This window comes from Lepisma saccharinum, chromosome 13 (assembly GCF_977018435.1).
Source record: "Lepisma saccharinum chromosome 13, izLepSacc3.1, whole genome shotgun sequence".
NCBI lineage: Eukaryota > Metazoa > Arthropoda > Insecta > Zygentoma > Lepismatidae > Lepisma > Lepisma saccharinum.
In genome coordinates, this window is record NC_139241.1 from 44,165,558 (window position 1) to 44,309,736 (window position 144,179).

At 37.4% G+C, this 144,179-nt stretch overlaps 2 protein-coding genes and 1 non-coding gene across 6 annotated transcripts; all 3 read right to left on the reverse strand.

Annotated features, from left to right (window-relative positions):
- Nucleotides 1-9,390: 9,390 nt before the first annotated feature.
- LOC145996934 (soma ferritin-like) lies at nt 9,391-33,199 on the reverse strand. The gene is made up of 4 exons (XM_083133513.1): nt 33,080-33,199; nt 29,506-29,729; nt 27,848-28,075; nt 9,391-9,743 (listed from the first exon to the last, which is right to left on the reverse strand). Exons 1-4 carry the CDS (start codon nt 33,177-33,179, stop codon nt 9,552-9,554), a joined length of 744 nt encoding a protein of 247 aa, XP_082989639.1. The 5' UTR covers nt 33,180-33,199; the 3' UTR covers nt 9,391-9,551.
- Nucleotides 20,407-20,481, reverse strand: TRNAR-UCU (transfer RNA arginine (anticodon UCU)). Its single transcript has one exon. It is a non-coding gene; the product is annotated as a tRNA-Arg (tRNA).
- A 7,326-nt stretch (nt 33,200-40,525) lies between the features above and the next one.
- LOC145996935 (uncharacterized) lies at nt 40,526-89,394 on the reverse strand. Of its 4 annotated transcripts, none has more exons than XM_083133516.1 (10): nt 89,372-89,394; nt 80,064-80,124; nt 76,578-76,826; nt 70,143-70,283; nt 66,440-66,657; nt 61,995-62,196; nt 54,702-54,910; nt 49,459-49,722; nt 47,025-47,258; nt 40,526-40,758 (listed from the first exon to the last, which is right to left on the reverse strand). In XM_083133516.1, exons 1-10 carry the CDS (start codon nt 89,372-89,374, stop codon nt 40,669-40,671), a joined length of 1,671 nt encoding a protein of 556 aa, XP_082989642.1. In that variant the 5' UTR covers nt 89,375-89,394; the 3' UTR covers nt 40,526-40,668. The 4 variants fall into 4 exon arrangements, with proteins under 4 accessions (XP_082989642.1, XP_082989640.1, XP_082989641.1 ...); XM_083133514.1 differs by having other exon boundaries at nt 89,348-89,394; XM_083133515.1 differs by lacking the exon at nt 89,372-89,394 and adding an exon at nt 88,959-89,336.
- Between the last annotated feature and the right edge of the window lie 54,785 nt (nt 89,395-144,179).

Below are 144,179 nucleotides of genomic sequence, written 5' to 3' on the forward strand. Positions count from 1 at the left end.
GATGTACTTGAATCTTGGTTAAAGTTGTTTGCTATTAGTTTTTGTATTGTTTCCAAATCAGCAGAGATTATAAATGGATGTTTTAGCAGTGCCTTAAACATAGAAAATTTTATACTTTTCTTTGGAAATTTGTAAGTTACATGAGGATGAGTATTACAATTTCTAATATGTTGCTCTAATTGTTGTTCGCTTGATATTTTAGCCCTTCCATAAAATGTTTTCAGACATCTATCGCATATAGTAATTTTACCATGATGTGGTGTTACTTGACTTTTTGTCAATTTTTGGAGATCCTGTATGAGACAGTAGTGTTTTGTGTTATTTTTTTTAACATTAAATAAATTTATAGTGTGTATATCATGTGGTGATGAATGATTCTGTTTGAGTACATAAATATCATCATTTTTTCATTATAACCATAAACATGAACAGCTATCGATCGATTATTGTATTTTTTGTATTGTTTTTCAAATTGCTCAATAGCTAAGATGTCTACTGGATATTTTATTCCTTTCATAGCTTTTTTAAATTCTATTTCATATTTTTTTATATTGAGAAACACGATATTTATGATCTTCAGCTGGATGAAAATGTGCTATGATACACCAAAGAAAACATTTATTGTCATCATTTTGAATATTCAATACACCTTTTTTGTTTCTGATCTGTTCTGGTAATCTAAAATAACTAGATCCACTTCCCCCTCCAAGAGGGTGATATTTTGCTATTTTCAATTAAAGTTCATGGTTTGTATCACAAAGTGACCATCCTGAATTTCTTTTTTCAAAATTTTCATGTTTTAACTTAAGTTCTTCACAAAAGCTATCATAAATATCATCTAATTGATGTTTCTTACTATAGTGTAGAATTTTTGTAAGAGTATAATGATAAAAAATATCTTCTTGATTTTTAGAAGAATTTCTATAGTTTGATGATAAAATGAAATTTATTTTGAGAGAACATATTGTAAGTTGACTATTTATTTTATTTATAATTTGGGGTTTAAGTTTAGTTAGAAAATGGGGAATGTCTTATGCTTCATTATTTATATCAGTTGTATCATATAATATGATCTAAAAAAAATTTGATTATTCATTTTTTTTATAATTAAGTTTTGGAATTAGTTTTAAATATACAAAAATTATTATTTCTGATTTCTTAAATTAATTTTAAAAAATTATAAAATTTGAGATTGGTTTTATATATACAAAAAACTTTTTTTAAGATGACATATTTTTAATTAAAATAATTAAAAAATTTATGTTATTTAAAAAACAAAAAATATAAAAATACACTATACACTGTAATAAATATTTGTCTTTTTATATGTTAGTATACAAAACTATATATTTTTTGGTAATTAACAAACCTCTTCTCTGTTTACTTTGATCAAAAATCTGTTTTAAAATTTTAACACTGGAGGATATGAGAATATGCAAGTACGGTATCTTCGGTTCAGATATAAATGGACCGAATGTATACTGGGGTATTTTGCAAAAATTTTTAAAATTGACTCATGAGAGTCAATAATTTTTTACAGTTAAAAAAGTAATGGATTTCGCTTTAGTTATTTGAAAAAAGTGAAATTTTAAAAATTGCGTGTCATAGGGGGGGATTATCTAAATCTTAGAATTTTTATACAATAAAATTGGAATTTGAGCTCGTGCGTAAAACAAATTTTCAGTTTTTTACACTTGGAAAATCAGCTAAAATCATGATTTTCAGTTAAATTACACTAAGAGAGCTCACTATGAAATTGTTAGATTTTGGGAGAGTGGCCACTCGTGCCCCCTGTCTCACTACTATATATATATATATATATATATATATATATATATATATATATATATATATATTTTCCTGTTTTGTACCTTATTTCATTTGTATTTGGTACAGAGTCTGAAGAAGACCTTGCTAGAAGGTTGAGACGTAACGTTTAGTTTGTTTTAAAATAAAATAAATTTCTGCCTTGGTCAGCATATTGAGTTTTTAGTTAAGTTGGTGTTTTTTTAAGTCAACTTTATGCACAATAAGGCTAATCGGGACTGGACCTACAGTTTAAAGTGGGATCCGTACCATTATGTGCCTCCACCGGGAATCGAACCCGGAACACCTTGATTACAAGGCGACGAGAAGAACCTTTGAGATGGACGTGCAGTCACACATGAGTCACTACGAAGGTCTTTCCACCGATCTGCCTTGGGAACTGAGGCCATTGTCGAATTTCTTCCCACCATCCCTAAACTTGATGTGGTAAGCATGCATAGAGAATTATGAAAAACTAAATATGCTGACCAAGGCAGTAATTTATTTTATTAAAAACATAAACTAACGTAACGTTTCAACCTTCTAGCAAGGTCTTCTTCAGACTCTGTATCAAGTACAAAAGTAACCAGATACAACAAAAGGGCATTATATATACACACAAACATTACTCCCTCCAGACTATTTAGAAAGTTGTTTGGAACTTTCTAGCATATGACTTTCACTTTCCAACTTTACTTTCACCTAAAAGGGCTATACACAAATACTTCCATATAGAATGTGGTTGGATTTCTAATCTCACGCTCTTTTCCCTTCATTTTTATTCCTTCTCTTCTCCTCTTTCTCTCTTGTCCTTTCCACGTTTTCCAACATCTTCTTCCATTCTTTGTTTAACTTCAGTCCCCCATTCCAGTTCATTGTGTCTTCTTCACCTTTCTTCTCTATTTCCTTGAAGAAGACACAATGAACTGGAATGGGGGACTGAAGTTAAACAAAGAATGGAAGAAGATGTTGGAAAACGTGGAAAGGACAAGAGAGAAAGAGGAGAAGAGAAGGAATAAAAATGAAGGGAAAAGAGCGTGAGATTAAAAGTCCAACCACATTCTATATGGAAGTATTTGTGTATAGCCCTTTTAGGTGAAAGTAAAGTTGGAAAGTGAAAGTCATATGCTAGAAAGTTCCAAACAACTTTCTAAATAGTCTGGAGGGAGTAATGTTTGTGTATATATAATGCCCTTTTGTTGTATCTGGTTACTTTTGTACTTGATACAGAGTCTGAAGAAGACCTTGCTAGAAGGTTGAAACGTTACGTTAGTTTATGTTTTTAATAAAATAAATTACTGCCTTGGTCAGCATATTTAGTTTTTCATAATCATGGAAACAAGGCTTAATGATGTTATAAATAGAGAGATTGAATTTTCATTTTCCGTAGAATTCCTATCCGTTCCAGGCTTGCAGAGGGCAAAACGAAACCACTGCTCTTCACTGGTGCAACTGTGTGAATGAGGTGCCATCTTTAAAATGATAAAAATGCCGTTTTGAAGTTCGCTTGATCAGTGTTGCAACCTTGAGCTTGTTCTACAATTTATAGTTGATACCTTGTATACATTTGAACAATATATAGTCTATGATGCAATTTTTGGCCGACTCTTAAGGTTTTCATTTGATTCTCCCTTGTACATCGGTGTCCTTTGATGTGTACATACTAACAGGGTGGGAAAACCTGGGGGGACAGGGAGGATTTCCCCCCACCTACAATCTTGACCTCAAAAATCCTCTCCACCAAAGATTTCCCGGGAGGAGAGTTTTTCTTGTAACAACAAAATATAATAAATTAGTATTTACTTATGTACATTACTAAGGATAATATCTAAAAAAACACAAACTAGTGAGTTCAGAATGCTTTCTCTCTTTTTCAAGAGGTTATTACTCTGTCTACACCAATAACAATATGCGTGCAATAAAACAAGAATGCAAGTCAAACATAATTATAAATTATAATAGTTCTGTATTAATACAAAAACTAAACAAAAGCTTGTACATAACAAAACTATTTCGCAATTTATTGACATCTTTAACCAGTTAGTAAGGAATTAATTTGCTACTTTACACATCTGATATATATAAAAGTAACTAATTAATTACTTTATGTGTATTTAATAATAATGTTTTTTAAAATATTTAGTAATTAATTGACTTTTATATTTGATAACATTATAAATATCCATATCATAATAATTTATGTATGTATATATATATATATATATATATATATATATATATGTGTGTGTGTGTGTGTGTGTGTGTGTGTGTGTGTGTAACATCATTAAGCCTTGTTTCCATGATTATGAAAAACTAAATATGCTGACCAAGGCAGTAATTTATTTTATTAAAAACATAAACTAACGTAACGTTTCAACGTTTGTACTTGATACAGAGTCTGAAGAAGACCTTGCTAGAAGGTTGAAACGTTACGTTAGTTTATGTTTTTAATAAAATAAATTACTGCCTTGGTCAGCATATTTAGTTTTTCATATGTGTGTGTGTGTGTATATATATACGTATATGGAGGTGTAGATTCCCCCCACCAGTCTTCAATGATTTCGCACCCTGCAATAGGTCAACGAATTTAGTGATACGGGGTGTTTAGTACAGTACATATTGATACTCATTTTTCACTCTTCGTACACACTATTAGAACCTTTCTCATCTTCATTAATAAGAATGAAAAATAGATTGCAGGAAGGTACAGAAATTATGCCTTTACCACAATCCTATCACGTACGTTGAACTCTAAGGTACCTGAATCCAATATGGCCTACCTAAGGTTTGCGATTGCTTCTAGTGGTGTGTAAAGTAAGAAAGATAAAACTAGTGGCATGATTCAAAAGAGGGAACATTTCTGGACGTTTAGTACAGTACTGTTTACTAAACAGTTTAGTACTGGAAAATTGGAGCCAATTCCAAATAATAACATGCACGCAGGAAAGATTTTATTAAAAAGTTACGTTTAAGCCATATTGGGTACACATGGCCTAGTCATATATTTTGTACTTTCACATCAAAATATGCAACATAAATTGTAAAGGAAGTACAACTATGTTGTTTTTATAGGTAGATGCGTATATTGACAGACTTAGATTTTATTTACGTAATGACGATTTTCACAATGAAATAACATTGATTACAAACCAATAAACAAGGGAGGGACATGTCACACTTTATCAGAAGACTATGGATTGCACATCACTGTCTGGCCAAATGAAATGTCCTTTATCATCCTTAGAAGAGTAACAAATGTCACATTTGCACATGTCTTTCACGATAGCTATATTACCATGTAGGCCATATTGAGTACACCTTACATAGTGTTCTTTTTTTCCTTCGTTATAGACGGTGTTAAAGGCGGAGTTACTGCGGAGCATGCGCACTCGTCTGGTCCCCATCGAACATCCTGTTACGCTTACGTGCCATGGACGTTAATATGAAAGGGCAAAGTGGAGATTATTTTACAAGGAAATAGGGTGTCATCTGTGTAGCATATGGTTGTACAGTTCGATCAGGAACAAATTTATTGAGTCAAGTATCACTTCGTAGGTGATACAGTCACACACGAAACCTGTTGATACAAGCAAAACGAAGAAAGGATTGATACCCGGAAAAGATTTGTACGACTTGCATTTTGTTACAAACATGTTGATCGTTTATCTGCGTATTGTGTTGTGGTGAAAAGCACGCCTCTTAGTGAGGTTTCAAACCGAAGCGACAAGCGACAGCAGTGGTTCTTACCGAAGTGACAAGCGACACAGGCACATTTAGTCTATAACTAAGCATTTACCGCTCATGAGAAATCAAGTTTCAAGCGGCACAATACACGCCATTGGAAATCTGAGCGACACGTGCAGCTTGTCGTGTAGCTTCGGTTCGAAAAATTTCATTGATCACTGAGGATTCACTTTTAAGTGGCACGGAGATTACACACCGAAGCAACAAGCAACAGCCCCTTTACTCTAAAGGAAACAATTCACCTTGCATACAAGTACAACAGACCGAGGCGACACGATGCATGGTACTGATAAAACAACAGTCCAGTCCAAGCGACACGTGCATTTTCCCGTAGTGAATCGGTTCGAAAGGAAGCTTTCAGACTGCAGCGATACGTGTCTCTTGGAAACCAACATTCAAAAATAAACAACACCTTCCGAATTAAAGAGACACGACAAATTGCAGGTGTCGCTTGTCGCTCGGAATGAGCCGTTTTATCAATACCGTGCATTGTGTTGACCCGGCCTGTTATTTGCGCAAGCGTGACTGGTGAATGGTTTGCTATAGATCGAATGATTCTATGCGAAATCCCGATATCGCTTGTCGCTTCAGTCTGAAAACTCCCTTGTTGTTTGAAGTAGATTCGTGCAAGCGAAAGTGGCATGCCATATCATAGGTTTTCCCTAAATCCCTCAGGTGGAAAGGCGACGTTGAAAGCACATATATTTACTAGCATTTGTTATGTGTCATTTCATTACTTCTGCAGATTTGTTGGCAAAGATTCACTTAAGCATACTTTATAATATAATATATCACTAGTTTTATAGAATTCTCTTTCCTCACTGTTCCATTCACAAAATAATTGAATATATCTAAACTTTCGTACGTTTTGAGTTCGTCGTGCGTGTACATGCAATACTTGTATCATGCTTGTATGTAGTATGCTATAGGTACAACTCGCGGCCACAAAGACAAATCATATTTTAATAATTTGCTCTGCAGTTGATTATCCGACGGATTCTAGACGTCCACCCCTTCATAGTAGAACTTTCACAAATACCTTTCTTGATTATCGTCGCATAACTGATGAAAACAAGCGCCCATTTCTTACTTCGTATGCCGGTGAATCTGTACTGGAAACAACGGGAACTAGCCTAAACCGGAAGTTCCGGGGAGACCGGGCAAGACCTCACCAATGTTTATGTTTACATTTTTAACACGGTCTATAAACAGTACTTTAGATTTAAAGTCTAAACTAAGATTCAAATCACCAACCCTGAGACCTTCTGTAAACAAAACCACGTATGCAGAAAGCAAACTCATAGAAGTAAAATAATCCACACGAAAATCCAGCGTTGTTACAGGATTCATTACGTAAGGTAAAACAACGGCCAATTGTAGTATGGGATACGCTGCCGCAAATGGCGTTTCACTTTAAACCCAATGCTCTTTCTTTTGTACTTATTGCTTCACCTTTATGGTTAACTCTTTGCATCAGTAATCATTTCCCATAAATGTCCCGTGCAAAGTCTTTCACCTTTCAACATCCTTTAATTTATCAATTAGACATGCCAATGCAATATCCATTTCAGGGATCTAGGAAGACATATCATGTATAAAGAGAAATGGCCAACACACCTAATCATATATACTGATGGATACAAAGATGGATTCATTCCAGATCAAAATATAAACAAACAATTCCGTTTACCACCTGACACTTCTATTTTCACTGCAGAAAGTTACGCAATATATGAAGCTCTCACATACGCTATCCATAATAATTACACAAAAATTCTTATCATAACAGATGGTTTAAGCGTATTAATGGCGCTGAGTTCCTCATATCCTCAGATTTGTAAACATCCTTTATTTATCATCCTTATAATCCAACAAACCCAGTATGCTAATGGAAGAAATATCAAAGTTCAGTTCAGTTACGTAAAGGCTCACCAAGTAAATACGGGAAATGAACGTGTGGACGTATATACCAAAGCCGCCCGATCATCGGAATCTACCTCACTTGTGAGGCTTCCATACACGGATCTTCTCCCAAGAGTTAAATATAAACTTCAAGATAAATGGAAACAGTGGTGCATGGAACAATTTCAATCCGCGGGTAATGCAATACATATAAATGGTTTGCAGAACATTCACATAATAAACCTTGGTACTACTCATATAATCTTCCAAGATCAGTTATTATTTTTATAATACTGTTACGTACAGGTCATGTTCGCACTAATGATCATTTAGCATGATTACATATTACAACAAGACAAGCTTGCACATGTGGAGAAGTAAATCAAAATGCCACACATCTATTTTTACAATGTCCTAATTTCGACAGAGAACGAGATAAATTATATAATGGTTTGCGTCGCCATGGAGTTCCATTCCCTACATCTCTAATTGCCCTGCTCACAGATCCCATTCCTCCCACTATGTGGCTTCTTTATGGATATGCAAGAAGATGTAATTTGACGATCTAACAAACAGTATATATATATATGTTTTGTTTTGTTTTGTTTTTTTTTCTTGTGAAAAATAAGTGCATTGTGAACTAAATATATTTTACAAAAAACTCAGAAAGATGACTAAAACCGACTAACAGTTGATAGGGTCAAAAAAAAGAAGAAGAGGAAGACCATAAATTTGGCTTCTTTCTTGCATGCGAATTGAATATATTTTACTTGCATTTTTTTAGACAAAATGATATAACATGGTAATGTATATTTCTAAGATTTGATATAGATAGGAGTGTATTTGAAATTTGTTTGTAGATTTTATGTGAATAAAATATATAATGGGCATAAACAGTCATATGCAATGCTGTAAGTCCAACAAATATATTGATGATGATGATCAAAACAAGTCAAATGAAGTTCGTAAATTTATTGCAGTTGGAAACTTTGACAAGCATCCTAATAACGATTTTTGTTCCGCAAAATATAGTGCACTTCGTAAAATAACTTGGTGATGGCAAGGCAAGATAAGTGTGAACATTTTGTAGGAATATGCATTGTAACTTTCAATGAGCTTAGAGATTTGTGTACATAATGATATTTTATATCATTGGTTATTTTCTAAAAATAATCATGTGAACAGCAAGGAAGTAGTGCCACTTAGTAATATTGCCTGACTTGTCCTTAGAAAAATAACATTGCGAGTTCTATGCGTGCGGGAAGGTCTCCGAGCTTGTTTTCAAAGCACCAGCAAGGGCAGCCTTTCAAAAGGGGCGAGAAAGAGATTCTACTCAGTATCACTGGAAAAGTAACAATGTATGCGGCTGCATATTCGTCTGATGTTTTGAGAGCAGGTTCTCACATGCAGAGGCTCTTATATAAAATGATTAGGTGCGGCGAACTATGAGTGTAACAGCAGATGATTGCGGTCATGAATCAGCTGACGCGGAGTGATACATCGAATCTGTGAGACGGTTTGTTTACAGAAGGTCTCAGGGTTGGTGGTTTACACTTTAAGTAGATTATTGTAAAGTACAAATTATGAGTTATCGTAATATGTACTAGAGATATAACCAAACACCTTCGCTTAGAAGATGTACTAAGTAATAACTTGACTATGCAATCTTAGATCATGTAGAACACAATCACGAGGTTCAGCTATTTCGCTTCTTTGTCCTCAAGTTACTGTACTAAAGGTGCAGCCAACAGGTTCAATCACTTCATTCGGACAGTCTAAATGACATACTAACGTCATCTGTTGAATTTACCATGAAACTACTTGGAAACAGCAAATAGGCCATATTGGGTACTAGGCCATATTGGGTTCAGGTACCTTATATTTTGGTAGGCGAGTGTACGTACAATAAAATAGAGAAACATCACAATATATGTTCAGGTCAGTATATTTACAAGACATAAAAGGAAATTTTTACAATCAAAATATGAAGATTGGTGTAAATTTAAATGAGCAAAACCGCCAATAAAAACATTCGGATAGACTTCAAAAGATTTCTGCGCTAAAAAAACTACAGCAATTTATAGTAAATAAACAACCAGTCACTTGGAATGTTTGAGGTCCTGATCGAAGATATAAAGTCCGAGCTGATCACCGACACGTTGCAGTTTTGTGACGTAATGTGCAAATTCCTGTATGCTCCTCACTTGTTCTTCCAGGAGTGTGTCCTCCAAGAATGCAATGAAGTGAAAGTCACCTTGACTCTCGGCCAAGATGTGCAGTTCAAGAATTATCTGAAAGAAAGGATGTGATAGTTTTTAAGTGGTTGAATTCATGAACACCCGGAAGGAGGGCCAAAAGGAGGGACGCAGGCACGTAGCCAGGGGGAGGGTTAAGGAAGCGAAGCCCCCCCCCCGAAATCCTACAAATATCTAATATAAATAGTGTATAGTGGTATAGACTGCAATCGGGAGATAGGCCAAGGCCCTTCAAGGGCTGCCGAGTTATTTATAGTGGTAATTAATGTTACTTCCTTAGCAGGATTAACCATCAGATCGAAAAATGTTTAGTGTATAATAAAGGAACCAGGTTGAATTTTTATATTCTACCATTTAATACAAAGAATAAATGGATCCACTGTTTCCAAAATGTATAGTTTTCCTTGTGAGAGGTCACACAATATAAACTTCATGACCCTAACTTCTAAAGCCTTTTTTTAACGGAATGTGTAATAGTGAATAACAAAATACAATAACTATGAATTTCAGTACACTAATTGTACAAAATGTGAGAAAAATAATGCACAACACTTGTGTTGGATGTTCACTCATATGGTGGATCGAGTAACAAATTGGATTAAAATTGGTTTATTTTTAATAACTTATAATAGTTATTATTGTAAAATGACAATTATAAGCGTGGTAATAATTATTATTATCATTATTATTTCTACTAATCATTTTTTATCAGTGGCCTGCTTCCATCTACAAATGGTATTTCTGGGGACGCCTTTGCTGAACAGGGATGACCCACCCCATGGAGATTAAATCCTGGGTACGGGCCTGGGGGAACGCCCCCTAAAAGTATGTATCTCACACATAATTTCATTTCAGTCACAGTAATTATGTTAAGCATTCAAGGAACATGATCATTTCAGACTGAAGCAGTATTTTTTGAAGGGGGTTTCACTAGAACCTGGATTTGTATGTAATTACAAATTTTATTCCTTTCTTGATACATTCCTTGAACAGGAAAATGCAAACGAATTATGTAACTCACATAATTTTGCATATGTTTTATGTTACATATTTTTGCATAGTATTTGCCAGAATTTACATATTTTACATATTTGCTAATTTACTTCAGATGAAACAACATATTTTTCCTATCTTGATCTTTTTTTAATTTTATTTCCGATCTCTGAATTATGATGAAGAAAATTGGTAGCTCATGTGATGTCATATTTTCTGATCAGTGAGATGAATAGTCCTTACGGCCACCTAAAATTAACTGCCAAGTCCAGTGGCGTGGCGTGGGATTTTTAAAAGTGTTACCGGTTATCAGTAGGACATTTAAGGGAGACTTGGCCGCCTCCCCACCTTATGCCCCCCCCATGTCTTCCAAGAAGTTCATACAGTATTAATCTGGTACGTCTGCAATTCAATACTAGATTTTGGTAAAGTTATTAATCAGGGAAAAAAATGTTCACATAAGGACTGAAGTGAAATTGCAAACATTGGTTGTTTACACAATAATACGTAATTTGATACTTACAGAAACATCGAAGGCTACTTATAGAGCAGATGAATCCGACGACTCTTCTTTGAAAATAGTTGTATGATGCTGGGGACCCGGGTTCGAATCCTGGCTTGCCCATGGACGTTTGTGATGTATATTCATCAATTTCATCATATCATCACTCATCCCCATCTTCACAAATTAGCCAAAAGTGGCACAAGCGAAGCAAAATCAATCAAATCAAATCAAAAAAGTTCTATGATGCTGTCATAAAGTGAAGTTTTTCATTTGAATTTTAATTTTTGGGTGCATCATGATGATGGTACATGTTATCCACATCTGAATTCCACACGTTTTTTTTTCCACCCGAAAATAGAGTACATGGCCAACAAAAGAGTTTCGACAACTGCGCACATCCACATAACCACAGATAGTCGTTATACCACGAAACATTGAAATGTCGGTCATATCCAGCAGACGACTTGGTTTCTAAATCGTTCAAAAACATAGGCTTTGGCCTCCCTTTCGCCACAATTTCGATTTTTTCTGCAAAAGAACGAACCGAAAGTTGCTTCAAAATATCTTCTATCGCACGATTACACACACTGTTCAGATAGGATGAACCCGCCACCTCGGAACTCGGAGCAAGCTCCATTAATTAATTGGCAATGCCCGAAAACAACATAAAGACGAAAGACACCACTCACAAAACTCGCACTGCACAGTCCCTCCCGCAAAACGTTGTTTACTTTTGTAACACGTGAAGCACCCTCCTTGCCTCCTCCCCTCTCAGCATCGGCCCTTCCCCAATATTTCCTTCGGAACCTGCAAGAAGTCCAGTTCTACTACTGTTGCCATCTTAGTTCTTTTGAAACCAGATTTGCCCAAATAGCGAAACTTTTCGTTTCAAATAAGACGTATGTAGAGTAGATGTAGTCTTCATCTGTTTCCTAACTACTCCCACTCCCATGTTTCGCTAAATCCACAGAAATCTCATTTCTGACACCACTACTATTTCGTATATTTTACGATCCTTGCTACCTTTAAGGCTTTCGCTTTATAGGATAATCGTAATCGTGACTATGAGGATGCACGGTGAATTATTGAAATAAAATTATTATTTCTTTGTGTATGTAATTATTAATTTTTATAATTATGTAAGTAAAATAATAACCATATATTGCTGAGGATTCGAACCTGCGACACCTGACACTTCAGAGCGTGCTAAGATAACAATCGGGAAATTATGCTTGTAAGTAATGTTTTCACCCAAAAACAGTTCTACCACCTCAAAAACATTGCTTCAATCCGAAATTATAGCATTCCTACGACAACCTATGTCAATCTCAATCGGCCCTTTCAAGAATTATCACAAATTCCTCTAACGGAAATAATATTATATGCGTGAAATATAGAATTTTAGGTTGACATTTTTAGGACAGCAGACCCCTTGACCATACCCATCCCTCTCCTCTCCTTCTCGCCCATGATGTCGAAGAAGGACAAAGAGGACTTTCGTAATCGCTGATATTTAGTGTAAATACAAAATATCACTTGGTAGTTTGCTTTTCCCCCAGTGTGATTTGATTTTTTTAAATTTCCACTTCAGGCACAGTAATGCTAATCGGGACAGTTTAAAGTTGGATCCGAACCACTTGTGCCTCCACCGGGTATCGAACCCGGGATCCCTCGATTATAAGGCGCTGCGCCATCGTTCCCCAGTGTGACTGGACACCTTCAGAGTAAGATAGACCCGATTAGGCGACTTAGCTCTTTTCTGTCAATTGAATATGGCAACACTGGTCTGTTTCCGGTAACGATCACCGGCAACTGCGCCGGCTAAACAGGCATGCCAAAAACCCGCCTCCTTCTCCCGCGGTCAGTCTTTGCCGCAACGCGAAGTCTTCCTTGGGTGGGCTCAGGGCTCTTTCCTCATGTTGCCTGTGGAGGGTACCGGATCAGTCCTCCTCTTCGCTTTTGCCGGTGTCAGAAAAAAATGTCAGTCTGCAATGTTTACTTTACGACAATATTACCAGTTTATGTACGTAATAATATTTTAAGACGGGTTCTTCAATTCTTTATATTTTGGTGTTACCTGCGGTAACAGCGGCTACGTGCACGCCACGCCTCTGGCCAAGTCGAAAGACAGGCCAAAAAAAAAAAAAGGTTACTGTATTATCGAAAGATGCTGTAGTTTCTCTCCTCATATATGATTATGGTTTCTGATAACAACCAGTCACCTTCAAAAAGTTGAATCAGTTCAAAAACGTTTTATCAGGTTATTATGCACAAAGTTTTTTTTTTAAAAAAAATACTGTTGAATATGTTTACCTTAGAAGAAAGAAGAAAAATAAAAAGGATAAAGTTTGTACAGAAGATTTTAACTTTCCAAATATATAGTGAATACTTTTTGAATAATATATCTTATTAAATTCCCAGATATTCCCATAGGTATATCTCAATTCTTACATGTCTAAATAAGGCCAGAGGTTTAGTAGCTGATCTTGTTGAAACCTACAATTTGAATTTACGATTATGTATAAGATTGTAGGATCCACTGTATTATTTTATAATTATGTATTTAATTCTGTAATTTTGTATGACTAATTTCGACATAGCGATGTGCCTGGTTGTCAAATCGTGCTAATCACTTACATAAATAAATATTATTATTATTAAATATTTTTATTATTACATTCTTGGGGAGACTTTTCTAATCATCCTCCAAATTAGTTAATATTCAGCACAATTGTTTTTAGTTATCTTTTTACATTTTATCAGTAACGAAATGTTTAGTTATTCTATTTTGTTATTAACTTTTACGAACCGGGCGTTTAAAAATAAACTTTAAAAGTAGAAAATTTTAGTCATAGTGTTTATGCTGTGTGAACTCTCATATAAAACTATATTCTTTCTGAATTATATAAACTTTAAACATAAAACATAAACTGGGTCCTGTACTTTACACTCAATTCTTTCGATTTAATGTATTTCTTACTTCGTTTTTATATTCGAATAATAACTAACAGAACTCTATTTCTGTTGTTAACAATAAAAGTAATTAGCATGAACATAGTTTATTCTCATGCTTTTACATTAGGGGGCTGGCCAGTGTGTCTTTCTGTAGATGAGAGCTTGCATTGCGTTGTTTACTTGTAGCTAAAATACTATAGGTTTATGAAAGTTTATTTGTGTTATCTTTCCTTGCACCGTAAACACTTCATCAGGTCTGCAACTGATAAGCAGCTATCACTCCTGTTTGCAGATTAAGTTAGACGACAGAGGTCACCTTGATAGGCTTACGAGCTGCGTCGTATGGATCATGACAATTGCCTATAATCACGTTCTTGAATTTCGTTTCACGCGAGATCAAAAATATCACAAAGCATAGATCACACAGCCTCTATATTGTCACCAATCCGACCGCGACGGATGTGGAGAAGTGGTTATAGCTTCCACGCCAGGGCCGCGGCAGGAGCAGGAGGTACAGGAATACATTATGGCTCGTCAATTCTTTGTAAAATGTGTAGCACTCAGTTTAAGTCATCAACCCACATTGCAATAGCGCAAGTGGTTACAGTTGGTAGAAGTAGGTTTCGGTAACAAAAAAGGCCTTTTTTCTTGCCCACATAGTCTCTTGATGAAATATCATTCACATTTTAAAGAAACTGTCACATTTTCAATATAGTTATTTTATTTGTGTAAGGCGTTTCAAGTAATAATTCCTGAAACGCGTCAAAGGGCCTCCCCATCGTCGCCTTGTAATGAAGGGGTCTCGGGTTCGATACCCAGTGGAGGCACATAGTGGTTCGGATTCCAATTTAAACTGTAGGTCCAGTCCCGATTAGCCTTACTGTGCATAAAATGGACTTAAAACACCAAATCAATCAACCAATCTGAAACGCGTCAAGATAGGCAACAAGCACTGAACTTATTTTTGAAAATTCAAAAAAAAAAAATTCAAAAAATGGAAAAGCCAAATGAACAGGTAACATTCTCTCTGGCAATGGATGACCGCAGGGGGCCCTTCGGTTAAAAAAATGCTTCTCTTTACACCTTCCCTTTCTTTTGATTGATTGATTTGGTGTTTTAAGTACACTTTTTTTTTTTTTTTTTTTTTTAATTTTATTTTATCAGCATATATACAAAATATGTCTGTTTTCTTACATAAATTCTGTTAAAGTATTGTATAGAATTTTTAACATAGTAAGTATTATAGTAAGAGTCCCATTTTGGCTATCTGATACAATATTTTTGGCGTAAACATGCATTTGTACCTGTAATATAAATATACATTTCTTCATATATTTAATACCTGTTTACACTTTCACACCACAAGTACATAATTATTGTTTTCTAAACAACACTGAGGTAGTTTCCAAAATACTCATACATTTTTGGATATTGTAACATTTTCCATCTAGTTCTTTTTAAATACTGTGTGAACAAAATGCTATTGCTCTCATACTTTTTACAAAATACGTAATATATTGTATTAGCTATTAACCAAATTACTGCATTGTTTTTCTTTTCTGGAAAATATTTGAAATCTGGTCTTGTACACATCGACGGTTGAAAGTATTGGGGTGATGTTCGACATATTTGTCCTAGATATGTCGTTAGGCATTTCCAAATTTCCTGTACTCCATTACATGTTACTATTCTATGCTCAATGGTGTCTATCTCTCCACATATGTTGCATTTATCAGTTGTTAGTCTATTGATATTATGTAAGCGTTCATTAGTTGGTATAATATCATGTATTACATTGTACCAAACACTATACACTGATGTATCCAGAAATTTCTTATTTAAATTTTTCCAAATATTTTGCCATCTGTTATTGGGAAAATGTTTTTCAATGCGGTGAGTTGGTATCTGCAACTGTTTGTGAAACAGTGTATACAAGTATTGAGAGAGTTTTACATCTTCACCTTTTGGCGGAAGCACCACATAACTGAATTCTTGCATCAAACTTCGGAGATATAACGGTCCTTTTTTCAATCTCCGTAGATCTGGCGGATTTTGGGGTGGAAATTCCTCCGTCCATAACTGTATCCATAATGATGTAATGGAATCTTCGATGCCATAGAGCGTATAGGATCTTGCCAGGAATAGGGATTTGCATTTGATCTCAATATTTGTGAGCTCCAATCCTCCTTTTAGTTTCATTTGCCATAGATTGGATAGTGGTATTCGAAAAAAATGGCCATACCACATAAACCAACCAATTGCTGAATTCATTATTCTGAGGTATTTTTGATTGATTGGGATCACTTGGGCCGTATAGTTTAATTTACTAAACATATATGTTTGCAAAAACCACACTCGTTGTATCATGTTCAACTGTCTGCTTCGCATTTTATAACATTGTATGCGAATGTCTCTCGCTATCTTTTGCCAATTGGATTCTAACATTTGTTCCTCGTCCCTGTGAAAAATTATTCCTAATATTTTAATTTCCTGTACATATGGGATCCCTATATCTGGATATTTTTGATCCCATGTGCCAAAGGGTAGCGCCTTTGATTTTTCCATATTTATTTTGGCCCCACTAGCACGGCAGTATATATGTATCGCTGCCATCATTTTTTCCATTTGCTCGTTTGTGGTGATACAAGCGGATAAATCATCTGCAAAAGCAAACACTTGGTTTTCCTTAAAGGCGTGTATCGCGTCGGGGGTAGTTTTCCTGATATATTGCAGCAAAGGATCCAGGGTTAAAGCAAACAAGAGCATACTTAGTGGACATCCTTGCCGAATTGATCTTGTTATATTTATTGGGGACGACAGGAATCCATTGACCATTATCCGAGATGTTGCCTGTTGATAGAAACCTTTCAAAATATTAATAAATTTATCACTGAATCTATATGCCTTTAGCACCTCAAACAGGTAGTCATGCGACACTAAATCAAACGCTTTTTTGAAATCAAAAGCAAGCACACATGCATCAAGTTTCTGCACCAGATAATAGGATATCAGATCGCGAATCCCTCCAACTGGACTGAATATGTTATGCTTTTTGCCAATGCATGTTTGTTTCTCGCTGAGTATCCGTGGTAAAATTAACTTTAACCTATTTGCTAAGATCTTTGCCATTATTTTATAGTCACAATTTAGTAATGTTATTGGTCTGTAGTCGTCTACTTGTTTTGCATGTGTTTTTTTCGGTATCAATATGATGATGCCTTCATTTTGTAAAACTTTTCCATTTTTAAAGGCATCTTGTATGATTTTGATTAGTTCATATTTTATAATCTCAAAAAACTGCAAATAAAACTTGTAACCAATACCATCTTTTCCTGGTGCTCCTTTAAGATTGCATGTTTGTAACGCTTCATATACTTCTTCTATTGTTACTTCAGTATCTAAAAGTTGTCTATCCTCTTCTTGCAAACCATTAGTTAAAGAATTCAGTATTGTCTCTCTTGCTTCTGATTCCCTCTCCCCGGTTTGATAAAGCTCCCCATAATAGTCATAAAATGTTTGCATAATTCCTGGCTGACTCGCATGCGATTCTCCACCTGAATCCACAAGATTGTTTATCATGAGTGTTTTTTGTTGTTTTTGCATCTGTACATAGTGATACATCGAAGTTCTTTCATCTTGAATTAAATTCTTGGAATTGGTTCTTATTGTTATGCCTGCCATTTGTTGCCTCTGGAGTGTTAAGATTTTGGCTTTATACTGCTGTATGGCTTGGTAATTTTTGGTGACATCTCTCCCTTGACATGCCTCGTGTAAACACTGGTAATAAAAGTTGATCAATCCATTTCTGTCTTTTGCATTTTCTTTTCCATACCAGCAGAAAAATGTTTTTAATTTTGGTTTTACATATCGAACCCACCAGTCATTATGATTCCTGTAATACTTTTGTTGTTTACACCAGTCGGCCCATTTTTGTGCAAATATTTCATTGATATGTGGAAGCTCTAATAACTGTATATTTAGCTTCCAATATGAAGGACCCCTGACTAGTTTTGTTTCTTCCAGGTTAATTGCCATTTTTACTGCCATATGATCAGTAAAGGGCGCTGGCAATGCTTCTATGGATGTTATATTTTTTATTTGATCTGTATTTGTATATAACCTATCGATTCTCGATCCAGATTTATTATTAAAATATGTAAATATTATATCCTGTCTCTTCTGTAACCAAATATCTTTCAAATGCAATTCTTCAATTAATGTTGCAAGGGCTGGACTCTTTTGATAAGCTCCTAAACAATCGCTGGGATTTAATACCTGATTAAAATCACCCCCAAATATTATTTTAGATTCATTTAACGGTAGCAAATATAAAATGTCCTGATTATAAAATTGTTCACGTACCTGTCTATTTTGATTGCCTGATGGGGCATAAATATTCACAAAAGTATAGTTCTTACTTTGAAAGCTAATGCCTCTCCCATCTACTAACTTTTTTACATTAGTAATGGTTAGGCCGTTTCTAACAAGTGTTGCTGTCCCACGGCCATTGATACCAGTATTAACTATCGCTTCGTAACCATATATTGATGGAAAGTCACACATACAAACTTCCTGCAAAAACAATACGTCTATGGAGTGTACCCGTACAAATTCTTCTAACATTTTACATTTTACAGGCGAAAAGATTCCAATAATATTAATAGTACATATTCTAGTGGTATATACCATTAATAAATGAATAATATAGCACACAGTTAATAGTACTTTCCGATCGTCCCTCATAACGTTGAAAAAAAAATGCAAACAACAAATGAAATATCAAATTAAATTTCCCTTTTTAGGGTTTACTTCTTCTGTTCATTACTCTATTCATACCTCCTACCTCTCTCACTGATCTCCTCTTCGCTACTGTGTTCTCGCTACCTTTCGAAGTATTTTTCGTCCGTTTTTTTGCACCCACCTGCTGAGATTTTTTCCACTTTGACACTGAAGTGACACTTTCGTCACTTTCTTCTTCTGTATTCAATTCACTTTCCAGCTCACAGTCTTTTGATGGTCCCTTGTCCTCCTCTTTTGGGACGTTGTCCTTTGCAGCTGGGATGGGAGGAAGATCAACTGAGTTTCCTTCGTCCTGCATCTGGTCATCCTGCATTTCTTCACTTCCTTTTTCCTCTTGTTTGTCTAGGTGGGACGTTCCCGGTTGTTTTGTGTCCATCGGTAATATTTTCTGGTTGTGTTCTTCCTTTGTGGTCTCCGTATTTACCGGTGGGAACATTTCCACCGGGCAGGTGTCACTTGGCACATTCTTTATCCCCTTATCTTTCATTTGTTCTTTTATCACATTTTGTAGACCTTCCGACCTGTTTTGATTATTATCTGGTTGGAACTGATTTGTCACGTTCGAGGAACTCCCCCTTTCCACTACTATATCACTATAATTTCTCTCTCGGTTTTTATTCACACGAAGCGTTGTTATCTGACGACTATCACATTGCCAGCTATCGTGTCCTTCTTTTCCACACACCCTGCACGTTCTCGGCTGTCCGTCGTATATCACATGGCATTGATGAGATTTTACTGTAATGAACGACGGAATCGGTTTTTTCAGTTCCATTTTTACTATTCTCACCCCGTTGTAAACTTGATATTTAAAGTTTTCAGACCACGTTTCTTTATCTATACATTCCACCTTCCCAAATTCCGTCATTTTTTCTTTCACGCAGTCATCATCTAGTTCTAGTGGTAAGTTAAACACTCTTACCGCTTTTCTTTCCCTCCCCGCATCACTCAAAAGCACTTTTACAGTTTCACCATTATCATAACAAAAGTTTGTTTCCGGACCACATTTCTCTAATATTCGCGTCATTATAACTTCTCTGATACATTTTACGAAAACACATCGAAAATGCGTAGGTATTTGTATTCCCAAGATCTCATCTACGTGGAGTTGAAATTGTCCATGAATAAAGTCATGAATTTCTCGCGCCGACGGCCTCGGTGCCCCGAACGGAAAACGTATCTGGATGGTATTTTGTCTAATAATATTCATCTTTTTACTATTCTAAAGTACTTTTCCAATTCTACTTACTCGCCAGCCAACTGCACCAAACGCCACAAGCAACACGCACACGGCACTCCCGCTCGTTGTTTCCTGAAGGCAACTTTTCACTGACCTTCACGGAGCAACTAGTTTCCGCGTCCGCTCTCTCTGAAGGCTTCCACGGAACCCACACTTAGGCTAATCGGGACTGGACCTACAGTTTAAAGTGGGATCCGAACCACTTGTGCCTCCACCGGGTATCGAACCCGGGACCCCTTGATTAGAAGGCAATGACGCTACCACTGCGCCATGGGGGAGGCCCTCTTCCCTTTCTTTTATTTGTAACTCTTATCTATATTTCTTTCCGGTGTATCATCCTTCTAGCTTTCCATCTTTTCTCATTTTTAGTACCTCTTTGTTTGTTTATACTTCATTCCTTCATTATCATTTTTTTTTATGTTTTCCTCCCATTTTTGTCTGTTTCTTCCTTATTATTTCCCCCATCCATTTTCTGCTATCTTCCTCTCAAAACTCTCTCTCTCTCTCTCTCTCTCTCTCTCTCTCTCTCTCTCTCTGTGTGTGAGAGCAGAGAGAGGCTTCCAATAAAAACCTTAAGCATATTACATAATAGCATTATTTTTAAATACTTTGAGTATTACTGTTTAAGATACATTCATTGTATGTATGTCTTTATTTAAAGCATACATAATTACATCAAATCAACGGTAATAGCTTAAAGTACATATATAATTTTGCAATGTATTTTGTATGTATTTGTTATGCAGGAGTGAATTTAAAAACGTCTCCCTTGAAAGGATGGTAGCAATGAGAACGAAGGCTCCATTGAGGTGTGCTTCTGGAGTTCCTAAATTTTAATAAGGAATCCCGGATTCGATACCCGGTGGAGGCACATAGTGGTTCGGATCCCAGTTTGAACTTTAGGTCCAGTACCAGTGGACTTAAAAACACCAAATCAATCAATCAATCAAGCCTAAATTTTAATAAAGTAATTAATAAGCCATTTTAGAAGTACAAGCAAAATAACTTACTCTTAACCTGATTAATTCAAATTCGCATCTCAGAAATCCCTAAAATGTTTCTGTTTATGCGTGTCTAATAATTGACCGTACGCTTTAACTTGTTGAATATTGAAAACAACTTCTACTTTCATTTTCATCTACTATGTATTTCCAAACATTCCCTATCTTTTCTACATCTATTTACCGTATTTTTACTTTCACTAAATTGATACATATCCTCCACTCCAATAATAAATTCATATTTTTATCTTCTGCTGCCATCTGTGTTTCTTTTTCGAAACTGCTTTCCTTCTATTTATTGTTATTGAAATATTTGGTTTGTAATCAGGGGCGGCGCCGTGATTTATCATCTAGGGGTGTTGAGGGGGTGCGGAATGAAATTTAGGGGGTGCGACGAAAACATGAAACATGCATGCATGCTTTAACAATTACATCAAATACCAATCAACTTTTCGTAGGTTTCTGCAGGGATGCTCCCCCCCCCCCCAAGACCCTGGACGCAGTCCCCCCTAAATTCGTTCATCATAATCCCCCCCAAAATTATTATGATAAATATATAGTAACAGATTTTAATTTGAATGCAATAGCCTGTCAAGTGGTCGACAGTTATATCTTAAAATGTAAATTTTCGACACGCAGAAAGCTAACACATAGATTGGTTAGATAATTTGAAATATCAGAAAATAAATTATATATAAAAAGTGTTTTTGGATGGGGAATAAATTTTTCAAAGCCCACAACTTAATGATAAGATAGAAAAATCTAACTGGGCAGTAGGAACACCAATGGCGTGTGCAAGATTTTTGTAGGGGCTGGAATTGTAAATAAAAGGTAGATAAAATTATTACGATATAAACAACTTTCTAATAGTCTGGAGGGAGTAATGTTTGTGTGTATATATAATGCCCTGTTTTTGTATCTTGTTACTTTTGTACTTGATACAGAGTCTGAAGAAGACCTTGCTAGAAGGTTGAAACGTTACGTTTAGTTTATGTTTTTAATAAAATAAATTACTGCGTTGGTCAGCATATTTAGTTTTTTATAATCATGGAAACAAGGCGTAATTTTGTTATAATTAGCACAGGGAATAGACAATACAGTAGTATTTCTAAAGAACAGCATCGTTAAAATAATGGTCCTGCAGGAATAAATCAGAGAGTCCAAGTCCAGTAAATAGTCTGGATGGGGAATAAATTCGAAGCAAAATTCCTGCAATTTTACCATTGCGGCGGTCGAAAATAATATATTCACATAATGAACTGCGACATCATCTGCTGAAAATTTACTAAAATATTCAAACAATCCTCGTATAGTAGTATACAAATACTAAGAATTATATTTTTAAAACTGATTTTATTAATCAACACCAATAATAGGTCTGGTAATGCAGCAACCGACCTTGGTGGAGGAGTGGTTAGCACAGCGCGCTACGACGCCAGGAGTGACAGGTTCGAATTCCGGATGTTCTTTGTGATCCTCCCTTCACCAATTTCATCATAATATCATCACTCACTTTCATCAGCACGATGAGCGCAAAATGGAAGAAAAGTGTAAATAACAAACGTCAAATCAAATCACGTTTGCAGTTATAATATAGTATAGTATAGTATAGTAGTAGTAGTATAGTAGTATAGTATAGTAATATAGTATAGTAGTTATAGTATTAATATATTTCTCCACAATCATCTTATCAAAATGTCAAACACGAGCGGAGCGAGCAGGAAAGTTTTTTGTATCTACTTCTTTGGAAACTTACAAGAATATTAATTTCATTTGGCATTCATACTTTCATGGATGCCGTAATATTTAATGTTTCCTAATTTTATGTCCATTTGCCTTATGGCGCCAACAACGAAAAGGGTGCATCACTAAGAATTGGGATGGAAAAGTTATATAATATCAAATAAATGGTAATACAATCAAAAACTACAATAACTTTTTCGTATATAATATTATCACAAAATGTAATCCTTGACAATTACACAGGTTTCCAGGAGAGGTCACTTCGAGCGCTGTATGCCGCCTTCAATCTGCCCTTGTACGCTGTAAGGAGAATTGCGAGCGAAGCGAGCAAGAAAATTCTTAGGGCCTTTACTACGAAACTAGCAATAATGATAATTCATTAAGGAGTCAAAATTTTCACAAGGCACCGCGACGTTTACTCCTTCCAATATTTTATCTTCTTGCTCCTTCAGCACCCACTTTGCCTCTGCGTTTGTGTCGTGTCTTTGCCTACGACCGTAGCTAATGCTGTGCCTAACCATCCTATCCTCATTATCCCAAAGTGGCAGAAAAGAGACGTAAAATACGAAAAAGACTTAACCGCAGACTTCTCGGTTAGTAGTCGGTGCTATATTTTACTTCTCTTCTTTTTCACGTATCTGATGTTAGTTTTAGGAGAGAAGGAACTACGGCGGGTGTTTATGACACCCACCGCCACCCCGCTTAGCGAATAATTCAGAGTAAAAATTCACTTGATGCCATACGACTTCCAAACGATACAGAAAAATGACAGCCTAAAATGATGATCATCATATGCATTTTATACCAAAGCGCTAAATATTACCCCTCTTGAACTTCAAAGTTCGATCCCCCCTTGCTATAGAAATTTTGTGCCAATCTAAGATCCAACATTGATATCCAATATCTGGATATTTTCCCCTCAAGGTCACCCCCAATTCAAAGCTCAATCTCCCCCTAGTAGAATTCCCATGATAATAGTCAAGAGTTTTATAGTCCCCCCCCAAAGAATTAATGCTTAATTCCCACAAGAATTCACCTGACAATTTAAAACTTAATGAGAACTGGGCACTGTCTTCTCCCCCCCCCCCAAATGATACTTATTACCCATCCCTTAGCAGTATATTATCAATGTACGAAGCGATTATTACATGTTAACGAAGATCGACTTCTGTCCAATGCAGATTTTTTTCCCATCAAATTTCCATGACAAAAAAGCAAATAAAATAATTCCACTCAAAATTTGGGTGGACGCAACCCGCATGTGGGCACCCCTGCTTCTATGAAAATATGCCAATGAAACTTAACACTACTTGCGCTTGCTTTGACCTCAACAACCACATATTTTGTAATTTGAAACGATTACAGATTGTTTGAGTTTTGTTCACTCTAGGCACAGATAGGCGAATTGGGACTGGACCTACAGTTTAAAGTGAGATCCGAACCACTATGTGCCTCCACCGGGTATCGAACCCGGAACCCCTTGATTATAAGGCAACGACGTTACCACACGCCATCGGAAAGATACGAACAAAGCTTGTTAAGGAAGGCCAATGACATGCATTGTGTCTCACAAGAGAATAAACAATTCTTAACAACAATAATGACGAAAGAAAGACAACAGAAGAAGGTTTTGTCGTATCATTCTGTGGTTAAATGGTAAAATATGAACACATATATTTAAGTGTATTTTACCCTAATTTTTTTCGATTTAACGCGTTTCTTACTTTGTTACTCTGTTTATTTCTGTCGTAAACAATAAAACTAACACGCTTTCTAATTTTGTGTAACTTGAAATAAACTATGTCAACTTCTCACACGACAGCGCTCTTTCACAAATACACCTGATGTACAATGGGATGCATTAGTATTACCAAGCAAATTGTCCATCACAGCCAGTAGAATCCTTGTACAGTGGGATCCACGAGTATTATCGTGCAAATTGGGTGAAATAAAGTTCACTAACATGATGATGGACAATTTGAACGGTAATACTCATGGATCCCACTGTAGGACTTGTATTGTGTGCTGTCCATGTGTGTATGTGATTGTCATTTCACCAACTTCATATTTTCACCGTTCATTCCGTTTGTTTTAAGCAATCAGAACTTCAGAAAGTAAAACAAAGCTCGAAACAAGTTTTGACAACCTCTTCACCAGCATACGTAAAAATCTATTCCATAAAAACATGTAGGATGAATGAGGAAAATTGATGAATATAGTCATGGACAATTTGCAGAGCCTTGCTTCCGACTGAACAGTCAATGACTAAGATAAGGCAAATTGTCAATCTCTATTATCACCCTCTTTCATTCTACATCCTGTTTTGTATTAAGGAATAGAATTCTGTTGATTTGATTGGATTTTTTTTGCTATTTAGCGTTAACAGAGATGATCAGAATAAGTGATGATAGATGAATCTTGATGAAGAGACACTCACAGAGAACACCTGTGCTAACGGGTCGGCGGAATTCTGTTGATTCGAAGCAGATGATATCCTCTACTTATTCATGTTTTTATTTAAACCATTATCATTACATTAGAAAACGGACTGAGTGAAAATGGTGATAGACAATTTGCCCACTATTTATTTTGCCGGTGGGTGTATATGAAAAGTAAATTAAACTAACGATAGACAATTTGCTTAAACTTTTCACAAAGTTTGCGTTGTTTCGGTATTTTCCTGAAGCAATTTCAATGACGAATATAATTTTAGACAAGAATCAGGATATATTGTCTTGGTGAGGTACCCCATACTATAATTCCACGTCTACATGTATTATCTGCATGCAATCTAAGCATAGACTATGTTTTCTTACAGTTTGCACAGTGTACATAGATAGTATAAATGCACATTATTACTAAGATAAGGTGTCGTTTTCTAGTTTTATTGTTTCTTATTATGCTGGAAACAATTATATTTATAATAAAAAAGAACTCACATTCATTTTAAAGCACCATCTTTTGGGAAAAATATGAATGTATGCCACAAGCACGAAGCAATTGTGAGATAAGTATAGTGCATATATTACGTTACGAGAATATTTAATACATTGTGTTTGATATTTGTCCGCAAATTGTTCTTACTTGTAAAGAACAGTGCAAAGTACAAGTCTGGCAGACCTTGTATATAAGATGAGCTTACGATTCTGTTTCTTTCAGTTGGTGTTTAGTGGTGCACTGATAGACTAATTCGGACTGGATCTACAGTTTAAAATGAGATCAGAACTACTATGCACCTCCATTGGGTATCGAACCCGGGACTCTTTGATTACAAGGCGACGACGTTACCACTACGCCGTCGGCGAAGTCCGTACGGTTGTTTGTTGGTTAGTATGTGTCCCATTTCGATTTGATCTGAATGGGGAATTTGGGAACAGACCAATAACTTTGCACACTCCAATTGCTTCATGATCAAGTGCGCCCGCAAGGGAGGACCAGAGGGGGCACTCACCCCCTTCAGATATCTGAAAAAATCATGTAATTCCAATGGTGAAATTGTAGCTATATTTTATTACAAATGGTACTAATTTCTGTGAGTTCCAGGCTGTAAGCTACAGCAATTGACTGCCATGTCCAACAAAATAACAAGAAAACGTTTTCCCCAATAGAATCATGCTGACTGTCGTAACCAGGGTTGTGCAGAACGGAATTTGGAAGGGAAATTTTCATAATCCCGACGTTCGAGAATGAAGAAAATTCGCCATTTCTCGACCAGGTGGGTAAATTTTCGGAATTTCCCGACGCTGTGAGAACCTCGAATTCTACACGCTATTGTGTTTGCATTTCTCGAATGAAAACTGTAAATTTCAATACATTCCAGGCACTAATAGTGCAGACTTAAGCCTGAACTTTCCAACAACGTCAAAGTATTTTCAATATAATTTCAATTTACTGATTTGTAAAATAATTCCTAACTAGCTAACTCTCTCGCCTTCTTAAACCCGAAGATGTATGGCTGCAGCAACACAAGCCTTCCATCTGTCCCTATCTTGAGCAAGATCTATATACTCTTTCCCATCCCTACCAATTTCCTTTAGGTCCATCTCAACGTTGTCCCTCCATCTTCGTCTTGGTCTTCCTACAGATCTCCTACCATCAGGTTTCCCAACAAGAATCCTGTAAACTCTTTTTTCCTCTCCCATTCGTGCCACATGGCCTGCCACCTAAGTCTTCTTGATCCTGCAGTTCTTCACTCACCTGTCTCCTCATCCCTTTTAGGTCCACATATTTTTAAGGATTTAATTTTCAGATACTCTTAATTTATGTTCCTCTTTTAGTAACAATAAAAAGAGGTAAAATATAACTTTCCATGACTGAAAGACAAGATGTGATATGAAATCTTACTGTGCCACTTTTGGGTGGTGGTGTTTGTGAGTGGTGGCATTTCATCACATCATTACTCGTCCCCATCATCGCGATTAGCCAAAAGTGGCAGAGAAGCGAGTAAAATAAACCAAATCAGTCTAATAGCTATATTTGGACTGGATTTGTGCTATCTTACAATTTGGACATGTTCATAGCCCCAAAATGGAAAGCAGATTATTTTGTTACAATGTGCACTATAATAAATTTGCATTCATGCTTTATTTATCATGTTATTATTATTAGCATGAAAATTGTGGACGCTGAAGGGGGTGCGGAGGGGCGCAAGCACCCCGTGCTCCTCCTTGGCACCGCCAATGGATCCGGAGTGGTTTGAGGAAATTCCCCACCGATATCACTACAAAAGCGACTGTGGAGTTCATCCAGGCTCTCAAGATTGACAATCGAGGCAAACGCGACTGGTGGTGCTGATTACACCACCTCCACTATAGTCAAGAATATGTGGATCCCTATCCTCATGACTGCGACACTTTACTTCGGTAAATACCCCCCGAAATAAAATAGCAAGTACGCCACTAACCTTATTCACTTCCTTCTCCAGCCCCAGCGAGAACTCCATGGCCTTCAGGGGCGTGTCCCAGTTGGTCTCGTCCGGGGGTGGATCCATCCCTTTCAACTGAAGCCGCCCTCCGCGTTTGTTCATGTAGTCCATCAGCCACAGGGCATGGGTCCTCTCCTCCAGGGACTGCTTGCGGAAGAACTTCTGGAATCCTGGAAGAGCCACGTCGTCACGACCAAAGTAGGATGACTGGAAGTAAGTAAATCAAACCATTTTTAATACGCTTAAGCCTGGAGTGAGAATTGCTGGGCGTCTCTTATTTAACTAGTGCGCCTCATATTTGAAAATTACATTTTTGGGGGGCCCAGCTGAAGAAATCTCAGCTATGTGAGAGAATGGAGTGAAAGGCCACGAACTGCAACTGATGGAGGTAGCGCTGCATTGTGGGACAGAGGCAGATACTAATATCAGTTCCGCTTCTCCACCTGTTTGTGACCGCTACCTCCCCTGCACTATATCTTCTTTTCCCCAGCGAGCGTGGTGCGTTGGTGCTGTTGTAAATTCTGCTCAATGCGTTTCAGGTGCCGAAACGACCGTGTATGTTTGTTACGTAAGTCACGGTTTGAGGAGGAAGAATTCCACCTGTGGTTGAATGCAGTGGTGAATTCTCTATCCCGGGAAGCTGTGGAGAAAGTGAACAAGCCCTCTGCGCAAGTAAGGCTCGACCAGATGGCGTAGTGGTAGCGTCGTCGCCTTATAATCAAGGGGTCCCGGGTTCGATACCCCGTGAAAGTACATAGTGGTTCGATCCCACTTTAAACTGTAGATCTAGTCCCAATTAGCCTTACTGTGCATAAAGTGACTTAAAAAACACCAAATCAGATAACCAAATCGAGAGGGCTCGACCAATGAGCGCATGAGAGAGGAAGTGGAGAGAATTTCTCGGTTCCACCTATTTATAGCAACGTGAACTGCCTTGCTCCACCCACTCGCTTTCTGCCCTTATCTATCTAAATCACTCTATCTTCAACTCTCTCTCTCTCTCTATTTCTCTCTCTCTATTTCTCACTCTTTCTCTCTCAATCTGTATTTCTCACTTTCTCTCATCTTTCTTTCTCTATATCTCACTCCCTCACATTATATCTTCTTTCTCTCCCTCTATTCTCTATGTTTCTTTTTCTTTCTCTATCTTTATCTCTCCTTCTCTATCTTCAACTCTCTCTCTATCTCTCAATCTCTCTCTCTCCCTTTCTTTCTCCCTCACATTCTCTCTCATTTCTCTCTTTCTCCATCTCTCTCTTATTTCTCTCTCTCTCTTTTTTGTCTATCTCTCACTCTCTCTCTTTCTCTATCTCCATCTCCCTTCTCTATCTTTATTTTTCCATCTCTACTTCTCTCTCACACCCTCTCTCTCTTTCTTTCTATCTCATTTTTATTACTCCCTCATCTTCTCGTTCTCTCTCTTTCACTTTCCATCTCTCACTATCTTTCACTCTCTTTATTTATCTCCATTTCACTTTCTCTCTCTCCACTTGTTTCTCTGCTTTTCTTTTATTCTTTACAGCTTTGCCTCTCTCACACACTTAATTTATCTCTCGGTCGGATACGTGACAGAAATATATCCCATTCTCACGCTAGGGCAGATCTGGACAATAGAATCGAGACATTGAGCTACTAACCATTGCAAGATAGATGTGGCTAGCCTGCAGCTCCATATTGGCCTGAGCGTTGACCCCGTCTTCGCACTGCTTCGAGAAATTCTGCCGACTGAGCTCTTTCTTCTTGCTTTGGCTCAAGCCCTTATTGACCGCAGGTGTCTTCTGCTGACAGGGGTTGCTGGATTTGGCATCGCTCTTAGAAGGCGGCTGAGGTGGGCACGAGGGTGCGCAGGGTGCGCCACCACCTGCGAAAAGAAATGCGACGATCAACAATATTCGCGATTAAAATTACCACCTGAGCGCTAGTGTCGCTTCTAATATGGCCGCTCTAAGTAGGATAAATCTTTCTTTACATTCAGCAGTAGTTCAAAATAGGAGCGTTTTGTCATGACTGGTATGGCAGAAAACGTTTAAATTACGCATTATTTTTAAATATTGCGCATGCGATGTGAATTCCAGGTACTCTAACAAACGTGAAGCTGTACTGAGAACGAAGCATTTAATTATGATAGGCGAAAATAACACGGAAAATGCAGACGAAACTATGTATACGCACTGGTTGTCCAAAGCAGTGCAGTGTTTTTTGAAAATAAATTAATTGAAATTGACTTGTACTTGAAAAGCTGGGACAGGAGAAAATTGCGAACATATCGTTGCAGTTCTTTCTCGAAACAGAAAGGCTGGTTTAATAATAATATTCACGATTTCATGACCAGGCTATACTCACTGAAAAAGGACATCGTACTGAATGAAACAGTAACATTAGCATGTCTACTTTTTTTTCTGGTTACATTTGACATTAATTCATTCTAAAACTATTTTCATCTTCTCTCTTAATCGACTTGCACCTGTTCCAAATTTCACACATACGTAATACCGGTAATACATGGACGCATTGGGTAAGACGCTTCATGATTTTTCGAAGAAAAAAAAATGAATATGAATTTAAAATTTTGGGTGCGTCAGCACTAAGGCTATTTTGCACCCGTCACATTATACGGGGTCCAGCCCCTTATCGTTACACATAACAACTCTAACGTTGCAGAACTAAAATCATAAAATATTCTGACTTTCGTTAAAAGCTGAGGCTGTAAAGGAGCACTCAGCACAAGTAAGGACAAAACACAGGAATACACAAACAAAATTATACTGGCTATGGGGCCAGTCGCCAGAGCCTCGTTAGTCTGCAGTCCAGGGTGTACTATGTGGAAGTGAGGTTGACTATTAGGTGCACTACGTGGAAGGAGCACCCCTTACACCCCCAAAAAAGCTTTATTTATAAAGTACAATTTAAAACTTTACTTTCATGTTAATATATATTTATCTCTCGAAAACTAAAGTAAGCAGACTCGTGCATTCCCCGTAATTTCCTTGCCGGATTACAGTGTTATACCCCCCCCCCCCGTTAATCTTCTGTCAATCAATTACGTTTTCCCTGATTTATTAACAAATTTCATTTTGTTGATTCCACGGGGTGGAAACACATGAAAACTTTTAATTTGTTCTAACCCATAAAACGATTTAGAGCAAAAGAAACAAACCAAAAAAAAATCTGAACAGTAGACCTTACTCCCTCGCATATTCCCCATGCTTTAAACGACTTCAACACAACGTATCCTACTTAGAGTACTTCCTGAAAATCCCACCAGATGGCACATCGGTTAATTTTAATCGCGAATAGCAGGTCGCCAGTCGGCGATCCTACGCCACAACGCGGTGCGGAGAAGAATGCGCAAGAGCATGCGCATGAAATCGAAAAGTGTACAGTGGGCGGAGCCTGATGTGTAATGTCACGTCACAGGCTCGCCTGAAAAGCACAGCGTCCTACAAGTCTAGGAGTCCAGGGTTCAAATCCCGGTCAGGGCATGAATGTTCTTTGTCAATGTTCCTTCATCAGTTTCATCATATCATCACTCATCCTCATCTTGGCGATTAGCCAAAAGTGGCAGAAAAGCGAAGTAAAATAAATCAAATCAATAAACAATTACTTTTCTCTTTTATTTTAGTTTTCGAAATGCCTTTTCTTGCTCATAAGAATTAACCCCCGCTCTCATTTTAGCGAATCATGATACCGTCGAATGTGATTTTTTTTTTAAATAGCTATTTGTAATTTCACAGCAGCTTCCCTATATTTCATTCGTAAGTCTCTGGTAATGCTCAAATTTCATGATGAGAATTGCAACTCGCGATACTTAAATATTATTGTTTTAAAGCTTATCTGTAGGAGTTTGTAACAATTATAATTTATTTTCCAAAATATGTAACTGGTTCGTTACATGTGTACCAAGATACATATTATTTTCTGCTAACAGTGTCTTAGTCTTCTTTCGTTTTTACTTATCTACATTATCTAAAGGTTTAAGCAACACATTTGAACTATCGATGTAAGTCTAAATCTGCTCATTTTGGTGATATAGTGTTTCAGAACTTAACCTTTGGCATGCAAGGTTTTGGGTGAGCGACAACTATTTGCAATGGAGTTGTTAAGGAGGTTTGCGGCCTTAATGTTTGGTGAAATGTATTGGAAAAGAAAGATTTTAGGCTAAAACATCAAGATCTTAAGAAATACTATAACAATGCAAACAGTGCTTGCATTATATCTTAATTACTGCTTACTTTTCCTCAATACAGAAGCTAAACGAAACGAAAAATAAAATACCTCGTCCCTACGCCGCTATCGGCATTCTCCGAACAGTTGCTGCCATCTGTTGACTGTTCCTTCGGTAGAGCTATACCCTATCCCAGCTAACTGTAGAGCAGGACCGCGCATATCGGCAGAGGAGGAGGAGGAGGAAATCGAGTGGTGAAAGCGCAGCGTTGCCAACCGTACGTTCCTGACCGTGCATGTACGGATGTACGGTCCAGACCTTAGTCCGTACGCTAAATGCACGGCATGTCAAAATTTGCCCTTGCAGTTTTCTCCCTAATATTTCCCTAAGAAATTCTTAAACCAGTCGTACGGACCTGGAGACAAAAATACGGTCCGTTTGCCATGTGCGTTCGGTATTATCGATTTCAATGGTTTGCAACACTGCATAGCGAAGGAGGAAATCGGGTAACTCCCGTCGTCCATTACAAAATCCCGTTTCTCTCACTGTTCATTGCGCAAGTAGTGACGCGAGACGGCTCCACCAGAGACATGTTCTCGTTTGCCTGGTCTACAGTTAGCTCGTACGGAGTTTTACAACGCAGGAAGAATACAGCAGAGGGAGTTCACAGCGCCATATGTGCCTAATCTGCTGAACTTTTCTTGTCAACAGTCGGGGAAAATTCGGAAATTTGAAGCATTGTGAAGACTTTTTGAACGAAAAAAGCTGCTTCGTAAAATAAGTACAGTATATAGAAATGTAGTTTCATTGTGCAGAAAAGAAAACAAATTGAAAATTTTCCGTTTTCGGTTGGGGGTTCGTGTGCTCCGTGAACCTCCTTCAGGTCTCTGTTAAAAAATTATAGTTTGTAGACATACGTATATCAGAAGCACGATGCTCTGTGCGATGGCACACATCTCACATTCCATGTTTAAATAACATGAAAATAGTTCGCATATTCTCCTAGGGTACAGATATGGTGGCGCTACTGTCTGTTGGTACCTTACCTTTTTGAACAGTGCCACAGAACTGACGAAGGCACAGGGATACTTCTTCATTTCTTCTTGCAGTACTAGCAAGAAAGCAACTGACCGTTTTCCTCAACATCGGGCTGGTGTTTGGTTGGAGTAGGCTTGGAAACACAACTGGATTGTTATCCACTTTCTACATTCTTGCATTCAACAAGGGTATTGTAAAGATTGAGGATCAGTAGCGGTGGTTAGCTGGGAAGAAGTTGTCCTCGCAATATGGCTTTATTAATGCTAAGCCTTTGTTTACCAAGATAAGGTAAACTACTCTTGACCTCCCCAGTTTTGGACTCAATCGCCGCTACTGTTGAGGATGATAACATGAGACAAGATGAGGTTTGGTATTCTCGACCTCGTCTCGATTTGTAAACATCCCTCTAATCCTATATATCAGTGGTTTCCAACTTCAAAAGGTCCGAGGGCCAAAATTATATCCAGCAGTTGATAGGCGGGCCGCATTTTTTAGGGGGGGGGGATTAAAAATTACAAAAATTGCAAGTACTGAACTGAAAATGTAGTACTTTCGCATGACCTAAATTTCTAAAATGAGGCAATAAAACAATGGAATTACAAATCAAAATTGTATAATTACAATTTATTTCACAAAAACCCAATACTTATGGATGAATTGAAAGAAATGAAAAACACACCATACAAATAAGAATCCTTCATAGTAAGTGTTCAACGTGAAAATTGAGGCCGATCTGCTTCTTTTATTAAAGTTGGAATGTCCACTTGAATTTCTGTATTTGATAGTCTCAGAAGGTGAAGCAGTGAAGAATCTGCCAGTCGGCTTCTGTAGCGGTTCTTGATGAACTTCATTGAATAAAAAACACTTTCACACGTGTATGTGCTGCCGAACATCGATGTCATTCTTTGTCCAAAATTACGAAGGTTTGGAAAGCGTTCTTTTGAAAGGTATTTGAAAAACTCTGGCCCCTTTTCTTGCCTAGTTTGAAGGAACACATCGCCTTGCAAATCACGCAATTCAAGTTGGAGAGAAGCTATTTTAATTTTCAATCTTACGTCTTTTGGAGATATTGCTCATTTCGATATTTGCACCAACTTTAACAATCAGTCACAGTACAATCCGAGTTGGAACACTGGAAATCTCTTCGTACTTCGTGCGTAGTAAAACAGATCTCTAGCGCCACTCTGCAGTTTGTTTCTGAACACAAAGAGTGAAGCCTTCGCGGAAGCGGCCGAGTTCATTCCGCATAGCGAAGGGATGGAATGCATGGTATGAAGAGAAAGTTACGTCACTTTAGATTCTTCTGATTATCATTATTCACTGCAAAAATCAATTCTACCTGTGATATTGTCTTTCTTCACAGAGCATCCGTTCCTTCAGTAAAAAAAAGAACGTATTTTAATAAAAATAAATAAAATTAATGTATTTTGAAAACTGGCTTCGCGGGCCGCAGAAAAAGGCAACGGGGGCCGCATGCGGCCCGCGGGCCGCCAGTTGGAAACCCCTGCTATATATCATCTCGAGTCTTGAAATAATTATATCTCGTATAAACAAACGTTCACGTCCTATAGGCAAAACAAATTTTCTTAACGTTTTCTTCTGTTGGACACCTCGAGCCATGGGCATCGGGAGGGGGGAGGGGGTTGAACCCTTCCGCCGACATTCCCCTGGACACCTCTCATTTCGAGTTACGAAAAATGGTTTTGCTAGAACTACAACTCATTTTTATTATGAATAAAGTTCAGTCAGTCAATATTCGAACAGAAGAACCAAAGTGAAAACAGCATTAGGTCGATAAAAATACATGTCAAATATAGGAACCATCGTAAATTATTACATTATTTAATCCAAAGATTAAATGGTGCCACAGTTTTCAAAGTTCCAAAAACACAGTTTTATGTGAGACGTCAAATAACATAAATTTATGACTAAATTGTCCCAAACTCTTTCGAGCCTTTGTTGGACGAGGTGGCCTCCGTGATGGCGTAGTGGTAACGTTGTCGCCTCTTAATCAAGGGGTCCCGGTTCGAGACCCAGTGGAGCCACATGGCACAGTGGTTCGGACCCCTTTAAAGTGTACGTCCAGTCCCGATTAGTGCATAACGTGGGCTTAAAACAATTCAATCAATCAATCTTGGACACGGCAGCCTATGTAAAAATAATATTTCAATAGAACAGCTATGTATTTCAATACACTAATTGACAGTCTACCGTTAGTAACTGTATGAAATGAGAAAAGACAAGGAAACACAATTGTGCTGGAAATTAGCTGATCTGGTGTATCGAGTAGAAAATTCTCTCCAATAAAATTGTTTTTTTTAATAACTTTACAATAGTAAATATTGTACAATAATAATCATAACCATGAATAATTATTATTGTTATACTCATAATTTCCACTGACTGACTTTGTAATATCATAAAGAAAATATGTGACTTACCTATAAATTATCAAGCAGTAGGGCAGATGTACTCAGCACAATTCGCTCCAGCAAGTGCACTGAAGAGTAGAAACTGGAAATATTTTGAAGAAGTTTCGCCTTGAATTGGCCTTTTAGAAACTTGTGGAATAGTGTGTTTGCAACCAGATGTGTCATGCTTCTCTTGATACAGCTTGTGTACATTAGAGCTGTAGTCGACAGAATACTAACTTAACTTTTCTTTTAGTTAGTATAACTTAAAATTTACTAACACTTTTGCTAACATGAAGAACTTTAGGTTGTTTGGACTCCCTGTGTGGGACTTTAGTAATATAAGATCTATCTTTTCGTATCAAAACCAACATAGAAGTTTGACCTTGAGGTTTTAAAGTATTGAGAATGGGTGCGATATCCCGGAGGGGGGGGGGAGGATTTCCCCCTCCAACAATCTTGTCCGAAATTTCCCCCCCCAAACCCACCAAATTCTTCCAGGGGGGAGAGTTTTTGTTTTAACAAGGAACATAAACAATTAGTTTGGGATTCGAATATACTTGACTGGAATAATATCGAAAACATACAAAGAGAAAAACCGGACAACAAAGAGCCTGTCTTATGAACCCAGCAATCCCCAAACCCCAGAAATTAGATCGACTTGTTATTTCTTCTCCATTTCTCATCGCCTTTTGTTAGCAACCACGAAGTATATAAATATATTAATAAAACACGTAATAGTATTTACATGTGAATTTTATACAGGAAACTATTGTCCTTCCTCCCTTATGCAAATCATTGTTCATAGCATCAGTGGTACATTAAAATCTTCAATTTGCAATTACATTTTGAATGAAAGACAGTCGATATAATATATTGTATATTTTATAATATAATTTGATTATTTAATAATTGACATATATTTACATACGTGTATATATTGATGCGTTCACTGGTTTCAAGAGCATAAACTACGGGGATCGTGATTGTGAACGCTTGGGGGTCAGATGGTAGAGCTAGGTCACGTTTTAAGGTCCCCATGCAATCTCGCTGGCAGGCTTCTTGCAGGGAGTGGAATGATTTCAAGGGATGTTGACGAAGTACTCTCGGCCAAGCGACAGAGCATGGAGTCCCGAGTTCGACAGCTCACAGTCTTCTTGCCCGTGGTGTCGACGAAGCACAAGCTGGTCTTGGAGAGGTAGCCCTTGAGAAGGCCAATCGAGCGTTGGTCTGACTTACGGCTGTGATGACTTACAAGCCGTGGTACTGAAGATGGTCAACTTGAATGTGTGTTAGTGATTGCCTTGGCAAAGCTACGGTCCGGTTTCCTGAGCTTGGCTTGAGACCTGAAAAGTGCAGGACGTCTTCACCTGGTAGCTGGTATTCTCTTAAGTTACACTACTGAATTCTGAGGTGCGACTAACTCCCAAATACTAAGGCCTAGCTCTTTTAAGCTGCTGGCAAATACTTCCTAGCTGCTTGCTCAGCTCTTCTGTATTTGCCAGCCGATGACGGGCTTGAACCCGGTAGTATTGAAGAAAGCCGTGTCTCCTGACGTCATGTGTTTCCGCTATTTGTGGAATGTTACCTTGTGTTGTAAATTGTCGCTTGACCGAGCACTGATGTCTGGAGATATATTTTAGGTTTTTACAGTCTCCCTTGAATCGTTCCACATATATATTGTGTAAGTGTGTTCGTCTGTGTCTTTCTGCTCCTTCCCCCCACCAATCTGCTGCGATTTCGCACCATGGAAAAGTCTCAATAATTGTTTATTTTACCCTCAACAATTAGCAGTGGACTATCCTTAAATGTGACAATGGAGGTATGTTGCATTTCAGTTTTAAACACGGAGAGAATGAAAAAAGAGAAGTACCGCCTTTCCTGCTCATTTTTAGTTTTTTATGAAAATATTCCCCCAAAAATTTCATTTCAGCTGTAATTTCTAGGGATGAGCCAATAGCACTTTGAACGGATATCGATGCTGATACTCTCACCAATACAGATACTTCAAAATTGTAATAATTAAAATTTGTTTAAAATATTGTAGTATTTCACCCCAATATACGAACATTTTTACTTTAAAATATTCATGAATTGCATCAGAATATTAAATTACATGTTATGTTATTACAAAATTCAGTGTTACCACACAAAACTTATGCAAAATATAGAGAAAGTTTGAATTTTGCATAATTTCCAGGATAATTCGACTCCGTGAAAGTATTTCGCAGCATTTTTGCAGACCCCGTAACATATCAAAATGCTGGAAAAGTATGGGCTGGTATCATCACAAAATTCCAGCAGATACTTTCCAATACCGATAGCACCGGTATCGGCTCAGCCCTAGTAATTTCATATTTTTTCAATATTTTATTGTAAAAATTCCTTCCTTGTTTTATGCAATATGTTTTTAGTTTTATTATTATTATTATATGTAAGGGAAGCATGGTTTCCACTTATTATTTCACGAAACTTAGTCAGTGTATAGCAGCAGCGTAGTGCCCACGTAAGGCTTGTAAGTCCATCTTACAAGTTGAAATTATTGAAGAAAACTTATTTCATTTCCGTATTTATCGCTTGAACACACATAGCAATATCAGACTGCAAGTAGAACTTTTAACGAAACAATTGAGGACTTGTTTTGATTTGAGTTGTTTCTCTGTAAGGCTTCTTGAGAGGACTTACGTGTGGGTGAATGGAAGAAATGATTTGGACTCGCACATGGCGGGTGTGTTTGCTCATGTAGTATCTTCTCAACCAATAACAGGGTGCACCGATTCTTACGCACATATAAGGTGCCTTACTCACTGTTTGTAACTCATTTAGCAGATCAGACACTTGTAGCAGACGTGTGCGTGCAAGAGACAGAGAGAGGATTCAGTGTTTTTATTAGCCAGCCGTTACAGTATTTTGTGCAACATGGAAAATAATTGCACAAGTTCAAGACTGAGTGAAAATGATTGTGTGGTTGTTGTTGCCAACAAGTGTGACTGTGTAGTTGAATCGGTTTTAAAGGACCCCAACAAAATAAATGAAATAGAAATCTGTTATTTTTGATGCAGCTTTCTTTCTCCTCCTTGATAAAAATAGAAGCTAAACTGCCACAGAGCATTTATAAATATGAAAAAATTCCATGGGATTTGGATTAATAAAAGTTGCAATTTTTCACTTCTACGAAGAAAAATTCACGCAGGATTCATGCATAATTCCTGGAGCCAAAAATTCACATATAATTCCGGGAATTTCTGGTGAGTAGCCACCCTGTCAATGTACCTAGGAATGGATCATCAATAGGGCTAGGAAGTTGATGAAAAATAAATATTTTTTCTGGACCTTGAACACAATGCTAGTATTGACAATAGTGTGTTTACTTTCAATGAGAACCAGGAAATAGCACTTTTATTTTGCATTTACCAGCCTTTTTTGGCTCTTAGATCATTTTTCAGTATTTCTTGCCATTTATGTTGCGATTTTTTATTAGGTTTCATGTTGCTCCATATTTGTTGTTTCGTAAATTCTATATGCATTTAATAACATAACTTACATATTTAAATTTCGTAACATGAACTTTTTAGAAAATATGCCATCAATCGAAAATATTGCCAATGCAAAAGCACAATATTATTTTAAATGAAATACATTTTACCTCCAGTAAACTTACAATACTTTTGAGAGAATAATAAAGCCTACTTTGAGATTTCCTGGCTACTGTTATAGCTTTAATCTGTGGCTTCAAAATCAAATTACTCTAAAAAAAAAAAAAAAAAAAAAAAGTAAAAATAGAGGTAGTTTAAAACCTTAAGTGTGGATTCTGCATTGTACTGCTGTAGTGTAGAAGGCGTATATATACACTTTATGTGTTTCAACTATATTTGATTTACTATGGCATATATAGTCACACAGACCTTTGGTCAGATAGTTCTAGCTGTAGTAGAAACAAAAAATAGTAGCAAGAGAGGAAAAAGATGAAAAGGAAAAAGATGAAAAGGAAGAAGATGAAACTAATTTTTCCCTTCTTATTTCTTTTCGTCTTTTTCCTCTATTGCTACTACGAGGGCCATTTTCTTTAACCTCCGATGGACCATAAAAATAAGAGAAGTGTAAGTAACAAAATGAATTTATTACCAAAAGTTATGTACATACCTGGTTACCTTTCGACATAATTGTCGTTAAGATATAGGCATTTGTCATATCGTGGGACGAGCTTTCCAATACCCTCTGCGAAGAACGCAACCGCCAGTGATGCGAGATGGGCCTGAACGTTGTTTTGAAGTTCCTCATTGGTGTGGAAGCTTTGGCCTCCTAGCCAGTTCTTCAATGCAGGGAAGAGATGAAAATCACTCAGCGCTGTAACCCAACACCTTCTGGAGCAGTTTAAATGGGAAGTGTTTGATCACCCGGCGTATAGACCTGACCTAACGCTGAGGGATCGGAAAGCTCGTCCCACGACATGACAAATGCCTGTATCATAACGACGATTATGTTGAAAAGTAACCAGGTATGTACATAACTTTTGGTAATAAATTCATTTTGTTACTCACACTTCTCTTATTTTTATGGTCCATCGGAGGTTGAAAAAAAAAATGGCCCTCGTATTTTTTTGTTTCTACTACAGCTAGAACTATCTCACCAAATGTCTGTGTGACTATATACGGCATAGTAAATCGAATCTAGTTCAAACAAACAAAGCGTATATATACGCCTTTCGCACTACAGCAGCTCAATGCGGAGGGCGTATACTGAATTTGACGAAAAACCTACATTTTCCAGTAGCGACTTATTCCACACTTAAGGGGTTAAACCACAAAACAACAGGTCTTATCGAATTATTCAACTACTCTCTTGTAATTTATGAAAAAATCACATATTTCTAGATCAAAAATCATTTTGGGTCTTTTTTTGAGATTATTAGGTCATCAACTTCCAAGCCCTAATTATCAAACTAGTTACAGTACATTCTTGTCTGTCCTTCGTTACAGTTGTAAGTGTAATATTCCCAAACAACAAAATGAGCAAAGAAATAAACAACACAATGTACATTCACTAACCAAGTTAGAGTTGTGTATTTTTACAAATATATATAGATATATACACAATAAATACACATATACAACTCAAAAAGAAAAAGTTTCCTTTCTCTCTTAGTCAATAATTGAGCAATATCAATGGAAGAGTTTAACCGACATTCATAAATGAACAGCATCTGATGACACTTCTCCATCCACATCAACATCTGCGTCGTCTGAAATTGAAGCTTCTGTAGTCACCCCAAGTTGCTAGAAAGATGGAAAGCTTGTGTTAAATGGTGAAACCAGAATTTATGATGCAAGTTTGCATACAATACTTTATTTACTTCTCCATGGATTACTACAACTGAAATTTTAACCTTTATCAGACTGTTGGGATATTTATATCCAACACCGTGTATTGCCATTCGGATGGCTGAAATATACGTACATATCCCCACACTACATTGCAGCAGTTAACCTGCTATTTCTTCAAAACTACACATGATACTTCAGTCCTGTATGACATACTCGAATTACAAAATATATCCATTTTTACTATTATTAAGAAGCAAAGTTTGAAAAAGTCCTTTGTTTCTCTGACTATTATGGGATAAATCATATAAAATGGGCTGTAACACCTCAACCACCAATTTTGGCTGATATTTTCACATTTACATGTAATAATGATGACAAAAGAGCACTTTAAGGCTCAGTTGGACATTTGGCATTCAAATGGGTGATTTTTTCTCTCCATTCAAAAAACACCTTGGATATTTCAAAATATGAAAAATTACATATGCTTAGATTGCTTCTAGAGCACTGATGTGAATTTTCGTGTGGTTTTCTTTCACTGTTGTCTAGATATTATCAATAGTTTCGTTATTACGTAAGTGTATTAAACTATTTTGCTTTTCTATCTTCGTCCATTTTTACCACATGTCCAAACCATTTTAATTGTCTTTGTGTCAGTTTTTCTTCTATTGGCTTCTGATTTAATTCTTCTCTGATTCTTTCATTACGTACTCTATCTCTTCTCATTTTGCCAACTATTCTACGGAAGCATTTCATCTCAACTGTCCTTATTTGTCTTACTTCTTTTCCTCCTACTGGCCAGATTTCACTTCCGTATAGTAGAATGGGTTCCTCTACTGACTACTACTTGTAGTTTAGTTTTGGTGTTTATTTCCCTTTTTCCAAAAATGGTCTGGCTTAGTTGTTAGTATGCATCGTTAGATTTCCTTACTCCATTCATCACTTCCTGTCTGGTTTATGACTGTTCCCAGGTACTCATATCTTTCTGTCTGCTCCAGTTCTATTCCATCGCATATTATGTGTATTCTTTCTATTATCTCTTCTGTTCTTCCTATTTGCATCACTTTGCTCTTATTTGTGTTTACAATCATTCTTTTAGCCTTTAGCACTTCTGCCCATTCTGTAACCGCCACTTGTAGCTTGTTCTCTGTATCTGCTATTAGTATTATGTCATCTGCATATACTAATGCTTGGCAATGTATAGGTCTCATATTCCAATTACTCATTTTTGTTCTTGCTGTCCATCTTTTGCATATCTTTAGAACTCCATCCATAAATACTATAAAGAGTAGTGGGCTCAAGCTATCTCCCTGTTTTACTCCTTTCACCAATTTAAATGTGTCTGACATCTTTCCATCCAATCTTACTTACTTACTTACTTACTTACCCAATACATTTCTTCCTTCAAGCATTTTTTCACCATTTTCTTTCTTCTTTACATTGCTTATTCCAAGTATTTTTATTTTGTATCTTTCCATTTCCTTGATTATTTCCACTTCTTTACCATTTAATGTTTTGATATTCCAGGTTCCGATTCTAATTTCCTTATTCTTTCGTTGTCATCTTTGTGACATCTGTCCGGGGTTTCCGAGGCATTAATTTCTTCTCTGAATCATCATCTACCCCTATGCGGGTGATTAGCCCAGCGATAGGGGGCCTTTTGGTTGCTTAGTCCTTTCAGCCTAAAGGCCATGGCTGGTTTTCTGTCAGGGTTTTCTCCACTAGTCTTCTGAGGATCCCTCCTCGCCACCATACAGTGGTTTTCCCAATTTTAGCTACTTGGGAATTTAGTGCCCCTTCTGCCATATGTGCCGTACCAAAGGACTCCTTCTCTACCACATCTGCCGTTGGGGTCTTCGCCGTTACCCTGGCTAGGGGCCCTTACGAAGTGCTACCATCTTAGAGAGGTGTTACTCCTCTGGGTTTTCCGCCACCATTGAGATGGCCATCCATCTTCTTCCGCCTTTGGAGCCGTTAACCAGCTCAGGGCCCCATAGGGGCCACTCCACGTACTTACTAATAGTAAGACCCTGGGACGTTGAAAATTACGACTTTCGAAAATATTACATAATTTCAGTTTCCCCCCCCCAAAAAAAAATTGGGTAATGGGTATTAGATATCCTCAAAGAATGGTCTCTTGTTGTGCTTCCCTGCAAATTTGGTCCAAATACAGCATCCATAGGGCTGACACTACAAGTAAAATTTCAGAATGTTTCTCCGTAAGCTAGCAACACTGCTGCTCTTACATAATGTTATTATTTTTCCCCCCCAAGAAGTATCAGTCTATCTACCACTGATAAATATTACATTTCTTAATTTATTTTGGTCTATTGTGGTGGCCAAATACCAATTTTTTGAAAATTTTTGATTTTCTTGTTCCTTCTTTAATTTTCATTATTGGGGAGTACAATGTATAAATATCGCTTTCCTTAAAGACCCTGTCATTCGGGGGGGGGGGGGGGTTAATCTCTCTACGACTAATTGTGGTTCATTGTCTGACCTCAAGGCAGAAGTTCATGGTAGACCACATTCATTGTTTTTGATGGTTGCAGTTTCATTTGAGAGTTATATCCATAGCAGCAACTTTCATCTTCGGCAATAATATTGAACACTACTGTGGGATCATTTCTGACCTTTTCCAACAGTACGAGAGCAATTGTTCTTCTGGTTTCCTTCACTACTCTGCCAGTGTATGAGCGATGATTTTTTTTATTAACTTTCCATTTCCCCAAATTATCATGTACAACTTGATGAGACACACACCTCTATTCAATTTCAGTACATCTGATATCATGCAAAACAGTAACACAGCCTGATCAGAGATTGCTTTCCGAAACCTCTTGTGGCTTTCAAACACATGGTGTCTCAGTAATGCCTGGTCACTATGGGCTTTTTGTATCATGTTTCATGTTTTTGTAGGTGTTTTCCCAAGCTTAACACAGAACTTAATCTTAATTCTATGCTCCAACTCCACGTCCATCATGTCACTTGTGTAACTCCAATTAAATGAGCCAACATAACACACAGTGTGTTGCTAGGTGCAGCCTTGCCACCTTGTGGTTAAGCAGAACAATTTCCAAGGCATGTACATTCACAACACATATCAGATAACAAAAATACCACCAAATTCGTATGTTTCAATATCATAGTTTGAGAATTAAAAAAATCAATCCTGTAACATTTCTGACAAAGGTTAGAGGCGCCAATAAGTAACTTAGTCTTAGCAGAAAGCAAGGTAAATATTGTTTTATTGTAGGTACTGTGCAAGTTCTACTTTCAGAAACCACTTTCCTTAATGTGTGCTAAATACAGGTTAAACAGGGGCACATGAAAGCTAAAAAGTACATTTTCAGAGACTTTTTCATACTTTTTTCAAAAAACGCAAAATAGCAGTAGTTTGTCAATAATTGGCTGAACCAATAGGCTACTTATGAATAGATGTGAACTATTTTTTTTTCTAATGCATAATACATACTGTTTTTCATGATAAACTATGAGAGAATTTTCAACAATACCAAGCACGATCGTAAGTACATTTTGGAATCTTTCTATTCACATCAGTTTCATGTAGGACCACACAGCATCTACCCAAAAAGAGATTTCTTGAGTAAATTATGCATTTTCTTCTAACTGCATTTGAATCATAAAATCTTCTCAACACTGTACCTCCTACAAAAGCCCTAGCCACTCCATGCAAAATAAACTTCAACTTTCTACAATGAATAGCCCACGAACTATCAATTCTCATATTGCACTGAAATTCCAGCAACATAAATCAAAAACAAAGTAAACTATCATCTGGTTTTTGAGAAATACCACCACATGGAAATGGGAGACTAGTTATCCCAGCCATATGCTAAAGGTTAAAATTCCAAACTCTCATAATTAAAAACATTTCATTATTCAAGGATGGAACACAAAATAATCTGCTCTTTGCATTTAGTATATGACAATGATGACTCAATGGGTGATGATTAACATGATGGCAATAGTTAGAGCAGGTCATGGAGATACAAAGAAACAAGGCAACAGATAAATTAACACTAACTTTCTCAGGGGTGTAAACTAAACTAAACTAAAACCAAACTCCATGCTGAACGGCGCTCTAAAGGGCAATGACTGTAAAGCGTCAAAATTATGAACATAAAAGAAAAAGTGGACTATATAATGACTAATTACAGACCAATATAATTACAGCCTTGTAATAAATTATTTATTTATATTAAATTTATATTTATTGGGTATCCATCTACCCATAGCTAGTTTCGCACATGTTTTTTACTAAATTCCTTGTGTTTTTGGGCTCTTTTCTCTCTCATATTGCACATGTTCACAGATTAAATTCTCGAAAATACATGCCAATTTAAGCAGTAACAGTAAAACTGTGCAGTTCTTAATACTACAGTGAAACCCCGATTATACATTCCCGGATTTTACATTTTCCTGTATTATACACTCAAGCTTGACGATCCCAACATAGCAAAATGTTATAAAATTTCCCCCAGATTTTACATTTTCCCGTATTTTAAGTTTTTTCAGCTTGGTCCTCTGAAAAACGTAAAATCGAGGTTCCACTGTACTCAGGATTCATCTTGATAAGGCAGATGTACATTGAGTCCCATTTTTGCTCTCCCATCAACCCTTGAGTTCTGGGAACATTATTAGCTATGGGAGTATACTGTTGTACACAGAGAATGCTGTGAAACAAAATTTTCTGACTTTTCCAGACCAAATTATTAGGGAAATTAGTGTACATGAATGTCGCTGTATTTTAGCTCAACGCCACATATATCCTACATAACCAAGTTTTAAATTATTCACTTCACATTTAAAGGCAATAATATGAGAAACCAAACGGTAATTGACTTTTGGGTAGAGGGAGAGAAGCAAATAAGTATTTAATGGTGAACTTTCACGTGATACTTGCCATGTATTGACAAACAATTAACAATATTCATTTCTCTACAAAGTTGTAACGATTATAGTGCAAACACATAATTGGAGTAAAATTTAGTAATACAGTGGAACCCCGATTTTACATTTTCCTGCATTAAACATTCAACCGCGGTGGACCCAACATAGCAAAATGTTACAAAATTTTCCATGGTTTTATATTTTCCCACATTTAAAGTTTTTTTAGGTTGGTCCCCTGAAGAAAACGTAAAATCGAGGTTCCACTGTATGATACTCTAAATAATTATCTACCAAACACCCTAAAAATTGCAACAATAAAGTTGAAAATACCAGCACCACTTATTGTGGTATAGGTATTTCAACATGAAAATTGTTCAAAACATGACCCCTTTCCCTATAGCAACTAATAGTGATGGGCCAATGTGAAATTTTGGCCGATACCGATATTCTACCAATCTGATATAAAATTTCAAATAATCCTTGAAGAGCCTGAATAGTTCATTGACCTCCTTAATAAATGCAGGTTACTGCAATGCAAAAAAATGTTGCATATTTAGAGATAAAAATATAACAAAATGGCACAATTTTGCACTAAATTATAAGATATTGATAGATATATCGGATCGCTAAAAAAATCGGTCAATTTACTGATAAACTGATATGCCTAATTCGGCTGATACTCATAGACTACTGATTCATCTGTCACATCCTTATTACCTAATATATAATTTCTACTCTCACTCTGACAGCAATGCTCAGTATATCGCACTGAAGTATAGTTTGTCCACAAAAAAAATTAAAATTATTTCTTTTCTCTCTCCCTTTTTTTGGTTCAAAATATTACTTTGGTGCATTACTACAAAAACACTGATTTTTCCACAGAGAGAGTACATTTTCAAGACATTCTGACTGACTTTCCATGAGCACAGCTATCTGAATTCTCTGATACTCTTACTACTGCAAGACATGCCTGCAGATTGCTTAACATGTAAGACAACTTCAAGTTGACTGGTTTGTGGAATGTGAATGTCAAGAACTATAATGTACACTCCTGTTAAGATAAAGTGGCACATTCTTCAGTTGTTCAACACTATAAAGTGTGCCACTTTATGCGAACAGGAGCATACATAGCATAGCCAGGCAACAAACTACAAAATTTACATGGTACAAGAGTTGCCACGAAATTACTGATGTAACTTGGATCTTGTACACTCCTGTTCACATAAAGTGGCACACACTTTATAAGGTTGAAAAGTTGAGGTATGTGCCACTATCTGAACAGGAGTGACATAAAAGGAGAGTCTTACCTCTAAAGCTGCTAACTGAGCTGGATCGGCCACAACAAAAAACTGAGCGGTGCCCTGGGAACTTACTGTCCCTGTGGAGGTCCTAATGGCATGAATCTGCGTCAGCGTCTGCTCATCCGAACCATGGGACGCCTGAAGGTCCACCAGAGCTGTTTTATGGTCAGAATCGTCATCCGCCTGGAGAGTGACTAACGTAGTGCCATCTTCACTCATACTCACCAACTGACTAACAAGCTGCAAAAAAAATATTTCAATATTAGAATAATCACTGTTGCCGATGTGGACGGAAGTTTATTAATATGTGCATCAACCAGGTAAGCCATGAGTGTTGTAACAGGTAATACTACAAACAAGACTATGTCTTTTGAATTCATTACCGATATACGAGGGCTAGTCAAAAAAGAATGATTTTTTTTACTTACAAAATACCTTAGGCAGGGTACAGGTTGATATGGTCTTTTTGAAAGTAGTCCCCATCGAGTTGTATACACTTGGCCAAACATGTCTGCCAGTCCAGAAAGACGTGATGAACCCATCTTTTGACATCGTCTTTAGAACCACCCCCACCTTCTTCAGAACGGCTTTTGATGAGTCAAAACGCTTGCCCTGCAGCTCCGATTTCAGATGAGGAAACAAAAAAATGTCACACAGAGCAAGATCCAGGCTATATGGGGGGTGCAAGACACATTCAAGATTTTGGGCAACAACATTGGAAATGTGAAGGTGTTCATTATCCTAGTGTAGGTGCCAACAAGATGGATGCAGCTCAGGGCGTTTTCGATGGATGTGTTCAGCCAAGTCTTCAAAACTGTCAAGTAATAATGCCCAGTAATCATGGTATGCAGGGGCACTTCATGTTGATAGACCATTCCACGGTAGTCGAAGAAGAAAATCTCTTACCTTATTCGCCGACGGAACAGTTTTGGCTTTCATTGGTGTCGGAGAACTGAGTGATTTCCAGACTGTGCTCACCTGTTTGCTTTCAGGATCGTAGTGGTGAAGCCAACTCTCGTCACCAGTTATGATGGAATTCAGGTAGGCCTCGCTATGCTCCGCTACCCGATGCTGAATCTCCCGACACACCTCCACTCTCACCTACTTCTGTTTAGGTGTTAGCAATCTCGGCACCCATCTTGCACATACGCGTCTCGTGTGCAAGCGATCGTGCAGAATGGTGAACACACTACCATGGGAAATGTGTAACACAACACGTCCATCAGTTCATCTATTGCTATTCGGCGATCTTCCCGAACAATGATGGCAGCTGTGTTAACCATGATCTCGTTCACTGCGTTTGCAGGAGCACCCAGACCACCATGCTTTGTGTTCGAAACATTGCCCTACTAAAACTGTTTGAACCACCAAAATGCAGTTGATTGTTTGATTTGATTTGATTTGATTTAGTTTATTTTACTTTGCGTTTTGTGCCGCTTGGCTAATTTGCGAAGATGGGGATGAGTGATGAAATGATGAATGGACATTCACAAACAACCAAGCCCGACCGGGATTCGAACCCGGGACCCTTGGCATCGCAGCGCGATGTGCTAACCACTCGGCCACAGGGTCGGGCGCAGTTGATTGTGGAAGGACATCTTCGCCGTATGCCTGCTGCAACATTTCGTATGCTTTCGTGGTGGATTTCTGCAGACGGACGCAAAATTTCAAAGCCACGTACTGCTCCTCACGAACCAACTCCATTTTCCATATGTGACTCCTGACTATTCAGGTTTTCTTTGTGCAGTGTTGCCAGATGTATGAGCATACGTGCTTGCAATTTTATCTGCAGATTCCACGAGACACGTTCTTCTCGCGCAAATTTGTTTCACTGCAGCATGTTCATTGTGTGATATAATGAAAAATCATTCTCACTCTTTTTTGACTAGACCTCGTACTTAGAGATTGCTGGCAATTCTTGAACATTCAGTTTGGTCAGAAATAAAGTATATTGAAATTCAGAATATATATTTATTCAAATTCAAAATGTAGAACAGCTAAGTAGTACAGTCATGGACACTGCTGGCTTGTAATGAATACATTGACTTTCAATGGAATCCTTACAAGCCGGCAGTGTCCGTGACTGTACAATAGGTAGGGTGCATTTATATTATGTTTTTAACGAAAACACGAAATTTAAAATAAAACACTGTAATGTTAATTTTTCATGTTTTTGAAAGGTGCGAGGTGCATTTTGTTACCATGTTTTGTAACGGAATGATGCGAAATGAACTGCAAAATGCAAAATACGCTCTTAAAACATCTTAATCAAACATTATCCCAGCATTAAAATAGTGGAAAAAAATTAATTGCGGTTTTCCTCTGATTCTCCCTCGTACAACTTCTAAGCATCAGTATCGGTGCTCGTGAGTAATGGCATTGACACTAGTATCAAGATAAAGTGGTATCGGCTAAATCCGACAAATAATAAAATACTTACACCAGACATTATGGATGACTTGACTCGTTTCGAAGCTGGCTCACTGTCACTGCTGCCAGCAAACATGGAAGAGTCTCTAGCAAGAATAATCTCAGTCCCATCATCACTTTCTATGATGCCATGAGCAGTCCTCCTATGCATAGTTAAGGTTGAAGCTTGCCTATAATGCCTCGCACATAAATTGCAGTAATACGGTTTCTGGTGGGTATGGACAACATGGTGTTTATATAGTGATGAATACTCTGTGAAACGCTTACCACAGCCCTGAAAGAAAACAAAACACAGTCAAGTATATAGAATGTTTCAAAATTCAGGTAACATAAAAGTTTTTCATCGTTTTTTTAATGTACATATTTGAACTTAAACAAAAGTAAGGGAGCTTTCAGATCGTAGCAACACGTTACGCATATCTCTTGGAAAAACAACCTCCAGAAATAAATGTAACTTTTCGAACTGAAGCAAGACGACAAGCTGCAAGTGTCGTTTAGTTCATTTAGTTTATTTTTACTTCACTTTTCTGCCAATTTTGGCCAATCGTGAATATGAGAATTTTGGCTAACATGAAGATGAGATTATACTGGCCATGGATCCAGACACCAGAATCTCGTTAGTCTTCAAAGCAGTCCAGGGTGTACTACGTGGAAGTGAGGTTGGTATTTGGGTGTCTTGAAAAAGCGTCAGCCTTAACACCCCACATACTCGGACTGGGCCATTTTCTCAATACTATGCATCTTCTTCTTTGTAGCTGATCAGTGGTGATTTATTCATTCTTAGTTTTGGACTTTTAACCACTGTGTTATTTTTAAAATTACCAACGTTTCGGAAGGTGATTCTACCTCCGTCTTCAGGGTAGTGTGTGATCTACTAAATCACATTGCAATCCCTGGACACATGATGTGTTTGGGGATGGTGTCTATATAGAGAATAAATTGTTGCCTTGTAGGATTATTCTCGGTGACCAAGGCTCCACCTTGTCTGTCGGTTACAAGGACCTCTTGTACATGAAGTTGCCAGGGAGAGTTATGAGTGGCCCAGGCTCCACTTCGTCTGGTGGTCACGTCAAGACTGTTTTTCTATATAGGTTGCCAGGGAGGATTAATTTGTGGCGGCCCAGGCTCCACCTTGTCAAAGGATTGATACCGTTGGGAATCAACCCCAAAAAAAGTAATGCTAATTCAGTGCCGCTTACGTACAACTGTCAGACCCTTAATGGTTGTGGACATACAGTTCGCCCAGTGCGTGTGCTACACTGATCCTCATTTGTATGCTGACTGGCCAAAGCAGGGTTGAATCTCTCCATACACTTAAGATGTCACGCACAGTCTCTGTAGATTATTCATATACATTGCACACCAACCCCCTTTATGCCCTTTACAGATACATCTCCAACCCTGCTTTGGCCAGTCAGCATACAAACGAGGATCAGTGTAGCACACGCACTGGGAGAACTGTATGTCCACAACCATTAAGGGTCTTGACAGTTGCACGTAAGTGGCACTAAAGGAGAATTACATTTTGGGGGGTTGATTCCCAATGGTATCAATCCTTTGACAAGGTGGAGCCTGGGCCACCACACATTAATCCTCCCTGGCAACCTATATAGAAAAACAGTCTTGACGTGACGACCAGACGAAGTTGGGCCTGGGTCACTCATAACTCTCCCTGGCAACTTCATGTACAGTCATGGAGACTTCTGGGTTGTAATGATCTCATTTACTTTCAATGGAATCGTTACAATCCAGATGTGTCCGTGACTGTACAAGAGGTCCTTGTAACCAACAGACAAGGTGGAGCTTTGGCCACCGAGAATAATCCTACAAGGCAGCAATTTATTCTCTATATAGACACCATCCCCAAACACATCATGTGTCCAGGGAATGCAATGTGATTTAGTAGATCACACACTACCCTGAAGACGGAGGCACAATCAGCCTCTGAAACGTTGGTAATTTTAAAAATAACACAGTGGTTAAAAGTCCAAAACTAAGAACCATGCATCTTTTGTCTCTGATCTGTTGTTCAGGCAGCCTATCGCTTCAGTCTAAAAGCTCCCTTGTAGGTCTTCTATGATTACTAACGCTGACCATGGAACTAGTCTGGAAGTGGCCCATAGCAAATAGTTTAGATACTCCTGCTATAAAACACATTTACAGTAAAGTTTCTCTATTATACAGGCTAATCAAGGGAAATATTTTAAAATGCTTTTTATTGCCATGTTACTATACAGGGTTATCATAAAGTTTGGAACCAATGGCTGGATAGCATGTTTTCTACACCATGGTCACCTGATCTCAATCCCATGGAATTTTCTATGTGGAAAATTTTGAAATCTAATGCATATGCTGCAAAACTCCATGACCTAGACCATCTCTATGAAAGGACATCCACTCCAACAGGTTCTCTGAATCCTCACATTTTGATTGCAACATCTGAGAAAACTGTGTTGAGACTGATGGCAAACATGCAGACCACAATTTTCATTCATCAGTTCTTCAAGTGGTTTATGGTCACCCTGTATAGAGTACCGATATAAAATTTACTGATACTGATCCGATATAAAATTACAAATTGTCCTTGAAGAACCTGAATAGTTTATGACCTCCTTAATAAATGTTTCCACGTGATTGCAGTGCAAAAGAATTTGCATATTTAGACATTTATTTTTTTAAAAAATTGTCCTCCTCCATGGCTGTGTGGTTTCAGGCACCTTGCTTTGGACGGTGGCTGCGGGACGGCATGGGTTAGATCCCAGGTTCAGTCTCCGGGAAGTTTTACCTGTGTATAAGGCCGGTGGCAACCCACCATCGTGAGGAAATTGGGGAGCTACGAGTGAGTAGCGTAATCCGGTCTCGAAAAAATCTCCTGTAATGGATGGGGGTTCGAAGTGCTGACCCCATGTCACCCCATTACCGGTTGAAGAACTCCACACCTTTAGGTAGGATTGTGGAGGGAGACTGGCAGTCGGGAGATAGGCCAAGGCCCTTCAAGGGCTGTTGCGCCACAGTTGATTATTATTACTTTTTTAAAAAGTAGGGCATGGAAATTATCCATAAAAATTGTAAAAAAATGGTAGAATTTTGCACTAAATTATAATATATTTATAGATATACATGTATATAGTATATTGGATCGGTAAAATAATCTGTAATTTTACCGATACATCAAATATGCCTATATTGGCTGATACTGATGGAGTACAGATTAATCTGTCACATCCCTAAATATTTTCCTTTTTCGCAATTCCATGAACAAAAAGCAATAGTGACAAGCACAAGGCGCACCACCAACAAAAAAATAAAGGATGTTATGTAAAGGGCATTTCATAATGTTCTTCGGGATTAACTTATCACAATGAAACCAGTACCATGGGAACTCGAACCATTTAATTCCACACGTACAAAGGTTCAGTATGTGCAGCCTGTTGATAAGTCTTTACTGCTGAGATGATGCACCTTGTCAATACCACAAGGCAGCAGTGGGACGAAAAATTTGCCTTTTATCTAACTCCACAAAAGAACATAACAAGGTATGAGGTCCACTAATCTTGAGGTTTACATTACGTATTGGTCATGTTCAGCCACATGTACTATCAAAGAACACGGTGAAAGTGGGCGAGACTGCCATCCTGCTGAGAAACTAAATGCGGTTCATCACTCAATTGAGACATACGCCACAATTGTAACACATCAAGGTATGTTAATTCTGTTACTGTTCTTTCCATGAAACAGAATGGCCCATGCATGAATTCATGGGTAATGGCAAAGAACACTGTCACTTTTGGTGAATCATGTTTCCACAAAGGAACATGGGTTTTCACTTTTATGATGCATGGAATTCCAAAATGCCAAACTATTTCTCGACAGGTGTAGCAGTCACTTTCATGAATGCACTAAACTAGCTACCAGTAGCCATGAGAACTAAAACATGACGGGATGAGCAAAAAAAAAAAAAATTGCTTTAACCGGAGCTGGTTTTGCTGCAGTAAGTGCAATACTCTTCTTCTAATAAATTATCCCAACCTTGAAGAACATTATGAAATTCCTTGTATTCTTCTGGACAATTGATACAGTGGAATCCCCATTTTTCATTCCCTAAGTTTACATTTTTCTACATTATACATTCAATCCTCACTCTGAAAATACAGGGTGGACCAAAATTCACGTCACATAGGTAAAATGTAGTCTTTTCTCTTTTTTTGCAGGTTTCTGAATGTTAACGAAAGAGTGGAAGTTGTTTTACTGGCGGGCGAGCGTAGCTACCGAGATATGGATGCAAAATGTTCAGTGATGAAGCCAATTTTTTCAGTAATGGCGAAGCCAATAAGCAAAATTGGCAGTATTGGAGTGATGCGAACCCCAATTGGTTTGATCTGTGCAAAATGCAAGGGGCAGGAAAGTTGATGGTTTGGTGTGGCATATGGAGAACAACAGTCGTCGAGCCTTTTTCCATCAAAGGTAATCTCAATGGTGGAGGGTACAAGGAAATGCTTCAAGAGAGCGTTTTCCCCGAGCATCCTCAATGAACAAGGGAGCTTTCCCAACATGTTCCAACATGACAGTGCCCCACCGCATTATGGTATCGTTGCTCATAAGTGGTTGAACGAACAGTTCACAGGAAGGTGGATAGGTCGTTGAGGCCCTGTTGAATGGCCAGCATGGTCACCAGACCTAACACCCCTGGATTATTATCTGTGGGGCCACGTAAAGGCCAAGGTGTACGCCGAGAAAATTAACAATATGGACCACCTCAAATAAAGGATCACAGAAACCATTTCACAAATCACTCCACCATACTAACAGACATCTTACGGAACTGGGAGAATTGAATTGAAGCATGCTATCAAGCAGCTGGTGATCATATTGAACACAGACTGAAACTTTCACTTTGCTCTATGTAACCTGACTTTTGGTCCACCCTGTAGAAACAAATACTATCAAAATTTTTCCACATTTTACATTTTTCCCCACCTTGTTTCCTAGAAAACAAATCTGAAGTTTCACTGTATACCTTACAGAACATATGAACTCCTTTCCTGTACCAGAGATCAAAATCAAACCTATTTACATTGAAACTTCGTTGGTTTAGCATTGTTACAAAATATTAAATACAGTGGAAACTCTATTTTACTTCTCTTTTTTCCAGAGGACCAAGCAGAAAAACTTAAAATGTAGGAAAATGTAAAATCCAGGAACGTAAGATCAGGGTTCCACTGCATGTACCTCACCTAACCAATAAACCCTTACCTGAACTGCACAAACATAAGGTTTCTCTCCCGTGTGAATCCGCAAATGGTTTTTATAATTCGTGGCCGAAGCAAATGCTCTGTCGCAACCCTCTTCTGGGCACACGTATGGACGTTCTCCTGTATGGGTCCTCATATGGACCTTCCGAATGTTAGAAGTGGTGAAGGATCGGCCACAGCCTTCATATGGGCAGGTGAAAGGCCTCTCTCCTGAAAACAAACAGCTTACATTACTTTTACACACATGCACGCAAACACACACACACACACACACACGGAACTTAACCAACCTTAAAAACAAATAAATGCAGTATACATTTATAATGATACTAGAATGTTGCCAAAATATTCATTTTCCCCTCTATCCCTCTCCACAATATAATGAAAATTATGCATTTTAACTACCTTTCAGGATAATTAGACCACAAAAAGTGGTGTGGAATTTTTGTGGGCTCTGAGATTCTCTGATTCTGGAAAGAATCGGCCTCTGTATTGGTACGGAACTTGCTGCAAAGTTTAAAAAAATCATAGCTCGAGAACTAGTTGTAGAGAAATTACATTCATTTTGTTTTCTTTCTTAAAGACAGGGCATTTTGCGGATGTCCCTGTGCCCTCCTCAATAGACTAGTGAATGAAGAAAATTTAGTACGTAGCAGTGGTACATTCCTACAACCTTGCAAAGTTTCATTTAAATCAGACTGATACTTTTGAGTAAAATAATAATAATAATGGTAACGGTTTCGATTGTTTTATGATTTCTCCTAGCACAAAGACTAATTATCGTAGAATTTTGGAAATTATTGTCACACGAAATTTGAACCTTCCTTAAAGTAATGAGCACTGTTTGGACTCGAAAAAAGTTATTTATGTTGAAAAAGAACAACTTGAAAAATACCTTACGCACTTCTCATGGACAAGATATTCTCAGTCGACAAGCTACAGTAAATATTGTAGAAGCATGGGAATGAATGTAGAAGTAAATCGGAACCTTAGTAGAATGCTTTTAGGAACTTTATTTTAATGCTAATGGAACCAAACCTAACCTGCCTACCCTAACCACGAAAGCATATATTGAACAAAACCTTAAGTAATCACTAAAACTCTGTAGTATGTGTTAACAGACGTACATCAAAATCGAACCATGTAAAAATTGCATTCATAGCATGATGAAATCGCAATAAAACGAAAGGAACTTGGGCCAAAATAATAAATAAAATTATATGAAGTGGCTGGAATGTAAAACTATAGAGGAAGAACACGAATGTGCCACTCAGCAAAGGTGTATGAGAAAATATTAGAGAAAAGAATAAGGGAAGTAACAGAGCTGAACATGAGACAGGAACAATATGGGTTTAGAAGAAGAAGATCAACAGTAGATCTGATATTCACCACAAGGCAATTACAGGAAAGGCATTACGAGTATGGACATGATTTGATTATGGCATTCCTAGATATAGAAAAGGCATACAATACCATGAACAGATCAAAGATTTGGAAGGCTCTACGAAAGAAAGGAATCGAAGAAGAGATAGTGTGTAGAATGCAGAGCACATACAAGGTCAACCGGAGCTGTGTGAAGACACCAGTGGGAAGAACGGAGTGGTTCACTATAAGTAATGGGATAAAACAGGGATGTGTTCTTACCCACTGCTCTTCATAATTACAATGGATGCAATAGAGGTGGGGAAGAAGATAGGAGAGGAAGAGATAAAGGCCTGTTGTTCGGTAAAGAAGTAGTACAGAGACAGCTTGATAGTTGGAATGAGGAAATCAGAAGAGCAGGAACGAAATTCTACACAGAAAAGAGTGAAGTGCTAATAACAACACGGAACAGAACCAGTTATGCACCAAGAATAAAGATGGACATGGAAGAGTTGAGGGTAGTGGAGAGTTTCAAATATATAAGAAGCATAATTGAGAGAAGTGGGAGAATAGATGAAGAGGTAAACAGAAGAGGACAAATGTGAGGTGGACTCTATCAAAGCATTCAGAGATTAATATGGGACAGGGATGTACCTATGAAATGCAAGGTAATATATAATACATACTAACACAAATAATTATGTATGGAGCAAAGACTTGGACAATGACAGACACAAAAGAAAGATGACATTTTTAGGGAGTATATTGGGGAAAACTAGACGGGATAGAATAATGAATGAGGAGATCCTACAGAGTGGGGGTGGTGGAACTACAGGACAGAATAGATCAGATGGTTTGGATACATGAAGATTTAGAAAGACTACCAGTAAGAGCTTACAATGCACAAGGAGTGGGAGTAAGGCCAAGAGGGAGACCAAGATGTCGGCGAACAGAGCAGAAAGTGGAGTGTGTTAGGAGAAGAGGACAAGATTGAAACACTGTGGAAAAAGACAAATGGTGGAAGACCAGAAGAAAATGGAGAGGCTTGACTTCTATGCTGACCCAATCAGACAGGAAACTGAAAAAGGATGATGATGATGAAAAGTGGCAATATTGCCAGCTTCGGGGCAATATCCAGAATTTTGCTTCTAGCGTTGGCTATATGGATGTTGAATGGACCAAATTTGGAGGGAAGCACAACAAAAGACCACTCTTTGAGGATATGTAATGCACATTCTGCAACTTTGAAGAAGAAAAAAAGAAAAAAAAAAGTTGAAATTACGGCATTCAGAAATTTTGCGTATTACAGAAAATTTCGAACTTCGGGTCTCTGTCCCCATTTCCACAATGGACCATTAATTGTCAGATATTACTTAAAATATTGCTTTTTACTCATTCTTGCTTGTAGAATTTAAATTTTTCAAAAATATTTAGTAGATTAGAAGTTATAGCCACTTTTATAAATCAAATCCATAATAATATGGGGTAACTAAGGGAAAATAAGGATTTTTCAAACTTCGCTTGTTAATAATAGTAACAATGGATTTAGTGTTTTGTGATTTGAGTATGTCATACCTTCATATGTTTACTACAGATAACAAAAAGACAGAACTGAAATATCATGTGCAGTTTTCAAAAAACTGAACATTAATTGGTGCCATGTGCTGCTGGTCGAAATATTGACCATCCATCATCCTCAATGGAAATTCAGGCAGGCTTGGTTCCAGATTCAACCATCCGGATGCTCAAGGTTAAATTTGCACAGATAATTTTCCTGCAAGTTATGCAAAATTAAACTACAATAGTTATTTTTAGTCATAAGTGAGCAAACTTGATAACACCGTATTACGCATGTATAATACGCATGCATGTATAATGCGCACCTTGGTTTTTCATGGGGAAAAGTGACTAACAATTATATCTCATATATATAATGTGCCCTACAATTCAGATTCAAGAAATGGCTTTCTTAGTTGTACATCTTAAAGATGCTGCTATGCTGATCAAGAGGCCAGCAAATGTGTCTTAACATAACAATGTTGTAGGGCCCACATGTTAGCCACATTGAGGTGGTTACATTAGTCACACCTTTTATTGACTTTGGACCAATATTTCCAAATATAGTTTATGAGGTCATTTATTGGTTGCTCTAACTTTGGTGTAAAAGTTTTGCTTATTCCTTCTTTACTTTTTCTTATATATCTTGAACAGAAAATATGTTTTTTTCATGACTAACGTAACAACTATATGAGGCACATACATGACATTCAAACTAACAGTTATCAGTACATGATTTTTTCCATTAAGGAATTTACACACTCCATACATGTCATATTGTTTGGCCAGTAATACATTTTAATCATTATTTGCTTTTTCCTTACCTTTTCTTTCATCCAAAGTACCATAAAAATCAAAACGTTCCTTCATTTTGTGATGAGCTTATTTCAACAGCATTGCACATTAGTGTTGCCATCTTGAATGTTCCCGTATTCAGAAACTGCAGAATTCAAGCTTTACAATGATATATAACATGATAGGGTTCCATAAACATGAAAAATCAATGCAAGTGTCACAAAATCATGGAATGACCCTGTACGATTTCATGTTGGCTGTCTGAATTATTCCGTGCATAATACGCACCACAGTTTTTGAGAGCAAAAAATTTGGAAAAAGGTGTGTATTACATGAGTAAATATGGTATTCAATGGCCTCCATAAAGGAGATAAAAAGGGTGAAGATTGTAAATATGCCTATAAAAATTACAATTTTTATTTTGTGTAATAAATAGGGCTCAGGCGATGTATCGCTATATCGGTATCGGAAAGTATAATTTGTAATTTATTTACCGATATAGCAATTTTGTTCTTACACAGCCTCCCCAAAAATGCCGTTAACACTTTTATTTATCCTGTAAGTTATGTAAAATTTGAAGTTTTCTTTTGATTTTGCATCAATTTTGAGTGAAAAACTGAATTTTGTGATAACATGTAATTTAATATTCTGATGTAATCTAAAGCAAAAAAATCTTGTAAACTGATGCACATAATTACAGTAGAATACTTACACAATATTCAATATTTTGAACAACTTTTAATTATTACAATTATTTAAGTATTGATATCGGTGAGAATTGGTGAAGGTATCGGTACCAGTTCAGCCCTAGTAATAAGTGCAATGACGTGGATATCTCTATCAATATTTGTTCTTGTTCAGTTATACATTTTATGTGGGAAAGAAGGGAAAAAACGTATAACTGAGAAAAACGTATTATTGAAAGATAATTAAAATGGTAAAATTAAGTACATAAAGAAAGAAAAGGAGTACAACATATACACCAAAGTTTGCTGTATTCCAAACCTGGTTTTGAAAATGAAAAGCAACAAAAAAAATATCAACAAATCAGGTTTGAGAAATGATTTTGCTTAGTTGAAGGTCATCGAGCATTTGCTATGTCGATCAAGAGCGAATGGCATCATGTCTATGCAATGAATCACCAAACCACGCAATCTCGTGCATCCCAAACATTTCACTTTAGTAACCACCTTGTTTATTCTGTAGAAGAAAGTGAGATCAAGACTTATACTGCTGCTTTAAAATTGCAAGTTATGCAATGGAGTGGCCGCGGTGGCTCAGTCGGTAACGTGTCTGACTACCATGCTAAAGGTCCCAGGTTCGATCCCAGACCTGTTCAAATCCAGGAACTTTTCTAACATTGGAAGCGGCCCCGGCACCCACCCAGCATCAAATGACATGGGTACCTGGGGGAAACCCTGGGGGGGTAAAGGTGATCAGGGGCGTGATGCTGATTACATCACCCCCACTAACGACCGGATCAAGAAAGTGTAGGGCGTTACCCCCACACTTCTTCAAGGCGTGGTGCTATGCACAGGGGAGCACTTTTTTTTTTTTTTGCTATGTGTGCAGGAAAATGGTAACAGGGCTGTGGCTTCAAAGTTCGACGTTGGTGAGGCAAGAGAATGGCGGAAGCAAGAGGAAAAGCTGAAGACAGCTCCATCCAAGAAGAAGGATTTCCGGGGGAAGCATTCAAAATACCTAGAAGTTGATACAATTGAGGGGTCTAGTGAGAGAGGGAGCTATGCCACTTTGACAAGAAATGGAAATAAATTGAGTTTTCTAAAGCATTGCGTTGAGTCATAATTTGTATAACAAAGGGTATTTTTTTTGTCCTGAACATATTGTCAGGTAAATTATTCAAAAGGAAAAATATGAATTTCAATATAAATACCATTCATTATGAACATGTATGGTATATTGTTGTAGTATACCCATGTGGAAAAATCCATTTAGCACGTCAAATACTTTGAACAAGGCTTAAATACTTTTGCATGAGTGTAAATCATGTTCACAGGGTTACATATGATCTACATAAAGACAACTTCATATGCCTTCTGGAGGATCTTCACTGTCCATTTTTTCTGTGGATTTTAGTTTTTGGTAAACACCATGAAGAACTGGAGGAATATAAGGCATTATTGCCACGAGATCTTTTAACTTCAGGGCTGATATTAAATCTAGCACCGGTTACTGCAACACAACCTCTGCCACTCCTATTGCAGACCACATTAGTAAGTCGCATAGCTCCTTCTCTCACTCAAAATGCTGATGAGGACGTATTCAAGAACTCAGAAAATCTGCAGCAGAACAAGTGGGAGCTGCCACATGGTTGTAGTTCACATGATAGATGACAGATGGTAGGAGAAGACTGAAAATGGCAAAAAATAAAATTTTCAAGATTTGTGGCATAGCTCCCTCTCTTACTAGACCCCTCAATTACATTATGGATTTGCGGCAATCAGGAAATGCAATTTCACATTCATGTTCACAGCCAGTACAAGTTTTACACTGCAGAAGAAATTTTTATTGAAGTTGTTCATGAGGTTTTCCTGCGAACATCGAAAAACCCGTTGGTAGAATTTGTATTTACGCCTGTTATACACAGTGATCTGAGAGTCGCTAGCATCTGTTCGTAACAGTTTCTTGAGGAAGATACTTTCCATTTTTCTTGCATGGCAAATACCAGTGACATGGCTCGCGTGTAATGGGAAGTGCACACTTGATCTCCACCAGAATTGAGCCGCTTTGCTTGGTGTTGCAAAATGTTCCGATAGAAGTTGAAAAAGCATGAGAGACAGCCATTTCAATTTTAAGAGCTTTTTTTAATTTTTTTTATTATTTACGATGTTTTCCTACGAACGTTGGAAAATTCGTGGGCAGAATTCGTATTTGCACCTGTTGATATACAGGGTGTACCAGAAGTGATAGCGCAAACGGAAATGGTGAAAAGTACACGATAGTAGAAACAATAAAAGTCTCAGTAAACATGGATCACAAACAAGCAGTTTGAGAGATAATTGTGAATGTATGGCTACAATTCGTTTGCGACTCCATGTTTACGGAGACATTCTTGTTTCTAGTATCATGTACTTTTCACAGTTTTAGTTTGTGCTATAACTTCTGGTACACCCTGTATATACGTTATACATAAGTACATTGTGAAAACATGCATGGTTTCAAGTTAACTGTGTAACATGTACTATAGTTCTTAGAGGCAAAAGTTTTGGAAAAAGTGCATATGTTATACATGAGTAAATAAAGTAAGGTATATTATAAGCTCACAGCAGCAAAGGTCAGGAAAGTAAGTGTGGAAACAAAATACACAGAGTGGTGCAATTACAGGTGTAATCAAGTTTGGCCTGTGTTTAATTTTATGTCAAACTGTAATGACCAGAACATGCAATGGAAAAAGTCCAATACATCTGTGACACATGTTGGAATTTGCAAAGCTACCTAACAATCAAATAGATCTGCTGATTGTAGTTACGAAGGGTCCAGTGTTCCAACATCATGTTTTGCAGTCCAACTGCACCTAAATTCTTAAGATAAAAAGGTTCAACAATGATCTAGTGCATACCTGTATGTGTTCGGACATGCTTCTGCAGGTCACCAGAGGTCTTGAAACTCTTATCACAGGTGTCTTCTGGGCATTTGTACGGCTTCTCCCCTGTGTGTGTGCGGATGTGTGCTTTTAGCCCATACCCTGTGGCAAATGCCTTGCTGCAGTTCTCCATCTCACACTTGAATGGCCGGTCTCCTGTGTGGGCTCTTTCGTGAACCTGCAATCGAACAAAATTCACTTGCATTGAAAGAACAGTGTGCATTTATTTTGTACCTTGCAAAAAAACATTTGTCTAAAATAATTTATATTTTGTTTGTTCCTTTCATTATACATGCATAGGGACATAGGGACTTTTGCTCACTCAAACTCGTTCGAATCTCCCACGCTTAAGCGTACTCATTAACCTATGCATAACATGGAAGGACTGCTTTGTGGCGCAAAAATGGAGCCATTCTCTCACTTAGTTATGACAGGAAATTGTGAAAGAAAAGCTGAAGCAGACAATTTTTTTTCTGGCGGCAAATGGATTCTTAAGACAGATCATTTACGAAATAAAAGCCATTTGATTTATGAGAAAACATTACAATGAGTACATCACCTGCATTCGGACACCACTTTCTATGCACATTCTTGTTACTTGTGGAAAAAGCATGAGTAAAATACCTTTAAAAAGGATAAAAAAACACTTAACATGTAAAAGTGATAACAAGAAGGAAAACTGAATAGAAACTGACTGCTAGAAACTGTTATCAGGGGTGAGCTTTTACGTAATACTTGGCATGTATTTACTTGTGATTAACGAAAGATTTTTTTTTACATAAATTATCATAATTATAGCATAAATAATGCATCATTACAGTAAAATTGAGTAAAAGCAGGTAAAAGTATCTGAATTATTCATCATATCTACCAAACACATCAAAATTGCAAAAAAAAGTGGGAAATTTCAAAACGTTACCCTAGAGTATTTAACATACAATTTCTATTGTAATTACCAGTTATACTCAGTTTGTCAAATTGAAGTAGTTTGCCGCAACAAATTTTAAATTTATTGCTTGTCCTTTTTTCTTTTCAAAAACCTAATATTGGTGCATTACTATGAAAACGTTCATTTTTCCACAAATACATCAAATTTCCCTGATTTTTCTAGGATTTCCAGGATAGTAGACACCCTGATAATGTGCTTTTGGGCACAATTAACACTTTCAGTAAAAAAAAAAATGAATCATGATTGACAAATCTCAAACAATATTTAACACTCATTTTGAAGATTCCACACATTTTTTTTCTTCCTGTGCGTCTAACGAAAAAAACACACATTGTGTGGAAATGAGGCATAATATCGAGGCACAAATTTTTGTGTGCATAATAAAATTTAGGAACTACTGCTTGGACATGACAACAATACACAAATTGTTCATAAGCATGTATGTAGATAAAACTAATATTATACGACCATCTATCCAAAGGTTAATTATTTTAATTCGCTTTGTTACTTCTGGTTAGCTTCTCTTCATGACTCCATCAATTTCACATATTTATAAGTTACGAAAAATTCCAATTGGTTATTAGAAAGTTTAATCACTTGCGACAGTGTATGAAATACGTGGGTGTACACACATTCGAAAGCTTTCACTATAACATTTAATTACTGTCAACTTTTAACAAATACATTTATTCCTAGTATACACATATTTTAAGAATAATACCGATAAAAGTGGACACCCGGGTAATTATCTAAACAATTTGTACATCCAAACGCCGAGCACGGCCATACCATATGTTCAACCCACTTAAGACTGGAATTTTTTTTTAAAAAAACACATGTCAAGTATTAATATAGCAAAGAAACACTTAATAAGACATTCATTTCTAGCACTGAATGCATAAATATGGTTAAATTATGTTTCCTTTTGTGCTATACGAAAGCAAAGAGGCGAGTAAATACACGTTAGCCTATGGGGTCACTAAATTTTCTTCTCACGTTCCCTGGAGAAACTAATCGTAAAAGTGGCTTCAGTTTTCGCAGCCGATCAGCGTTGAAGCGAGCGTACGGCACTCGTAGTGTAATGATTGGCAACGTCCCGTATTTCAGAGCCTAACAAGCAGCACTGTCAACCTAAAGCCCATACAGAGAAGGAAACAACTCTATGCAATTACAATTCTAAATTATACTTCTATATATTATTATGTAAGACTCAAAAACAATACACATAAAAGTATGCAATATCTACAGACCGAAACGTAAAATGGATATAATGCTGATAGGCCTGCTAAGCAATTAAAAATATGATATCACAGTGCAACAAGTAGTATGTGTACATCATTGTTTACTTACCAAAAAGGATAATCATATTCTGCAAAATAATAAAATGCAGTTATGACATTCAATCGATCATCATTTTAATGTGACAATAACCGTAGAAACATGTGTAGTTTCACCCCATAATCATCTATTTCATTCTCATATATCACTGTGTATTGTAAAATACGCAAAACTGCATTTTAACATGGAGATGATAACTATGTTCACTTCATTTCAATTTTACTGCATATTTTACTACACAATCAATATTTGAGGGCCCACTGCCACAAACAAATGACGGAAATATGTGTACTAATAGGCTTAGAGAGTTCAAGTGTATTTTGCTAGTTCGAGCGTTTTTCGCTCGGCCGGAAAACCTATCAATTCTGTATGCCATCTAGTGTTTCCCATGTGAACTATCGAGCGCTCGAGCAAAAAGCCCTCATTGCAGTACTCTAACAGGGACATTCATATTTTGCTTTTGACAAATATGAAATGTGATATACAGCAAAACCTTGATTTTATGTTTTTCAGAAAACTAAAGTGAAAAAAACCTAACACTACGGAAATCCATCAATTTTTTCTTTAACAATTTGGATTGATCTATTGACCGATTGATTTGGTTTGCTTTACTTCATTTTTCTACCACTTTGGCTTATTGCCAAAATGAGGATGAGCGGCGATATGGTGAAATTTATGAAGGGACACTCAGAAACAAACACCATGGCCAGGCTGGAATTCGAAAGTGGTACTCCTGGCACTCTGCGCTAACCACTTTGCCATGGAGATCGGCAACATTTTGCTCTATTCGACCATAAGGACTGAATGTATAATGCAGTTCCACTGTAATGTTCAATTTAAATTATTTCAAAACGTGGGAAGCTTATCTACACAAAACAAAAGGTAAAGTACTCCATGACATAAAGCCACATAAGGGGAGCGGAGGTAAGGTGCCACACATTGCTAATGGATGCTTTAGTCCCCTGCTCCTCTTGAACCCACTGACTAGAGGCTGAGTGAGCCCAAAGGTCGCTATATGCAGATATTATCAGTTAAATTCCCACATAAGAATCAAACATGAGTCACATATCCAAATGATTGGACCACAGTGGGTCAGGGAATCACAAAATAATATGCAAGTCACTAAACAAGAAACAAGAAATTTATAATTCATTAGCAACATAACATTTTCCTGAGTCTGGTTTGTTTGGTGAGTTACGAAAGATTTCTGACATTAATTGTACTGCAAGATGTAGGATGAAAAGTAAACTTCACTAAAAAAAGGAAATAAAGTGTGTAACAATACATACAAATAGATTTTTTATAATAAGTAATAAGTGAAAATTTTCAACATTTGATAAACAAAATAACACCAATTGTCATCAAATGTGAATCTGCATTTTTACTTCTTTAGCCAGAAACATGCTATCAAGGATCCCTTGCATAACTTAACTGGAAAAAACACAAGTTTGTAAATTGAAATTTTTATAGCTAAGTATTAGCAATGATCTTCTCAGAGTGCAGAGTAAGACAAATGACTGAATTTTCCATTTTGCCTCAGAAAATAGTAGGTGAATATTTATGGTGAATAAAAGATCTACATTTCAATAGAAAAACTAGGACTAAATTTGATTTAAAAACTACTTATTAGGCAAAATAAAAATTTTCTATCTAATAGCACATTTATGTAGTTAGTCTTCAGAGTACTGACATTATTCTTGTGTAAAAGAGTCCATTTTTGCTTCTCAAATACCTTTCTGCAATTTTGCGTAACTTGCAGGAAAATTCAGACTTCAGGAAGCGTCTAAATTTCATGTTAATAGTTTAGTTCGCATTTCGCAGTTCATTTCGAATCATTTTCTGACAAAACATATTAGAAAAATGCAACTCCCACCTTTCAAAAACATGGAATATTACATTGTGTTATTTCCCATTTTGTGTGTCCATGAAAAAGAAAATATGCAAGCCTCTAATAATAAATAACATTTGGTATATTTCAAATGGAATCAGGAGATTACTGGAGACTCAATTAACATATATTTTTTGTTATAAAATAATACAATGGCAAAATGTTCGTCACTTAAATGATGTCCGGAAAAATGCTCTCTAATGCTAGAAAAAAGTAAAATTTCACTGACGAAAATTATATATTTACCTTTAAGTGATGTAAAGTAGTGTAGTATTTTCCGCAGCCTTCGTGCAGACACTGGAATGACTTCTCTCCCAGGCTCTTCTGAGTTACAACCTTCAGCCCATCCTGTGAATCTGTACTCATGCCGGACAACGACTCCAAAGTGATGGAATCCAGAACGGGACCAGTCACTGCAATGTATGCCGTCATTCCATCCTCAAACTGGAGTCCTTGAAGACTTTCTACAAGCACAAAGAAAACTACTTTTAAACCACTACCAAGTAATGATTCCTTGACAAAATTCTTTGCAATTGCCTGTGTCAGCACAATAGTCAATAACTTTCCGGTACGAGCCGTGTACAGAAAGTAAGAGATGCAAAGGTCAATATGCATTTACATGATATTTAATGAACAAAACTTCCACTACAAATTAATTACCTTTCTTTATTTAAAAAAAAAAACTTGTGCTAAAAAACAAAGGTTTCCTTCAGCGCGCTTCAAAATTCCATTCTCACAACGCAGATTCAGCAACCAGTCTTCCCCCTCCCACCACCCCCTGCTTGCACCCTCACGGAAAACTTTCATTTTGACATCGGATACTGATAAACAAGCTTCCTTTGAAAGCAGTTCACAGGCGGGAGTGAAAAGCATTGCTTTAGAACAACAAAGCCGGTGTTCCTTTGTCGGCAAAAATTTGACCTTGAAAAGAGACGCAAAAGAGAAGTCCCTTTTCCTGCCTTTCCCCCTCCATTTTCAAGAAGACAAAAAAAATGCAAAAAAAATCATTTCTGTTAAATACATGTGTTAGGAACAATATTAAAAAAATCGAAATTCTAGCCAAAAATAGAAAAGTTATAACGTAAAAACTACGACCTTGACACAGCGTCTCAATCGAGACGCTTGGGACCGTGAGGCATACATTTGGGTATCTCGATCGAGATGCTTGGGATCCAAAAGGTTAACCATGTCACTACCATTTCTTTCAGCTTGTCACGGTTTTCGAACAATTTCCAAAAATGAGATGTTTCTTTAATAATAATAACCTGTGGTGCAACAGCCCATTGAGGGCCCAGGCCTACCGGACTGCTAGCATCAATCGCAACCTGATCCTACTAACTCACTTACCCAAGGTGAGAGATAAAATAACCACTTAAGGGGTGACGTGTAGTCTGCATTAAGAACCACAAGTCGTTCTTGATTGATTGATTTGGTGTGTTAAGTCCATTTTATGCACAGTAAGGCTATTCGGGACTGGACCTACAGTTTAAAGTGGGATCCGAACCACTATGTGCCTCCACCGGGTATCCAACCTGGGACCCCTTGATTACAAGGTGACGACCTTACCACTGCGCCATCGGGGAGGCCTCACAAGTCGTTCTTGTAGGTTTTTATAACCACGTTACACTACTCATTCATAGCTCCCTAATTTCCTCACGATGGTGGGTGGTTCACCGATCACATAAACAGACCGAAATCTCAGGAGAAAAGTTGTTACGCTTCCTCCAGGAGACTCGAACCTGCATGCATCCTGTAGCCAGAGCCCAAAGCATGACGCCTTAGACCACACAGCCACGGTACGGGACAGATGTTACTTTAGGTGAAGATAAACAAAATTCACTGAATAGGAGATTCAGACTATACAACTGATGGTCCAAAACATTCCACTTGAATCATTCGACAAGTGCAATGGTGGCATTCACGGTGCGGACCCAAGTGTTGTTGTGAAGCTGGCAGATAACGTGTGTCAACATTCCCATCCTTTTGTTTTGAAGCCTGTTGAAACCGATGCATGGTCTGACAATATGCAGCAACATTAATTGTTGTCGGAAGTTATGAAGTCAACCAGGAGAATGTGGTGTCTTCCCCAGAAATCTGATGCTATGATTCTTTTGCAGACATTTTGAATGCACATGGTGCCATTGGAGTGACTGTTGCTTGGATTCAAGTATGTGGTGGCAAGCACTAAAAAAAATTACCCTTATGCAGTTGTCATGTCTGTCCACCTGTTTTAACTATCAGTAACACAGTAACTACCATACTTTCATAATTGGGAAAAGAGAGACGCGGTAGTATATAAATACGGAGAAACTAGTACTCACTTTTATCCGCGAAGCTGTTTATTCTTTTTCGATTAATTTCAGTGGCCACTGCCACCATCCTCGTTGGAACTTGCTGTACTATTGCTTGGCGTGCACCTTTTGTTTGTAGTTCTCTGGCTGCCGCTAGGTGCGCTGTTGTTAACTGTGCGTCTGGGTCTGTGTTGTCTGCTATTTCCGGGCGATAACTGTTGTAGTAGGGGAATCCAAGTGTGGTGCACTTGCCCGCTATCGATGTTTAGCTCATGCGGGAAGTGCATTATGGCATGCGTTTCCTTGATTTTGGTGTCTATGAGCATGTGGGCAGTGTGTTTGACTTGAACCTTTTGACTTTTATGGCTATTGTATTTGATATGTTTAGCAAGACCAGTAGTGGGTTGGGCTTTTTTCGCATCTGCTAGGTGCTGTTGGATTCTTTCATTGACAGATCTGATTGACCTGCCGATGTAATGTGCCTTGCGTTCACATACTGCATCGTATACACCTGGGTTATCAAGGGGGAAGAGGAAGTACAGTTTGTGTTTGTTCAGTTTATCAGCTTTTTTGGAATTAGGTTTGTGTGCTACTTTGATGCCATATGGGTGAAGGAAGGGCTTTGGATATGTGGTTGGAAGTGGTGGGATGGTAGGGGAAGGCAAACCATTTATATTGGCCGCTGGAGGTTGTTTGTGGCTGGGTTGCTTGCGGATGGGTTGATTGTGGTTGGTCAACCCATCCGCAAGCAACCCAGCCACAATCAACCTGTACTGGTCTTGCTAAACATATCAAATACAATAGCCATAAAATTCAAAACGTTCAAGTCAAACACACTGCCCACACGCTCGTAGACACCAAAATCAAGGAAACGCACGCCATAATGCACTTCCCGCATGAGCTAAACATCGATACCGGGCAAGCGCACCACACTTGGATTCCCCTACTACAACAGTTATCGACCGGAAATAGCAGACACGACAGACCCAGACGCACAGTTAACAACAGCGCACCTAGCGGCAGCCAGAAAACTACAAACAAAAGACGCACGCCAAGCAACAGTACAGCAAGTTCCAACGAGGATGGTGGCAGTGGCCACTGAAATTAATCGAAAAAGAATAAACAGCTTCACGGATAAAAGTGAGTACTAGTTTCTCCATATTTACCATACTTATAAATATAAATTTTAGTGAACTGATGGACCTACTAAACAGTAGCTCAAAGCAACATGAATTAACTTGATTGACCTGACTTGCTGTGATGAAAACAATCAATCTAAAGTAATTTGTCATAGCTCATGAACTAGCATATTCGAGATCTAAAATTTTCTACAGATCTTACAAATAGACAATTTTTTTGTTGTCCTGTCCATCTATCTATGAAAAAGAATATATTCCTTACACCATAAATTTCAATTCACCTATAGTACAGGGTGATTTTTTTCCCCTCGATGTCCCAAACTATTGCCTATCAAAAATTATGTATTTACCACAAAGTTTCAAATGTTAGAAGCAGCTAGTGATCTATGTCCCCCAACCGCCAAAAAAGCTTGGGACAACAAAATGAATAGGTGAACAAAATATATTCACAAGGAGCGTAATTGTTTTCATTTATGTAAATTAATGTTAACAGTGATGCTATCATGAATAATAATTTACCTCCTTTGCCTGATGTGTGAAAAAAAGCTGTTGTACCATCTTCTAGTTGCACTGCTTGCCCATCAAGAAACTTGGGAAGGTCTTGAATAAGGACTGTGCTGCCATCTTCAAGCTGGACTGCATGGCCTTCCAGCGTATCCACTGCAACAGGAAAAAAATCTTTAATATACATGACAACAAAATATCTATATAAATATTTAAGGAGTGATGAAATGAACTTGGATAAAATGGTGCATCATGGTGCACGACATATTAATAGCACTATGGTTTCGCATATTAGAATTTTCATTTTACATATGTCCCAAGTAACAACAAAAACAAAGGAAATAAAAAAAGGACTTTTCAAGCTCCCTTGTTAATAATAGTAACATGGGACACACTGTTTAGTAATTCAAATATGTCATACTTTTATATGTATACTAATGAAAAAAAACAGAACTGAAATATTGTGTATAGTTTTGATAAAATGGCAAGTTAATTGCTGCCGGCTGGTGGTGGGAGAAAATTCTCCCACTCATCCTGCAGGGAGAAAAATCTCCCATCCGTATGCTAAAGGTTAAACATAAAACCAAATGAAAATGCTAAAGCAGCCCTATTGCATATTTTTCTGTAGCTACTAGATATGCAATTCTTAAAACAAATAAATAAAACCTAAAAATAGCTGTAGTTCAACAATACAAATCTAGGTTCTATTTCATATACAGGATGTACAGAAATGAATATTGGAGTTTCAAGTGTTCCATATGGCTATGTAAATAACCCTAGCTGACTGTCTCCTACATGTGATGAAAGAGCAATTGTGGAAGTTTTGATTCAATGTGCCCAAATTTGTTTCCTAAGTTTACTACATGACAGCGGCAGTTGTAAAGATGGCAGCGACTCCCAAGCGTAAGGCTTTTTGTGTCTTGGAATTTACAAGGTGTAATTCAGTGATTACAGCCCAATGGGCCTATCAGTAGGGGCATGCATATTTCGTTTTTGACGAAAAAACGAAATTTGAAACACATTGTAGTGTTAATTTTTCATGTTTTTGAAAGGTGTGAGATGCATTTTGTGACCATGTTTTGTCACAAAATAATGCGAAATGAACTGCAAAAAGCGAAATTAACTCTTAAACACGAAATTTACGGTTTATTCACCGACGCGACACCTTCTAAGGTCTGAATTATCCTGAGAGTTATGCAATTCCCGGAAAATTGATTAATTCTGCTGTTAATATTGGAGAAGCAAAAATGGACTCCTTTACACATAAATAAACTTAATACTCTAATAACTACATAAATGTGCTATTAGAAGTGAAATGTTAATTCTGTGTAATAAGTGCAGTTTTGAAATCAAATTTAGGATTATATTCACAATTTTAAAACCAAAATGTATTTTTATATACCACTTTTCATCCAATTTTTCACCGTTATAACACCGATATTTTATTTTATTTACCGCTTTTGAACCCGAAATTGACTCAGTTTTTGTATGGAAATTTTGCTTTTTTATTTACCAAAAATATGTGCCTCTACCTATCAGCAAAGATTTAGATCTTGCAATGTTCCTTCCCCATGCTACACACTACACCAGGGAGTGTACCCATGTGAAAGTGTACCCATCTACGCTAGCATGTAGCCAGTCGTAGACATGAATAACTGAAAGAATCTCAGGGCTTGGGGGATTGACAAAATAAAGGTACAAAGTCAACCAGTAAAACTTTATTTACATTTACACAGGCATGTAATTTATCAGTTAACAGGCATGTAATTTATCAGTTTAGCACACTTACACCAGAAGACGTCACTGCTCCGAAATTCTAGAAGATAAGGGAGGGCAGGGAGCATACATTTATTCCTCGCAGTGAGGTGCCTGGGAAAAATTGTTAATTTTGGTGCATTAATGAGTGTGTGAAACTAATAGAAACCCTTGTAGTATTGCATCGTCTGGGACAACAAGAAAAAACACCCAGGTCAATTGCGAGGGATGGGAGTCATCCAAGCAATCGCGAAGGACGAGCAGGGGGGTGGGGGCGGGGGGGGGGCTGTGGAATTGCAAAGATTTTGGGATCAAAGGACGCCGCAGTCACCCAGGTTACTGCAAGAGAACGGACAGATCCACTGGTACACCCAGTCAGTAACAAGGGATGGTGAGGTACAAAGTATAGGTCTGGAAGTACCAAGTAGACTTGGGTTTAGGTTGCCATGACCTAAGGTTAGCACCCAGCTCTTATTGGACAGACCTGGTAGGTAAGTTATCTGCTTCTCTTCTTCTCCTCCTTCCTTCTGGCTGCTTAGCTATTAGACCCTGGTGGGGGTACCCGGACTAGGCCTGGGAACCAGGTATTTCATAGTCTGCATCTGGCAGTCGACTGATCTCCGGACCTCGTTGCACTGTTTATATACTGGTGGCAGCACAGAGGCAAGTGGCAAAGATCAGCTAGCTGCAACATTGCCAAATTAAGAGTTGCAACCAATGAGCTCTGAATTATCACGTTGTTACCTTAATGTAAAAGTTACTAGAAGCATTATTTTCCTGTAGTTTACGGTTATTACAAGCATAAGAAAACAGTTTCTCGTTGCGACGTTTCATGAGAACACACGCTCCCTTCATCAGACATTTATTTTCATTTTGACTAAAGATACAGTTATGTGAAACAAGAACTAAAAAATATTGTTTGGAATAATGAGTATCGTATTTCAAGTTATGATGTTGAAAATTTATATCCTAGTGTCCCAATAGAAGGTGCCACAGATGCATTTCACAGATGGCTTATTGAGATGAAGGTTAACCCAGTAAAATCGTGGGAAATGGTTCAATGGTTTACTGTATGTGCAAATTACAATTACTTTATATTTGATGGCAAAATCTATCAGCAAAGTAATGGTCTATCAATGGGAAACCCAGTATCCGGAATCATCTCCAGCATTTTCCTTCATTACATAGAATCTCCAATTGTTAATCAGCTAGGTGTGGATGTCGTACTCTACATCAGATATGTATTTGGTCTAGGAATTAATTTGTGCACCTGGACAAGAGATGGCGTAACGAGCGTATCGTCCCACAGTTCCGTGTATCCACACATGCATTGAAAACTCCTGTCAGCGTGCATCGTTCATAGTATAGGGCAGTTGACTGACACGTCAACAACAGCATTTTGTAGTCAACTGAACATGGCGCAGTTCGTGCCAGATAAAGTGTTTTCGCGGGGTGTTCTGCTTCATTACTTTAACATGCAGAAAAGTGCTACCGAAAGTCATTGTATTTTGGTTGAAGTGTATGGTGACCATGCGCTAGCTGAGTGAACGTGTCAGAAGTGGTTTGCACGGTTTAAAAGTGGTGATTTCGGCCTGGAAGACCAAGAGCGACCTGGACAGCCAAAAAAAATTGAAGACGAAGAATTGAGAGCATTGCTCGATCAGGATTCGTGTCAAACGCAGGAAGAACTTGCAGAAGCATTAGGCGTTGATCAAACAACAGTGTCCAAATGCCTCAAAGCCATGGGAATGATTCAAAAGATGTCACATTGGGTTCCACATGAATTGAAAGACAGAGACGTTGAAAGATGAAAAACCATTTGTGAATTGCTGCTTCAAAGACAGAAAAGAAAGGGGTTTTTGCATCGCACTGTTACTGGCGATGAGAAGTGGATCCATTACGAGAACCCGAAACGAAAAAAGGCCTGGGTGAAGCCAGGAGAACCAGGTCCATCACAACCAAAACGAGATATTCACTGTGCAAAGGTTATGTTGTGCATATGGTGGGATATGAAAGGTGTGGTGTACTATGAGCTGCTGCAACCAGGTGAAACTATTACTGGAGAACGTTATTGACGACAATTAATGCGTTTGAAGCAAGCTCTGGCCAGGAAACGACCAGAATGGGAGAACAGACATGATAAACTTATTTTTCAACATGATAACGCTCGCCCACATGTCGCAAAACCGGTCAAAAGCTATTTAGAAAATGTCGGATGGGAAGTTTTACTCCACCCGCCGTATTCACCAGACGTTGCTCCTTCGGACTACTACTTGTTCGATTGCATGAATAACGATTTGATTGGACAGCGGTTCACTTCTTCAGAAGATATCGAAAAATGGGTCTCTGACTGGATCGCTTCAAAGGATGAGGACTTCTTTCGCCACGGAATCTGTAACTTGCCTGACAGAAGGGCGAAAGTGGTGGCTCGCGATGGACAATATTTTTCTTAAGGTATTTATGTATTTTGTGTTTGAACTACAGCTTCAATGTGTGCGTAACAACCACACGAATTAATTCCTAGACCTAAATAGATGATGTGCTAATTATTGCTAAAAACGGGAACACCATCATGGACGTATTTAAATTATGAATCACATAGTCTCATAAAATTCACTTGCAAATCCATGAATAGCAATGTAATTTCTTTTCTTGATCTGCAAATTAAGACAACTGACACAACAATTCAAACACCAGTCCAAGTCCATAGGAAAAAATTAGGGGAAAAATACATCCATGCCAATTCAGAACATTCACGTATAACAATGGACAATATATTTTTAATTTTTTTCAGAGATATCCTAATAATAAGGATATCAAAAATGAAGAAGAAAAACTTTTTAATATAGCAAAAGAAAATGGCGTTCACACTAACAGAATAAACCAAATCAAAAAACAAGTCGCAAGAAAACAAAAGGAAAAGAGAAACACAGACAAAGATGAAAAATCTGTTGAAAAGAAATTTGTGTGCATTCCATTCCACAAGGGATTCTCACATAAAATTGACAAAATTTTTAGAAGATTTAATTTCAAAATTGTTTTTACATCACCAAGAAGTTTGGAATGTACATTTAATGAATTCAAAATGAGAAACTCTCTACCAGATGTGGAAACCACAGGAATATATAATATAAGTTGTTCATGTTCAAAGGATTATGTAGGACAAACAGCAAGGAAAATGGCAATAAGATGGCACGAACACAATTTGGACATTATAAATCTAAACCCAAGAACAGGTTTGTCAACTCATATCATCGAAGAGAAGCATTTGATTTAAAAGAGAAGGGTTTTAAAAAAATTGACGGGAAACATAGAGTTGAATGTCTGGGAAGCTTCGTTCATTGCAGAAGAACACTGGAATAAATTAAATAATGAAAATGGCAACATAGATCCAGTATGGAGTTTTCTTTTTCACAAATGGAGTAAGCCACCATCTTTAAAATTTAATGTAACAGAAAACATCAAGAGACTTTGTGAAAACAATGATAACTTTGAATTACCTGATGATATTTGGGATTCATAATTTTTAAATAAAAAATAATGTGATAAAAAAATATCTGAAATAAAAATAAAACAGACTGCTTCTTTTCAGTTAGGTTGCTATATTACAACAATGTAACATTGACAACATCCATTATGGATTCTTTTTGTTTAAAAAATTGCTAACCATTGTTATAACTGTATCTTTAGTCAAAATGAAAATAAATGTCTCATGAAGGGAGCACGTGTTCTCCTGAAACATCACAACGAAAAACTGTTTTCTTATGCTTGTAATAACCGTAAACTACAGGAAAATAATTCTACAATGCAAGCAATGCGTACATACAAGAAAAACTATTACTAGAAGCACGTGGCTATACAAACTTAACACTTGTGCGCTAAACTAATTAATGTACAGTAAGAATTTACAAACTACGCACAAGACAATACAACAATACAAGTTTCATGTTCAACCACAATGTGTATAAGATTAGATAAAAGATAAATTGAATGTGTAAGCCTCGCAGGGCATTTCGCAAGCTTTATTCATTATCTTTAACTAAAATATTTTAAACATCCATGTAGAATCGTTAAATGTGGCGACCACCCAGAGTCATTACAATGACCTTCAGACAACAACATTCATAGATGGTATAACCAAATTCCAGATGACGGGGATACCTGTGTAAGGGGAAGAGCACAGGATGCCCGTATGTGTCAGATGAGAATGTCGAACGCATCAATGGCCTCCAAGGTCTCCCAACCTCACCCTCTAGGATTTATCTTTGTGGGGTTATGTAAAAGATCGTGTCTACCTGCCAACCTACCTGAATTGAGATGCAGGATTTCTGTACCGGTGGAGTTTATTACACCAGACGTGCTAACGTCAGTGAGGGAAGATATGGACTACCAGCTGGATGTGTGCCGTGTCACAACATGTTCCCACATTGAACACTTGTTATGGAAACTCATTGAGTTACCCTTCCATCTCAGGTACGATTAATTATTTTATTGTATATGGCAGATACAATACACATGCTTAAAACTCCAACATTCATATGTATATACCCTGTTTATATGAGTAAATGAAAAGCCTAACTTACTTTGCCATGCAGTTGCAAGATATGTATAAAAATATCCATAACCACCAGAATCAACATCAGTTTTTAAAACGACTCATTCACTACTCTACACAAAAACTATAACTAGTCTTACTGTCATCCTCGAGCAACTCCTGTGCGACTAACGCCTGTGTGCCATCAGCCAGTGAAACTGCCGTCACTGGCGTACCATCTATGGTGGCTGTCCCGTTGATTATTAGGTTCCCCGTAGCATCGTTGCTTCCATCTTCTGTCGTAAGCGCATCCTCCGTGGCAGATGTTGAGGAAAGTGGGTCCAAATCAAGTGAATTATCTATTGTATCAGATGTGTCCAGTTTGAAGGTTTCCACAGTGCATGATATTACTAGAAATAAAAAATAAAATAAAGAGTTAGCCACACATGACATGAACAGTGAAAGAGCAGTGTCGCCCCTTGGCAGGCCCTCCTAAAATTTCCAGGTTCATTTTAATTTGAATGTCAGGCAATTTTTTTTTAAACCTTCTGAAACCTGAGGTTTGATGTTCTGCCCACCCAAGTTATCTGCTAGACTACAGTGCTACATAATCAACCATCTTATACCCATGAGAGTTAACAACACAGAGCATCTATAAAGCGAACCAAACTTTGGGTTAATTACAATTCATTTCATGGGCAATATAACCAGATGTATCATGCATCATATGGTACACCATGCTTTGCGATTTTTTTGGTGTAGTCACTCCTATTGGCCACAAGAGGCAGTTCCACACAATATGCCATCTTCTGTTGCTGGGGCATCCTTCAATTTGATCCATCGCCATGCAATTTTTCTTGTGGGGTCACATCAATGACAAATTGCTCATTTTGCCTATTTCATGTGACCTGCAAGAACTGAGAGTGTGAGCTGAAGAGGCTACAGTGACAGTAGTCACACCTGAAATGTTGTGCAGAGTCTGGCAGAAAACAAATGTTTGTCACGTCACACATGGGGCTAACATTGCAGCACAATAATGTAATGTCAGGATTGTAAAACATGCACGTCTTGTGCAATAAAACATCACCTAGTGTATCATGGTATTTGCATAATAAATTGTTGAAAGTGGGATTCACTTTATAGACACCCTGTATACAATTTTCCCAGGTATAACAAATTTCTTGCTTTCATCTGCAGCTTTAAGGATACTGTAACGCACGAGTCCCACTTTATACAGTAAATCTGAAAAAATATGCTCTTACAAAACTAAGAGAGAGAGTCGGTGGATTAACAGGCTCATGAAATAGCAACGATCATGACTCATGAGAGAGAAAAAAGCAACTTGCTGGTATCTCAGGAACTAACAGTTACGATAATCTAAAATTTACTAAACCTGGAAAACATAGAAAATCTTAGTTTAGCAAAGCATGCATCATTTTGATTGACCTGTCCATCTGTTTATTGGAGCCAAAGAATTGATGATTTTTTAATATTGTGATATCTCTGAAACCATTCAAATTATAAAGATGAAACTTACAAATTAAACGAATCACAATTTCACCCTTATATAATAATTATTATTATTACTCAGAAGTATTATTTTCATCTTTTGTATTTTTACATCAATTCAGTGAATGGTTGGTGTTTCATGCCAAATTCATCCTAGAAATTTGCTTTTTAGAGTACATATATTTACATATTTTCTATTCAATATGCTTGCAAAGACAATGGAATGTATGTTCTCAGAACAGACAGACTTAAAAGCCCTCACCCAGCAATTGCTTCTCCAGAAAATGTGGAAGGATCAGTTGGATGCAGTGAAGAAAATTATGTCTTCAGTTTCAGAGAAAAACCCACGGTAACGAAACTTTTAGCTATTAACAGGGAAACTGCTATGTGGAAACTGAAGGTATGACTTGAGATGACCGGACCCCTCTCCGATTTTCTTCATATTTGACATACTCACTAATTGAGGCCTAATCACAAATCTGAAGTTAAAATTTGTCGGAAACGTCTAGAAATTGTGAATCATTGACGCTAGCCTCACGAACCATTGGCACGTGGTTAGGTTAGTTTCGGTTAGATTAGGCAAACGTAGTTAAAATTTGGTGTCGTGGTATTATCAGGATCTAGAAATTGCAAATAATTGCGAACCATTGACGCTAGCCCCATGAACCATTGGCATGTGGTTAGGTTAGTTTGGTTAGGTTAGGCAAACATAGTTAAAATTTGGTGTCGTGGTAGTATCAGGAATATATATATATTTGGTTGTGACACAAAAAATTTCGCGAAAATCTACAGTTTCCATTCCGAAAACTAATGCCTTATTTTTGCTTATTTTGCAATTTCTAGATGTTTCCGACAAATTTTAACTTCAGATTCGTGATTAGGAGGCCTCAATTAGTGAGTATGCCAAATATGAAGAAAATCGGAGAGGGGTCCGGTCATCTCAAGCCGTTCCAAAACTGAATACACGCCACAGTTTTGTGCAAGTTTAAACATTATTTTTTCCTTACTTTTACTGGGATGGGATGAGTGATATGATGAAATTGATGAATGGACACTCACAAACATCCATGTCCAGGCTAGGATTCGAACCCGGAACCTCTGGTGTTCTAGCACGATGTGCAAATGTAAAATATTGAATCCTGTTGCTTTGCCTCACTTGAGAAGTTTATTAAAAAAAAAAATAGGACAGAAATGTTGATAATATGATGATCTTGGTGGTACTTATTTCTTACTTTTTGAATGTTTTAGTACATAACTATCCGGGCATTAAAAATTATATTCTCATTAACCCTTCCATCACATTACTTGGTATGTAACAATTGCTGAGAAACTAGTAAAAATCTCAATCCTAAGTGTCCAAAAGTCAACAATAAACATATGTTCATGTCTCAAAACATGTAGCTTTAGTTACACTTAAAACATGGACTGAATTCTACAAAATACTTTCGATGGGCAACATAAAATCTACAATAAAGAAACCAAGCAAGAGTGCATGTTATACAAAGCGTTCGAAAAGTCCCCACACTCAAAGTTTGAATTTTTTTTCCTCATAATTTATTAATCTTGTCAACGAAATGAATACATACATTTGTTAACTATATCTCGAAATACACAAAAAATAATTTCAAACCTAAATGTGAGTAATACTGCAATTTCTGATGTATGTAACACACTTACAAGATGGCAAACCACTTTTCGCATGTTGAAATACACAATAAGGATATTGAAACTAAATTTGGTGCTGGATCATCGGGAAATAGACTTCTCCATTTCTCCATACATCTTTCATATGACATACTCAAAATATGCTTCCAACATAGTGATTCGCTGCATGCGCATAAAGCTTTACGCCCACTGAGACACGGATCAACGCAGCAACATAAGTTATGTTGCCGCATTTCTCCTCGTTTTCCCACGTCTAAGTGGGTGATGTGCTTAAGACATTGTTGACAAACTTCATCTCACACCGAGGACTGTAACAGCAGCACTACTCTAAACATAAACTATTTCTTCAAAGTCATATCAATCCCTACTGACAGGGTTGCCAACTCATCCAGATGAATGCCTTAGTAGCTTCTTTTTTTAAAGTATGAGTGCAGGGACATTTCAAACCTTATCTAGTATACATAAATACTCACCATCTGATGAATGTTGGTCCGCTGTTGGATCCTCCGCATCTGTTAGACCAGCCATTGATATCTATGAAAGACAACAATCTTTAGTATTGAGGCACTACACCAACAATGACAACTTAGTTGCCACAAATGCAATTCAATGTACACAGGTAACATACATTTCTAACATTTGTGGAACCAGATAACACATGATCATCTGTTGAAAGAATTTTGGAAGACTTGATAATATTAAAGAGGGGGCATTCACCCACTGTACCCCCTCAAGAATGATGTTGATTGTTTTCTTTTTTCAATCGTTTTTTATTTTGTGCATAATATAAAATTGGCTCCAGCATACAGAAATTACAGATAATGGAGATATTTGAATATACGAAATGTGTAAGTAAAGTCCTGCCATCTCAAAAAGAACACGTCGGTATATGCTATAAGCTCCAAACCTAATAACATAAAATTATAGCTGCTGTTGTGGAATGTTGTGTTGGGTACTATATTCACTTGTGTGAAGCCTTCGGGCTGTTCTGCTTCATGGTAAGATGACATGCTAAGGTAACAGACGTACTCTACTCAAAATAACACATTGCCACAAGCTAAAAACAACTAAAAACATTCATAAACAATGAAATCTCCACAAACCATGCAAAATATTTCACTTTCTTGGTGCAGTACAAAGGATGAAGAGTTCTGAAAATATTACAGGGCAGTGGTATTTCAATATAGCAAAATCAAGCATGATTTTGATTTATTTTACTTCGCTTCTTGTGGCACTTTTGGCTAATTTGCGAAGATGGGGATGAGTGATATGATGAAATTGATGAATAAACATCACAAACCTCCTGCCCAAGCCAAAAGCAAGTACGAAAATTGATGGTATCCATGACATTATACGTGGGCCAAAATGATGATGAAATTCTATGACAACCATACAAAACTGACCTAACTTACACTATACAGAGCCTAAGTTCCAATTGTTCAATTCTGAACTAATCATTGTGCAAACACATTTCTAACATGGTTCTGTTTATAAATTTTGTCTGTACACACATACTTCTCAGATTTCTTATTGCATGATTTCAGAAAGAATTTTCTCTTCTATATACTCCTATTTGATTGTAAGTAGTAACTTGTGTACTATCATCTTATTATGAACTACTGATAGCATATAGGTCATGTGTGTGAGGTGCAAAGGGGTCTTCTGCTTCAGACCAGTTACAATAAAATGAGAAATATTTTTGTTGATAGGTTAGGTCGGCCACGAATACAGAGGTTGATTCATTTGTATTCAGCCGAATTCGAATGTGCCACTTACCTTGGAAATGCCGTGTTTCCACCACCGGTTGTGTTCGATCTGTAGGCCACCACTACTTACTATTGCCTGGCATTGGAGTTTCCATTGCAGGAGACTGCGTTGCAGCTGGACCATGGGGGGTATTGCATCCCACTCCTCGTTACAGGCTTTCCACAGGCCGTAGCTGGTGCGGACTCGACGATGGGACAGGCACCACTTGAGTACGAAAGCACAATAGTCCATTGGGCTGGCATCTGGACTCTTGACAGGGATTTCAGAGAAAGGAATTGCAGAAATTCCAGTTTCCTGTTTCATACGGCGATAGAATTCCAGCGATGTTTTCGCTGTGTGGCTGGATGCCTTGTCTTGGTGCAGTTCAACCTAGTTCACGTCTTGTCCGTACAATGCTGGGATTTCATGCTGGTACATTTCAGTCAGGACATGAGTCTGATAGTACACAGCATTGATTTTGACGTTTCGCTCAACTTTCGGAGACGCAGTTTGCCCCTGTACGAGAAACCAGCCATAATCATGAACCCTTTTGCAAAGCTCTCTGCGCACTGGCGGAAGAACGTGCTTCGGCCCTTGGCATCAACAGGTCTGTATGTAATGGCACGAACTTTACCAGTCTGTGAGGTAAATCCACGCCTCATCAAGGGTCACAACAAACTTCCACCGATCACGCACTAGATGACGTTCATACAGCCTCCTGCAGTTCCTTTTTCGCTCAGCCACATGACACGGTTTCAGGGCATGCACACTTGCAAACGACCTTGAGGCGTAAATCCCTGTGAATGGTGTGGTTGATTGTCGCCTGCGATGTGCGGCATTTGCTGGCCATCGCACGATGTGTGGGGGGGATTTTCGGAGGTCACCATACGCCGAACAACATGCAATAGCAGCGGGGTCCTCTTCACGGGAGGCCGGTTTCGCTGATCGCGCCTGTGTGGTGGGTGCCCCGCATATTTCCGTATAATACGAATCACAGTGGCACGAGCTATACGAAAATTACGCACTTTACACATTTCTACGATGCACGATGTCGTGAACTTCCTGTCAGAAAGGGCAATAACGTACCCCTTCCAGAATCTGTTCAGTTTCGGTGGCATCAGACTATGCTCGACCACACTGTTCTACTGCGTGACTACCGAGATACTGTTGCTTGCCTCGTGGCAATCTCACGGCGATGCGTTTTACATGTGCGGTACAATCGCACATTGAATTCGGTTCAATATACATGAATCAACCTCTGTAATCTCTATAAATGCTTTGGTAGTTGGGTTGGTCAGGTTTAGGGGTTTTAGCATTAAAATAATATGTCTAAATGCTATTGTGCACAGTTTCAATAACAACACCACTTTAGAGTTTCGAATGATGTAAAGCACAATGTAAATACAGCAGTAGCCTGTGTCCAAGACGAAAGTAAATAAACAATGGCTGCTCAATGGGAAGCAGGGATGCTTGCTACAGCTTTCTTTTTATCGCTTATAAGCAATACCGTGTGAAACTCTATACTGCAATAATTACTTTCTCAATCATGTCCACCATTCCTTTAAGACTTTCTAATTGTTCAATAAAACTTGCAAAAATTATTTAACATTCAGAACCATAACCCCATACTAAGGTTACTATATTTTCATAACTCAAACTGGGATGCTGGTGATGGAAGGCTTGTTGTGGAGTGGGGAGGGGGGCTGGACCTGACAAAGTACACCATAATTATGTACAGTCCCATTATCATAATATTTACACTTCTTAATAAAAACAAAAAATAACTTAGAACTCTATCATTAAACATGCAATTTCTTAGTTTCTATAATGGGTAACACTTTACTATACCGGAGACGGATTTCTTCAAATTTACAGGAGAAAGTACTTATGCAAATCATTTTCTGTACCGTTGTTGATGTTCGGGAATGTAGTTTTGATCCATTTTAATGCAAATGCATGTGGTTTTCTACGAAAATCTATTTCTGACGCACTATTGCTGCTGCCGCCATTTGCTTTCTGCAGGAGAGCACAAAACACGCTATTGCTGCTGCTAACAGCCGATGTTGTCCGTATATGCTAAATTGAATGAAAGGAGTGCTAATGGAACCTAACCTAACAGGCCTAACCTAACCTAGTAGGCATACCTCGTCCCCGTGATGGTTCGTGGGGCTATCGTGAATTTTTGGGCTGACATCAATGGTTTTTGGGGCTACCAATGGATGGTTTGTGGGAAATAAGGAACAACAGTAAGTACTCGTTAATGTATGAAATAGACATTATTTTCGTTAGAAATTCATTATTTCACCTAAAGAAATGTTCCGCAATGCAGAATAGTACGTTAGCAATGTAAAAAATTGCGAAATAAATCAGTGATAGGTGTCTCTGGTATAGTAAAGTAGTACCCTATAATGAACTAAGCGACCCGAGTTCCTTTTGTTTTATAGAGATTTCATCATGCCACGAATGCAATTTTAACATGGTTCGATTTCGATTTACTTCTGTTTAAACACATACTGTGTAGTTTTAGCAAATACATAAGATTTTGTTCAATATATGCTTTTGTAGTTAGGTTAGGCAGGCCAGGTTTGGTTCTATTAGCATTAAAATAAAGTACCTGAATGCATTCTACTAACGATCCAATTTACTTCTACATTAATTCCCACTAGTCTATGATACTTACAGTCATTTTGTCAAAAGCAAATACATTGTCCATGGGAAGCATGCATGCTTGTGTAAGGTAATTTTTAAGTTGTTGTTTTCAAAATAAATATATATTTTTTTAAAATCCAAACAGTGATAATTACTTTAAGGAAGGTTCAAATTTCGTGTGACAATGATTGCCAAAATTCTACAATAATTAGTGTTCCTGCTAGGAGAATTTGAAAAAAAATCAGAAAACAATCGAAACCGTTACCAACTAAGCTGCAATCTCACGATGGCTAAACTTTAATAGAAAACTATACATTGAACCATATACTGACAGTTTACAGTAAGCAGCTTACTACACACTGGAAGAGAATCTGGTAAACATTTACAATGCCGGAAGTATTTCCGATTGCTTTCAAATTCGGCATACTCACTAACTTTGGCCTCGTGATCACAAATCTGAAGTTAAAAACTTGCGGTCACGTCTAGAAATTGCAAAATCATGTGCAGATATTACCGCTATGATTGTCGATACACTAATATGGTAACCATGTTTGATGATGTGAACAAGTGAAGTTCGGTATTTGTTACGCTGTCTGAGAAAATGGCATCTTGCATAAGGTGGAAAAAATGGTTGCCCCCACGAACCATTCACGGTTAGGTTAGGTTAGGCAAGCATAGTTAAAGTCGCGATGCGGTAACAAGCGGTATGCAATCAGAACGCAGAACGTCACCAATTTCTGTCTCCTCATTGGCTGCCATGTGGCTGGGGGTTTTCTGCATTGCACTTTCGCACAAACAGGCAGACAGGTTAATCAGCTGTTGGCAAGCTCGGGAAAAAATAAAACGCCATGCGAAATTAAGCACGTACGTATCAGTATGCTAATATATGTTATTTCAGTCGTTAAGTGATAAATTAATGAATCTAGAAGTTTCATTCTGAAGTTTCTTGTAGGTTAACGTTAACTTCACGTGTGAATTTTACTTTCTGGCAAGCATGAAACTTTTTCTCTTCCTGCTCAACACAGCAACCGAAAATCTTCAATGAAAGAACCTTTGTTGTGTTTTTATTATGGTACATTGCAAACATGAGCTACCGGCATCTTTTTACTTGTGTTGTATTATATCACAATTACCTACAAAAGAAAATGAGTCTTGAGTTATGAACAACTGTGGCAAATCATTCTCCTTTGATTTCATGCCGCCTCTCTTTGCCTTTGTCACACCGCGACATTAGTCTTTTTCGCAACTCGATACCAACCGCAGCTATGCCAGCATATTGTTTTTGTATATGAAACTCACCCTTTGATACGTAACGACATGGAATTTATTCTTCTGCAACATTGTTGAAACTTCAGAACGTATGTATTTCTTGGAAATTACGTATAAACAAATTACGTACAACTTGGTTTCGTAAACACGTTTTTAAATTATATTTTGCAAAACCTACAAAAATTTACCTCTGAAACAGAATTTCAGAGAAGTGAGTTACTGTATTACGGAGAAGAATTTATCAAGAACAAATCAATTGTGTGTGAATTGATTGATTGAGTTGGTGTTCTAAAGTCCACTTTATGCACACTACAGCTAATCTGGGATGGACCTACAGTTGGAAGTGGGATCCTGTGTACCAATTACTCTCTTTCTTCTTTCCGACATTGCAGTACAATTTCTCTAAACAACTGTTACAAACACACGCCCGCTCACGCACAAAAGTATTCAATACAGAAATCGGACTGAATATTAAGAAAAACTCACTTCACTCAGCCAAAAGCTCTCCGCATATTAACGTTGATCCTTCAAATATGACCAGAGTCGGAATGAGAACAATGGAAGTGTCCCGTTGTTGACTGTTTAACCAGATGTTTAATCCCACACGTGTTTCTATGGGCTCGCGAAAATTTTGAAGGAGGTCAATCAGGCAATAGCGAGTCGCTACCAGAGTGGGTGGTTCCACGCCGGTTGCTAGCACGTCCCGACTGTGAAATAAGGGCCATCATAAACATAGTTTTGAAAAATAGTTGTTTTCTTCGTAAATCAAGAGTGTTTACTCCGTTCATGGACCCACTTATTTCGGCTTATTTTGCAATTTCTAGACGTGATCGCCAAATTTTAACTGCAAATTCGTGATTATGAGGCCAAAATTATTGAGTATGCCGAATTTGAAAGCAATTGAAGATACTTCCCGTATTGTAAATTCGCTCTGACAATCTTAATTGCAATTCAGCACCGCAAGCAAATGGAAATGAAAGTAACATTATTAATAATTGTGTTTGGAAAGAAATCGGAGGTCTCTACATCACTTTCCTGTAACTCGATAACTCATGTTATCGATAGAGAGTGATTCACTGTACATGCATTTACATAGAAACAATTGTCTGAAAATATAGTCTTAATCATTTCTTCATTCTCCCACCTGATTCTGGGGCATTTGTGCATCCCGAAGAAACTGCTTGGTATACCAGGACAAATCATACCATTCGGGAACTGTCTCTGAAAATCTGGGACGTATAGCAACAGTGAAAATCCGGGATGTGTAGTAACCCGGTAAAACTTCGACATGGTCCCAACACCTCTGACTCGTTCATTTAGTCACTTTTAACATTCGTACTTACCTATTCTGCATTGCGAAAGATTCTTCAAGGTGGTATTTTGCATTTTTCACAAAAATAATTTGATTTTTTCACATTACGAGCAATTATTTCATTTCCTTTTTTCGTTCGCATAAGACACAATATGGCGAGACAGCTTGACTAGCGTGATACACCACCATTGGGTATGCAGTGTTTCCAACCTTGTCAACCGAAAAATCCCCAAGAACCATTAACGGATAGCCCCAATTCATGAATAGCCCTACGAACCATGCACGGATGGCCCCAGAAACCAAAAAATCCCCACAAACCATGCACGCTTGGCCCCACAAACCATGCACGGCAAGGTTAGGTTCGGTTACGTTAGACAAATGCTATTGCCATGATTTAACATTATAATGCATTTTTATTAGACTAGTTTCACTGGATAAATAAATAACCTCAGACCATACATGATTCATAGCTGGAAGATGTGATGTACAGGTTTAGCATGTGAATGTAGACGTCGGTAATTATGCGATATCGCCCGAACACTTTTCACTCGTTTATTTAGTTAATTTTAGCATTGATACTTACCTATTCTGCATTGCGGAAGATTCTTTAAGGTGAAGTGATGCCTTTTTCCATAAACTTTTTCCAACTTTTCATATTACGAGTCATCATTTGTCTTCCTTGTTCCGCTTGGGTAACAGACAATATGGCATGCACTCGTCATGGATCATCGCACGTCGTGCTTGCGTTTTGTTGATTTGGAGTGAGTATGCAGTGTTTCAACCTTCACCAAAAAATACCTACTTTCGTGTTCATTATGTCATCACAAACCATTGACGGATAGCCCAAAAAAACCATTCACGATAGCCCCAAAAAACATTCACGATAGCCGCATGAACCATTGACGGATAGCCCCATGAACCATTGACGGATAGCCCCACGAACCATTCACGATAGCCTCAAAAACCATTGACGGATAGCCTCAAAAACCATTTACGATAGCCCCACGGACCATTTCTGGCAAGGCAAGGTTAGGTAAGTATAGTTAAAAAAAAAGAAAAAGTTCTCGTAAAAAAAAGGCACCTTTGAAAACACTGGCAAGACCACGTGACTTTCGACGCTCGCGCCATCTGCAGGTACATAATGGAAACAATGGCATAATGTTGTCGCTTTACAGAAAATGCAAGTTCCTTACATAGAAAGTGATTATTTCTTGTTCTGCAGGATTCTATGGTGAAGTTTTCAGTTTCCGCGAAAGAAAATACCTCGAAGAACTTCAACAATGCTACAGAAACTGATTTCAGTAAGTAGTTTCTCGTGTAAATATGAAGAAATCTGTTCGGGCGATATCGCATATTTACCACCATTTCAGGTACTACTTTATTATACCGGAGACACCTATCAATGATTTATTTCGCAATTTTTTACATTGCTAACGTATTATTCTGCATTGCGGAACATTTCTTTAGGTGAAATAATTAATTTCTAATGAAAATAATGTCTATTTGTTACAATAACGAGTACTTACTGTTGTTCCTTATTTCCCACAAACCTTCCATGGGCAGCCTAAAAAACCATTGACGTTAGCCCAAAAATTCACGACAACCCCACGAACCATCACGGGGACGAGGTATGCCTACTAGGTTAGGTTAGGTTCCATTAGCACTCCTTTCGTTCAATTTAGCATATACGGACAATACGGGTGCGTATTGTGCTCTCGTGCAGAAAGCAAATGGCGGCAGCAGCAATAGCGCGTCAGAAATAGATTTTCGTACAAAACCACATGCATTCGCATTAAATGTTTCAAAACTGCATTCCCGAACATCAACAACGCTACAGAAAATGATTTGCGTAAGTACAAAAGTCAAAAATTGACGAAACAAGAAAATTAGAGGTGTCCGAAGGATAGTAAAGTGTTACCCCATTTCATACACCAGTTGTAAATCAACAGAAGAATGTTAACAAATACACATATTATGAACCTGAAGTTTCGGATCCAATGCACGGTATGTTGCACATCAGATGCTGTACATTCAAATGGAAAGGGGGAAAGGGGTTGCATAAATATATTTACACAAGGTAGCACGGTGGGAATTAACGATAATTTCCCGTCAGCAGCATTTTGAATGCATATTGTACAATTAATATGAACTACCATTATTATTGTAAATAATGACATCTTCCACATAAGACAAACTCGAAACGGGCCTTGTACATACAATCTTTTATAGTTATACATAACAGCACATGAACATAAAACCCCGAACCAACATTCGTTAGTATATCTTAGTTGCCTAATATAGCACATACCTATTTGTGTTTATTTAAACATGCAAAAAGCAGCCGACAACCATTGAAAGTTTTAAACCTATAACTAATTATATTTTACTTTACCATATAAAAATAGATGCAACAAATCTAAATACGAAACATCCAGTACATCATACGATTAGATCACTTGCAATGAAATCCATTCTGCATGTCACAATGCGAAAAACGTAAGTATAAAACGAAAAAACTGACACAGCATCAGCTGGGAACATCAATAGAGCAAAATTTAGTAAAAGCCCGCAGTTGCCGAAATATATTTCGCCATATTGAGCAGAGCAAGTACACTACTGTCAGTTGTACAGCAGGGCCAAAATTTTCAATTAACTTGGACGTCATATTACAAATTATAAGAACACAAATACGTAAAAGTAATTTTGTGCAATTTTAGGATTCCAACAAGTCGATCTGTGCCCAGCTGAACTGTGATGAACTATAGAATCTTGGGAAATTACCCATGAACTCACTGCTTCACCCACCATTCAACGCGGTTGAACAAAATGGCTGCGGAAGTCTTTTTTTTTTTTCTTCATGCAGGGCACGACCAAGAGAGGCCAGCACTAAGCGCAAATAGATACGCAATAAAAACAATAGGATAAGCTATTCCTGTTTTTTCTCCTGTAAAATTGCTTTTCTTAGTATGCATCTTAATGTTGTATGTCAAAATAAATATGCAGAATTTAAGGAGGGAAATATTTTTTTATAATGTGTTGAGTATTTTAAAAATAGATTCATCAAAAGTGAAAAAGTGACTTGGTAATTCTTCAATTAGCTATTATATCAGAATTACTCAGAAAGGCACTCTGATAACTTATCTTTACATAAAATATACTATTTCAAATAAGATACTTTTTTCAAAGTGTGCATTGATTATGATTATATTGTACTATTTATTAACGAACATTTTTTTTTTAAACATTTTCATACTACTAAATGATCACATTTTATATTTCTTATTTTTTGCCACTCCTCTGCAACTTTTGGCTAATGGCGACGATGGATAAATGATGATTAACCCTCCGTCGGGCGCAATATTTAAATGTGTCATAAGTGGCGCAATGTATCAATTTGATACTTTTGATTTGAAGCTTTTCTATTTGTGTTTGTAGAATATTATTTAAATATTAATCAATAAAACTATTAATTTAGCATGTAAGGACTAGTTCCTGAGAGTCCTTCGTTCAATTACTTACTTCCGAAATATTGGAAAAAAAATGTTTACATAATTAACAGTAATTAATATTACACTATCGGGCGCAATGTATCACATTGATACTTTTCGAGTGTTTTGATTCTTTTTGTTTCATTATTTGTTTTTTTTTATTTTGGGGGGAGAATTTGTATGAGGGGGGAGAAGATGGGTATTTTTTTTTATTTTAAAAATTTGTTATTAGAACAAAACAGAAAATTCAAAATATTTTCTACAACTCATAAATAGAAGGAAGTATACAGTGAACTACTACATAATCCTTAGTTTCATTACTACAAAATACAAACTCTTCTTATAAAAATTAGCATGAGAAAAACATAATGTACAAACTAGGACTAAACAAAATATTTGTAAATGTTGTTACATGTACATCTAATCGTTAAATATATTTTCAGTCGTCTTCATCACTAGATCTGTCATTAGGTAGCTACATCTTTGGATAACACTTAACACATAGGGGAAGGTGGGGGAATGGCGCTCAGCGGGCAATGGCGCTCACCCTTCTGTAGTCGTTACGGAGGGTGTTATTGAAGAGTAACCCATGCTAACATCTAGAACCCAGTACTACGAGGCACCAAACAAAAGGCGGCACATGTGGAGTTGACTTTTAAGAAGCAGGGTGCAAAAAACGAATTTGTCATATTTTCTTATAAAATTGGGAAGGAAGAAAGTGCAAGGTAAGTAAACGGAACGTTTAAGCTAGAGTCTTGAAAATTTTACAGATATAATAATAGTATCTCCTGTTTATTTCTTAATTATTATAAAGTAAACATTTGAGGTTCTTCATGAGACGATAAACAAATAACATAATATGGCGCCTATCGGGTAATGACGCTCACGCTGTTTGTGATGGGAACATGAAGGGTGCAAACACGTTTCTCATAATAAGCGTCCCATGTGTGCATTTTTGTGCAAAATTGTGCTCAATTTAATTTGTATCTGCATATTAATAAATATAAGTACTTAAAGATATAGTTTCTGTATAGTACAAAAATTGTATTGATTTACTGTTAGGATGATTACTGAGTGCCATTACCCTACCAATAGGGCAATTGCGCTCACACGCACATTGTTACTTTTTGACATTTACAGATATAACTATTAACGACAGGGAGCAAAGTGATACGCAGAGATGTACTACAAACCAGTGGCGTACGCAAGGGGGGGGTTACCGGGTTTAAACCCCCCCCCCTTGAGCTCTTGAAATATTATGGAAAATGCTGTAGAAAAAATTAAAAATGGCTAATTTATCACAGTCAAAGATCTGCGACAGTAATAATAATAATAATAATAATAATAATAATAATTTGGATTATTATTCCCATGCAGCATGAAGAAAAACACAACATTCCAAACACAATCTAAGCGGCCGCAAAGTTCAATTTTGCAATTTTGTTTTGCAAAAAGTCGCGCAGTGACTCTTGCGAGAATTGTGAAAATTCCTTGCTTCGTCCTTATTGCAAACGTTCTTCCCGGTACTGATTTCACATCCCCTTGTGAACTCTCAAGTGATGCTGAGTCTACATCCACATCATTAAATAATGTCGAAGAAGTCTTTTGTGAATCACCTAGAAGGGATAAATGTGTTGGAATGTCTATAAACTTACTTTACAACGAAAACATAGACTCAGTGGAATTTAGCAACATGTATTCTCGCGCTTCATCATCACCCTGGGTGAGTTCCATAGGTAAAGGTAATGTAAATTCCCCCGTGTATATAGCACCGTGCCATGAAGTCACACATAGTGGTGTGGTGGGCCCCAAAGATTCTTGATCTCGAACTATTTTGCAGGTGATGTGATCAGCACCATGCTCCGGCAGCCTTCATCCCCCAAGGTTGCTCTCAGATACCCATAGGCTGGGTGCGGAGACAAGGCTGGATAAATTCCAACCAATTCCGGGAATCGAACCCGGATATCCCACGAAGTTGTCAGACTAGACCAGCGCGGCTCCTTGAATGAGTTTCATATATCGATTATTTCAATAAATTTAATATATTTGCTTGTTTTTATGGATTTTCTTCACACTTAAAATGTCTCACTTATCATATACAAATAACCGTTGACTAGACAATTATTTTGAAACAAAAAAATTGTAATTTTGTTCTATTTCTTTCATAAATAGCAGCTGCATTAGTAGTAATTAAACTAATTAATTAATTATAATAATTATTAATTAATTTATTATTATTATTAATTATAAGAATTATTAATTAATTTATTATTATTAATTAATTAAAGTATAATAAAACAATGGTAATGTGAATTTGTAGAAAGTTTTCGAGATAACACCCCCCTTGATGAAATCCTGCGTACGCTACTGCTACAAACGTTGCTTTTTCAGGCCCATATTTTCTTTTTGTTTCACTGCGTACAATTTCTGAGATTTTTAAAATCTCCCTTAGGTGGTCGCAATTCCCCCACTTTCCCCTACAGTAACTGTGTGTTGTGAGCACACTGGAGACTTACAAGCTTTGCAAAGTTTTCTTGTCATTTCGCTTATTCTTGCGTCCTTGCTAACGGCACATTTAACTCGCTTATCCAGCGTCTCATCTCCTAAAACTACATTAGCATCCACTATATTTTGAGGGCAGTACCTTTTCAAAGCATTTTGCAGGGATGGAGGCATTCCCCACAGTGATAATGCTACTGCGCTGTAGGTGTGGAAGTACTAGTTCGTGGCTTAGATTTCGAAGAAACAGTTGTCTTTTCTTCATTGCCATTCCCCAAGTATACGACCTGAGCATTGATGCCAGCTATATTGAGCATTGCAAAGAAAATTACCATTGGCCAACGACGAATATTTCTCGCTACATTGTAAGACGCACAGAGTTTGTCAGACTTTGTTTTATTGTAATAAGTTACCATCATAGTACTTGCTTCTCCACTTTCTTCATCAAAATGCTGACTTGAGATTACGAGTGCATTTTTCTTTTTACTTTTGGGGGGGACATATGATATAAGTGTTAATGATTCCCCGAATAGCTGCTTGAACGCTGTCGATCTTTGATATTCAGCAGTTCTATTGGAATAGCTTTTTTTAATTTTTTTTATTGTTCCAATATAAGATAATCTATGACGTTGCAACTCCTCTATCAACCCAACATCTGTAAACCAGTTATCGGCAGTTATGTTCCGCCCTGTTTTGAATATTGGTGTAGCCAGTCTGTTACCCTGCCCCCCTGTCAGGGCAACAGTGTTTTTTTTTCCTTATTGAAATATTTATTAATATGTTAATTAATTGTGTAATCAAGTGTATAAACATATATATGTGTGATTAGTGTAAATCAATTTATTATGCATTTTTAGGTTCGTATTATTCCATGTATAAATACCATGTAGCTCTCTGTTCTTTCTTCGTGTTTCGAACGTTCAAAAGAAAGGCGGGCAGTTTAGCTGTTAAAGATTAAAAATTTTGAAAGAAGGACCGTTGGCAACAGACGCCAACAAAACGCATATAAACTCCCAGATGAGAGTGGGGGAGGTCGGCTGTTGGAACTGAGACTTGGAAGGGAGAGGCTGTTTTTGCTTCGGTCAGCTAGGACCGGAGGACAGGTCTCCTGAAACGGATGCTGTAAGAGATTGGATTGCCGGACAAGCTAGTGCCTTGGTGTCCAGTTTACAGGTAAAAAGGTAGTCTGTACTGGATGTTATTTTTAGTGTTACCCACGAGACGAGACTTTGGCCTGTCTCGTCTCGTGGAAATGCTGTGAAATTAGTGTTGCCCACGGGACGAGACGGGACAGGCTTTTAAAAATTCGAGACGAGACGAGATTGATCATGTGTCCCGAGACAAACGAATATTTTCGAGACGAGACAGCATTTCACAGCATTTCCACGAGACGAGACAGGCCAAAGTCTTGTCTCGTGGGCAACACTATGTGAAATGCTGTCTCGTCTCGAAAATATTCGTTTGTCTCGGGACACATGATCATTCTCGTCTCGTCTCGAATTTTTAAAAGCCTGTCCCGTCTCGTCCCGTGGGCAACACTAGTTATTTTGAAGCAATTAACTTTGCGCCGGGCAGCCTAAATAGTGCCTTGTCACCGTGGAGTGTTGAGAAATGTACACGTCGGGGGACCTCGCGCCTGTTAACACGTTTCTTGGAGTAACGTGAGTCTACCCTGTGACAAGCGTACTCCCGAAGTAATTCATGAAATGTAAAGCATCCAGGTACAAACAATAGAGATTTCCAACTTCAAAATTAGAGTTTTGGCCAGTAGTAAATTGTCACCAGCCACTCAAAGAAAGATGATAAAGAGAGAGAGAGCGATAAAAGAGGGGAATAGAGAGAGAGAGAGAAAGAGAAAAATGAGAAAGAGGAAGAGAGAGAAATAGACGGAGATAGAGATGGGAAGAGAGAGAGAGAGAGAGAAAGAGGATATGAGAAAGAGAGAACACACACACACACACACAGAGAGAGAGAGAGAGAGAGAGAAAGAGGAAGAGGGAGAGAGAGAGAGAGAAAGAGGAAGAGGGAGAGAGAGAGAGAGAGAGAGAGAGAGAAACACACACACACATATATACACACATACACACACAGAGAGAGAGAGAGAGAGAGAGAGAGAGAAAGAGGAAATGAGAAAGAGAGAACACACACACACACACACACACAGACAGAGAGAGGGAGAGAGAGAAATAGACGGAGATAGACAGAGATAGGAAGACAGAGAGAGAGAGAGGGAGAAAGAGGACATAAGAAAGAGAGAACACATACACACACACACACACACACACACACACACACACACACACAGAGAGAGAGAGAGAGAGAGAGAGAGAGATAGAGAGAGAAAGAGGACATAAGAAAGAGAGAACATACACACACACACACACACACACACACATACACAGAGGGAGAGAGAGAGAAAGAGAGAGAGAGATTTTCTGCTCAAGATGTTCCGTTATGTGCTATTTAAAAATCTATGACGTTGATGGGAGTGATGTAGGTTGGTGTATATAAAGTACCACATGTTCTGTACAGTTAGTACGTTCATCGTGAAGTAGCAGGAAAGAGAAGAGCAAGATGGAGAAAAGCGGTTCTGCCAAGTCAAGAAGAGTGCAAACATCTGGTGGTGCCGAAGTATCTGTAGTGTCCAAATCTGCAACAACACGTTCGGGAGGAGTTACTGCAACGTCAGCTGTAGCACCTGCATCTCTACAGGGAGGAAAGGTTTGGAATGCGAAAAGAAAACTTAATTTTCAAGGGAATAGTTATGTGCAGCAGCAGTTAAATATGCTAAAGCAGCTCTCTGGAACCAGCATGGAGGAAAATAGTGCCCAGTCCTCTTCCACATGGAAACCACGGAAGCAATACCTGTTGGAGGTATGTTACCCTTTGAGTAAAACTGCATTCAAGAGTGCGACTGTTGGATTTGATGTGGAGAACGATTTTTCTGTGTGTGTGCGTATTGCTCGCCACAACAGCCAAGGAATTGTGTTGTGTATGGAAGAATGGTGTACACTGATGGAGTTGGGGGGAAATATATCTAATTATTTATCTAGTGAAGAAGAGTTGGTTTTGTCGCCTGCGTTGCTAGGTGAAAAATACATGCTTTCTTTTGGCAAATTGTACAATAAGAAAGTTATTCAGTTTGTGGATATTTTTGATTCGGAAATACCAATGACAATCATGTTAACTACCTGGACAGAGCTTTTACGATTGTCTGATTGCATATCTAAGATAACTAAAATGTATTGTGAATATCAGACCCAAATAAGTGAATATTACGAGTCTTATATTTTATTATGTGTTGGATCAATTAAGGATACTTGTTATGGTTGTACTAATAATTCAAATGATCATAATTGTCAGGATATTACCAATATAAAAGATCAAGTAGAGCGACATGAACTGCCGATATTTGATAATTGTGTTGAATTTTTAAGTGAAAGAGTGAAATGTGAGTTGGGACTATTTTTTCGCGATGTATGTGTGGAGGTTATCACTTCTAAACTGAGCAAGTGATGAGAACTTTTGGTAAAGTTCAGGTTGTAATGGTGTTGGGAGGTTATTTGTGACAACTTGTAACGGTGTTGGGAGCTTATTGACCTGAAAATTTTCTCTTTTTGGAAAGTTATTTGTGAGAGACAGTTATGTGGAAAGTTCCTAGTGTATATATATATATATATATATGTATATATATATATATATATATATATATATATATATAAATATATATATATATATATATATATATATATATATATATATATATAAAAGATGTGAGATGTCCACTATATCACTATGGCAAGTTAGAACATACAGAACGCTTCAGCTCTGGCTGACACAGAAGATATCGAACATATTATTTTCGAAAGTTGTGGATGCTTTTCTGGCTTTATTGACAAGTATTGTCTGTTAAAAAGATTTTGTGGATACTCACCCTGAAATTGAATACGATCTTGAAACAGAGTCGGACGCCTATTTGCTGCTTTGGACTCTAAGTGATGAGAGAGATTTGATGCACAATTTAGTTCGGTGTATACATCAAAACGAGATACATCACGGGGACAATTTCTGCTGTGAGTAGTTGCATTAAAGAAAAAAAATGGCTTTTATAATTGATGTGCAAGGTTTTAGAAGTAAAGACAATAGTTTTCTAATTCGTGAAATTTGTGTTTGCTCAACAGATTTAACAATTGTATATCATGCTTTTGTTGATATTGGAAAGTTTGACTTAGATTACAAACAATGTAAGTGGTTAACATATAACCACCATGGTTTGTTATTTGCAGAACCCAAAGGTTATGATATCAAACATGTGAAGGTGTTTTTTAGTGAGCTAAAGGGAGAAAATACAATATTTTACTGTAAAGGGTTGGAAAAATCAAAGTTGATTCAAAATGTATTTAATATTGACAATATTGTCGATCTCGATACAAAGCGCTGTCCATCATTAAAAAATCTTGTTATGTATCAGGGTGGATGTTGTAGTTACCATACATCAAACGAACCATTTTCTCAATCAGGCTGTGCTTTTAGAAATGTTCAAAGACTTGTTACTTGGTTCAATATGAAATAACAAATCTCAGATATGTTGAGATTTTATGCAAATGAATTTTATGTATATATTAATGAATGCAAAATAAAGTTTAATTGTGAATTTTGTTGTTTCATTCCAAGAATATTTTAAAGTATAAAATCAAAAACAAATATGTGAAATATAATTTTTATTATTTTTGTATATATATTAACACTATATGGAAATGAAAACATAAAGACAAAATATAAAGTATAATTTTTATTATTCTACTATATATATATATTTACATACAACACAAAAATAATATATACAAAAATGTAGATATTTTAAGATAACAATATTTTCAGTTGATTTAAAACAATGTTGTCGTTGATTACAAAGTTTGTTTTACTGAACAAATTGACAAAATCCAATATTGTGTAATTATTGGTAGAGTAGTAAAGAAACATTATACAAAATACACCACAAAACACTGATTCTGAATGTTGAATCTGTTGATTGTTCCAAATCCAACGGTAAGTATTTCTGTTGAGAAAACGTTTTACATTTTCGGAGGGTGGTTCTCCAAAGGAGTCGAAATATATACCAATTCCATTTTTGTTAATGTACACAGCAACCCAATGACCATCAATATTTTCACTTGTGCTTGTATTAATAATTAAACCTGCTGGAAATTTTACTGATACCGGTAACTGGTTATCAGCATACACACCAACGAATTGAACAGCAGTTTTACAATCTTGAAGTATAATATAAATTATGTCGTCAGTCCACATATTTTTGCTCTTGCATTTTTTCACTGGAACAAACTGTATGTATATCTGAATAAATATTATTCAAACTAGGCGTTGGTATATATGGTGAGATGACACCTAACTGGTACCCTTTTAGTTCGTAGCAACGAATGTACTTGGCATACACTTTGCACTCTTTTGCTGCACAGCGAAATTCGACGAATCTATGCGATGGATGACAACAATTTTCAGCTGGAAATCCAAGCAGGCAAGCCTTCGGACAAAGCAAGTCTTCTAAATTGATGATGGTGCGATGTAGAAGGTCTCCCAGGAAGGTACAGCGCTCGATGCCATGAGCATATAACGCTGTAGCATGTTCTGTGTAGGATGTCAGTATGTTGGCTATTTGATTGTATATTATATACCCATGATTCCATTCAAGACCATGTGAATTTTGAGATGCATAATTGTTTAACTGGGAAGAGGTCGATTCTAATTCACCGTATGGAAATGGTGGTAAAAATATCCAGGAGTCCGAACTAAAGTTATCAATATTGACAAGTGCAAGCTCCTTGACTATAATTTCACCTTGATTGCCCTGGAAGGCAGTGAAATGAATATCAAATCTCATCCCGGCAAACACTCACAAAGATACTAAAATCTATTTTGTAAAGTCGGGATATATATTTCTGTTTTTGTCCACCTGAAATAGCGAATCAAATTGTGCGTAAATAACACATGTGACAGATGACGTCAAAGAATTTGCAAATTGTATTTTGAGAGTAACAGGCGAGTCACGTACCATGTCCCATGTATTGTCATTCAAAGAGTTTGTAGGCGAAAGAATAAACGCGAAGAGGGTATAGCCTAGAGGATAATCTCTTCTAGCAATACAATTTCCACTATTACAATAATACATTCCAGTTCCAGAAAACAATGTATAGTAGCTTTGAATGTAGTTATTTTTTGAAAAATTTGGTGTTAGAGGGGTGGATGGATAAAATTTGGAGCCGACTTGTAGCTGTAGCCGGTTAATGTTGAAATGTTCAAAATGAAATGGATTCAAGTTGTTTTTTCCATTGTATGCAGCATTCGAAACAAAACCAACAACAAGAGCTTTTGGAACATTACCCAAAAATAGATTATCTATGTTATAAGAAGTTATATTTTGAGGAATGGTGTGAGTAAGAGTTTCTACTCTTGTTATAGGTAATTTAGCTGTTTCACGCTCCATTCTAGTACTGAGTTCCATTCCAATATCGGGAGAAACAGTTATTCTCCGAACCCATAAAGTCACATCTTCTAAATGCACAAGATAAGACGAATTTTCAGCATTCATTAAACAAAAGGAATCTTTACTTCTATGAAGTTTCACGCGCATTCCCACTTTATTGGGCAAAACACGGTCCAGTCCTACAATATCTGCATGTATTCTTCCATACATGTCAAAAGTAGCACTGTTTTTAGCGAACTGGGCACGAGATGTATATCCGGTATTTCCATTTCCCAGAGTGTTAAACTGTCCAGGTGTATCTTTGAACCAGAGCAAAGATGTTAAATGTGTTTTTTTGGCGTCATTAGAGAAATTCAATAAAGTTTCAAAATATGCTCTGTAGGGGTATGAACCTGAAGACGATGTGATCAGTTTGTCATTAAGTGAAATATCAACTTGATTGAAAAGAGAATGCAAAAAATTATTGACAGGTGCAACATTGTCTGAATCGTCAAGATCCTCACCATCAGATTTTGTAATTTTACACTTTACGTAAAGATAAAGGTATCCAGGATGAATAAATTCACCAGTTTCACCTAGAATATGAAATTCTATAGGTCCCCCTGAAGTTAAAGTAGATATAGGTCGATACTCTACATTATCTGTATGCTCAATTATAGTTTGTGTCATAGGAACTGAAAACAAATCAAAATCGCTTGTGCAACATGGTTGACTGCAAGGATGAATGTTAGACATGGTCGCTCAATCGAATATGTCCTTTCTATGTCTACGACGTTTAGTCGAGTGTGACTGTAGCGAAGGAGGCCCTATTTTTATAGCTTTTCTTTTGACTGTTTTTTTTTCTTTTTGTTTTTCCATTACCTGATAACAACTGGTTAATTTTTTGTTCTGCTTTGTCACGTAAATTTTCTTTGGCCTGTTTTATTCTTACACGAACTGATTCCTTGATAGGTTTATTTTCCAACATGTCACCAGCAACTTGCATTCCGGTACGCAATACCTGACGTCCCACACTTTTAGCAACAGGTTTTAATATAGGTAGAGCATATCTAAAAAGACCGCGAAAAAATCCCCCAAGACCATGACCCTGCTGGTACACAGGACCAGCAAAATAGGGTATTCCACGACCTGTTTGTCGATGTTTCATGACCGTTGAAAATGAAGTGTTATGTTCACTGTACCAGATTGAAATGATAAATTTCGACCTGCATGGTCCTTTAAAAGGATTTCTATTGTATTGAAACAAAATTTTGACAATGGTAAATAATGCATAGGATTGAAACAAACAGAGTATGTTCGACCATAGTTAACATTTTCTATGCTAGCTATACGCAATAATGGAACTTTACTGTCTCCAACCAGTTGATACTGTATAATATCGGTGTACACAAATACCTGCTGAGGATATCCAATATTCAAGTATGGACTCCGCGATCCATTGGTGTATTTTGTGATGTTAGTGTACGGTTCATATCCCAACTGTAGACTCAAAACTGGTGAAAATTTAATTGATTCTACACGGAAATCGTGACTACAATGTATATTATTTGCTAATTTGCGATATGTGAATCGAAAAAGATCTGTTTTTTTTATTGATTTGTTCCAGCACACTATCTACAGTGTGATAATACCCAGACGGAATTTTGAATTTGTGGGCCTCATAGAGATTTTCTTCGAGACGCAAATTATACCAGATGATATTTTGATCTTCGGTAATATTATAACATGTATTGGGTATTTGAATTTCGGCTAATGCAATTTTCCAATCAGACTGTTTGAGACGAACTTCGCTTTCCACCATATTCACAAAATGTGATGTTGTGTTGTGAGGGAAATGTTTGTGCGAGCCATTCGAAGTAAGAGTAATGTAAAAATCATTTTCTGTGCCTTCACTGATCATTTTCCTGTTTGCTTGAAATGTAGCTTAATGTACGATGAACCGAACCGAAATGGTAGATTTTCCCATGTATGTCCCTTTAAATCTATCTCGATTGTGTCAAAGTAGTGTTTTTCGACTTTGATATATCGTGGTATATCGAATGCAAAGTTCTTATTTCGACCATAGGTATAATGATTGATTCCGATTTTTCGTAATATATGACCATGCAGTTGAGCTTTCACAATGTCTACGCAAACATTAATCTCTTGGGGGAGAAAATAATTCAAATTACAAACATAAGGTGCTTCTTTGTAAAATAGAGGTTCGTGATTCACCGCAACCACCACAGGTTCTTTTGTTTTTGGTATATTTTGAGCATATCCGAAAATACACATTAAAGCAGGTGTTACACCTATCATGATTTGCTGAATGGACGTGTCAGTTTTAACAAATACACGGTTTATGTACTCGTCATAATGTATAAATTGTTTCATTTTTTCTGGAACACAATTCAGAATATGTTGAATAGATGCATAAAAACCAGCAGGAATTTCAACTCTTTCTTGAATAACTTCCGAGTTGTCTGCGCGCACCGCTTTGATAATAATCTGTTGATCTGTTGGCACATTATAAAAACTCCATGTACAACTACATTCGGCAAGACCGACCACCCATTTAGAATCAGTGAGATCAATAGGGTGAGCTAATTTTGTTGTATAACAGGTCGAGGTGTTATTTTGGAAAATATCGGAGCTTGCATTAGACGGGAGCGAGAGATAAAATTCATTCACACGCTCCATCACAAAGCTAATGAACTATAAACACAATGTGTCACTCTTTTTAACCCAAGAATTGAAGATATTTGAGTAACCGAACCATTTTACATAGAGCCAATTACCTTTTCTACGTAAAATTTTCTCGATTCTATGGACAGTATTTTTATTTACGTTAATTTTCTGTAACTCTTGTTCGTAAAAAATACCTTTCACCATTTCACCGTTCCAATCTTTAATGTGATATGTTACCGGATTTTATTTTATGCATTTGTCTACAATAAAAATTTCCCGAGACCATTTTGCTAGATAACCTTTCTCAAATTTCATTTTTGTTTTTGATATTCGCACATAATCGCCCGGCTTAAATTTGCAACTCTTTCGAAAGTTTTTCTTTGATCCGTATAATGTATACCATACTTGATTCATATTTTCATCGCTAACTTGTGCTGGTGCAACTTTGATAGTTGAATGTTTAGAATTATTATAACTTTGAACTAAATCTTGCAAAATATGAATATATTTGTAACTATGATTTGCTGTAAAATACTTATAAATTTTTTCTTTTATTGTACGAATAAACCATTCGCATATCGCAGCTTTCATTTCCGAATAAACACTGTAGTGATTTACATTGTGTTTTTTAAATATTGTTTTAACATGTTTATTGTAAAACTCTTTGCCGAAATCTGTCTGACAATTTAACGGAACATTTTTGTACATGTGCAAAGCTTTCTCCACTGCTTTTGCTATAACGGGACCGGTTTTGTTCTTTACCGGAATGCAAAATGCTAGTCTGGAAAATATGTCTATAGCACACAAAATATATCTATAACCACGATTGAATTTTGCAACATTCTGCATATCGGCTAAATCCATTTGCACAGTTTCGAAAGGACCACTAGCATAATATTGTTTTCTGGGAAACTTTTTATATGCAGGAGCATGCAAGGTATAAGCATCTTGAGATTGTAACCAATGTTTTATTTTAGCTTTGGAAATTTTTTCTTTGACTGCTTTATACAATTTAGACGCATTTGATAATGAAGCTGGATTTGTATACACATAATAGAGTTGATGTAATTTCATGTTTACTACTAATATTTATATTCTTTCCACTTTTCAAAAAAAGATAATGGTGATAAAGCTTCCCTTCTTTTTGGTGATAGTTTCGACAGTGCTGCAGGTCCAAGAAACTGGTGTGGAATGTTCATTGAACGAAGGATTCTGACAAACTGATCAAGTCCAACAGGATTTTGACTTTTTCTTCGTTGCCTAACCACATCATTCACTAAATCTACAATATTGGAATTGGGATATATTTTACCGTACATAGTTACGGTGCCCGTTGAATCCCAAGATATATTGTGTGAACTTAAAACTTTTTTTAGCAATAGCTCTGTATTTTTTCGAAGCATTATTGGAACTGTTTCAATAATTTCAGAAATTGGTAATGTACCGGGATTGCTTTTTATAGGTTGGTATTCCTTTGTTTCAACCGCTTCGTGTTCAACAATAGGTATTTCTAAAGGTTTTTGTGCATGAGGTATAGATTTTAAATATTTGTCCAGTGCTTGCTGGTACAATTTCCATTTTTCATGAATATTTATATTGTTTCTAGATAATACATGGTGCATTTCGGAATCGAGAAGTGATTGAAAATTTTGTACTGATTGGACGGAAGCTTGAACTTGACCGACTACATCTTCTGGTACAAGTATAAGTTTCCTTAATTGCGAACTCATGATCCACCACCACTAACGGCGACGGCACTTGCAATAGCGCTAATAATAGGTCCAAGCAAGAAAGGTAAGAAACCAGCACCTTTACGCAGCAATAGATTACGTTTCTTTTTCAGAGACACACGTTTTTGGGCTAAAGCACGCAAGATGTTTTTATGTCTTCGCAATCTATGTTTCTGACGATCCGATAATTTAACATTTCCTTTTATAGTGTTGTTAGCAACTTGAGAGATAGTACGTATGACATCTCCAGATGCCTGTTGTAGCATAACTTTACGTTTTTTTGGTTTACATTTACAAAGTGCGGGAAGCACATGGAAGTGATGTTTCAACTTCTGCATTTTTACTAGAACTGAATATTAAAGGCTTTGAACATGTCTTTTTGTTGAGCATATACATGCATAGTTTCTCCCGGGAAAATATTTTTGCGAATTCGCAAGGCATCAGGGGTAGATTGCGTCATATCGAATAGTAAATATGTGTGAGGATCACGCGTAGCATCTTCAAATGCTTGAACCACAGATTTGCTAAGATGTGGCATAATCTGACGGGCAAGATATTGAATTTGTAATTTATCCCTAGGATTTTTGAAGCAAATAACATAATGTGCATTTAGACTAATATCTCTTGCTCGCTTACTTTTCGGGAACAAATTTTGCAAAATAAAAATAACAGTTAAACTTTTATGATGAGCGTATTTTGTGAAAAGATTAGCCACATCATCGTTCGTTTCACCCATGAGGTCGTCAAGAATAATTAGACTATTGTTTTGAATTTCAAAGCTATCCATATTGGGAATTCCTGGATGGAACCGTATATTTTGACTGTTTGTTAATTTCGGAATCACAGCACCATAGCACCATATAATTTCGTTAAATTTTTGGGTGAACATTGAATTACAATTTGATAACAATTTATGTGTGAATTGTGTTTTTCCGGCCCTGGACGGACCACTGATAATAATGGTACACGGGTGATTGAACGGAAGCATTATTAACCACTGAGCAAATACAACAAAAATCATTGCCTTTTTATACAACTGACGACCAAAAATTGTTTATGCAAGCCAATCAAATACCCCTCTCTCTCTCTCTCTCTCTCTCTCTCTCTCACACACACACACACACACTCACACACACACACACACACACACACACACACACACACACACACACACACACACTATTGATTAATCACAGAATAATACAAACCTTACAGAGAATAGGTCAACACAGCAAATGAAAGAGTTGGTGTATTTTTATTTATTATACAAATATAGAATATAACAGAATTATGTATATATACATATATATAAAAATACTCTACCGAAGTTTGTACGTCACATAGGCGTTACATTTTAGCCGACGCTGGAATTCTTCCATAAAGGTTCCCCCAATTTGCTGTTGTCGGATTAAAAATAGAGACAAACATGCACAATGTGGTTGCGGAAAATTTTGTTCACCAATGACGTTGAAGTAGCCACTGTATCGACAACAGTATAAAATTAGATGTTTGTCACCAGCTGTCATATTTCCGAAAAAAGCTAAAAACGACGCAAGCTGTATTTGTCGACTTGTATCTGTAAATTAATACCAGATAAAACTACAGTAAGTTGTTACAATTTTTACTGATTAATATTGCATTGTGTATTTGAGATAAAAAGTTTATTGTGAATTTGGTGTATTTTGTTAATTTTTTTATTAGAATAATCGTGGTGATGATGATGACAAAATTAGAAAATGTTTTGTTTTTTAGTTTATTTTATGTTCGGATAGATTAATCAGGACTGGGTATACATTTTAAATTAATATTCGAACTGGTGCTTGGTGTTTCTAGACCGATATTTTAATATTTTATTGAATATTGGGTGAGGTTAATATAGATGAATCACCAAATTATATACCACATGCATAAACAAAATAGTCAGAAAACCAAATTGCAGGAAATCAGAAACATGTTACTTCATATTTTTACAACACTCACAATTTCTGACATAATTGAGAAATCAAAAAAACACACTACTTTTCTACTTCACAAACACTCGCCATTTCTGACATAATTTTCTCAACTCACACAAACGCAGGATTTTTGTCACTAAACCAGCTATTTGAGCATTGCGCATAAACCATGATTCAGTCCATCGGGTCAAAAAAGGGAGGCGATCCCTCTCTATAACGTCTAGTTCATCATCCAGGGCTTTCCCCACTTTGTAAAAGTCTTGGATATTTTGTATATGATATCCCAAATTGGTAAAGCAGTAGTCGGAGAATACCATCTCTACAGCTATCTCTGATGCTGGACTAAGTGTTTTTAGAGTAAAAATTGACTCCAGGGGTTCAGTTTCAATAACCTGCGAGAAAATTTTTACATAAATTTCTATAGGCAGATCCATTCTTTTCTCTATTATGACCGTTTCTGCAGTTAGAATATAAAGTATATCCCAATAGAACGCAGTGGATCTTGTAAATTTTTTCTTCTTCTTCTTCTTCTTCTTCAACTCCTACAAACATAGAATAATAAGTTCCTGTTTAACGATACAAAGTAACAATCACTAATCAAACTTCTAACACTTGTGGACAGACACACACACAAATATAAGGCGTGTGTGGCGATTTGGTTTCAATTTGCATGCAAATTGAAACCACAGCGCCACACACGCTTAAAACACTCACGAAAATTTTCGCAGAGGGGCCCCTCTTCGACATTTCCGTGAAGGTACATACATTTACATTGTTGACACAATATAATATTCCAATGCACATAACTTTATGCCAAAAAACCAGATTCCCAAATATCCTACCGCTTGGTGAAGTGGTTAGGACAGTGCCAAAGATCCTTGGTTCGATTCCTGCTTTCTGCATTGGTATTCTTTCATCAATTGTATCATATCATCATTTATTCTCACCGTCGCGGTTACCCAACGGTAGAAAAAGCGACATTAAATTACAAAAATTATATTTTAAGAATTCTGGCGCGCCATAGGGATTTCTTGTTCGAATCTCTACTTAGACAAAAATATTATATGTATTATATGTAATCACATCATCACTCATCGTCGCGTTTAGCCAAAAATAACAGAAAAAATAACATAAAATAAGAAATAACATAAAATTAAAAAAAAATCTTGGTGCACATCAAAATAAAAATAATCTTAGGTTCGAATCGTAAATGTGCCATTTTCTTCAAATTTCTCTGTTTTGCTAAATACAAATATCTATCTTTTTCAAATAACGCTAGCTTCTTGGGTAGTTAAGAAAAATCCTCACTGTAATACAAACTGTTCGATTGCGAATGTAATTAACACATTTCATCTTCCACCGCCCCCTCAATACGATCAGTAGTAAACTCCGAAGCAACATCACTCGTTTTCATAGTAATAAAAATAATTATATGCACTACTCTGTAACTATGGCGCAGTGGTAGCGTCATTGCCTTGTAATCAAGAGGTCCCGGGTTCGATACCCGGTGGAGGCACAAGTGGTTCGGATCCCACTTTAAACTGTAGATCCAGTCCCGATTAGCCTTACTGTGCATAAAGTGGACTTAAAACACCAAATCAAACCAAAACTACTCTGTAACTGAATCTATTAAAAATAAAACAAAAATATATAGTTCTTGTTTAAAAATTACTTACCTCTTCGTATTATCAAGTACACTTCAAACAAAATAGAAAAGTTGAACCGCACAAATATTCTGAAAATAAATAAATGATATTAGTGTTTTCGGTACATTGTTCAATTAATTAAAACAGATTATTGTATGCAACAAATTTTATTTGAAAATCATTTGCATGCATTGCTACCATTCTTCCAGGCGGGGAAGTTAGCTACAAAGCATAGCATTCAAAATCGTTAAAATATCGGACCCCGTGGCCGAGTCGTTAGCACATCGCGCTCCGACGCTAGGAGTCTCGCTTGGGCATAAATGTTTGTGAGTGTCCATTCATCAATTTTCATCCCATCATCACTCGTCCACATCATCGCAAATTATCCAAAAAGCACAACGTGAAATAAAGTAAATCAATCAATTAATGAAAATCAAAATCGTTAAAAATAGTTTGCATGCTATAATGCCAAAAAAAAAAAATCTAAGTCCGAATCCTATTTTATGATTGACTTTTTTTATACTCGATGATACAATGATAGTTTGTGATGTATCCTGGCATAGAAACATTGCACACTAGTTACAATCTACATTTAATATATATAGATCAAATCACAATTAACCTATGCGAGCATAAAATAACCATAATAAAGCAGTTTTCATCTTGTCAACATTCAGCCTCATCGTCGCGATGTATTCAAGAAAATCTCGGTCTAGAAAGATATTGCACACTGACTCGTTTTTTCAAGTTAGCAATAACCACCAATGCATAGAAATAATATAAATACATTCACTGTAAGAAATATATTCCAGGCGGGGAAGTTAGCTACAAAGCATAGCATTCAAGATCGTTAAAATATTGGACCCCGTGGCCAAGTGGTTAGCACATCGCTCTCCGACGCTAGAAGTCCCGCTTGGGCATAAATGTTTGTGAGTGTCCATTCATCAATTTTCATCCCATCATCACTCGTCCACATCATCGCAAATTATCCAAAAAGCACAACGTGAAATAAAGTAAATCAATCAATTAATGAAAATCAAAATCGTTAAAAATAGTTTGCATGCTATAATGCCAAAAAAAAAAATCTAAGTCCGAATCCTATTTTATGATTGACTTTTTTTATACTCGATGATACAATGATAGTTTGTGATGTATCCTGGCATAGAAACATTGCACACTAGTTACAATCTACATTTAATATATATAGATCAAATCACAATTAACCTATGCGAGCATAAAATAACCTTAATAAAGCAGTTTTCATCTTGTCAACATTCAGCCTCATCGTCGCGATGTATTCAAGAAAATCTCGGTCTAGAAAAATATTGCACACTGACTCGTTTTTTCAAGTTAGCAATAACTAATTCATAGAAATAATATAAATATATTCACTACAATGATCACTGAATCGTTATTTTTAAAGAATAATGTTCTTTTAAAATTTACTTGCCGATTTTTTTATTTTCAAATATGCTTCACACAAAGTAGAAGGGCGATTCTGCAGTGTTAATCTGAAAATGATAATAATAATAATAATAATATTAGTGTTTTCGGTAAATTTTTCAATTCATCTTTGCTCTAAACGAAAATCACAACAAATTTTATTTTGAAAGACATCCAGATGTCTTGCTACCATTCTCCGAGACAGTAGCTACAAAGCAAAAAGTTAAGAATAGTAGCGGTTGGTTAACAACATACAGTGCCCATAAAAAAAAAAATAAAAAAAATCTAAGTTCGCATCTTTGTGGTGTTTTCTACTCGTGAACCCTCACTGCGACTGATGTATTAAAATATCGGTCTAGAAACACCAAGCACTGGTTCGGATGTTAATTTAAAATATACACCCAGTCCTGATTAACCTATCCGAGCATAAAATACACTCTAGAAGCCATTTTATCATTTTGCCATCATCATCATCATCATCATCATCGCGATTAGTCTAATAAAACATTTCTGGCCTCCCCGATGGCGCAGTGGTAGCGTCGTCGCCTTGTAATCAAGGGGTCCCGGGTTCGATACTCGGTGGAGGCACAAGTGGTTCGGATCCCACTTTAAACTGTAGGTCCAGTCCCAATTAGCCTTACTGTGCATAAAGTGGATTTAAAACAACAAATCAACCAACCAACCAATCTAATAAAGCATTAACAAAATGCACAAAATTCGCATTAAACTTTTATCTCAAATACACAATGCAATATTAATCAGTAAAATTATAACAACTTACTGCAGTCTTACCTGTTATTAATTTACAGATACAAGTCGACAAATACAGCTTGCGTCTTCTTGAGCTTCTTTCGGAAATGTGACAACTGGTGACAATCATCTAATTTTATACTGTTGTCGATACAGTAACTACTTCAACGTCATCGGTGCACAAAATTTTCCGCAAACACATTGTGCATGTTTGTCTCCAATTTTAAACCGACGACACCAATTTGCGGGAAGTCAATCTTCCGAAATAGTGCGTCTCCCGTTAACACTTCAGGGTATTAACAGACAATCGCCATCAAAATATGAAATACACTTCCTGTCGATGAACGGTCATAGATCCAAAAAAAAATGTGTCATTACACTACATTTCAAACACTTTCCCGTTGGAAACCAGTAAATATGCTGGAGAAAGGGTGTCACAGTTCCATTCTTGTAGTATTTTCAAAACAACATCGGAAATGTCCTCCTTACTTTCAAATATCCAGCACAACACAACAGTTCCACGGATGATCAGCAATGCCATTCTTCCTATATTCTCAATCAGCTCAGATTTCGTTCTCGCCTTCAAACTGACCACCGTGTTCGACTCCCAAACAAAGCATGGCTGGTTTGTATGAGTATTCTTCCATCAATTACTATTTTATTCAATTCTCCTTTTCTCTTTCTCTCCCTCATTTTCATTTTCTCTCTCTCCCTTTTATTTTTTCTCTCCTCTTTCTCTCTGTTTTGTGTGAATATTCTTCCATTAATTACCACTTATTCAACTCGCCCTCTTCAACCTCTTTCTCATTTCCTCTTTCTGTCTCTCTCTCTCTCTCTCTCTCTCTCTCTTATCACAATAAATACCCCAAAACACCTTTCTACCACCTTTTTTCAAATCTCTCCCTTTTCTCGTTATTCTTTGAGTGTTAAATCTCAAAATAAACACCTAAAAGCACATTTCTACCCCTATTTTTCAACCTTCTCTCTTTCCATTTCTCTCTCTGTGTATTTCGGTTTCTCTCTCTCTCTCTCATCTTTATCCCTTTTTTTCTTATGTTCTTATTTTGAGTGGTAACAGGCAATCAAAATAAATACCAAAGAACATCTTTCTATCCCTTTTTTTCAACTCTCTTCCTTTCTCAGGTTCGCCACCTATAATCTTTCGCCTCTTTATTCCCTCTTTCTCTCTTTAACCACTTTCAATCGTCTCTTTTATTCTTTGAGGGTTAAATCTCAAAACAAATGCCTAAAAACACTTTTCTAGCCTTTGTTCAACCCTTTCTCTCTCCATCTCTCTCTGTATCTCGGTTTATCTCTCTCTGTCTTTCTCTCTCTCTCTCTCTCTCTCTCTCTCTCTCTCTCTCTCTGTGTGTGTGTGTGTGTGTGTGTGTGTGTGTGTGTGTGTGTGTGTGTGTGTGTGTGTGTGTGCTCTTTCTCGGTTTATCTCTCTCTGTCTTCTCTCTCTCTCTCTCTCTCTCTCTCTCTCTCTCTCTCTCTCTCTCTCTCTCTCTCTCTCTCTGTGTGTGTGTGTGTGTGTGTGTGTGTGTGTGTGTGTGTGTGTGTGTGTGTGTGTGTGTGTGTGTGCTCTTTTCTATCTCTCTATATTCCCCCTCTTTTATCGCTCTCTCTTCTTATCAGCTTTCTTTGAGTAGCTTTCTTTGAGTGGCTGGTGACAATTAACTACTTTGGCCCGATAATTAGAGAAATGAACGTTCAGATACGACTTGTATATACAGTACTTCAAATTTTACGTTAATTAAACTATAGAAAATATCCAAAATTTCAGTTTTTAATTTCATAGATGCTGGACAAGGAAATTTATCCCCCTATAGCAATAAGGTTTCGCAAAGGTTATCCGTTGTCTCTTGTAGTTAATTATATAATTATGTTGACTTGTAGCAACGCACGTGCATTGTCGTACAAATAAAGATACCCCTAGACAAATCTGAGCCGAGTACGAAGTGCACCGAACCTCGAGTGTGGGGGGCCAGGCTAGTAAGAATCTCGAAACAACATCTGTGGGTTAAATACTCAGTTGGTAAGGGCCTTCCGGTTGTTTACTCGCGTAAATTTCCAAGTTGTGAGAATAAAACGTTTTGGCGTCGGTCAGGGCATAAATCTTGAGTCCATACTTGGCTGGTTTAGAGGGAATATACTGCCTGAATCTACATCGGCCCCTGAATGCTTCAAGTTTCTCATCGATTGTGACACAATTTCCCACAGAATAGTTGTGCTTGCAGTTCTCAACAAAACTAGAAAACAAATCACGAACAGCATCCAGGTTATCTGTTGTGTTCCTTTCGTCCCTCGTTGCTCTGTCATCAAGTATTGAACATTTCAATAAAAACTTAAAACGCTTGACACTCATGACTAGAGCCCGGAAGTTTGGCAAAATGCCTCTTTTTATCTACTGCATATATTGATAATTTTTTTCCGGATATACGTTTCTTATGTTGTTTCGAATGTTTTGGAAGCCTTTTCATTTTGCCTATTTTGCATATTTGGGACCCCACTGCCTATTTTTAATTATAATGCCTTTTTCAATGAAATTTGACAATTTTTTTTAAAAAAATGTGTATATAAATTATTTTTCTCCCAAAAAACGTTGTTGGCATTTATTTTTCTTCCGTTTATTATGTGAATAATTTTCGCCTTATTTAAGTAATATTGAACTCACGCATGTTTCAACATTGCTGAAGGAGAAAAGTGTGAGAAAAAAGTATTTCATGCTGAGTCAGGATATTGCCTTTCGGTTAACATTTCTTGTGCATGATTGACTGCTGAAGTGGACAGGTTGATTTCGAACACAAAGAAAATATTTCTGAAATCTCCCTCTCGAACCCGAAAATTTCAGGAAGTTGCGATTGAGCTTAGTTTACCTCAGCAACCAGTCTTGACGAGATAGGGAACCTGAATATCAGCAGCTATATATTATGCTAACAACCTTCAAAAAATCAGTGAGGTGATCGATGCTCTTCCAGAAAATGAAGCGGCTTCAATTCGTGAAGTGAAAAAACTCCTGTGCTATTCAAGTTTACTTTTGCACATTATGGTGCATTGCCAGAGACAATTACAATTATAGCATCCATGAAAATCTTCGAGGAATCTATGCAGCAGATGATGGAAGTGCCAGGAGAAAAGGGGTGAGCTGTTGCGGAAAAGTGCTAACGGGTAGTGAGTGAAAATGAGGACTTGAAACAATTGAAAACAATTTGTGATATTCTAAAAGGTGAAAATGCTGTTACCAAAATGAGTCCAGCTACATTAGCTTGTTATATGTATGCTTCAATAACTTCTGTCGAAGTAGAAAGATCATTTTCTATTATGAAAACATTCTCTCTGACAGACGACTATCAATGAATGTTGATAACTTAAAAAACACCTTGTAGTTATGTGCAATCAAGACGGAGAAAATTGAAATGCTCTTCCCAATTTAGATTTTAACATTTTGCCAGAAATTATAGATAAAAGTAAGCGACTTCTAAATGTGCCTTTTTTCGGTTTATTTTGCCTTTTTTCATTTTTAGTGTGTATTTACCACATTATAAATGCCTTTTTGCCTGCCTATTTTAACGAAAATAAATGCCTGAACTTCCGGGCTCTACTCATGACTAACCGGAACTTTTCAATTCCATCACCTTCTGTACCCCAGAGGTCTTCCAAGCTCTGGCGATTTCCGTGGTGTGTGCCAGCTAGATACAAGAGGCCTATAAAAGCACACATTTCTGGGATATCTGTTTCAAGTGCATCACGCTGACGGCAAAATGAGTGCTGTATGACACGTATATATTCATTTGTGTGATTGGTAATCCTTTCAAGCATATCTTGCTTGAAAAACATTTCCCTACACTCTCGCTCAGTCTTACATTGCTTAGCGGCTCCAATTACACCTGGCAAGCGTGTCAGAAGGTTTTGAGCAGAAACACGCTGATTACCTCCACGAGGAACCAACTGCCACCTTGTAAATCCGTCTTTTCCAAGAATGCACAAACTAGAATGAGGGTCTAATACTTCCTGAACTACTCCTTCTTCATCACTTTGTTCCGCATCGGAATTTCCATAGCATTCTTCTACTTCATCCTGGTCATCTACATCAGATTCACCACCCAAATCTTCAAATTCAAAGTGATTTTCTTCTTCATTATCGTCTAACAGTAATTCACGCACTGTGTTCAAATCACTGGGGTTATTAAAGTCAAAAAGTCTACTGGAGCTTGCCATGTTATTCAGACAAAACATACAATAAAAAAACAAACAAACCGTTCAACAAACACACACAAAATTTGACACTAATAACTTAAAAAAGACAAGCAATAACAGAATCGGGCGCACTGTATCATTTTGACACAAAGAGCTACGGACACTGACTATCGCCTTGTACAAAGTTTTCCACTCGACTGACGTGGAGTGGGTGTAGAGGTTAATAAATTCCTGATACGGTCTAAAAACACCAACATAAAGCCACACATTTTGAAATATGATTTTAAAACATTTAATGTATTAATTAATACAAGATTAGATTAAAAGTAAATAATTCTTGCGCCGGAGTGGCCTTTCCCAAGAAGGCTCTACCGCCTAACAGCATCATCAACTATAACTATACTCAGTGTGCGTGCGAAATCACTGCAGATTGGTGAGGGGGGGGGGGGGAAGGAGCAGAAAGACAGACACACACACAAACATACGAACACACAATATACAATGTCATTAAATATATGTCAATTATTAAATAATCAAGTTATATTATAAAATATACAATATATTATATCGACTGTCTTTCATTCAAAATGTAATTGCAAATTGAAGATTTTAATGTACTACTGATGCTATGAACAATGATTTGCATAAGGGAGGAAGGACAATAGTTTCCTGTATAAAATTCACATATAAATGCTATTACGTGCTTTATTAATATATTTATATACTTCGTGGTTGCTAACGAAAGGCGATGAGAAATGGAGAAGAAATAACAAGTCGATCTAATTTCTGTGTTCTGGGCAGGGTGCGAAATCCTGGGGGGATGGGGGAATTTCCCCCTACTAACAATCTTGGCCTCAAAAATCCCCCCCACCAAAAATTTCCGGGGGGAGAGTTTTTGTTACAACAAACAAAAGATAAGCAATTATTTTTAATTTCAAATATACTGTACAAAGAATAATATCGAAAACATACACAAATTAGTGGAGTGGTGAGTGAGTGTATGCTTTTTCTCTCAAGAGATCATTAACATAGCTACATCAATACGCACAATAAATATAAAAGAAGAATGTGAGACAATAATGACTATTAAATCTAATTGATTTATATTAAGATAAAGCAAAACTATATAAAAATTACACATAATAAAACCACTTCAATTATTTCATAATTTATTAACATCCTTAACCAGTTAGTAAAGGAAGTAGTTTGCTACGTTATAATATCTGATATACATAAAAGTAACTAATTTTTTGTGTAATTAATAATAATAATAATAATAATATATTTTTAATTTAGTAATTTATTTTTACTTTTAATAACATTATAAATATGTATATCGTATAATTTATATGTATGCTGTGGGGGGAGGGGTTTTTGTAGATTAAGATCTTTCTCCCCCCCACCAGTCTGATTTCGCACCCTGGTTCTGGGGATTGCTGGGTTCAGTATTCTAAGAGATGAGGCTCTTTGTTGTCCGTCTTTTCTTTTGTATGTTTTAGATATTATTCCAGTCAAGTATATTCGAAACCCAAACTAATTGTTTATCTTTCTTGTTAAAAGAAAAACTCTCTCCCCCGGAAGAATTTGGTGGTGGTGGTGAAGGGGGGGAATTCCCCCCGTCCCGCCGGGGTTTCGCAACCTGAACTATACTATACATTCTAATATATGGCCGACTCAAAAACTTATAATGACACATTCATTATTCTGATTCAATGATACACGTGATACAGAAAAAACACACATCAATAAAAAAAAGTAATGGAAATTTACATAAAGGAACTCTAAATATTAAAACAATATTTTTTTTAGAACTGAATTTGAAAATTCAGGCGCCAGGTGGAAATTTTTAGGCGCGCTGTATTTTTCTACTCCTGTTTATTTTTGAAATATGAATAAAATACAGTATCGCTCAATAGTCCAGGATCCAAATTCAGCCATCCTTCCTGAGGTATTTTCCGTGTTTTTCCCCTCAGTAGTCCGATTTCGTTTCGTTTATTTTACCCGGGTTCGATACCCAGTGCAGGCACAGTCCAGTCCCGATAAGCCTTAAGTCCATGGACTTAGAAAACACCAACTCAATTGATGAACTCAACTCGTATATTTCACTTCGATTTTCTGCAACTTTTGGTTAATCGCTACGAAGAGGATGAGTGATATGATGAAATTTAAGAAGGGACATTCACAAAGAACACCCATGCCCAGGCCGGGATTCGAACCTAGGTCCAGTCCCGATTAGCCTCACTGTGCATAAAGTGGACTTAAAACACCAAATTAATCAATCAATCAATCAATCAATCGTGTCCCATGGGCTTATTATTTTCTTCTAATGTAATAAATAGAGGTGAGAAAAATGGATGGAAAGGGCTAATGTTTGTACATTACAACATTATGTTTTTAACTGGTTATAAATTCTAGTGAAAAATTACAATTTGAATTTTAAATAAAGCTGGTCTGATTTTAGAATATACTGATACAGGTAAAGAGCAACGATGTCAAGATGGCTAGAATTTTTAAAAAAGAGTAAAATGACTTAAGTCCAGAGATTTACTAACTTCACGTTCAGTTTCAATATTTACTTTCTTTAAGTTCGAAAATTTTTCGTTTACATTCTAGAATATTTTGTAAGTGAACATGACCTAACACAAAAGAGCACAACAATGTTTAAAATGCAACAATTATTGTTCATTGTTGTAGCTCGTTACAGTTGCTATGAAACCACATCCAAAAACTGACGACCAGACACGCATAAGAACTACTCGTATATATTCGATAGCTTCTTCAATATCGGATTTTCATTCAAAAGTGCAGGGATGCTGGCAGCTGCAGAATAGTACGTAAGTTTTTACTCTTATTATTTTTCAGTCGCTTTTCTGTAATTTGTGGCTAATAGCGACGATGCGAATTTAGTGACGATGTCACACTTACAAGGACACCCATGCCCGGATCGAGATTAGAACCTCGGAACTCCTGTGGCAAGATCGAAAGTCGGTCACCGAACCGGTGTGTTCATGTTATTAAGGCTACGTTGATTTGGCTTTTTTGTCTTCGCTTCCCTGCCACTTTTGGCTACTCGCGAGGATGAAGATGATGAGACAGTCACAAAGAACAGTCACTCCGAAGTCTTAATTCAAACCAGGGACCCTTATTAATGCTATATATGTTCAAAGGTGTTTGTCTGTATCATAGATAAACCCTGTGGCCGCCAAAAAGTCTGCCAACCAGATTTCAGTTAGATGACGCCTTGTGAACTCATAGAATCCCGTCGCCGCTGCTGTATACAGCTTAATAGTTTAGATTGCAGAATGATTGCTAATTATTCTCTTTATCTGCTATTTTATCTACTAGTTATATCCTGTGTGTTATATTATGTGTTAACAAAATATAACACACAGGATTTTCCTGAAGTAACTGGGATTTTTGCTGTAACACGATTATTCCTTGTCTCCATATTAAGCACACTATAGCTGCTAATAAAGGCAGTCTCTTTTTAAAAATTAAAAGTACTTTATACTTTACATTTCCACCCTATATCTCATTGCTTATTATTATTCGGATGGCAAGAGAAACTATAGGACCTCTCCCGATAAGGTTTTTCCCTACAGTTTGGTAGGAGACCTCGTGGAAGTTCCACCTAGGACAACGGGCCTGCCTATGCGTTGGTGGCCCTATACTACGGTGTGATAGTACATGAGGTTTTCCGAGCTGTACGAGTTTGACACCTCTGGAATATTGCTTGGTCGGGAAGGTCCTACGTTTGGTCAGCATCCACTGTTGTTATGCTTGGGTAAACTTGGCCAGTTTACCACGGTACAATTACAGTAATAACAGTAATCCCTGAGATCTTCCCATGTCACTTCAGGAATGTAGGTATGTAGTGAAGTAAGATTTTGTAGCCATTGTATGCAGATAGTAGCTATGTAATGTAAGACCACTAACGGTTCTTCCTTTTGGGTCTGCAAAGTAATTCCTTAAGCTTGTAGGTTAGGTTGACTGATAGGCATTTCAAGTGCTTTTTGTAATTTTTATTACCTTAGATTTAAACATGTCAGTATTTGCAGACTCAAAAGGAAAAATGGTGTATTACAAGAGATCGCTGTGGACATGAAAGCGAGATCTTGTTATACACAGATGCAATCGACATTTATATCGAATGTATTTGTAAAGTCGATTGCAGTTGGTTCTCCGGCGCAAGGCTGTAAGGTACAAATGGCCTTGCGTCCCTCTTCCAACTGAAAAAAAGAGGCCCTCACAGATGGTAGAGACGTTGACGACGTTGTGAGGCTTTGAACTGACATCTACCTGTACCGACGGTAGTTGGCTCCATCTTTTCAGGACCTTGAGAGACATAGATTGCCCACGAACCATATCAGATGGAAAGCACATCAGACGTCTAACTTCACGTCGTCAAAATCGACAACGCAAGGATCCTTTCTAGGTCCCGAATTATGGTAACTAAACTTGGAGTCATCTCTCAAAAAAATAGGAAATATTTCGGAGATCAAAAGCACAGTAGACACTGCAGATCACGTAATAATTGTCATGGAAGGTAATTTAAGAACAGAGTTTGAAAGGTAGACCAGTATTGCGATAAACTCTCTCGAGGACTTGTGTGATACGGGGAAATTGACGATTGCCACCCTCAAGACCCATTTTACAATCCTAAAGGGTAAGCTGAATGCTAATAAAAACCCACAGATAAAACTCAGAGAAAAATCTCAGAAGAATAAAGGAAGCTATATCTAGGTGTGAAAATACGAGAAATTCAAGGACGACATGGATTACATGACTTCAGAGCTGAGCCTGTAACAAATAAATTGGTAGCAATAGGTTCGAACACATTCACTCCCTATGTCGCTTACAAACCCATACACATTCATAATCTACAACGCAATAGTTTCTTTCGACGGACCAATCTGAGAAGTCAAAAAAAATGTACAACATATGTAACAAAAATAACATTATCACAAGTGAATACCAAATAATCAAATAGAGAACCGCCAGTGGTGCAAGGAAGGCCAAGAAGAGAGAATTCACAATGTAATTTGCAGATATGCCCCTACCATTGTAGAATTAACTCCCAGATCATCCAGGAGTGACAGGAGACTGTACCACTTCTAACCATGTATAAGAGAGAGACTGATAATGACAGATTGCTGCCATTGACGTTTCCAACGAAGAACGGACATTTCACTTACGGTAAATGGTCAACCGGATCCACAGTCTCCAAATTCTTCAGCACACAAAATAACTTTATGTTTAAGTTCTGCATCATATGAGTGATGCTTCTGTCTCTCCATTTTTAATGTCCGTTTGATGTGCACTTTGCAAGAGCTGGTTCACTGAGCACCTATTTCCAGGAACACCAGCATAAGAACAAATCACAGAGCTCACTACTAAAAATAGACTGACTCTTTGTTGTGAAATGTTGATTGTTCTAACAACAACAAATTTAAAGGAAACAACATTTCTTTAAGGGTATTTTTTTTACCAATATTTGTACTTCGGTACAACATCGAGGAGAAAACTGAAGCCGGACCCTGTGGCCGAGTGGTTAGCTGCGACGCCAAGGGTCCCGGGTTCGAATCCCGCTCGGGCTTGGTTGTTTGTTTCATCCCCATCTTTGCAAATTAGCCAAGAGACACAAAACGCGAAGTAAAATAAACTAAATCAATCAATCAATTGATTACTGAACTTTGCAAATACTTCATTCTATAGGCTATTACGCTAATACCATGGCATATTTACCACAGGGTTAGAATTCAGGCGCCAGCCCCTTTTCCTCAGTAGCACTGGCGTACGCAGGATGTTTTTTTTCGGGAGTGGATGGAATTGTAAGGGTCTGGGTTGCATATACAATAGGATATTTCATATTTTTAAAATTTTCCTCTCTCAAAATGGCAAAGGGGGTATTTTAAGGACCCTTTGCAATTGCCACTGCTTTTATTTGAAAATATTGATTTCCATTTGCAAATATGGTCTAAGAAAGCTACGAGTCCAACTAAGATAAAGCTACTTATTTTGGAATACGATCTTAAAACAATTTATTAATTGGATTGGTTTCAAAGTAATTAATTCTTGCTCGAGAGTGACCTTCCTCAAGAAGGCTCAACTGGTAACAACATGAAAAACTATGCAATAATTCTAATATATGGCCGACTCTACTATATAGATTATATATTATATACATATTCTGTTAGCAACAGTGGAAAAATATAATGGCATGTTTATTATTATGACATAATGTTAAACATGATACAGAAAGCACACAAACACTAAAGAACACAACTGTGCTCGCTATTTTTTTTTTTAAAAAAAAGGTAATAGAAATTTCCATAGGCGAACTAGAAATATTAAAATAAAGAACATTTTTTTAGCACTGAATTTCAAACATCAGATCAGGTAGCAGGTGAAACTTTTCAGGTGTTCTGTTTTTGTCTACCCCTGTTTATGCATACATACTCTGATCAATACGCCATCGAATCCAACGATCACCTAAATTTTCAAGATCAAGTACCCGAGGAATTAGAGGAAATACGGTATTTAAATTTCATAATACCTTTATTGATGTATGCCTCAAGATTTTGTATCTATGCACTTTGAGATGTAAATTTTAAAGAACGGATGGGGGCTTTGCAATATGTTGCTACGTCAATGGATAACAATCTATCACAAACCTTCACTTTAAGAACATACACAACTTCTTATCTTCTTGCCCATCTTCCTGGATTAAGCATTTTGAGAAATGGGTTATTTCTTTTTTCTTTACTCTTGCCATCGCAGAATACTCTTACCAAAAACATATGCAGGGTGACTGGTAATTAGATGTATTCCCTGAAAGGGGTTAAAGTAGAGACAATTTGCAATAAATTTGACCATATGATACCCCGTCCGAAAATTAGTAGTTTTCGAGATAATCGAATTTCTATTGTTTTTTTAAAAAAATGACAATTTTCCACATAAAAAGATGAATTGAGAAAAAACTGCTCATTATATGGAACTTATTTCAGCGTTTTCTGATAGCTAACAAATAAGTGGTTCGTTAAAAAAAAGTTTTCCCAAATAACAATCACATGTAAGTAACGGGTGGGTCTAAACTTACAAGTGATGATAAAAAATGCACTCTTAGTTTACTTGGCAACGTATTAATAACAAAAATGGTATGTCACGAAGCGTACAAATTACTTAAATTACTTCCTTGTGACATCTGCTATCCAACAAGGTACAAATGTTGCTAACATTCACATTTGTGTACAAGAAATAATACTTCATTCATCTTCATGTGAATGGAATCAATGAACAATACAATTAATGAACATTACACGTCTTGCTCAAAGAGGGCACCTCCGTTACGAATGCAGGCACGCAGGTTTTTACGGACATTTGGTCTCGTAACTCGTGATGTGATGGTGTCCTTGATTTGTTCATCAGCTGTTAAGATCCTCTCCCTGAGCTCTTCATGCGAGTTTACCGGTGTATTGTCATGTGGCTCCAAATGTAAAAGTCGCAAGGCTTCAACTCGGGGGATCGAGCCGGCCAGGGAATCGGGCCGCCTCGGCCAATCCATTTCTTTGGGTAATTTTCATCCAGCCACTGTCGCACGCCCAGGCAGAAGTATGGATGGGCGTAATCAACAATCATTTGATCGAACCATTTTTCCTGCCCCAAATCTTAAATGGCATCACTTATCAACAATTTTTGAGGAACGGGATGGCAATGTTGTTGGAGGATGTGCCTCTAGTTACAAGACGTGACATGATTTATCATCATGATGACTGCCCAGCTCGATCCCCTTATCGATTTGACGCCTTGCGACTTTTACATTTGGAGCCACATGACAAGACACCGGTAAACTCGCAAGAAGAGCTCAGGGAGAGGATCTTAACAGCTGGTCAACACATCAATCACACCATCACATCACGAGTTAAGAGAACAAATGCCCATAAAAACATGCGTGCCTGCATTCGTAACGGAGGTACCCACTTTGAGGAAGACGTGTAAGTTCTTTAATTGTATTGTTCATTGATTACATTCACATGAAGATGAATGAAGTATTATTTCTTGTACACAAATGTGAATGTTAGCAACATTTGTACCTTGTTGGATAGCAGATGGCACAAGGAAGTAATTTAAGTAATTTGTACGCTTCGTGTCATACCGTTTTTGTTATTAATACGTTGCCAAGTAAACTAAGAGTGCACTTTTTTATCATCACTTGTAAGTTTAGACCCACCCGTTACTTACATGTGATTGTTATTTGGGAAAAACTTTTTTTAACGAACCACTTATTTGTTAGCTATCAGAAAACGCTGAAATAAGTTCCATACAATGAGCAGTTTTTTCTCAATTCATCTTTTTATGTGGAAAATTGTCATTTTTTTTAAAAAAAAAAACAATAGAAATTCGATTATCTCGAAAACTACTAATTTTCGGACGGGGTATTATATGGCCAAATTTATTGCAAATTGTCTCTACTTTAACCCCTTTCAGGGAATACATCTAATTACCAGTCACCCTGTATATATAGATACAATTTCTGATTCTTTTTTTTAAGAAAAGGGCCATGTCCCGCTTACCTTTTACAGCATCTAAAGAACCAAATTTAAATAATTACGAAAATTAAAGCCATGAAAATCGTCCAGTTAAGGTCACGTCGCCCACCTACAGTGTTGCCAATAAGCAACAATTTCAACCGACGAAATCAACCGCATACGTTAACGCGCGAAGTGTCGACTGAGCAGCTTAGAAGAAGTGTGGCAAGCCTGGAGGGCCAGGGGTGTGGAGTAGCAAGATGAAGCTCCCACCTTGACTGCTCTATTTTCGTGAAGAGAGCAATGTACGCATCAAGCGTAAGGTTCAAGATTTTGGGTTCTTTCTTCCATTTACACCGATTTCCCGACCAGCGTTGCAATACTAACTGTGTTGAACCATGAATAATTTTGCCACGGTAACATTCTTTGCTTAGCATAGTGCAAAAATTGTGGCATAATTATTGCAGACGTGCACCTATAAGAAACCACAAGTCTCTCATGTCACTATAACCTTCCTGCAGTGTGTCGGTTTAAGAGGAAGACAAGTGAGGGAAATCCATTACAGTCTTCCGACCTTTCGGGGGCCTGCGAAGCCTATCTGCGCCCCTGCATGTCGGCGAGAGTTACATACACATAAAATTAATATTTTTGAATCAAGTTGGTATTACAAACAGGATGAATGATGACATCCTACTATTAGAGACCTTCATTATTAGAATTTTCATTCGTATAAATTCTATACAATTTCGCATTAACGTTCGTTGGAAACGGCGGATTGTCTGACTGGAGCGGTCGACCACTCCTTGCCCCCTTCTGGTGCTCACTGATCCCATCTGTGCCAAATGTTAGATTAAGCATTAACCTCTCTCCATCCTTATATATGTACCTGATCAACGCCAGCTTGTGCAATTCGAAATAACATGAATTTAACTTCTCTTTCTCACACTTACTCGAATATATCTATGCCGATATATACAGCTGAGGATTTTTTCAAACTGCGAAACAAAGTAAGAACATGATATTGTAAGCTAGAATTATATATTGCTTATTAACAAATTTAGAATATTCAAGTATGGTACAAAAACTATGCATACATTGAATTAACAATAAATACTTTCTTATCTACAAGAATATCTTGGAATAGAATACAAACTACTGTTAGTCTTCAATCCAAAATTGCTTTCCAAAATAATAAAATGTGATCTTTTTAATATGGTGCCCTCTGTTAGTGAGCTTTTCTATTATCTCGGGCCTTCTGACTTCTGGTTTTGTATGTGTAACAAGATAAATAGGCGTAATATGTTCATAGTCAGTTACTTTTACGAAACTTAAATTATTATTTTAAGTGTCGTAAATTATTGGCGATTTAGTTACTTTTCCCCCCACTTCACTATTCATTTGCAATACTTTTCTGTCCGATAATTGGAACTTGCATTTGGACAACACAGGTGTAGTAGCATCAAGCGCTACTGTATTTCTTTTTGAAGCAAGTATTTAATGAATCCCACAAGGGTACATCTCCTGCTGGATTTTCCAGTTGTACTTGGTCTGGTTGTATGGTACTGGCTCAGCCGCTAGTTTTCGCCTCGCACGATACTCGTTACCGTACTTGTCGATATGCTTTTGTTCCCACAAGGCATTGCGCAGAGCAGACATGCTAAAAAGATGGACGAGCAATTTGAAGAACGTAGTAGGGGAATAGTTACCGCTGTTATCAAAAATTAAAATACTTGAAAGAAAAGTATGGTCTAGAAAATGGCTTCAAAGAAAATATGGTAATTAATACGTACTGAACAAGCTTTTAATGAACTCGGGTACGCATGAGATTCGTAGGATTCATTCATATAAACAAATATATATTGTTCAACTAAATATGCCAAACATTCAACACACATGTAATGATGAGAATTTTCATTATCGGGTAATAACATTTGTTGGGTACAAATCTCATTGCTTTAGATAAATTCCTAAATATTACTGAACTGAAAACTTATTTATTTTATTTCGGATTTCCGCTATGAACTCGAAAACCACAGACAAAAAAAATATCCTTTGACAAACTCATAGATTATCTTCACATAACTTTTGCTCTGATTGGCTGTTGCATAGAAAGTAGCAGAGAAACCAGTTGGAATTAGAAAATGGCCTAGTCGTCAAAACCACTCAAGCAGCCAGCCTGGTAGCTATCATTTCCAGCCAGGTAGCCAATCGAGCGCTGACAACTAGGGCGCTCCTGCTGGAAATCTAGTTCCGTGTGTTTCAACCTTAACTATAACTCAGTTACCTTTCCCAACAACTGACAAAATTGAATAATTTTAGCCGCATTAGAACATGGCGATGAACGATTGCACTTTGATTCTTAACACGAACCTAATAAATTCAATATAATACTGGGCCTGCCCGATGGCGTAGCGGTAACGTCGTCGCCATGTAAGCAAGGGGTTCCGGGTTCGATACCTGGTGGAGGCACATAGTGATTTAGATTCCGCTGTAAACTGTAGATCCAGTCCCAATTAGCCTATCTGTACATAAAGTGGACTTAAAACGTAAACTCTAATTCAGAATAAAACTAAAGAACGCATGCATGCATTTTGCAGACTAATGAGGCTCTGGCGTCTGGATCTACAATCAGTATAATCCTTTGTGGGGTTTGCGTTGCGTCTTGTTCATATGTTTTTGTGGTTGACCTTTCATCACTTCCATTTCACCACCATTCCAATCCACAACTTGTATATCATGTCTATAATGTTTCCTATTGAAGAAAAAAGAAACTTAAGAAATCTCTCTGCTGTAAAATTGCATTTTTCGACTTTAGTGCTTTTTCAAGAACAGCCTAGAATTTGCACATTCAAATATATAACAGGGTGTTTTGTTTATAAGTTTCCATATTTATTTATTTATTAACGTGTTCTTTTCTAATGCGTGTTCATCAAGAGTGGGAGAAACGTATTGCAAACGAATGGTAACCCCGTCGAGCATATTATGTGAGTATATTGTTTCTTATCACAACATATTTATTTCTCCTATGTATTGCGACTTTTGGTCCACCCTGTACATATATTTATCATGTGATTACAGGTAAGAAACTACTAAATATTTAACTGTATATTATTAAACATATAATGTAAAGGAATTCATTTGTTACCTTTATATATATGATATGTTTATAAAATAAGAATTTATTCCTTTGCCAAAAGGTTAAAATATCAATAAATTAAAAAATAGTTGAAGTGGTTTTATTATAAGTTTATGTGTAGTTTTGGTTTCTGTTAATATATATCAATTAGATTTCATACATATATTAGTTTTGCAGACTTGTTTTACTTTCATTGTGCATATATTGTTATTGGTGTAATTAATGGTCTCTTGAACTCAAAACTAATTTCGTATCTTCTCTTGTAACAAAAACTCATCCCCCCCCAGGATTTTTTAGTGGAAGGAAGTAGTTGTATTTGAGGTGAAACCAGTACCAAAAAGTATGAACCCCCCTCAAGCAGATTTGGCTATACTTAAAACAAGCTCAACATGCCCATATGAGTTTTTCGCTCAAGTGTGGCACCCCCTCTAATCCAAGATTTTTGTAAAAATGCCCTTTCAGAAAGTATGACCCCCCTCAGATTGATTTGCATACACTTATAAAAGGCACTTCTGTGAGATTGTTGTCCATAAACTTGTCAAAAACTTGATGCCCACACGGCCACACACATACACCCACACCCACCCACACCCACCCACATACACCCACACCCACCCACACCCACCCACACCCATACATATTTACTTCCGGTCCACTTCCGGTCCACTTCCGGTCTACTTCCGGTCCACTTCCGGTCCACTTCCGGTTCACTTCCGGTCCACTTCCGGTTTGACCACTTCCGGTTTGACCACTTCCGGTCTACTTCCGGTTTAAGTTCAATTAGAGTAGTATGTTTGACTGTACAACCAGCACAGGAAAAGGAAGAGCCTCTTCAAGCGCATTTGCTTACACTTAAAACTAGCTCAACATGCCAATATGAGCTTTTTGATTAAGTATGGAACTCTGTCTAACCCAAGATTTTTGTAAAAACGCCTCTCGGGAATTTCCCGAGAAAGGAAGAGGCTCTCAGATTGATTTGTCTACACTTACAAAAGGCACTTCTGCCAGATTTTTGTCCACAAACTTGCTAAAAATTGATATTTTTTGGCTATACCTGAAATTAAGCCAAAACACACACACACACACAGCACACACACACACACACACACACACACACACACACCTACACATACACACACACACACACACACACACACACACAAATCACACTGCTGAACCCAACTGATCCAGCATAGAATTTTGATTTGAATCCCAAGAAATTGTATATAAATACCAAAGCCAAAAATATTAACACACATACACACATACACATACACACACACACACACAAATCACACTGCTGAACCCAACTGATATTTTTATCCAGCATAGAATTTTGATTTGAATCCCAAGAAATTGTATATAATAAACAACAACAAAAATGCCAAGTCAAAAATATTGTAATCAATGCAAAAAAAATATATCCAGCCCCAATTGGGCTAAGCACCAAAAGATTTGTAACCCGGACAAATACAGAACTCCCAGAAAAATATGCCCTAAATGCCATATAGAATACAACATGCGATACCTCATAGATAAACATAAAGATACTTGCTCTGTACAGTCATCAACACAACCATCCACATCTGGTCTGAAAAGGAAGCATGAAGCACCTGTTAATGCCGGACCTGCAAAGCAGTCACGCAATGCACCACCTATCCGTAGCAGTTTTAATGCCCAACTTAAGGATTATCGCTTTGTATCAGAGCCAAGATGTGGCATTGAGAATTTTTTGAACAGTGTAAATCCTGATCTGCAGGCAATTCTTAATGCACAAAATGGCTCTTATAAGCTGTCCCTCAAATTGTTTACACAATATAAGAAACCAAACGGCACAAAATTTACACAGCCCCACATAACAGAAACTGTACCGGTACATTCAAATGCAAATTCAGACACAGTAATAAGCAGTCTGATGGATCAATTGAACATCAAACACTCTGAACTTGCAGCAAAAGAGTCTGGCTGGAGCCTATGCGGTTCTCCACACAAGTTATATGTCAACATTTCTGAATTCAGCCCATTACAAGGATCTACATATCTTCCATTACCTGACAATATTAAAAACAAACAAGCCGTGGTCAATATACAAAATCCCGACCAGAAATGTTTTCTGTGGTGTATTTTAGCTGCTTTGTATCCAGTTTCAAGCCATCCTGAGAGAATAACTTATTACAAACAACATGAACATCAATTTGACGATGCAATGGAGGGTTTAGAATATCCAATGTTAGTTCAGAATATCGATAAATTTGAAAAAAGAGCCAGGGATAACAATGATAAACAATTATCTATTAACGTATTTATTTGTTCCACCGGCCGTGGCAATTGCTTGATAGAACCTCTCAGAATCAGTGCAATTGATGATGATTCTACTGTTCCGATTGATCTGCTCATAATTGAAGGGGATGGCAAATATCATTACACTCTGATAAAAAATCTTGAAGCTTTGGTGAGAACACAGCTAGACAATTATAAAAAAATATTCAGGTTATGCAGAAGATGCTTAACTGTATTTGATGGCAGGAAAATGGTGAATGGGATTTGTGAAGAGAGTGCAGAAATTGCAAAAAACAAGTTAATTGAGCATCTGAAATATTGTGGCAACCATAAACCTGTTCATATGGTGATGCCCAATCCAAGTGAAAAAGCAAAATTCAATAAGTTTGAAGCCTTGTTGGAGCACCCAGCATATATTGTCTGTGATTTTGAATCGAACCTCAAATCTCTTGCATTCTGCAATCCAAATCCTGAAGATTCTTCAATTACACCATATCAGTTACATGAACCTTCCAGTTTTTGTTATATGGTTATACGGGATGGTGTTGTTAGTAAAGAATATTCATACTTGGGACCAAATGCCATCAAAATATTTGCACATAGAATAGAAAATGAGTGCCGTGACATAGCATCTAACATCTTATTAAAATCAAAGCCTATGTTGCCTTTAACAGAGGATCAGATTGAAGATTTCAACAATGCAGAAAAATGCCCGGTATGTGATTCTGAATTTTCAGATACAAATATCAAGGTACATCACCATTCTCATACAGATGGTCGATATAAACAGGCCCTGTGTAATAGCTGTAATATTAAGATCAAGAGACCGAGATTTGTCCCCATATTTTGCCATGGAGCATCCAATTATGATTTCCATTATCTGATCAGGTACGAGGGGTTTGACAAGCAGAATTTAAATATTTTAGCTGAAAATGATGAGAAATATATATCTATTAGCAAGAAAATTGAAGTTAATGGTGTTCCTATTCAAATGAGATTTCTTGATTCTTACAGAATTTCATCGGCTAGCCTGGCTACACTGGCCACTCAATTATCTGATGAGCAATTCATAATCACACGTGCTATGTTTCCAAATCTGGACCTGAATTTGCTTGGGCGGAAGGGTGTATATCCATATGACTATGTTACAGACTTTTCTAAATTTGATGAGTGTTCCCTGCCACCACAAGAAGCATTTTACAGCAAAATCAGAGGATCTGGAATCACTGATGAAGATTATCGCCATGCCCAATTGATCTGGAAGGAATTAAAATGCAAGACATTTGGTGATTATCACATGGCTTATTTGAAACTTGATGTGGCTCTCTTAGCTGATATAAAGCAGGCAATCAGAAAATCTTCTATGCAAAATTATGGACTGGACCCAGTGTATTTTTTCAGTGCCCCCGGTCTAGCATGGTCTTCAATGTTTTTCAACACCAAAATGCAATTGGATCTGATCCCAGATCAAAATATGTATCTGTTTATGGAGCAAGGTATAAGAGGGGGGATGGTGCAATGCTCTCAGAGATATGCCAGAGCAAATAACAAATATATGCCTGATTATGATCCAGCACGGCCATCAAATTATATATTGTATGTGGATGCAAACAGCTTGTATGGTCACGCTATGATGGATAAACTGCCATATGCAGAGCTTGAATGGGTTGAAGATTTCAACATTGAGGATCTTCAGGACTTTGACGACAGTGACTATGGCCTCTTCTTAGAGGTTGATCTGACAATTTCTGATGATTTGCACAATAAATTTTCTGATCTGCCCCCAATTCCCGAGGTTCAGTGCTCACCTGGCTCTAAACAGAAGAAGCTCATGATGACACTGGAGCCGAAACAAGGCTATGTCATATATTACAAAAACCTCCAGTTCCTGATGAAACATGGTGTTCAAGTAACCAAAGTTGGAAAAGTTTTGAAGTTCAGGCACTCAGAATGGTTGAAACCATATGTTGATACAAACACAGAGCTTCGAACATCTGCAAAGAGCCAATTTGATAAGGCCTTCTTTAAATTGATGGTCAATTCTGTCTATGGCAAAACAATAGAAAATGTCAGAAAACATACCGATGTTAAAATAATTACTGACCCCAGCCGGAGCAAAAAATTGGTTGCAAAGCCCAACTTCAATTACAGAAGAATTTATGATGAGCACATGGCACTTTTCAACATGAAAAAAACAAAGATTAAGTTTGATAAACCTATTTATGTAGGGGCTGTGATATTGGATTCGGCCAAATTACATATGTTAACATTGTATTATGATGTGCTGAAACCTTTTTATGGTGATCGTGTAAAACTGATGTACATGGACACGGATAGTTTTATCCTTGATATTCAGACAGAAGATGTTTATCAAGATATGTCACAACCTGAATTGCTTAAATATTTTGATACCAGCGAGCATACAAGGATTCAACCCCACAACAAAAAGGTGCCCGGCATGTTAAAAGATGAGACACTTGGTGATGTTATTGTGAAATTTGCTGGGTTAAGTGCCAAGGTGTATAGTTTTAAAACATGTAGTGGTGTTGCTGCCAAAAAGGCCAAGGGCGTTGGCAGAGTTACTGTAGACCAAGAGCTTCAATTTGAAGATTATGAAAATTGCATCAAATCCCAGAGTTCAATCAAAACATCAGAATGCAGAATTCAGAGTGTGGATCATTTATTGACTAGCAATATTGTAAGAAAAGTGGCTCTGGACCCACATGATGATAAGAGATGTATTTTATCATGTGGCATACATACTTTACCATGGGGGCATTGTGATTTGAAAAATGGGAATCAATGCCCAATCACAGAGCATGATTTAAAATAAATAAACATGCCTATGAACTTATTCGGGTTCAAAAAACAAGGTATTATGGACCTGCCACCACCACAACCCTCTCCTGATTTACAATCTGTAATGTCTAAACTGAGTGGCTTGTTAATTATTCATCTGAACAGCATACTTACAGATATTGATGATAAAACAGGCAAAATATTGTACATATTTAACAATAATTTAAATCATTACCAATTACCTGTAGGTGGGCAATTGCAATTTATTACAACTCCTGAGGGTGATGTTAAAATTTCAGTAGGGAGAAATATTTACAGAATTAAGCACTCAAACATGATTTCTGGCACTGTATATACTGTTTCTGCTGGTGACTGCTTATATATTGAGGTCCCTGGATCTTATGACAAGCTTATACCTTTTTTTATAGAATTAAGAATCAGATATTCAATAATAAATAACCACTAAAACAAAAATGCCTAATGATATATTTGGCCATACAAGACATGAAGATCACAGTGATGAGATTCTGATGCTTGATGTCAGAGTCAAGAAATTAAGAAGTGATTTACAAGCTTTACAAACCACACTCAATGCCAGTCTTCAACTAGAAATTACAAATTTACAATCACAATGCATGGACCCTCTTCTTAAAATTGATTCTGAACTCAAATTGTTGCTTCAGAAATATACTGATTTGGCCACATTGGATAATTTTCAAAGTTTGGAAGAAGCTGTAGCAGCTCTTCAAGCCAAATTTAAGACCCAGGCCACCAACTCTGAGCAATTGAAACAGCAATTGGAGGAGCAGATTAATAATGTCCAGGCACAGCTCCAAACAATTGTCAAAAGCATAAAATCACAAGAAGATTTTGATCTAGTCATTTCCACTCTAAAGGAACAGATTCAGTCACTCCAAATACCTAATCTGGACCCCTTGAACAATGCCATAGCCGAGGTTAAAGAAAAAATTGAGACACTTGAAAATTTTATGAACAATTTGCCATCTTCTGATGCTTTGAATGCAATAACTCGGAGTGTAGCAAATATTAAGCTGCAACTTGAAACGTATGAAGATTTTGGAAAAATTCAAAGTTCCATAACTCATCTTGAAGGTACAATAGCAGCAGTGCAAAGTGATTTGGCAAATGTACTAGAATCTCGCCTGCCTGGGATTGTAGATACACTTGTCAGTGTCCAGCAACAAATCACAAAGCTTGAAAACCTCAACACTGAATCTGAACTATCTCATTTTCATCATTTGATCGATGATATCCAAACAAAACTTGAAATTTTACAACATTCAACACCCTCTCAGGCAGATATAGCCCTGCTCCAAAATGCTATGCAAAATGTGGCTGATGCTTCTGAATTAAACAATGTAAAATTGGCACTTGAATTTTTGCAAAATACAGTATCAAATCTGCCCACATCACAGGAACTTAAAAATATTAAGAGAGCTGTGAATCGCATATTGAAATCAGAAGATATCAAGAATATCCAAACAGAGATCAAACAACTCACACAGACAGTAGCCACTCTACCAACAAATCAACATATTAATGAACTGCATGCCCTGTTTGAGGATATCAGAAGACAGGTCCATGATCTTACTGCTCAAAATTCAAAATTGGCAGTTGTTGAAAATTTGCAACAAATTGTAGCTAATATCAAGCAACAGCTAGGGACCATGGAATCCAATCAAGCAAATGCCCTGTCTGTTTTTGCCACACAGCTTCAAGAGATTGTGCAACAATACAAAAAACTTGCTATTGACATAAGAATCAAGCCGGGGCACGAAGAGATTGTTAGGACTATCAATGAGCACCTTGAATCTGTAACAAGCAGATTGCTCACAGCGGAAAAGGAAATAACAGGCATAATCGAGAATCCAAAACATTCAGTAATTCTTGAATTGTACAGCATCCCCAACAAAGAATATGATTCTCCATTTACACCAGGTGGCAAAATATATATGCTGTCCCCTGCACAATTTTATTACCAGTTTTTTGTTGGGGGCACACTGAGACCAATCAAGATCAAATATTGGCATCAGCCACAGGCACACCACTACCCCACCTTATCAATAACAAATGCTGAGAACAAACCGAAAATCACCAGTGTAGAGTTAGAGGATTTTACAGACCCCAATACATTAGAAACAGCCTATACTGAAGATGATGGCTCTCTGGAATTTAAAATACATATTGGGGATAAATTATATTTAGAAAATCCTGCAGTTTCAGCTGCTGAACACCCCATAGTTGCAATATTCTTGTTTACATATTATGTCTAGAAAAATTATTGTTGATGAATTACACAGACAAGCCCGACATAATTTTAAGAGACTCCCAGTAGTCACAAAGGGCATAGATGATTTATGGCAAAGCGACTTGATTGAAATGGCAAGTGGGCAGTTGAAAAACTTAGACAAAATCAACAAGGGCTACAAGTATCTACTCACTGTAATAGACACATTTTCAAAATTTGCCTGGGCTGTGCCACTCAAATCCAAGACTGGAAAATGTGTTACAGAAGCCCTCAGGACAATCATCAATCAGAGTGGAAGATCCCCGCGCTATTTGCAAACAGATAATGGCAAAGAATTTTATAATTCAGTGTTTCAACAATTTATTAAAAGCCAGGCAATACAACATTATTCGAGTTACAGTGACCTCAAGGCCTCAATTGTAGAGAGATTCAACAGAACTTTAAAAAATCTTATGTATAAACAATTTACACTTCAAGGTAATTTTAAATGGATTAATATTCTTCCAGAACTTCTACATAAATATAACAATTCTGTCCATTCCACAATCAACATGAAACCCTCTGAAGTAACTTCATCTGATGAGCAAAAATTGATCAGCAGTGTTTATTATCCTAGATACCAGCCAACAATAAGAAAGGCCAAATACAAGGTGGGGGATCAGGTAAGAATCAGCAAATATAAGCACTTATTCAAGAGAGGCTTTACAAGAAACTGGAGCACTGAATTATTTACAGTGGTTCAAATTAAACCTGGGACAATTAACACATATATAATAAAAGATCACCGAGGAGAAATTCTCAAAGGCAGGTTCTATGAACAAGAGCTCAGCAAAACTAAACAGCCTGACACATATCTCATAGAAAAAATCATCCGCAGAAAAGGCAACAAGTTACTTGTCAAATGGCTAGGACTTCCAGAACACAGCTGGATCGAGGCAAACAAAGTGATAATATGAGCACCTGGGATGTTATAAAGAGGCTGCCAGAACCTGAACAGCAGAATAAGAGAAATGGCAAGTTGCTGCCTGATAATATTAGGTGTCTTATCGTTGGGCCATCTGCTTGTGGTAAAACTACACTAATGGTTGATAATTTTTTATTGGCACCCAACTGGTTAGACTGGAAAAACAGGCACTTGTATGTCTTCTCTAAGAGCTTGGAACAATTAAAATATCAGCAGTTGATGAAGCTATATGATGGACTGGATATAGCCACTTTTGAACCAGATGTTAAGCCACTCCATGAATGTCTCGATAATTCTGTTGTTGTGTTTGATGATATTATACTGGATAATCAAAACAAGGTTAGAAACTTTTTTACACAGGGCCGACACAAAAACATTGATTGCTTCTACCTGGCACAGACTTTTTCAAAAATACCCAAGCAGCTGATCCGAGACAATAGCAATTTTATATGCGTGTTTCATCAAGACCATACCAACCTCAAACACATACATGATGAATATGTAGGTGGGGACTTGAGCTACAATGATTTTTCGAAGTTTTGCAGCAGGTGCTGGAACCAGGACAGTTATGGGTTTGTCACAATTGATATGACAAGAACACCCAATAGTGGCAAATACAGAAATAAAATCAACGATTTTCTAGACGTGGAGACGTATATAAACAACCATGAAAAGGCCAATCATTGATGATCTTAAGTTAAGAGATTATCTTGTAAAAAGATTTAAGGGATGGAAATCAGAGAACCGAGGAATTTATGAAAAACACAAACAAGCAGAACAGCCCATAATTGACGCTATTGGTGAATTAGGTAAGAATATCAAAACTGTTACAGAGCAAAATCAAAGTTTGATCACAGAGCTTGTACCTGTAGCTGCAAGGAACATATTAGATTATCCATTGACTCCACTTTCCAGTATTCATACACCTAGTCCTGTTGCTCCTAGAAGAATTGAAGCTAGTCAGGATCCTATTGAATTGGGTCTTCTTGCTCAAAAATATTTAACCACACCTAAAGACAACAAAGATGAGGTGTTTGGCTTATATGCTGACACAGAGCGTGATGGTAGTATTATTCATAGAATTGGCAATTTCAGAGTAACATTTATGGGGGATGATCTGATTGTTTATTCAGAATCTCGTCTCGGAGAAAAAGGTGCTTTTGTTAAGTATCCCGGAACACCTGGATTGTGGGAACTGATGACTAGGAAGAGACCTGGCAGCTATACGGATCAAGATTATGATTATTACAAAGAGATATTAATAAAATCAGATGCTCTATACCAGAACAATGATCCCACACAAAAAAGAGTCAAGTCTAGCAGTGGGGCAAAATACAATAATTTAATCAAGCCCATATGGTCACAGATCAAGACTGGCAGTGGAATCAAACAATACAACACCCTGCCTAAAGAATTTGTGTGGGTTGATGATGTCAGGAAACTTGTAGATAGGTTGCTGGTGATAGCTGGGGAGGAAAATGCTGGGAACCACAATTTTTACAATGAAAAGGTTGGAATTATGGACATGATAAGCACAAAATTGTCTAATTTTATAGTGAATGACACTAAGGGGATTGGATATCTCATAAAAATTATTAATACTCTACCCCCCAAATTTTGGAATGTCTCTGAGGGTCGGGGCCTTGTTAATGACATTATAAACAAGTTGCCATTTGAACTACACATTCCAGGTTATCAGTATTGTGGTCCAGGCACGAAATTGGAGCATAGATTAAACAGAGGGGATCCTGGTGTTAATCCCCTAGATGCTGCTTGCAGAGACCATGACATAGCATACAACACACATTCTGATCTTGACAAGAGACATGTTGCAGACAAGAAATTAGAAGAGGCCGCATTTGGTAGATTTGTAAGCAAAGATGCTTCTTTGAGTGAGAGAATATCAGCATTGGGAACCACCATAGCTATGAGCACCAAACAAAAACTGGGGTGGGGGTTGTAAATAATAAACCTACAATGAAGGCCAAGGGTGTTATGTATCAAGTACCTTATGCAGGTCTCAAATCTCTTAAAACTATTGATAGCCTTTTAACCAAAAAGCAGCGCAAGAAAAAAATTCTTGTATTGCAAAGGGGCATGGTATGAAATTGTTACTTAGTACCCCCCAATTAAAAAAATTACAGCAATCTAGAAAAAAATCACATGTGGGGGGATTTATATTTACCATCCCTGCCATCTTAGCTGCTCTCGGGGCTGTTGGGAGCTTGGCTGGGGGGTCAGCCGCCATAGCAAAAACAGTAATAGATGCCAAGAAGAATAGGGCAGAATTAGATGAACAGAGGCGCCATAACCTGGCCATGGAGAAACAAGGCAAAGGTGTTAAGAGAGCCATGAATAAGTTTAAAAAAAACAAGAGCCGCTTACAAACCAAGATATTGAAGCTTTAATCAAGCCACTGGGCATCAAACATTTCAGAGGTGTGTACATGTCTGATTCTTTGCCAGAACAACCACTCAACAAAGAGTGTGGCATTGTTAATTTGGATGAGTTCAAAAATCAGGGCACTCACTGGATCTGTTATCTTAAATATTTAAAAAATGAGGCATTCGTGTTTGATTCATTTGGAGGTGTTCCGCCTGAAAATTTAATAAAATATCTAAATTCAGGTAATCTTTATTACAATAATGCCCGTGTTCAAAACTTCAAAGATGTTAATTGCGGACATTTGTGTTTATCTGTTCTTAGATATATGTCTCAAATAAATAAACCATCAATTGAAAATTTTCAAAAAGCTTTGTGGTATCTGAAACATCATGGGGGTATTCCATCTCACCAGCCAAAATTCAATATTGAAACTCAAATTGCATGACGACATAGTGTATCCCAAAACAATAGCCCTCAGAGCATTTTACGGCATGTACCTAATCCCCAATATTACACACCACAACAACACAATTGCAGTAGGGGATGAAAAAATTGTCATCACTCCAGGGCAATATAATCTGTCCACTCTAAATGCTCAGTTACCCAGAGGTATAGTGTTGAGTCAAAATTCTGTCACTCACAGAGTAGAGATTGTATCTGCCACAGAAACAGTGCATCTGGGTACTATAGGAGAGCTGTTAGGCTTTGAGAACAACACAAAACTTGAAGCAGGCATCAAACACACTGCTATGAATATACCTAAATTCTTAGCTATAGAAACTCTAAATATTCACTGTAATGTGGCCGAGGGTATGATCACCAAATCAAATGGCATAGGCACTCACAAACAAACCGGAATCATTGCAACATTCAAACCTAATTCTGAATTCATGGAGCCCATCATCTACAATCCATCCCCTACATTATATTTTCCTGTGTCTCATAACAGAATAGATTACATCGAATTGATGGTCACTAATGAAAAAGAAGAATTAGTTGATTTTGCTGGAGCCACAACAACTGCAATCATAGAGATTAACATTTAAATAAAAATACATACAATGGAAAATATTGAGAGTTATGAGCTCCAGTCATTCCACCCAAACAGGAGGACATTTGCAAATTTAAATCAACCCAACACAGAAATTGAGGTTGATCTTGATGTAGGGGATGGCTTTATACACCCTCACAGAGCAGATCTATACATCAAATTTGATGTTGTAAAGCTCGATGGTACAGATTATCCGGCAAATTCAAATATAAGACTTGTAGACAATTTTGTGCCGCATCTGTTCTCTGAAATTGAGGTCAGAAAACATGGGGTTGTTATAAACAGAATAGATTATCCCGGCATTACCTCCACAGCTTTGGCCACATTAAAATTATCCAAAACCGAGGCTTCATACTACAAAATAGGCGGATTTGAAGCTGGTGAGAAAATATTAACCAAGAGCCACACAGTGCTGTTCCCCATGCGCCTATTGCCAGGATTCTTCTCGGATTACAAAGATATTATGTGGAAGGGTGGTTTAAGAATCACATTTAGAAGAGCTGCAAATGATAATAATGCATTGATGAGGTACAGCACATTAAACTCTACAGGAGAAGCTCTGCCTAATACCCTACCAGATGCAGGGAAATGCATTATTCAGACTATGGAGCTAAGAATCCCTGTTGTTGAATATGAGGCCAGTTATGCTCTTAAACACAAAGCTGATATCCTAAAAAATCCACAGATTCCTCTGCAATTTTATACATATCAATGCGTACAGAAGCCCGCATCTGGTACCTATTATGAGTTTGATGCAACAAATTCATTCTCCAGTATTCAATATGACATGCCTGATTTTGTAGTGGTACTGTTTCAGACTGGGAGACACAACAATCAGGAAAAAAATTCAAGTAAATTTGATAGCTGCAACATCAAGAACATATATCTTAAAAATGGCAGAAATGAGGTCTTTCCTAGAGAAAATTACAATTTAGACATGTCCAAGGATGATTTCCTCAAATTATATGAGGCTTTTTCATCCTTCAAACGTGTCACTACAGGCAATACTGACATGTATTACACACCAGATGAATTCAAAGCACAGAGACCCATGTTTGTCATTAACACTTCCAAAAGAAAACAAGTTGTGGTGAATGACAGGACGAACATTAAAATTATCTGTGAATTCCACGAAACACTCCCTGATGACACCATATGTAGTGTTATTCTCATAGGAGAAAAATCATATGTTTATGATGTAAGAAACGAGAGAGTCACAGAACAATTCTAGAAAGCCTCTGCATATTACATTGTCTTAGTACTAGATATGCAAGTTGGGCCTGGTGCCCAATTGAAGTCAAACTGGAAGTGGACCGGAAGTAAATATGTGTATGTGTGTATGTGTGTGTGTGTATGTGTGTGTGTGTGTGCGTGTGTGTGTGTGCGTGTGTGTGTGTGCGTGTGTGGGTGGGTTGGGGGTGTGTGGGGGTGGGTTGGGGGTGCATTCAGAAACATGAGACCTTTTCTTATATTTTTGTCTCCTGAGCGTACATCCCATTTTTCTGCTGAGTGTACATGCAATCGAGACCGCAGCGCCTCCATGCTGAGGCGAGCGGATTTGTCTGGAACTAAATCGAATAAGACTCCCGCAGGAGAAATTACAGGCAATAGAACTACTAGAGCGAATAAGAATTGTTCTGCTCGCAATATCGATCAGATCCTACCTGTTGCCTGCCGCGCCGAGAAATTGCACCGAATATTGATCCCACAACTCCATGGCGCAGGAATCTGACCTGCACAGACATGCGTGTCCCAGAAAGCACTGACCTAATGCCAAGTGTATTAATTTTATATAACAACTTGGACAGACTCTAAATATGAATAGATTATAATAATGAGAGAGTCACAGAGCAATTCTAGATTATCTTAATACTAGATATGCAAGTTGAGCCTGGTGCCCAATTGAAATATTCCAGGTAAAATAAATATGTGTGTGTGCTGTGTATGTGTGTGTGTGTGTGTGTGTGTGTGTGTGTGTGTGTGTGTGCTGTGTGTGTGTGCTGTGTGTGTGTGTGTGTTTTGGCTTAATTTCAGGTATAGCCAAAAAAATATCAATTTTTAGCAAGTTTGTGGACAAAAATCTGGCAGAAGTGCCTTTTGTAAGTGTAGACAAATCAATCTGAGAGCCTCTTCCTTTCTCGGGAAATTCCCGAGAGGCGTTTTTACAAAAATCTTGGGTTAGACAGAGTTCCATACTTAATCAAAAAGCTCATATTGGCATGTTGAGCTAGTTTTAAGTGTAAGCAAATGCGCTTGAAGAGGCTCTTCCTTTTCCTGTGCTGGTTGTAGTCAAACATACTACTCTAATTGAACTTAAACCGGAAGTAGACCGGAAGTGGTCAAACCGGAAGTGGTCAAACCGGAAGTGGACCGGAAGTGAACCGGAAGTGGACCGGAAGTGGACCGGAAGTAGACCGGAAGTGGACCGGAAGTGGACCGGAAGTAAATATGTATGGGTGTGGGTGGGTGTGGGTGGGTGTGGGTGTATGTGGGTGGGTGTGGGTGGGTGTGGGTGTATGTGTGTGGCCGTGTGGGCATCAAGTTTTTGACAAGTTTATGGACAACAATCTCACAGAAGTGCCTTTTATAAGTGTATGCAAATCAATCTGAGGGGGGTCATACTTTCTGAAAGGGCATTTTTACAAAAATCTTGGATTAGAGGGGGTGCCACACTTGAGCGAAAAACTCATATGGGCATGTTGAGCTTGTTTTAAGTATAGCCAAATCTGCTTGAGGGGGGTTCATACTTTTTGGTCCTGGTTTCACCTCAAATACAACTACTGAAGGATATTCAGGGCAAGATTGTTGGTGAGGAGAAATCTCCCTGTCCCCCCAGGATTTCGCAACCTGCTGGAATCCCCCCACCGACAGGAAATTCTTCTAAAGCTTTTTCTTCTGTAAGTTTGTCAATCAAATCGTCGAGTTGCACAGGGATTAGTTGCTCTGAGGACGTAATACAAGAAATCCACGCTCGCGGCGCTGGGAACCGTCATGTGCTGCTATCTGGTGAATCTACTGTAAACTTTCAGAACCAAGGCTGTTTCTTACAAGTTCGTAAACAGCGCATTTACTGAATAAACTTTTACTACAAGAGACAAATATTTACTGTACCCTTTAAGGAAATTTCATTTGAAAATGCCTGTAGCGGTATTTTTAACTGCTTTACGTTTCTCTTAATAAATGCCTATTCGCATAGAAGCTTACGATATTTGCACGTCTGTAAGTTTGTCAATTATTATTTTTCAACAAGTCCGATAAAATAAAGTTAAAGATCTTCCAGACAAAACGTCAACATTGTTTTTTAATTGGGTGAGACCATAGATGTACTAAATATTTTCAAATGAGTCTAAGATTGGGTGGTCATTAAGGAATATATAATGAGGGAGTTCAGGAGATCCAGACCCCAATAACAAAAGTTAAATTAGTGTTTTTTTTACTTATTAAAATTAAAATTGCCACTGTCCAATGTCAGTAGTAAAATTAAATGAGCAAAACTTTTTCCACACCCTTATTTTCGTCAAACTTTCCTAACTTGATATGGTTGAATCAGTTTTGTCTTGACATGACAATGTGTACGAAAATCAGTGCATAATAATAATAATAATAATAACAACAATCACCCTTTCGTTATCTTGTACTTGCTTTTTTCTATTTACGCAATATTTTGTGGCCTTTACCTACAAGTATGTGCTAGAAAATTAATATATTCTGTTGTCTGTGCATATTTTTATTACTTTTTCATTGTTACCACGTACAATAATTATTATCATGGGTATTAATATTCGTAAAAAATATTTTATTAGTATGGGTAAGACACTTCGTTAGGGGGCAAGGACCCCTCATGAAATATATACCAGTTCTCTGTTCCTTGCTTCTCTATTTCTATTCTCGTTTCTTCTATTTCTATTCGTTGTCTCTGCCTCGTTCTTTATTTCCACTTTTCTCATCCTTTTCTTTATTCCTCGATTCTGTGTTATTTTTCCTTCTCTCTTTTTCTGTCTTGTTCCTTCCTCATTATCTCTATTTCCCTCTCTCAATCTCTCTTTATCTCGCCTTATATTCCTTTATCTCTTTATTCTACGTATTTATTCTTCTCTCTCTTCTTACCATAAACAATAGTCATGCTAAAATTCTTACTGATGTACGAAAACGTATACGAGGTCTGTTCAAAAAGTATCCGACCTTCGGCCGGGAAGAATACAATTATTCACCTGGAGGTCTGAAACGCTTATACCGATCAAAGTAGCCTACTTGGAAACTGCACACACTTCTCCCGGTGTTGGGAAGTTTTTCTTAAATATATTATTATCATTGTCATCGTCGTCGTCGTCGTTGTTGTAATTATTATTATTATTAATATAGTAAAGCTGGGCCGCTGGCGTTCCGCTAAATGTCTTCTTGTTACTCCAATCGAGTACCTTGCAGCGACATTTTCCGCTTGGGGAAACGCCACAAATCAGAAGGAACCATGTCGGGAGAGTAGGGAGGCTGATGAACCAAAGGAGTATTGTGTTTGGCCAAGAAAGGACGAATCAGATGCCAGTTGCTTCTGCTTCGCTGTCAGCAACTTCACGCAAATACTTTCCGCACATGCAAATCCTTTCTCAAATTAAAATGTACGGAAACACGTAACTCGTATACCTAGTCCACGTCATATCGTTCAAAGGCGCCCTCAGGGAGGGTGAATGGGGGACATGACAATGGGAAATAAATTTATGTTGTCCATTCTTACTAAAATGTTCACAGCATTGGTAGCCAAGCGGTGTAACGACATCATCACAGAAGGCGACCGGTTCGAGTATCCCGTCGTCAACTTCATGTAATGAACATTTGATCCTCATCGTCGCGATTAGTAAGTGAAGATAAGCGGGAATTTAAATAAGAAAAATACTATTTCTCTATTCCAGTAGTTCTTCCATTCTCCATTTTCCCTGTTTCTATTATCTCTCCATCGTTCTGTTATTTCCTTTTCACGTATCTTCCCTTCCTCTCTCTCTCTCTCTCTCTCTCTCTTTCTCCTATTTCTTTTCTAATTCTCTCCATTCTTTTCACATTTTTTCTCTCTCTCTCCTTCTGATAAACATTTCTATCTAACGATTCAGTGAAAATATAGGAACATTTCGTTGCGCCCCTGTAAGCTAATCACAGTGCCCCAGGGCGCAGCGGCACACACTTTGGGAACCACCGATTTAAAGCGTATAGTAACATCTGTTCGTCGTTGTCATTAACATATTTACCCGTCGTCGCCTTGTAATCGATGGGTTCCGGTTCGAAACCCGGTGGAGGCACACAGTGGTTCGGATCCCACTTAAAACTGTAGGTCCAGTCCCGATTAGCCTTACTGTGCATAAAGTGGACTTAAAGCACCAAATCAATCAACCGAACATATTTACCATCCTTGATCTTATACATTGCACGAAACGAATCGTTTCAATCCAGATGCAGTCTCTTTTTAAGCGAGTCGCATGTGCAAATCGTAACAAACGCCCAGGATGTGTCCTGTGTTTGTCCATGAATTGCCGCCTCCAAACAATAAACAAAGAAAACAAAATTGCGCGTTCACAACGTTGCACCCACATAACCAATTGTACTTCGTGTACCAGTAATTTTTTAATGTTCTTTTAATAACGCATTTGGGAGTACTTACCTCTTGTACAATGTAGACGTCGGCTGGTGAGGGCCAACCTTTTTACTTGAGTTCGTTCTGTTTCGCTCAATCGCGAAAATGACTTTTCTTTCGAACTCCTAACAGTATTCATAGTGTACAAAACACAACACTACACTACACACACACGGCACAACACACACGCACGTCTGAAAGCCAGTGCACATAAATTCACCCAACCGCTTGTCAATAGATATTTTGCTCTCGACATCAACTCTAACCGCCTTTTACCCGTTGCCGCCAAAGAGCATAGGCTTTTTTGTTGCCCCGAAAAACTAACGGTACTTGATCTTTCCAAATCAAACGTGCTCCATTGCAGTTCTTCCACAGCAGCAGTGTTACCAACATTTGAAACGCAGAAGTTTCAAAATCTTCAACATGCGCTAATTAAAAATCGCTGAATCAAATTTGCTGGTGAAAAATACAAAATGAATTTTTAAAAAATGCTGTGGGGAACAACTTACACCAGGTTTATTGAATGTATGTGCGTTTATATGCACATTAAAAATGCATTTAATTTCAATTGTGATAATTTAAATGCATATATTATTTCAACTTTAAACTTCAAAAAAGAAAATGTATGTGTGGCAAAAATACAGCTCTAGTTTTCTGAAAGTTATATTTTGTTCTTTACAAGCATTTTCTAATAGCGTAGAGAATAGTAAAAATGATTTACTAATATCAATTGATAACTTTTTTCGGTAACAACTATTTAGGCCATACTTCCCCATACTATTCTGAGTATAGTTACCAGAACTATTCTGAGTATAGTTACCAGAAAAATGTGCGTTCAATTGATGTAAATATAGTCAGCTCTTTCCTTTGCAATTTAAGTTGGTGAGAGTTATTTGCTTGGCATGAAAAACGTCGATTAATAAAGGAAGTTGCACAGTCTAAATTGCCGTTAGACGCACATGCGCAAATCATATAAACTTTGAAAGATATTATATAACTTCTGCAGAGTAGTTTCTAAAGAAAAGTCGCTCGTCACTATTCCGTGAATTTTAGCGCCTACTGGAATTTAAAATCCGCCAGGTTTAGCGACTTCTCACTAAAGATTGCAACTATGTAGCGCCGATCTTTTCGAGTCCTCCTAGACGTGCCTTGTACGTATATGCTGCGCCCTGGTGCCGAATGTAAGAAGTATTGCCGCTTGGATCAGGGTTCGCACCACAATGTTCGCACAGGGCAGTGAACATTTTCGGGGTATAGTGGCCAACAGCCCCTTAGCTGCCAGTTCACAACACACAACACATCCATTGTGTTCATCGCAACCGTGGAACACAGTGGGAGTCAGTGTTACCAACTATCTAAAAAGTTATCAGATGTGAAAGACGTCGTATCAGACTAAATTGTGTGTGTATACTCGAACATCAAAAAAGTATTATTCCGAAGAAATATGTGTGTGTGTGTGTGTGCATTTAATATGTACGAAATTTAGAACATATACATGAGTGTTCACGTGCTCATGCGAACATTATCAGGTTATGATATTAACGGTACATAAAACAAATGTGGGCTTTTATAATGTCATGATTTGTTTGTGAAATATGTACCACAGAGAGCGAAAATAAATTGAAGAAGAAAAATAGCATGATGGTCTAAATATGGGTTATGACATGAGGTCTAATGCTGAGATCACATTTCCAACAAATA

Coding starts and splice junctions, on each gene's coding strand:
- LOC145996935 (XM_083133514.1), bottom strand. CDS start 89,374: ATGGTGGGTGAAGCAGTGAGTTCATGG. Junction 54,911..61,994: donor GCATGTCCGAACACATACAG/GTATGCACTAGA, acceptor GTTTGTTTTCAG/GAGAGAGGCCTTTCACCTGC. Junction 47,259..49,458: donor AGTCATCCATAATGTCTGGT/GTAAGTATTTTA, acceptor TTTTTTTTGCAG/CTTGTTAGTCAGTTGGTGAG.
- LOC145996934 (XM_083133513.1), bottom strand. CDS start 33,179: ATGTTGAGGAAAACGGTCAGTTGCTTTCTTGCTAGTACTGCAAGAAGA. Junction 29,730..33,079: donor CTGTGGCACTGTTCAAAAAG/GTAAGGTACCAA, acceptor TTCTTTTCGCAG/GTGGTGGCGCACCCTGCGCA. Junction 9,744..27,847: donor TGGAGAAGGAAGTGAATAAG/GTTAGTGGCGTA, acceptor CCTTTCTTTCAG/ATAATTCTTGAACTGCACAT.